Source organism: Cyrtonyx montezumae, unplaced genomic scaffold, assembly GCF_038088225.1.
Source record: "Cyrtonyx montezumae isolate F1298 unplaced genomic scaffold, pur_monq_1.0 scaffold_2, whole genome shotgun sequence".
In the NCBI taxonomy this organism is placed as follows: Eukaryota; Metazoa; Chordata; class Aves; order Galliformes; family Odontophoridae; genus Cyrtonyx; species Cyrtonyx montezumae.
Genome location: NW_027071936.1, coordinates 34,035,397 through 34,179,575, shown reverse-complemented (window position 1 = coordinate 34,179,575; position 144,179 = coordinate 34,035,397).

The following is a 144,179-nucleotide window of genomic DNA, read 5'->3' as shown; positions in this document are numbered from 1 at the left end:
ATATAAATATTTTATATCAACTTTCCACCTATATAAATTCAGTGATGCTATTTCACAACCATTCAACTAGTTTGTTTGGTGTCAATTACAATGACCATAAATGACTATAAAGAAAATAATGAGAATCCATTCTTCTCCCAGAACCACTAGTAATATATAAGAAGAAATAACATCCAAGTAGACAATAGGCTACAAACATTGAAGTGTGAGGGATGAATTGTATTAGTGGTAATAATGTTTGCTCTAAAAAACATTCTTAAGGAAAAAGAAAATTTCATTTAGTTACAAGGTTACAGAGTTTATAAAACCTTAAGCATTTCTAATGAGTTCCTTCCCTTTTCAGTATTGGGATACTATACATGAAAAGTATAACACAGAATAGAAACTGTGAAATGATATCTCATCTTCTTGACACCTCATTTGTCACGGTTAATATTTGCCTCTCATTGTTCATAAATAATATTCTGCTTATTATAAATACAACCTGGCATTTTATAGGAGAGTCAGCATTTGCTGTATTATGAACTTTGCATTGTAGATTTTTTAACCTGTAGCTTTCCTCTTAGTGAATTAACTTCAATAACAGTGACTATTCTAGGTATCTATTTTGGGATGGCCTTATATTAAACTGATTGTGAAAAGCTGTCATTAAAATACAAATGAAAGGAAGTCAGAAGAACTACTTCTTACACCCCTCATATCCCTGAAAGTCTAGCAAGGATCAGGGAAGAAAAATCCCTCCTGCTTTAAAAGCAAAGTAAGCCTGAGATCTTCTCATACAGCTGAATGTGTACAAATCCACAGGGCTGAATGAGATGCATCTAAGGGAAACTTCAGGCCATCTAAGGGAAACTTGAGGCCTCACCTCAGTGCTAGGGAAGATCATGGAGCACGTGGTCATAGATGATGTTAAGGCATGTAAGGTGATCCTTTGATTTGGAGGTGATCCAAAACAGTCAGCATGGCTTCACCAAAGGCAAGTCGTGCCTGACCAATCTGGCATCTTTCTACAAGTGAGTAACAGCATCACTGAAAAAAGGAAGGGCTTGTGCAAGTCTTTGACATGATCACAGCACTGCATCCTTACATCTAAATTTAAGAGATATGGATTTGAAGGCTGGACTGTTCTGTGGATAAGTAATTGATCAGAAGATCACAGCCAGAGTGTTGTTGTCAATGGTTCTATGTTGAGGTCACATATAGTGTCCCCCAGAGGTCCATCAGATCAGTGCTCTTCAACATCTTTATCAACAACATAGACAGTGGGACCAAATGTACCTTCTGCAAGTTCGCTGATGACATCAAACAGAGTGGTACAGCTAACACATTAGAGTGACCTGAACAGGCTTGAAAGTAGGACCACGTGAACACAACATAGATCTTGTATCGAAAGACATAGTTTAGTGAGAACTATTGGTGATAGGTGGATGGCTGGACTGGATTATCTTGTCTTTTCCAACCTTGGTGATTCTGTGAGTCTATGATTCTAATGAGGTTCAACAAGGCCAAGTGCAATGTGTTTCCCTTGTGTTGGGACAAACCCAGACATACGGATAGACTGGGATAACAAGTTGAGAGTCCCAGAGAACAAAATCTGGACATGCCATCAGTGTGCTCTTGCAGCCCAGAAGGCCACCCATATCCTGGGCCTGTAATGAAAGAACTAGCCAACAGGGAGAGGAAGGTGATTGTCTCCCTCCACTCTGCCCTTGTAAGGCCCCCATCAAGAGTACTGCATCCAGGTCTGGTGTCCCCAGTACAAGAAAAATGTGGAACTGTTGGAGCAGGTCCTGAGAAAGGCCGTGAAGAAGATCAGAGGACTAGAGCACCTCTCTTATGAAGAAAGGTTGAGAGAGATAGGCATTAGCTAGAGAAGAGAGATATCATTTTGTTCTTCCAGTACTTGAGGGGATCTTATAAGCTAGAGGAAGTGTGACTTTTTTACATTATTTGATAGCGATGGAAAAATGAGAAATGGCCTCAAATCAAAAAAGGGGAAATTTAGCTTAGATGTTCAGAAGAAACTTTTTTATTCTGAGAGTGGTGAGGCACAGCAACAGTTTGCCCAGAAAAGTTGCGGATACCCTACTCCTACAGAAGTTCAGTGCTAGATTGGATAGGACCCTTGGCAACCTTATCTAATGGCTGGCAAGCATGCCACACCACAAGGATTGGAACTGGATGGTCTTTAAGATCCCTTCCAAACCAAGACATCCTATAATTTTATGATAACTTCAGACTCAGGCTGTAGCCTTTCAAATACCAGCACTTACTCTTATATTTGTACAGAAAATGCTTAGGGGATTAATAAAGTGCTGACTTCATTTTACTCTGCTGTCATTGCTGCTTTTCTTGCCTTCATGAGCTGCAGCACCCCAGTGAGTATACCACAGGAAGAAAGACAAACAGTAGTAGAGTAAGTTTCTTCTTCAGTGTAAGTAACACACGAATCTGTCACTATCTTTTTCACAGCTCACAAGTTCAACTTTTCTAATTGTTCCCTTTGTCCTTGGATTTTCTACAGGCAGGATTGTCCTAGACTCACATAAAATGCAACTGGTTAAGAAAAACCTAAGGGACACATGAATCTTAACACTTTCTTCTGAAACCTACTTTCAGGCAGGCTAGAGAACCCCACATTAAAGAGTATCACAGCTGCAACTGTCATGCATGCACTGAAAAAGAAAGAATAGTGCATCCTTATTCTATTCTACCAGCTCCCTCCACTACCAAGTAGTCTGTTCCTTTTACAGTAGTCTGTCATAAATAGTCTACCTCCCTTAAAAAAAAATGTTTTGAAACAGATGCCTAAAATAAAAACCCTTAATGCTGGAGAACTTGACAAAGGTCTACATTAGAGACTTAAAATCACAGCTACAAATGAAGCTACAGTTTTCCACTGAATGAAAAGAATAGTATGCAAAGGTCATCTATGGACATGCTTAACCTCTCCTTGCATGGATTTCCAGCCTAGTAGGCAGTTGTCTTCGTGGCAAGCTGGATGTGATTTGCAAGGGATGACCCAGCCCCTAAGTACCTTGAAGGTATTAAAACTTTTCTTTCACCATATCTGCATTCCTCTTGCACTACTAGCAGCCCATCCACAGGAGAGAAGAAAACCCTAGCAAAACGTGTTACAGTATGTGTGATGCTTTTACCTCACTCTGGCTTCAGGAACCAGTAGTAAATCACAAGCAATTCATGCTAGAATTCATTACCACTCTATGTTCAGTCTGCGCCCAAAATGAAATCTACAGCAAGAAGAGTAACATGTAAAGCTGGGAAAACTGTAATTTATCTTGATAAAATAAGAATATATATATTAAAAAGAGAAAAGTGTTCTTGAATACAAACAACTCAAAGAATAAACTAGCCAGTTGTAGACAGCACTACAGTTTATAGTATTACAAAGTAGTTCCAAAAACCCGATCTGCATTGTAAAATGAGCATATCCTCTGAAAGACATTTCTTTAACATACTTTTCCTGTTAAGTTTTGTGCTACTAAGAAATTTTACTTTCTCAAAAAACACCAAAAAAGCAAACAAAAAAACCCATATAGATTATAGACATATACGTAATAATTACAAGATTAGCTTTAATACATGTATAATTTTAATACATAGTATTAAAATAACTCAGAAAATCTCAAAACATTGCTATCAGAGTGATTACTACCAGTCCCCCTCAATTCAACCAGATGAGAAAAACTGCCTTAAGTTAGTCAGTGTCAGAATAAATTCTGAATGTTGACATGAAAACCATTCTTTCTTCAAAAATAAAACTTAGGTACTGCAGGCTCCAAAATGTACTAGTTTACTGTGCTCAGAGCAAACAATTGAGAACAGTATATTCCTCAGCTACACCCTGATTTCATTCGAAGTATTTATACTGAATATAATTCTTCAGTCTAATATGCAATGTTTATTCAAGAATTCCAGCTGATGTAAAAAACTACCATTCTATGGAAAAAAAATATTTTAAAATACTACTTTAAATCTTATTTGATGCTGTGAAATGAAGTCAAGTGGTTGTACAAATTTATCATGTTTTCTGAAGCACGGACACATTTAACATTTTTTCATCGCTGCTCCAAAAATGCAAAGCATTACACAAGAAATTAGATAATAAAGAATGAATTCCATTCATCTCCACTTTTAAAATGACAAGCTTCCTCATTGTTGTGCTCTCCCTCACCTCTTGCTCTTCGCTCATGAAAATGAGTAGAGAAAAGTGGTGAAAAATTGCATGTTGTAGCTGAGAATTAGCTCTATTAAATAGTGTTACTGTGTTCTTTAAATTTGTGATATAGTTTCAATGGAAATAAATAGGAATAATTACTTTTTTGTAGCAACCTACATATCAACAGTGATTTAAAATTGTGTTAGGTATCATCTTTCTATTATAAGCAAATACAGCAAGGTTCAATGCATCATAGTTTCAAGCTGAACCAGCGCAGTATTAAGTTTCCATCAAGTAAATCATATAATTTTCTGAATAAATAATCAACTATTCTTTGATAAGAAATACTAGCCCTCTAAAATTTTATTTTCTGTCACTTTCAGTAACTAAATTTTTAGTTGCTTTTTCACAGAGGAAGCAACAAAGAGTGCAGTTACTAACGCGCTCAGATTCCAAACTAAGGAGAATTTACTATAACAGTACTATTAAAGTGAATTATATTCTTCTTTCAAGCTACTTTAAAAGAACCTCCAAGCTAAACTTCTTTCATAGATAAAATTGTTGCAGTAAAACTGATTAAAATGTATTACATTATTTATAGTTCAAAGTTATCTTTGCTTCAGGCAAGGTATTTATACCTTTCATCAGGATTAAGTATTTTTACCAAGTATTAAAAAAAATATATATGCCTCTCTCAATTTTAATTCAGTCCATTACACCTCTAAGTCTGTTTTGGAGAGATTTGTGAGGATTTATTTCACAATGGATGAGCTTAACATATACTTCAATGGGAGACAGGATGGGTGGTTGGAGAGATATGGAGAGATGATCCATGAGCATCAGTCTCTTTACAGAATAATATGATATTAAAAGAGAGAAGAAATGCTCACACAGGCTACAATTTAAGGCTTTTCTCCTATCCATCTCCTCATTCAGTATATCTGAAAAAAAATGCTAAAACATATCACAACATTTTCATTAGAAACATGTTATTATTGGCTATCAGTGCATACAGACTTATTTTGTCAACAATTAAGAGAATTTCACAGTGGTGCAGTTCCTTTTACTTTAAAAGGATGTATCTTATTTTCTTTTCTTTTTTTTTTCTTCACATTGTCAGGGATATTTTTCCCCAAAGGAGAAACGAAGCAAAATGAAGTGATAATAGAAAAGAGCCAGTTTAGTACTTCTCAGAAATCATTCTAAAAATATCATCAGAAGAAACGTTTTTCATTCCTTGCATTCTGAAGTAAACCAACTCAGTTTAATAAGCAGTACCCAACTGCCTTTGTGTCAGAAACACATCCATCCTTTTCTTCATATGATTCATGCTAACAAATTCCAGCACATTATACCTATGTCAATAATTCTCTGAATGGCTAATTAGAGAATTGTTGACTTCAGTCCTATTAGCTGCAAGACAGCAATTGCTGTTGAAAGTTGCTATTGTTCATTGCTTATTTTGCACATCATACACTTACAAGTTTTAGTTCAGAAACAAAAAGCAAGTGTTGCGTTGCATAGCATTCTCAGGTACAGGGCAGAAAAAAAGGTAGGCTTAAAATGGTCTTTTTGCTTGTTTTGTTGTTCTGGGGAAGGCATTTCTACTGTTTTCCCATTTCCTTGTCATATATTTTTGCTTTATACTGCAGCATTTGTTTACACTTGAATGACACATCAAACACGCTAAAAGCTCTTTGTCATGTTTTATCAATGTTTTCCAGCTTGTGTACTGCTTCCATGCTGACAAGCTTGACAAAGGCATTCTTGCAGGATAGGGAATCAATTAGACTCCCAAAATTTCATCAGATTTCTGCAGACATTTTTATTCTGGATTACCCTTGAGGGACATATACTCATAAAGCAACTGGAAGCGTATTTTTCTCTTATAACTCAACTCAAGCTGTATAGCAGGTAATAAGAGTTATTTATTCATTATCATTGAAAGTAATCAAACATTCCCTGCTTCTTTGGCAGTGATTTTAGATTTCAAGTATAATGGTAAGGAAAAAAAGTCATAGGTCTCCTTACTTAGTAAATGACTCTGGCCTGCCAGAGTAAATGATTTAACTCTTAAGTTATAATTAGCATGAAATTCTTATTTTGTTTTACTTTCCTATACTTTGGATATTTAGTTTTGCAGGAATTATTACAAGTGCCTGCAAAAAGAAGCTACTTTCTCCAACATTCTGCTATAAATTAGAAACCAAATTGTTGACTAAAATTTCCTTGATATATCACTGCATTCTTTTCCCTAAAGATTTCTGACCCTTATCTCACTATTATTTTCACACAAAATACACTGGTAGCAGCAGTTTCCTCTAGGTATCTCCATATATTCAATTTGTGGATTTTATCTTAAAAAATGTAGCCTTATTTATGCATTCCAGGATAGAAGAAGGAAATACTGTTTTTATACTGGCCCTAACATAAAAGTGCAGTTTGGCAGTATATCCTACAGTTTAGATTTGTGCACTTTCAAGATCCCATTCTCTAGCTTAAGCATTCTGTAAATAACTTCAAGTAATTCCACAGATTCTTTTTAATCACACTGTCCAAACATGGGAAAAAAAAATGATATATATAAAGTAAAGGTTTAAACTACCAGAAGAATAATTTCAGATTCTCAAATGTGACAACATGATTCTAATACCAATGATTGAACATCCTTTCCTATACCCTTCAAAATGCTGTCTTACTTATTAAGCTCTCAGAAAGAGTTAAGATACTCTAACCAGATTGTTCTTCCAGTTGCGAGATACTGTTTAACTGAGGTTGTAGCAGTCTATCAGTTACTACTGAGAAATGCATCATTTAAGGTAGTTAGGTGGTGCACTCATAAATTCACTGAAGTTTCCACCAGGTAGTTTTGCACAGATAATAGAGCTTGTACCTCTGAGAACCTTAGAAAATTTAGAATACATAGTCTAAAATAAGGATAACAATTCTAGAAGCTCTAAGTTAATTTACTCACACATACACAAAGATTCCTACAACATTTCTAACTATAATGTGTCAAATCTTTGCCTTTTACAGCAGTAGAAGCATCAAGTGTAAAAAATAAAAATAAGTTCAGATGTTCATAAAACTAAAAAGATTTATACCATCATATAATAATATTAATTTCAAATTCTTACTTCTTGAGAATTACATAACTTGGTTATGTAGAAGAGTTTGAAAGGTACTAAAACTATGTAGAGAATATAAAATACGATGAAACAACAGGAACTGTTTTATAAAGAAGCATTATGTTAATCACTCTTTCCATATTGTATCTACTATTTTCCTATTTTTCTATACACCAGTGACATACACTATAACTGCTTTGTTTCAATCAATAACCATGTTACTGAGGAAAAAATGACACTTTCCATGAAATCGATAGATTTTAAAGCCCTTTGACCTGCTGCTCTTACAGACATTCCAGATTAGAGCACCCTTGATTCACCACCACCTGCACAGACACATGCCAGAACATGACAGCAGAACTACTGGTGACTGTGCTGCTGCCAACATAAAGGCTTCTACAGGTGTTGAACATCCACACAGTGAGGTGTCTGATAGTGAGATATGACACTTCACAGTCAGTGCTTGCTACAGCACAGAACTCTGGAGCAGATTCTCCTACACAACACAGTGAGTTTATGGATCAAGCAGGAATTTTGTGAAAACTACTGGAGACTACAGAAATATAGAGACAGCACACTCACAGAATAAAATCCAGTAAGTAGTGCTACCTGGCCTCAAAGGTGCATACACAGCAGCCCTGTGGTTCCTGAAAGGCACAAGCCCTTGTCTACTGGTCATTTAATCTCTTTATTTCTTGCTGTTTCATGGAACACACATTCCCTAGAAAACAGATGTGGAGCAGGATAGATTTTGCATCTGCTTTTAATGGCTTCCTGCAACACATATGCAGACATATTTCACTTCTCTTCAACTCTCACCTATAAAAACAGGCATAATGAAAACTTAAACAGTAGCAGAATGCAAAAGCCTTTACTAATTTTTACATCTTGATACTTTTTACAGTACTCTCCTCTCCAACCAGCCTTGAGCATTGCAGTATGACTGCTTCAAGTTGCCTTCAGGTAGAATTCTTCACAGAGAAGTTGGTCAAGTATTGGTATGGACTACAGCAATAATGGAGTCCCTATCACTGGAGGTATTTAAGAGTTGTGTGGATATGGCTCTAAGGAACATGATCTGAAGATAGGACTTAGTAGGATAGGTTTACATACTAGGATATACATTATCTCACTTTTTTTCCATACAGTTCACAGCAAGATGGATTTAAGAGGAGAGATTTAGATTCAGCAGGTTTTTGTTTAGTGTAGCACAAATAGCCAAACAGTAACAAAGTACAGGGCTTTTATTTGTGGGTTTTTTTTTTTTTGTTTGTTTTGGTTTGTTTGTTTTTTGTGTTTTTTTTGTTGGGTTTTTTTTTTTTTGGTATGTAATTAGACTACAGATACAACAAAATTCAGTTCAGTTAAGGGCTACTATAAACAAATAAAATCTTTAAAACAAAAGTGAGTTTGCTGAATAACCCCATACCAAGGAGAACAACTGTAACATATATCAACATATCAAACTACTCCCCTCTCAAATATGTCTTTGTTAAATCCCAGAGCTCTGTTACATCTAAAAGGCCACCTGCCCTTTGTTTATGACATCACAGTTTATCAAAGTCCTAAAAGATTTAATCAACATAGAATATCCTGCTGTAAATTCCTGTGGCAAATAACAAAGACAGGGAAAATCTTACTTTTATTTAAATGGATGCTAATGAATTTCAAGTAATAACATGAGAAAAAATATAAAACTCAAATTAAAGTAAACAGATTTTAATTGCCTGTATTTGAAAAATTATTCCGATAAGGAAGTCATCCTCTCTAAGCAAAGTTGTGAATGCATCCTGAAAGTTAAACTGCAAACATTCAGAAAATACTGGAATCAAGGGCTATACTTTGAGGTAAAAATAGGAGAAAATTGACGCCATAGTCCTTGATTTAGTAAGAATGATAATAAAATATAACCGAGATTAGATTCTGAGAAGTTAAGGCTAAGGATTAAAAAGGCCTGATAAAAGTAATGCCTGACCAGTTACTTCTTTACTAAAGTTCTCAAAATAATGAGAACTGAACCTGAAATTCAAAGAACAAGAGCACTTGTCTACTTAATTATCCCAAGCCTGAAAGCACTCCAGCCCTATACTTCTTTCACTACGGCATTACATGAACAGAACAGGAGGAATACCAGGTTCATTAACTCTACTTTGTAAAAGAGGTCTTCATACCACCTCAGGAGTGAAATAATACACTAGCACAGTTTTAAGTCCACTGTTTTAACTTACTAACAGACATTTACAGTTCTACTTTTTTTTAAATTTTCCTTGACACCTGTGCCTCAGGATGAAAGTACAAGATATTGACACAGATTTCATAATAACTCACTGAAATAACTTGTTAGGTCTACATCCTTAATTACAATAGCTCTGCAAGAGACAAGAATATCACTAAAAGCCCAAACTTCAATTTCTTGCCTTGGGAGAAAGATAATGGTAAATATCTGCTTCTACAATACAACTTCAATGAGCTGGCTTTTACAAAATTTTACAGAAAATTTTACACACAAAAAATATATATATTTATTGAACAGAAAACAAGGATTTGATATTCATAAATGTTTTCTGAAATTAATTACCAAAAGTTTGATAACATTCATCAAACTTTGGCTAAGGTGTGATAAATCTGTTCCTAGTATTCGCAATGAAGCCAAACTTTATTATTTTTGCTTCTATAGGGTGAAATTCATATTCTGTATTATATATCTTAATACCACTTCTAGTATGTCAGTACAGAGATAGCTGGAATTCTCCTTGTACAAAATGGTGAGTTTATTTCCACCACAGTTGAAGCATCAGTGATAATCAACTCATCTTGTGAAGTTGCCTCTCCTGCAACATTCTGTTGCTGAGATAAAAGGTAAAGCTTCTATGCAATTCTATTCACATTTCATAAAGGACAGTGGAAACCATGACGCAAATGACACTAGTCACCTTCCGGTATCAACCTAAGTTACATAATTTTTTTCATTTTAAGTCTTGTTTTTTGAATGAGTACCATTGCTTTAGTAAGAACAGACTATTTAAGTTCTATAACAAAAGGAACCAACAGCTCAGTTGCACTGTGTATTTGTCCTTGGCAATACTCAAAACAAGCTAATCTTGTTAGAATCACTCAGAGTGGGAGGCTAGTCTAACTGAACTCCTGCTTACCTTCCAGCCTAAATGATTCTATGAGTATAGATGAAATAATACTGTACACAAATCACCCTTAAGTACCACTGTAATACTAAGAGAAATTTCACGACTAATTTGATGAAAAAAATTGATCTATGTATTTACTTAAATTTGAGGCTGTAGGAAAATACGGATTTAGTCAAAATTCAGTATAATTACCATCAGAAAGAGGAGAGACATTAGTATTATTTCTGTTGAATTCAGTAAATGCTACTGGAAATTCACTTAAACTGCAGCTCATAACAATAAGACCAAAATTAATTTTACTTGCTCCACATATGAAGGGCATACCATGCTCAAATTTCCAAGGTATGGTATCGGTAAAAGGGAATTGGGTAGAAAATGTGTTTCCATCCAACACACTGAGCAGCACACTTTTAAAAATTAAATTATGTTCATTTTACCACAACATTCTAAACAAATTTCTTAACTACAATCAAAAGCTGAGTTAGCAAAGTCTCTTGTAGACTGAAATATAGAAATGAAACTTTTGAAAATGGGAAATTTGCATATTAATATGACTGATGTGGAAACTAGCAGCTTTGATTCCAGCATGTGGTTTAACTATGTCCTACTTTGTGAAACTGCTGCACAGCAAATAACAGGCAGCATAAACACTAAACCAATAGTGCTGTTGTCACGAAGAGAGCTTTCTAAATACTCCTTATTATAAGCACTTAGAATAACTCAGATGTTTAAGAGTTCAATGCTAGTGCACTAAGCCATACAATAGAGTAGAATATCCTGCTGACAAAGCTACAAGCATTCACTTATTTCTTATCTGAAAAATACACATCATTTGGCAATAAAAAACCAATACACTCAAATGAATACATCTATTTTTTAAATTTGCTGATGTTGGGACAGAAACATTAGTATAATAAATTAAAAAATAAAATATAGCCAGATACTCTGAATTTATTTGCAATTAACTAAAAAAAACCCTAGGGGGAAAAGAAAGAGAAATACCTTATTTGTAAAAAATAATTATCTTTTCAGTAATCAAACCAAATTGACTAACAGAACTCAGATCTTAATGGAGGAGAAAGCTTTTCTGAAGTAAATAATTTCAAAATATTTAAGGAGCTTGAGCTTATCTGTTAATTATTCATGTTTCTGCTTTCTTTCTCAGCTACTCTGGAGATGCTGATGCCGGCACACACTACTAAGAGTAAGTATCCTTTCAGCTCAACTCTTCCAAATTAAACTGTCACTTCCTATTAAAAAAAATCTATAAGAGGAGGTTTTTAATCTTCTGATTCGTACTTTGTAATAGGAAGTCAAAGTTTAAATTAGGACAGTACGAGCTTATGAAATAAAGCCTAAGCAGTGTACTGACAATCACCACTGAAGAAAAAATTCCTGGTTTGCATAAAGTGCATAGTACAACAGTTTCGTTTTTTATCTACTTAAAAGTTTTATTTTACCAACTATTGGTTCAGTGTCACACCCTTATTTAAAGTAGCCCTGTCCATAAATTCGGACAGAATACAAACTAAGATTTAACTAGAAGAGGGGAGATTAGATTAGACATCAAGAAGAAAGCTCTACTCAGAGAGTGGTGAGGGACTGGAATAGGGTACACAGAGAAGGTATGGATGCCCCATTCCTGGACATGCTCAAGGCAAGGCTGGATGGCGCCCTGGGCAGCCAAATTTGTGATGGGTTGCAACACTGCCACAGCACAGGGGTTGGAATTGTATAGTCTATAAGGTCCCTTCCAACCCTAGACAACCCATGATTCTACAGTCCTACAATGAAGTGTCTGAACTTTGCCTGCTTGTTGATCCACTATGCCTGCAACCTGTCTGCCTTTCAGTGTGTTAATGAAACAATTCCGTTGAGTAAGTATTTTCTTTATATGAGCTGCCCCTCTTCATACTTTTAGGAGCTAAGGAGAAAAATTTCACTATGTGAAAAAGCTGAACTGATGTTACCAGTAAAACAAGTTTATACAATTCTCCTTTTTTTGTTACAGTCTTTGAAGGAAAATAAAATATATTAACAGTCTTATTTGTTCCTCTTTAATGCCATCTTTCCTTGATACTTTTTTCCTGCTACGTTTTTCTGTTTTTTTTCTCCACTGCTAACACTATTTTCCATCACTGTTTTCTAGTCCTTCTTTTCTGCTATTTACATCAGTATTATTTCAGTAGAGATGAAGAAAATTTGGTTGAATAGCATTCTTCAAATAGGGAAATTAATTTCAACATGGGACAGCAAAAGTTTATTTTAGGGTTACCAAAATATGATATCTCAAAATAACTATTTACTACAATCAATTGGACTCTGTTGTCACATCTCAAGAATTTTAAGACCACATTTAAAGTTGAAATTGCTTCTAAAAATGATCTTGTTATGCCATCTTTGTCTCCTCACTTGAAATTTTGCTCCCATGCTTCCTTTACCATAGGGATTGCAGAATCATAGAATCATCGAGGTTGGAAGAAGACCTACAAGATCATCCAGCCCAACCATTCATCTATTATCAACAGCTCTCACTAAACCATTTCCCTCAACACAGTGTCTAAATTGTGATTAATTTAGACCCTAAAGTGACCCTTGAACAACTCCAGGGTCAGCGACTGTACCACCTCCCTGGGCAACCCATTCCAGCACCTAACCACTCTTCTAAAGTAGTATTTCCTAACATCTGACTACTAGTAGATGCTAGACCCTCTTTCTGTCCCTGCATGCAATAATACACCGCGTTTCAGTGCAGATAACAGTTACAGTCAGAATGGTGCATTTCTTCAAGAAGACCAAAGATACAACTGAGGAGAATATACAAGCTGACTACGACAGGCAGTACAGAACACTAGGAGGTTTCAAGAGGATAATTAAACTGATTAAGGAGCCTAATCTACACAGAAATAAGAAAGGGCTACTGAAGCAGTCATTCTGCAGCATAATGTTCAGAATACTGTTAATTATATTTTATCATTGCTTGCAAAGCCAAATCCATAGGCAACTCAAAAGCTTAAACTAATGCTTAAAGTAAAAAGTATCATTTTCATGTACTTCCACAATGTTCAAATTTAATTCAAATTTTATAAAGCTGTAAGGTTGCTAGATATCTATTCAGCCATAAAATAAGCAATTAAAAATATCACAAATGTGTAAACTTGTAAGATAAAAACATTAAGAAACCATCCCTTTTTTCTGCATCAGTAAGATTTTATGCATAAATTGGGGGCTTTCTCTGAGCATACTGAACTTAGATGTGATGCAATGATCCTCATATTCCTATTTTCCCACAGTCTTTAGAGTCAATGACCTCCCACCAAGGGCAGTGCTAAAAACCTCCTTTTATTGAATAGAAAGGAAACTTTGAAAAAATAATTTGTAATTTAGATTTCATGTAGCTTCTGTATTCTATCCAATTACCTTTACTCAATGACTAAAACTCATAATTGAAATTATACTTTTTTGCAAAAAAGAATTGCATTTGGTTGAGCTCATGTCCGTAAGTTACTCACATTCACAATGTAATTAGCACATTAGACATCTAACAAGTAAACTTTTCTCTCTTGGTGAGTTTCACAGAAATATTTCCTGAGAGCATTTTCCCAATCCCTAATTATCCATGATTAATAGATTACCTGAGCCAAACCTTCTATTTAATTTTTAATGGTCCTCCAACTTTTTTTCTTTTTTTAATGTATCTAGGTGCTTTTTGAATCTATACAAATTCAGTCTGCTCAAAGTCCTGTAACAAAACAATTACAGATTAACAATACACTGCGAGGAAGTATGCCTTCTTTTCTTCCTAATCTGAGACTTGCTACATTTGAGACCCTCTATGTACCAATTCATTGTTTTCACAACTTCATAGACTTATTTCTTCACCACCCCAGCCTAGTTCTTGCTTTTCCAAACAGAAGAGATTGTCTAGTGCAGCAGCTCCTCATATGCAACTATTCCATAATTTTGATCTTCATCTAAGAACTTCTACCTGCTTTTTATCAATCTTACTTGAGCATACCCCTTTTCCTCCCATCACATAACTAATAGTCTGCTACTGCTGCTGCCAGTTGATGGGTTTAAAAAGCACAAGGTCTATGTTTGACTGCAAAGAGAGTAAAATGCTCGTTCTCATCACCAGTAAAGCAAATGGTAAATGAAGTCATCGTAACCGTGCACTCCCTCCTCTCTCTTTTAAACCTCATCTACTTCATTCTCTTTGTTCATATGAAAAAGATCACCCAAAATTACACCAATTGTGTAGTAGAAATTAAGAAGACAAAGATCATCAGAAATTAAATACAATAAGTATTACGAGCTATATTTTTTGATATTGAAGCAGCACAAATGGAGCAAAACGCTACCACATGAGTTGCACATTATTAAACTTAATTATTCAACACCAAAAGGAGTGCTTTCATCAGGAGATTTGAAGAATACCATTTTCAAGAAGGGAGCAATTTAAGATGAGGTGTTTTATTCAATATCCCTAATTAGCCAATTTAAAAAATACAAGTGGATAAGACTTAAAATACTTCCCAAGAAGTAATGGGAAAAGGAGGAAGGTAGCTGGCACATGTTCTGTGAGGAACACACCTGTCTAAGTAAATGTAAGAAAAAAAGTGCATTTCATGAGGGCTTGCTTATTTTCTGTGTTGTAGAGGCACATTCAGTAACCAATCCCTCTAAACAACAAGTACTGTGAGCATGCCAAATGCTGCACTGTAGGTTCCTACAAAACCATCAAGACTCTGAGAGGTGACCTGTATACTGATGTTCAGACAGACTGAGTTTGTGACAGACACTGTGGGTTTGGTCACAGATTTTGGATGGGTATTCCAGAATCACCTTAGCTTGACTTCCTATGTGACTGCTTTTTGTGGACATGGTTCAATGCATATAATTTAAAAATTAGAAATATTTCTCCAAATATTTCACTTAATTAAATGGAACAAAACTTCCATAATCTTGGTAGACAGCAACTTCAAAATTAAGCTTACCTATGTTAGTAACCACTAACTAGAAAAGAAACAAAATCAGGATTTAAGAACTACGTGTATTTTAAGGTCCAAAAGTTCTGTGGTGAAAGATGATAAAATGAATATGGAGAAAAAGCAAACATAAAAGCTGTAATAGCGACGGGCGGGAGTCATCAGGAAGCATGTTTCTATGGACATTTTTAAACCACTAGCAAAAGCAGGTGAAAAGCTGTGAAAGCACATGATAGGAGGCATCCAGGAAAGCTTTTAATAGAATTTAAAGTAGGCTGAAAATCCAAACTACTTTTTCTTGCTTCTTATCTGGAGGCCTGGAAACTGCTTTTTGGCTTAGAAATTCCTACTCTGACTCAACTTGTCCTCACATTTCATTAGCAATCACTACAAAAAATAATTTTCTTCATGCACTGCTATCTGTATTTTGATGAGCTTTTCCCTGATGATAGCTTCAAATGCCAATTGTTGTAAGAGATTCTTCTTTTAATTGGTTATGTCTTTGATGAAGACAGATCACTTTTATCTATGCTGAAGAGATTCAGAGATTACCACCTTAGATTTCAGCACATATCTACCCCATAAGGTACATGCAGTATTTCACTTTTACCAGGTAAAAAATAATTAACTTCTTAAAAATTAAACTAAAAGAATACATTAAATTGTATTTTGAAAATACATTAAGAGTAAAATATATAAATATAAGGATATACTTCTGTCGAAAAACTATCAGATATTAATGCTTTGAAGTGGGAATCAACTTACTATTCCCTACAGGTAGCCTGTGCAAAAGGTTTAGTAGCCAAAATTAATTTGAATAAAATAGTTTGCAGATCAGTGAGCTAGGGATTATGAGGCTATACATGAATTCCAGAAAAAGTATTTGTTTCAGCAATCTTGTGGTTCTGTCATATTTATAGCTCATCTTTCTCCTTCCAAATTGAAAAACCGGAGGTAGCAATGCAGAAAAGAGGTACTTCTATGAAAGCACGATTCCAAGGGTGCTGCCTTGTTCTCTCTGCAAGTAGTAGCAATGAGAATAACAACTACATAAACCAGAGAAACAAGAACTTGTATGTTCAGGAACAAATCAATCATAAAATGAAGTAAATGTTACTGGGTAACAAATCTTTTTCTAATTTAATCAGTATCTACCTCAACTAAATTCTCAAATTCAGAGATTTTAACTGTATCCTCAAAACAACACTATAAAGAAAATGTTTTATTGAACCACATTACATAATCCAAAAGGTCCACTTTAAGAGATATTGACTTCTGCTACACCATCTTGGGAAAAACAAACAAACAAACACACAAGCCAGAGTTAATTTGTGATCTAGCAGACAGCACTGAAAAATAAAATCAGTGTTTCATTTATCATACCACGTATCTGGGATTTTGTGAATCCAAATACATATTCATTTGGAATTTAAAGTAATCCAAAATTCATACTCTGTGGAAATTTTTGGAGCTGTACAATTTTATTCTTTTTCAAATAAGCTTTACTGACACACATTTACAGATGACACCAAGTTGTCTGGAAGTGTCAGTCTGAGTGGGGATAGCAAGGCCCTATAGAGGAGCCTGAACAGGATGGATAGCTGGACTGATGCCAATGGGATGAGGTTCAACAGGACCACATGTCAGGTCCTGCACTTTGGCCACAACAACCCCAAGCCTAACTACCGGCTTAGGGCACAGACTTCATGAGAACTATTGGTGATGGCTGGACTGGGTGATCCTGTGGGTATTTTCCAACCTTGGTGATTCTATGATTTCACTTCTACAATGAGACAAATTTTTTAAATGAATTGACTCACTGTTATAAAGTAAAACCATTGTAGTAGACAGAAGGAGGACAGGCCTCTACAGCATATGCATGACAAAGTACAGAGTTCTGTATCTATTTAAATTTGCATCTTTTATACTCCAAACTATATAATGATACATTGCAGACCAGTGTAAATCTGCTGAAAACCTCAATGTTTTTATAGTCACTAACGCTGCAGTCTCATTAAATCTGATCAAATTCATCTGAGTTAACTATGAGCACACCAGATGTTAATGTTCTACCTGTGAAAGACCTAAAGATATTCTACTTTTTAAACACTATACAATATAATGTTAATTCTACCCCAAATAGTAGAACCTAACTAGAAAACCTAATGATTTTTCACGTTTCTCAAAGAAAAAAAGTCAGAAAAAAGTCAGAATTTTCTCTGTAGTATCTCATCTTCACATTGCAATCTCATATATTAAATTTCCAGCTATTATGTCTGGATAGATTTGATAAATAAAATCCATTTTATTGTACCTAAGAGTATCATATCCTGAACTGAATACAGAAGGATTTGTGGAACCCAACCATAAGGAGAAAGGAAAAAAAGACAAGAGGAGAAAGAAACAAAATACTAGGAACAGTAAAATTGTCTGGAGCTTTTTGGTAGCAGAAATTCTACAGATCTGCAATAATAAACTGAGAAAGAACCTACAATAAGCTATCTATAAATCAGTGGTGCACACAGGATAAGTAACATTAATTTCCAGGGTTCGAATGGTCAGATTCTGCTCTTCCATATGTTTCATCAGAAAATCAAAGTCAAAACAAGCATATTAGTGCCACCTTAAGTGTCTTCCTACTTTTTAGGATCACATTAGGGAATAAGTAATCTGTTAGGAGGATTGGTAGCAGAAGAACTCAGATTCATGAAACAAAAAAGTAATCAAATACATAATTTGAAAAAGACAAGAGGAAGAAACACCAGCTGCTGTACTTTAAAAAGCAATATTACTATTAAGATGAATAAAATATCGTGCCAGAAACAGCTCTAATGTTTATCTTGTATGTAATATATTTTACTATTTATCTTAAATAATTCAATTACCCAGACAAGAAATTGGAGAATGTTAATAGAACCATTAATTTTTATTTTATTCTGTATGAAGCAATTGCTTCCAAATTTGTGGCTGCGGCCAAAATCACAACAGAAGTTAAATTTGCACAGGTAGGGAATCACAACAGTCTTTTTAAAAAAGGAGGGTAATACTACTTCTTGAGCAGCAGCAAATTGATTTTTATTAATTAATTGTGTAATTTATTAATTGATCAATTATACATCAACATTTTAATTGAACATGTAACAAGTTTAAGTTGTCAGACAAAAAAATGAGACATTTATTGGGTAATAATAAAGCAGAAAATATTTCTAATTAAATTTTAAGCCTCCAATATCATCACTTCTTACCATCTGGTGACAGTATTATGATACTCTTCCAACTCCTTGATTTATTATGTAGAGAAGCATATGTAAAAGGTGTACCATTCTAGAAGAATAAATAGCATAAACCTACACCATCAGAAAAACACTGGTACTGTTTTAAAGGTAAAGCTGGAGAAGTAATGTAGCCACAAAAAAAAAAACAAAGCAATTATGAATACCAGTTTAAAAACCAATCATCCATCTCTTTCATCATATGAATAGCAGGAGGAATTTGAACTAATGAATGAGCTCAGGTTGCTTAATTATATTTTGTTTGCTTTAAAGGAATCATTTTACTGCAGGTTATTTTCATATGAAACTCACAACCAAATCAATTGTGGCCTTTCAAAATTTTAAGTACTTATCTCTCCATGTATCTGCCACATATGTGCCCTCCAATCAGTAAAAGTTACATCTGAATATAACAGCTATTTTTCTCCCTCAGGACTTAAATGTTAAGACTCTTTGTGCCAAAAAAAACAAAAACTGAGTAAAGAATCAATCCTCGTCCTTTTGAGGAAGGCAAAGAGCCACAGAGAAAAACAGATTCTTTTAGGTATCTCTGACACCTATATTACCCAAAATAGTATCTGGCAAAATAGTGGTGTGCAAGGATACTCAAGCTACATAGTTTGATGGTACAAGCACAACGATTATGTTGGCACAGTATCTGTTAGTATGCCCTGCTTGGAGTAGAAATAGCTCAGTCTCTATGCAGTACTGCTTTATGATGCCATTTTTATTTCTCTTTATCTTCCTTTAAAGGTTTTCATTGAATCAGCTAATTCATTCCCATGATCACAACTATGTTCTTTTCTCTGGCGACTCACAGACATGCAACCAGTTCTGACAGATTTTTATATTCAATTCAGTATATCAACATCTTTTTCTGACATCTCCCCAGGGATGTTTATCATCCAGAATTTGAAAGGGATCTAGACACTCTCTGAATTCTAATGGAAAATTGGTACCTGACTGCACCAACATTAAAGAATCAGAGCTGGTTTGATTTCCGCATCTTCTTTTTGTTGAAAATCATCATCCAGTAATTCTCTATTTGTGAGAGTACAGTGAAAGGTTGTGTTGGACTTCAGAAATAAATCCTTATATAAATACTTGTTAACTACTGAACAGTTGTGGAGCTGACTCTGAAAGAACACTGATTAGACTATGTGACCTGATTTTACCAAATTAGCTACATTTTCCAGCTCATGTCAAAGGCTACATTTCAATTGAAAAGAAACAAATAATGAAGAATATGGGAAAATATGGGAGCATTGATTTCAGTCTATGTTGTCCCTCTTGGGGGAGTATCCACTTAAAAACCTGCAGTATCACATTGAAATGTAGAAACAACCTTCCATTGTTAGTCCACACTTGTGCCTTCAATCCCTATTGAATATTTACCACCGTCAGTTGGTAACAATGTACTACAATGTACAAGATCACTAACCAGCTTACTAATACACACAAGTTCATAGGGCCAAAATCTTAATTTGGAAGAACGCAAGAGGGAAGATTGGGCACGGGGAGTCTATCTGTATTTATATTTCCACAGTTCTTACAATGGATAGGACAAAATTGTTGTAAATTTTTTATCCTATGTAAATGGAATGGTAGAGGCTTCAATTATAAGATTGATAAGAACTGAATAAGATTCAATTTGTGAGCTACTTATTAAAATCTTTCAATGAGAAAACTGTTCAGTGGGACCTATGTCCAACATAGAAATAACAGTACTTTTTAAATAGGAAGTATATTTTATAACATTGATGAAAAATGCATGATTGTGCATTAAGTAATACATATATTTTTCAATTCTATTTCAGATGGTTATATACTGATTATACTGATTGCTATTTTTTTAAGCCAGTATTATTCAGGAAGAAAAAAAAGCTTTCTCAAATTCTTTTAATCATTTAATTGTCCAGGAAACCTCCAAAATGACCCTGAACTACTTAAATATTTGTTGGCAGTCAAGTCAGCAAAACAGCTAATGGCTAACTGCATCATTTCCTTTTTTCAGGACTATAGTAAATCTTCATTAACTGAGGAAAGGCAATCTCACATTACAGGTGCCATTTCTAAGGACTGAGATCTTCTGCTCAGTTTCTTTCATTTCTAAGCTCTTATTACCTATTGAGCCCTCAGAATATACTGTAAGAAGTACACTAGAAAAAAAAAGAACTTTGGAATTTCTGATCACCATTCAGCAAAACAGCTGATAATGAGCCAGCAGCAGAATCCATGAGCCTTAAAAACAACGTTTCTCACTGCAGTAAAATCCTCAGAAACCTACAAATTTCTTTCACACTAACTACATTATCCACAGCTCTTCTGTGTCACATAATAACTAGCTTCTGCTGTGTACTAACTTGAAGGAATGACTATCACGATTTCATATAAATACACTGACTGCTACCGAGGTGTACATCTGTTGAGAGTCAAAAGTTTTCCTGCTGCAGAGAACAGTAAATACCAGCTGTGCTTCAATTAAATGTGCCTGTTAAGGGAAAGTGGGATTTTACTCTTCCTTAAAGACTAATCCTTTAGGAAAAATAGCAAAAAAAAAAAACAAAAAAAAAACCCAGCTATGATTACCAAAATTAAAACTGTGACTACATCTAAGTCTACTAAAGTGGAACACATTCAGTGTAAGGACTAGTACTTAACCAGTAATAATGACACTAATAATTTCTTTGCTTTCTTCCTGCTCATTTTTCTCCAAAAGGGTTTTGGTGGATCAACTTTGTCTAGTTACCAGATGCTCATTCAGCCAATTTCCTGGCCTCCCTCCTCAAAAGGGTAGGGGACGATAATAGAATAAAAAAGCTGATGAGTCAAGATAAAGACAAGGAGGTCAATCATCAATTACTAGCAAAATCAAAACAGAATTGACTTGGGGATTGTGAGAAAAGAAACTGTAGCACCTTTCCCACCTAAACCCATCATGCTAGGCTCAATTTCACTCCATCATCCATAACTCATTTACCTGTTCCCACTATGCAAGTGGATGCAGGAGAGTAGGGGGTGATCACTCCATAAGTGATCCTCTCTTCCACTCCTTCTTTCTATTTTCCTTGCTCCAGCATAAATTCATCCCAGGCTGCTGCTCCTGTTAGTAGAACCTGAACCTCCATAGTCATTTCCATATGTTGCAGTTCCCATAGGTAGTATCTACCTGCTCTGTAATAGGGTTTTCTATGGGCTGCAGTGCAGGTATCTGATCCAGCACAGTCCTCACTACGAAGGCTTTAAAAGCAAACATTTTGTAAAGTGTATCCCCTTGATCTCAAGATTCTAATACAGTGCCCATAGGAATCTCAAGATTCCTATGGTGCATACCTTTTAAACTACCTGAAAGGTAGTTAAAGGTATAAAAGTAGAATTCTCACCTGTCTATTGAGATTTTTATAGAAGGTAAGATTTAGAATGTTTCATAATTTTTATATAACTCTTGCAGAATCTAAAGACATTTGTAGTGAATTTCTGGATGTTATTTCCCCCTACCTGATCCAAAGATCTATAAATCTAGAACTTTGGAAGTAGGAAGAAATGAAAGGATTTTTGTGTCACCTCAAAAACAGCTTCTTGTGGGTGGAGAAGCTAGCCTTATCTCAAGTCACAGTACAGCAGTGATCACATTAGAATGAAGAATTTGGCAGCAGTTCTGGAAGGAAACTGATTTGACAGATGATCAGACAAGGTGAAGGTAAAAATCATAGTATCTATGAGATGGAAGTTATTTACTGTGGATATTGTTTAAATCTTCTTTCAGCTTCTAAAGGAACTATGGAAAGCAGCAAGCAGTACAATTCAGTATACTGTCACAACCCAGTATTATTTCTCACAAACCAAAAGCAATCAGAAATTCAATTACATTTAGACATGGTCAAGAAACAACTCTTCTGAAAAACACAAGCTCAGAGGGCAAAACTTCCAGAGCCAGCATGGCTATCAGATATGGATCAAAGGATTTTGTTGCACCATGATCACCTCCTTGTGCCTATTTGATCATGTCTAATTATGGAGGGAATATATATATAATGTTAAAATGTGTGGCCTATTATTTCAACCTATTTCATTTGCGTATCTCATTCATGAAACTGTATGCAAGCTTAAGCTCAAGTTCAGTTCCTCAAATCTGCAAGATGGAGATAGTGTTTGATTGGCAGAAGAAATAAAATGTAATACTAATTACTTAGGCACATACCTCCCAAAAGACACTTCTGCAAAGTTACTCATCATCTTGAAAACTGTCCAAAAATTCAGCAATCCAGACTATATTAAAATAGAGCTATGAAGCAGCCAATTTCTGTCAATTACTTTAAGTAGCCTACTTCAAAGCAAGATTTCTGATAAAACCTCTAGATAAATTAGAGAGAAAAAATAGTGATGTGACAAGTGTCATTCCTTCATTTCTGTCTATCTCAATATTTTCCCTGCAAGTTCTTACCTGTCTGTGTAATTAAATTAATCCCAATTTTACAGGCTCTGAACCCAACTACTCAGTTGTCAATCACTTTTCAAAGAACTCCATTCACAGCTGAAAAAGCCACAAATTGGATGATGACATACCCTTGAGAGCACTGGCAATGACAGTAGCTCTTTTACAGCCTATTACAGAAAACAACAAAAACATGTTTTCTCCACTTGAAAATAAACAATACATAGAAATCAGAGTCTGGGTTGTGTTTATCTCAATAGGTTTCCTGATACAATTATATGGTCTCCAAGAAAGGTAACTGCAATTTTGTTACCAACACAGTGCACACCACAGTTGCAATATAGGCTTATATAGAAAACTTTTTTTGGTTGAAAATATTAAGCTAATACTTCACTACTACTTCTAGAACCACTTGATATTATTTCAATTCAACTCCAAGACAGCCTCCTTGTCTAGAGGTACTTCTTTCAAACAAGACACATCAGGATAAAATTTTTTGATATACATTTAAAAATACAATAAATATTCTTCAAATGATGAGTTGTACACGAGAAAATTAGATTATCTTCCTTGAGTTTGCAAGATGATACTGAGGTAGAGTTTACTCACTGTGTAGCTGTGAATGCACCAAGATTAATACAAAATACATAAATGAATTCTCTCATGTGTTGACACAACCTTGTCAAAGCTAAACATGGCTTGAAAAAAATCTCTAGCCATCATAGAATTATTTTGGCCAGCTGTCTTCAGTGACACGGGAAATTAAAGAAGTGTGTTAATCTGATGTTCCTTCCAGAATTCTACATTGTAATTACACAAATTTCATCTAAAAAAGCCTATGGCAATAGCATCACTTGAGAGGGGGAAAATATAAGAACTGCATGAAGATGAATAGAGTCAAGAAATTGTGATTCTATACCTTTGTTCTTATGTGTAGGATGCTATTATTTTAGAGACACTCTATGTTAAAAATAAATGAGAAAATATTGCAGGCACTTCTGAAGATTAGTACAACATAACTTCCTTTTGCCTTTAACTGTTACAATGATTCATGCCTCAGATTCAGAAAAGAAATCAGAAGAACAAAAGTTCAAACAAATACAAAAAGACAAATGATGGTAAAGATTGCAGCTGCTGTCACTCTTTTTTCGATCTCTGTATAATTACTCATGCCTACATACAATGTTCCCTGCCCCAACCCAATATTACTATGTTTTTGAAATGTATTATGGTCAAGAAATTTTAGACCATTATTTTTAATAGAAGAGAAGTAGCTTAATATAAACAACACCTCTTATTTCCAGTAACTAAATTCAAAGTCAGCAACAGTAACTTCATATTTCTATATATTGCATAATAATACTAACACAACACATCCAGTTACAGAAATATTAACATATGAAGTTATTTCATTGACTTATCGCCACGGTGCTGCCACTTCTTCACCCTTCCTGATACTACATCCCCATGTAAGAGAAAAGCAACAGATTGCAACAGACCAGCATCTCACATATACCAGAAAAATGGTTTCCCAGGTTACAATATCATTCTGTGAAAGATCTCTCACCTACCACATCAGGAGATTTTTAAAATAGTATTCTATTATATACATTGTCCAAATTTATCAGCAGTGTATACCGGCCATAGAAAAATAGGCATAGCAATTGCAAACAAATTGCTTCACTGCTGAGAGCCTGCTCTGCATGAGAATATGCACCCACATTCATTAGAGATTTTCATTACTCTCTGAATGCTGGTGATATTGTGTTGCCTTCCTAAAACTAAGTAAAGAATGACATATCTGTGTTTCATACAAATAAGCTAATAACTTTAGCAATAGGTTGCCTAGGTTGAATAAAATACATTTATCTTTCAGTTTCATTAAGCTCTCAGCTTCATGCATTTCAGTATTTAACATGCAGTCCTCATATAATATTGCTTTACAGATGTCAGAAAATGTAACTAGAATCTGCTTGAAAAGTCTGATAAGTTTTCTGTTTCTTGTATGAAGTGACACAATCCTACATGGAGATTGCACATTTCAGCACTTCTTAGACTTCAAGTGTAACATTAAAAATCAGTCCTGCTTGAAAATTATATTCCCCCAAAATATAAATTCTGAATATTCAAGGAATACAAGATATAAAATGCATTTTAAATGCAACTTCCTTAATATACATAAGCTTGTCAGCAAGCCGTTATACCATCTAACATTTTCTAGGACGATAAAATGTACAAATATTTAATGTTATTTTCCCACACAATATAATAAAAGCCTACGTTAAAGTTTCAGCAAACGTTTAGAATCAGTATGCATCCATAACATAAATACAGTAGAAGGAAGCCACTGAGAAGACTCAGCTCTCCATTCTGGAGAACTGAGAATTTCACTTATTGTTCTTTGGCTTATTATAGGATGACACAAGCCTTATTACATTGGTAGTCTACGATTCAACAGTTCTCTCTGCCACCTTTTTTACACTTAGAAATCCTTGACAAGGAGCAGAGCATTATAACCTCAGACAGAAAAATATAATTTCTTCTACATCAGTGAAAAGTTACTCAGAACAAGTGGAAATGTTTTAAATGTACATGTTTTAAACTTCAAATAAACTTACATTGAAGGTTCAGTTAAGGCTTCAGAATAACAAGAATTTTCACTATTTTACAGTATAAATATAGCATACTACAGCATCATGCAGAAGTATTTAAAGTAATTCCTAATGAACCAGTAAATTTATATTTATATCAGAGTGAATAAACTCAGAAAGCAACATAACCATTTTAGTCTAATGCAGTAGCTGCATTCCACCTGCCATACACTACTTCTTGTCTATTGATATCACTGCATTTGGGTTTTCGTCACAGATATATCCCAGAATCAGTAATGTACTTCAAGAATTAAAATCTCCAGGGCTTCCTTCTGTTGAACATACCTTAAAACACTGAATTCCAGGCAAAGCAAAGCTCTTGTTATCCACACCCAGAAAAACACATGGAAGTCTTTCTTTACCTCTCAATTGATTGTTGTGTGTGTTAAGAGCTGCACACAGAAGACAGAAGAACGTGCTTTCCTCCTTCCACATCACTGCCTAAAACATCTTCCTGGAATTTCTGTGACTGAAGTACTTTTCTTTCAAACTTTGTAAAAACGATTATCAAAACAGATCAAGTCTCTCCCAGGACAGTTCCTGTGATCCATGCATTGATTTTCTTTTCACTCCAGCTCTTTTTAAGTACAGTTATTCATTGGTACCAAAAGTCTTCCAACTACAGACAAAATACTACAGAACTGCCTCCAGTAACTCACTCAAACTTCAAGCATTTATTACAAACTGAATAGAGATTACTGAATCAGTAGAAGCATTACTAATATGTATGAAAGTCCGCAACTGTTTAAATTGATCTCAAATAATCAGAAGTCTATAACTTAGTATGACAATTGTAAAAGTCATCAGCATTGATATTCAGGTTAAGAGTTTCTTTCCCTATCACAAGTGTCCAAAAGAATTAAAATCAGTTATCAGCATACTATACTGCTCATAAGAGAATCACACCATTTCTAATAATCTAGTACTGAATAGGAAAACTAAATTATTTTGCTCACATCTATAATTATTCAACATTAATCTATATTTTGTCCAGGCTTTTAATTAAAAACAATATATCAGCATACTATAACAGTAAAGGGAAAAAAGACAACAACAAAATGAAGACAGCTGTGACGCAGAAGCTTTAAGTTAATTTGCTTTTAGGTTAGATGTCACATTACATAATCAAAAATGTCAGGAATTAACTTACTCTGCAGTGTATTTCCAAACCTTCGCACTTTCTGACAAATTGAATAGTTATCAAAATGCCCATGAGACTTAACTGCAATTTCCAAACACGTTTCTTTGCCTTTACCTGTGTTTCTCTGCAGACATCACTACACACAATTCTTTCACTATCTGAGAACTCAAATCTACAACTAAAGGTTTTTCAAAGCTTGGAAAGCTCAAAGTGTAAGATAATTTCTCTTGGTGGGGCAGTCTTTCAAGGTAATGTTCTCTAAAACAGACCCTGATGCACCAACTAACTCTGAAGTAAAAAAATCCAGCAAATCAGAGACTTTAACTGGTAGGAGAAAAAAAAGTTTCAGATGACACAAAAAGATTTAAAAAAAAAGGAGGGGGATTTATTTTAATGCATCAAGTCACCATGATTCAAAATTGAATGATGTAAAAAATAAAAGAAAGTTACATTTCACCATGACTTAAAGAAGGGCTACAAAATGTAGACTATGGGGCCTAACTGAGCAACTACAATCTGCAAAAAAAAAAAAAAAAGCTAATCCCTTCTACTACTCTTATCATCAAGATTTATGTTATTGTCTTTTACAATGAATTTACGTCCTAGGAAAATATGGGTTAGATTCCAGTCAGACTCTTAGTAGTCGCTACTGACAGGTGAAGGGGCAAAGCTAAGAAACCTGTAAAATTTGCAAAGAAAAGGAAATAAAATATTTTCCAGATATTTCTACCAGTCTGGAAAACTATATAAATTACACAGCTAAGAAAAGGTAGGATACTCAAATTATTAGATAGCAATTAATTTACATGGAAAAAATACTGATTAATTATGGAGTCTCATAAATATTTAAGTACGAGACATTACGTGTTACTGAATATTTTATCAGTCCTGATACACAATTCTAATTGATAACAGTTAACTACTTCATAAGAAGATAACTACTGGAAAAGATAAAACCACAGAAGCACGTCGTACATGAAAGAGGAGTTTGAAATCTCTAGGGAAATACATACAGTCAGGACTATTTCTGATAAAACTCAGACACCAATGTCGCAAGCACATCTGAAGCTCTGATTTTTAAATTGTAACAGCCATGCAAAGAAAGAAGCACGCTGTGAAGAGTTATATCATACAATTTTTAGGTAATATTTGAAATAAAGAATTAATCTTACACCATGAAAAGCATAAATCAATGCCAGCCCTCAGATTAACTCCAGGCTTTCTCTACACAGGAGCCTTTCAGTACCGTATGCTTCTACTAAACACATTTTATGTCCTCACTGCTGTGACACATAGCAGATGCATTGGCAGGAAAGTTTTAGAATTTCAGCTGAAGATATTCTGTTTATAACCTATATGACCTTATATAAAGCAAACATTTTCCATTCTTCTTTATTTAGCAATACAGAGAAATAAAGGGGAAAAAAAAGGCTAGTTTGACATAGACTGGTTCTAAACAGAAAGATAATCTCTCCCTCAGAGAAAGTCAGTATTTTCTTTTTTATTTCTAGGATACCTTCAATCTCTCATCCTCTATTGAATGCAAAACAAGGAATCACGGCATAGAATAGGAATGGACAACTTCAAAGTTCACAGAAAAGCTGCTAGGGATGATACTCCTTCATTTGATGTGAAACTGATTGCAAGTAAAAATATCATTATTGTACAATTTAATGATATACAGCATACTGAAGAGAATAGCTTAAGAAGAATCCAAAATTTTACCAAGAGCTTTTACAGGCAGTTTCAACTTTGCATCATAAAGGGAACTCAGATCTCTACAGTTCTCAAAATAATTCTGAAAAGAAAATTATTTTAAGCCTTTTATTCATCCATGGCATAAGATGCTTGGCTTATGGTCCACTTCCTCAGATCAATTTGATCCCATTTTCCATTCTTACAACAGATAAACTTCACATTGCAACTTGAAAGTTTGCCATTGGTTCTCTAAGAGCATTTTCCTCAATGTGGTATATTTGATCTGGAAAATGTTTGCAGCATCAAATGAATATATCAAAAATATCACTTCCCCAATACAGGTTCACACTGTATACCTGCATAAACCCAGTATCTTTCACATAGAGTGCCTCTGCCAGCTCCTTTTATTCATTACCCTTCATACTCTTGACATGCGTACAATGAAATAAGTGACAAAGCTTTATTGAAAACATCTTCAAAAACGTCCTGTCTACTTTGTTTTAATTCCAACACTTGATGAAACGGGCTACTCTGGTTTTCTGCTAGCCTTTCTACTGGAGTCTGGCACAATAGCAGAAGAGCCAATGCTTGCCTTCTGGCCTTGTTAACCTTTATCTTCACAATATACTTCCATTATAAAATATAAATCACTGCCACCATCTATAAGCATGCTCTTTAACTGCTTCAAGTGTCTTCATTATCATCACATTTTCCTAAAAGTTATTTTATTACACCATAGCAAGTGATCACCCACTGTATTTCTCACAGCTCCCATTTTCTTTGGTAAAAGCCACAAAAGAATTTATCACATTCTCTAGAGGGTATGTTCTCTCTATTTTAATCTTTAGTGAAGAAGACATCCCTGGGTAGCTGAATGAAACAACTCAGTGAAATATAAAACACTCATAATTTGACCCTAAGAAGTTCCTTTTTAGGATCAAACTCATTCTTGTTGCAGAAAAGTTTTGATAATACATCATAAAGAAAACCAAACTAATACAAGTACACAGATTAAAATACCGTTAACTGTCTTTTTTCCTAAGATAGCCTTACAGATCGATGAATTCTAAGAGAAAGAAATTAAATATAACTAAGCAAAAACTAATGGACAAAATAATCTACATTACTCAGAGTAAAAGGATCTAAGCCACAGAGAACATTGGAAAGTAGATTTTTGTGATTTAAGCGGTATTTTTTCAGATTCCACAGCAAAAAAAATCATTTTAAAATTTAAGCAAAACTAGGGAATAAAACGACTTCCAAATTTTCTTCCATTAAAAAAAAAGATAAAGATACTCCACAGTGCTCCTTAAACATAGCATTCAAACTCCCAAAATCCTTAGAAAATATGGACTCTATCTTCTCTGCCCGCATCACATTCAACATCACAACTTACTTAGAGACTTTTTACTTAGTAAACAGAATAACTTCAGTAATATAAACGAAGCACCAATTCCTTTCTGGGAAATTCCCTTTGCTACGAAACTTCTTTCAGGGGTAAAAAAGGATAAGTACTTTAACATTCTGATAAAAAAATAATCTTCAAAAAGGGTGCTTCCATTCAAGCGTGGTTACCCGTGGTTAGTAATAAAAATATATATATAAATCCCATGTATATATTTTTCAATTATATTTCTAAAGTACTATTTGGATTAATATATTGGATGCCACTGATAAAAGACTCTCTCATAATAAAAATTGAACATCAAGTCATGAAAAGGAAGTGAACGCATGTCTAAAAAGGTAAAAAACAATTTATCACTTAATGCTGCATTTGTGTTGGTTTATTGACTTTACAATTATATCCACAAGGCAATGAGATGATATTTGAAGTCCCTAAAAAGTGAATATGCTTTCAAGAACAGGAAAGAGGAGTCAATTTTGTGAAAAAACTTAAATCTATCAAAATTCCTAAGACTTAAAATGTATTTATCTGTAAGTGCTAACACATAACAGAAGGCTAAAAATTCTGTCTTCTGAATGTAATTGACCATGCAGGAAGATTAAGGGGAGCTGACAGTAAGGAGACTAGAGTAGGTGTGAGGGAAATTAAATATAAGCAATAAAGAGGAAACTATGTTTCCTGCTTCAACTTTTTAACTCATGTACTTTCTACGAATTCATTCTATTTATTTACTGGCACAAAAACAAGAGCCAGAAGCAGAAATCTTGTTGTAAAAGAAGATATTACATTCATTCAAAGCATTAAAATGGGTCTCCCTCCCTAAAATATAAAACTACATCTGGGGCCTATAATTAAATTTGCATAAGTAACCAAAACCACACTAATTTTAGCAGTAACTATCAGAAATCGCAACTATCATTTAAATTAAGATTAGCAAAAGAAAGAATTTCATTCTGAACTGTTCTAAATCTCATAAAATTGTTGACAAAAATCAGCATTGTTTAAAACTACTCGCCTCAGCAAGTCAGTTGGTCATTTCAACAGTTCACAAGAACCACTAGTAGCTAGAATATTTATAAAGTGCAGGTTTCATAATTGTACAATAAGTGATCTGTAAAGTAGCATGTCAAAAACTGATCTGAAGTACCTTGAGAAATTTGCTGCTATGCTTACCAAAGTAGTATCATGTCACAAAGAACATGCATATAAATCAGAACATTACAAAAGATGTACAGTGTAACGTGTTTCTACACATTGCAGGTGAAGAAGAAAACAAAAACAAGTCTCAACAATAATTTCTCAAAGCTAAAGCATGACAATTTAAATTCAATAAATAGAGCTGAGGAAGATACTTTTGATCACAATATTATCACTTCATTAATATTAGGCACCAGCACGAAAACTCATTCTTAAGTTAATTAGCTTCAGAAGAATCAACAGATCACTGGATATTTGTTCAGGAAATGAAAAGCAGAGATGTATACTACTGTAGTAGTGATTTAATGAAAGAACAGACTTAGAATCAAACTAAAAATCACAAATGAATACTTATCCCAGTCTCCTCAAATATTTCAGTAATTCATAGCAAAATTATAGTCTTTTAAATAGTACAAGGAACACATGAATTCACGTATAACCAACACTAGCAAGGACAAATACTTGAATTTATTTTATAGAAACAAATCAATGCAGGAATTAATAAATTTTACTGATAAGTATTTGCTGCTGAAATCAACTATTTTAAATTCATATAGTGGAAAATTCAGCAGCCTACCATTTGATAACATGTGGCAGACTACCTTTTTAAGACGTACATACAACAAACATTTCCATCTATAGGGCTTTTTCACTCAAAACATTTTAGAATCATGTCAAATGAAATCAGTAGTTTAAGCTGAATTACTTCTTCAGCTATGCAATCCTCCAGGATTCAGGGAAACATGAAAAAAAACAAAAGACAGCTCATGATGCAAATGTATGATTCTTAAGAGCTAACAGCTGTTGTTTTAGCATCATGAAAAAAATTCCACATTTTATATGTAATTCTAAGTCATTAATACCACATAAAAGTTTCCAGATGTCTCATTTCCTATTTTTGATATGATAATGAAGCAAAACATGGTACATGGCTTAAAATCAAACAAAACTATACCCAGGCACCCTTATTTCCCATGAATAAGCTGCTGGTATTTAAGGGAAAACCCTTAAATGAGTTCCTTTTCAAATGAACATATTCCTTCTACAGGGCAAAGCGTCTGGTCATGCAGAGCTCACTAGAGCATTATTGGCTAAAATGACACTATTTATTCTTTGTTTGCCAGTTAAATTTTATGAAAGCTCTTAGCAATTTTTGTTTTGGTGAAGAATTCACAGCTGATAGTTTTAAAGATCTGAGGGAGTGCAAACATATGTACATGGTTTTATCACACTGAAGGACATCGCTTAAAGTACTCCTTGGCTTCTTTACAACTCTCTGACAGACGGACAAATTAGTACCAATTAAAACAGCAGTTCTGAAACATAAATCTTTAAAACACAGTGAACATAAATCTTTCCCCTGACCTTGCTGGTATTTCTCAGGCTTATCCCTACAACAGTAACTAAATACTATAGCAAGAGCTCAGCTTTTCTTGATGCTTTATGGGCACACACAAAAAGATCTATTGCACTTAAGTTTTCACGCATGTGAGAAAGGACAAGTGCACAACAGTCATAATTGTAACAAGGAAAAGAAAATATAAAGATGAATATAGTTCTTTAACTGAAATTAATCTTCTATGTTGTATCAAAATCAAATCTTAACCTTGTTTTTCAGTAGTTCTAAATCACTTAGCATTTCAAGACTTGTATTTCTTATACTGCCTATAGGGGACAACCTCTCTATTGCTCTTCACGCCGAGGTACATTTACAGTCTTAACACAGAGCTCTCAGTTTACTCCTGTAACAAAGAAGCAAAGCTTCAAACCATTCTGATACAGTCTCTCCTGATGCAAGACTGTTTAAACTGCAGGAAAGTATTTTTACTACTATGATGGGAACTACACATGACCCTAGAAATACATATAATCACCATAAAGAGTACAGGCTCAGAGTTACTTGATACAGCATCCCAAAGAAACTGAGAAATTGATAATCTGGTGTATCAGAACAGTATGGATGTGGGAGCTGACTGACTCTAAGGAAATACCTCAAAGTTTTGTATCAACCACTGACTTTTTATTGAAAGTCAATACAAGTCACAGCTGAAAAGCACCAGTTTGTAGCTAGAAGCTAATTGTTTGGGGTGCTGCTTTACACACAGCCACCTGTAACTCTACCAGGTTGCACTGCACTGAAATTGGACAGCAAGCATAGCACACTACTTCTTTTTCCTCACTCTGACTTTTGTCAGAATTCCTCTTCTATTCTTGGTCCCATAAACCTGGGAATATATTTTTTGTACTGATAACTGGAAAAAAATTGCAAGACAGACTTATTCTGAACTGTGTATCAAAAATTATCTCCAAGATGCCAATGTTTAGACAGCAACTTCAGGCCAGGTCACCTGAAAAAAATCTTACCCTTGGAAAGGAAGCAGCATTTTTCTCTGCTGTTCTACGGAAGCCATGAAGATGATTCCTAAAATGGGGTTAGAGAATGAATTTGTCATCTGCATAGAGATTTATTGCACACTACTGAGTCTCTCACCCCAAGGCAACTCTTGTCATTTTACTAACATCCACATTTGTTGTCTTGGATTTTGGCACTTTGTAACAGAATTAGAACTTAACACTCAACTGCTGAAGGTTTATTCATAATATTCCTCCCGTCAACTCAGAAGATGGGGTACCAAAGAAGAGGTTTTGTGGCAAACACTACAAAGTGACAAGCCACAGCCAATCAAGAGGAAAAACAGAAAAGTGAGGAACAACTCAGGAACATTAGTTATTCTCATAGATAGGCAAAAGTGATTGTCTTGCTTCCTCTGTTTAACTTGATTATTTACTTTGTATATGGCTGCTTTAGGACTCCACCAGAGAACTCAAACTCAGGCTGATCTCTCTCTCTGCTTTCCCAAAATGAGACCACATCTGCAACTATGCAATCAGCACCTCTTCAGCCCTGCATAAAGAAGGATTTAGGAGCTGTAGATCTGGAAGAATAAAAGAGCAGATGCAAGTTTCTGTTCAGCAAAATGGTGACTCACATGGTCAAAGGGAATTCAGTGTTGTTCTCTATGGCATATCCGTATGTTTTACATCACATTGTCACTAGATAAAATACATTCAGACCATCAGGAGTAGGAACTTGAATTCAGTCTTCAGACTTCCAACACTTTCTTCAAAGCCTTCTACCCCTTTAAGCCCTCAGAACGGTAAGCTACCAAGAAAGAGTAATCTTATCAAGAAGCTTTCAACTTTATATGCATTTACAAGCCACAGGGTTTGTTTCTTCACAAAGTCTTGATCAGGAGCTTTAATGGCCACAGTGTTTCATCTCCTACTTATAAGGAAGTGGCTGCAGATAAAGCAATTAGAAGCAAGTTTGATTTTTTAACCACTTTTTGCTTGGATCAGTTTATTATGTGAAGTTGTGATATCTACCTTCAGTAATGTGATGTGTACCTTCAGTACACACACACTGCAGATAAGAAAAGTCTAAGAGGTAATAAAAGGAGGAAGCAAAGCATTAGGCAACTATGTCTCATACCAGCACACATCAGAAGCACAGAGAAGTGAAACATTCATGGCTACTCACTGCAACAGGTATGTGTTGGCATTAACCTTAGATAGAAGGCTATTGGAATTTCAGGAAAACATGGTTTTCCTGTATAGTACCGAATCTTTAGAACAAAGTAATGTTTTAGTTTGGATTTTGTTACCCAACTAAAACAGTAATTCACACTCAGTAATAAATGGACATGTGAGATCCAAAGGCAGGAGCTGGTTGTTTCTCATATAAGAAATCCTTGTCACTTAAATAGTCTGTCATACTTGCATATTTCTGCCAATTCGAATTCGGAGATTGACTATTTATCTATAACGTAACAGCTACTCATTTGGATACTTTACTCACTTCCACTGAAAAGAGCAAGTGCTTATTTAAAAAACACTGGAAATAGTAATGATGAATAGATGAATAAGTACTGTCAAATTTGTCATACTGTTCTGCTTAATACTATTTCAACTGTTTGACTGTGTTTGAATACTGTGTGGAATTAATAACTGAATATTAATGTTTGTAGCCATACACAGGACATATACTCCTAAGCTTGCTACACAGAGTAAGAAAACAAGTGTTTGAAAATCATATAGATATAAATACATGAAACCAAAAGAAACAACACATTTTACAATAAGGTACAATAAGCACACAGGAGTATTAAAATAAAAAGCTGTGTGTTCTTTAACACTTATATTTTACATTTTCAGTAGCCATCACAGTCTCAACTGTTTCTTTCCAGCATTCTAAATCAGCATCTCTCAAGACACAAAGCATTTTGAATAGCTGCAAATGCTTACCTACGTTCTAGCAAAAAAAAAAGAAAAAGAAAGAAAGAATATTCTCCTTGTACTTATTCTTCACCTCCATTAATATAGTACTCTACCTGCCAAAAAAGTATATCTAACAATAGGATATATGCCAAACTCCATTTCATAGTCACCCCATAAACTCCTGTCCTCACAGATTTTCTTACATTTAAACTGAAAACGGAACAGAGATGTACTTTTCACATATGTTAACATTGAATACATTGTAGTACCCTTATTTCATGCATTCTAGGACTCTACTGCAGTTCGGAAGTAAATTACAAGGGAGCAGAATAGGATAGAGAGGAACAAAAAAATGACTGCATCCTCATACACTATCGCTCAACAGAAAAAAAAAACACTGATAAATCGTCACATGAGTTCAGAGAAAGAAACCTTTCAGTGTCAGTCAGAATAACTACCACTACATTAGAAAGATACTTCATGGATTTTCATACAAAAAAGTAGGTTACAGCTATACACACAGATCATATGTTGTCAGCAAACATTTACACTTCCAGCTACACAGAATGGATTCTGGAGCTTTTACAAAACACATACCTGAAAAATTTATCTTCAGAAAACGAGTTACAATAGACTTTGTGTTCTTTTCAATGATGTAGACTTGCTATTGGAATGAAAAAAGTAATGTTGGTACATTCTAAGACAGGGGAATCCCAAAGCAGTTGATTAATGCAGTAAGTAGTTGGATAAACTACCTGATCCATTTGTTTGGACTAAACAGCCAAGAGAAGGTAATGACAAAAATTCAGAGAAGGAATGTAATTGAAAGATACGGGAGGATGGGGAAAAAAAAGTCCATCAAAGGAAAAGCACTCATCAGTAGGCTGCTGTGACCACAAATAAAGAACTGAGAAACTGGGACTAAAGATTGCAGGCTAGAAGCTGAAACTAGACATTACCAACATAAGCCCAGAAAGTGGAGGGATATGCCACACAGATGGCTTAGCTTCTAGATTTGGGATAAAATGTGATTTTATTCCATAAATGAGGAAATAAAGTAGTGCCCATATGAAGCAAAGATTATATCCATCTGTTTAATTATGCGTGCACTGAACTACACCAACTTCACTGCAAAGCAAAATATCCTCTCTAGGCCCTACCACCACTGCCTGTGGGCTTAATTAGAAATCCCCAAAACAGTACCAAAGCCAGGGAAATATTTTTGTGAAGATATAAGAAATCTAGAGGGGACTTTACAAAGAAGAGAAATCATGCCTTCAATCAGGAAGATCACACATTTGTAGTGTGTCAGTCAATTAAGTTCCTCAATAACAAAAAAAAGGTACTGCAAAAATGTTGTAAATCAAGGACTCTAAGATGGCAAAACATGAAACTATTGGGGGAATAAAAGGCACACAGCAGATGTTGACTGGTAACTTAAGATGTTGAAATCCCTAAAGCAGAATTCAGATGTCCCAAGACATTTTATAAGTGAATAGTTACAGCGTATAGCTTATAAGAAGAAAATTGTCAGTTGCAATGTACAGTTACGAATAAAAGCTTTAGTAGAGACTTCTCAGTTCAGAAAATGATGCTAGAAACAAAGTCTATATTCTCATTGGATGATTCAAATTCCTTGTTTGAAGCATGAACTGTATTTTGATGGGCTTTTAAAGCAGACTTTAATGGCCTGTCCATTAAAATCCCACTGAACCAGTATGATGCCTCCACTTTTTGCACTTTGCATGTCCAACAAAAATAAATAGATGATAGATCTGACAGATGGCTACTAACTCCATCAACTGGCAACAAAACAGGCAGAAACCTTCATCTAACCTTCATTTTACCCTTATAGAAAAGGTAAGGCATTAATATTATTCATATTAAATGTACCAGGAGAATCTAGCGTTTCCTCTGCAAGAGCCACTCTATTATATTAACAGGTATTCACATTTCACAGCAAATAAATTACAAGGAATTAGAAGTCTTATCAATATACATTAATAAGGAATGCAACAGACGCAAATGCAAGAGAGCAATACATGGCAGACTTTTGCACAACTACAGAAAGTATACATTGGTAATGTTGTCTACATGGTGAAAGGAAGAAAAACTCTAGCACCATATTCAAAGTATTAATTTCAGTAGGCCTCATTTTCTCAGACCGTTTTAAAAATTTTGCAAGATCACACTAATTAGAATTTTCTACTTGCTACTAGCAAAATACGTGAAATACCTCTCTCATGAATTTGATTCATTCGTATAGGATCTATTAAACTCAACATACAAAACAAAAATCACTAATATAAAAAAAATATTTCCATGAGTTGCAGCAGTCACTGGTTAGTGACCAGCCTTCATGAAGTGCTAAACAGGAGGTTTAAGTTGTTTCCTTTACATACAAGTAGACACCTGAACTGATTTCCTAATTTCATTCTACTATGCAGGGCCTACCTGTCCTTCTGCCTTTCAATGAATAGTGATATAATGCATGAATAGTAGTCTTAGTGATTTATTATCTACCAGTTACAGGACTTAAAACTGTAATTGAAATCTGCAACAAAACAACATGGAATATCTATTTTTTATTTTATACAAATTCATGTAATAAAATGATTTAATTCAATTCTGGATATAATCTTTTTCAGAAAATTGTTGAGGATTGAATCTGTTCTTCTAAGGACACAGAATGAGACCCAACTGTTTTTGTGTAATTTAATGTGCATTGTCACATACATATAAATAAACATACATATTTATCTTTAAAACCTATAATTGCTTCAGTATTTTATTACATATATTTTTTGTTGTTATAGAAGCTGCAAAACAGTTACAGACCACATTTAATTATGAAATAATGAAAAATAGAAATAAAGAAAAGATTACTACCAATGGAAAAAATCTCATTCTCTCAGTACCAACCAGTTTAAATTTAAAAATTACACAATTATAATTAAGAATAAAGAATGTTGTCAGGTCTCAACTAACAGCAAGCTCCAACTGTAACAATTAGAATGAATGCTACTTATATACTAGAAAGAACAATGCACATACTTCTGAATGCAACTAGTTGGCACTACAAGAATGCAGAAATAACTTTTTTTTCCATTTCAGTTCACAGCTCCTCACAAACCTTTAACAACTTCTGCAATTAACACTAAAGAATGATTTGAATTCTTGAATATAGCAGGTGGTCAGAGAAAACTTTTAGAAAAATATATATAAGCATATCATTCTGCTAACACAGGAGCAAAATTGCTTTTGACAGGTTTTTGGCAATAACAGGTGAAGTATTCACAGGTAAACCAGTAGACACAGAAAGAACAGAACTCACCCATTTGGTGAAGATGTCTGGCTATGCAGCACTCCTTCAAAGGAAGCAGCCTAAGTCCAAGAGATGCCCACCCTTCAGTGGCTGACCCTTATATGAGCCCAGCATGGATCTACCCTAGGTACACCTGTTCTGATCACATGGGGAGCACAGGTGAAGACAATCTGCCTTTGTTCCCTTGGCCAGCCACACCCCTCTACCAGGTGCTCTATCTGTTCAAGCAGTGACAGAACAGTTTCCCTGCATATATCAAGTTTAACAGTCTTCCATCTCTGCCACTGACAGAATACTTTTCAATGGTTGCTTAAATGTAGCTGTCATTGGCAAACATTTCAAGTTTTAAGAGCCCCTACTTCACCACCATGATACTCACCCAGTTCACAAAAGGAAATTATGAATACATGATCATTTGAGTATCAAGAGTTAAACACAAGAGAACAATGAAAATAACTTGCCTTGAAAACAAGTTAGTGTCATTCAAAAATGAAATCTTGATACATCCTACATTGTTTATCAGAATCTTCAACTTTATGCCTTGAAGTCCAGCTGTTACATCTGATTTACACATAAAAACTTATCAGAATACTGATTAAGGATGGTTCTCATGCTACATACTTATCTTCATCTCTGTTAAATTTATCTACTTAGTTACTTATAGAATCAAAGTGTGTAACGTTGGAATGGCCTTCAGAAAATCATGTAGTCCAATCTCTCCCTGCTCAAACAGGGTAACCTACAGCTTGTTGCCCAGGACAGTGTCCAGATACCTTTTTATTCAAATTAACTGCTGAATCACAGTCAATAATCCTAAAAATAAAAATAAATAGCAAATAAGCAACACCACCCTGCATCAAACAACAACAACAAAAAAACAACCTTTTTTCCCCACTATTAACTAAAAATACAAAATGCATCTGTTGCCAATCAGGGCTCAATAACATAGTAATACAATGATGACTATACTGTCATGCAAATTTGAAAACAGTATACAAATGTGTGCATCTATTTCTGGAATAGGCAGCTACAGAATTTAATTCTGAGACATGCAAAAACAGTGAAAAACTCTGTAGTGCTTATTCAACTTGTTACAGCAAGTAGAGATCACAAGTGACAGAGAATGAACAAAAGCAAGGTAAAAATATAGATTTTTTTTTCCCCACTTATAACTTTTTGTTATGACACAAATACCATTTTAATAATGCTGTTTCCCTGAACTCCTCTGGTCCCAGTGACAATCACACAGACAACCTTCTTCCAGCTAAGAAACAACATTGACACTTCTGTGGAGTTTTAGGACACACTTTTTCCAGCTTCCTTTGATACACTAGAGCAAACAAGCAGGTATCAATTGGCACACTGTATCCAGTTGGCTTTCAGACCACCTGCAAGCATTCAGAAACTTCTATAGAATCTGAACACTTTTAAAAATGCTTCTTATTTCCTCTCAGTAAAGAAGGTAATAAAATAGTACTGGTGTTTTGTTGGGAGTAAGAAATATACCACTTACAACATAAGTTTAAGCAGAAGTTGTCCTAGCAGTTTGATAAGTCCAAGAAGAAATGCAGCACAAGGTAAGAATTTCGGTTACAACTAACTGGTTTCTGAAATTTGCTCTAGTGTCTCTGAAGTAATCTTTACTTTCATAACACACTGCACACGATCTGACCTGAATATTTGAGAGCATATGTATATAAACAATATAATATGTTTCAATAGAAATATTTTTTCAAAACAAAATAAGACAAGAATGGATTTTTGGTTATGAAGTAATATTCAATATCCTTGCTTACCCTTACCTGTACTATTTGGCGTTTTTCATGAGACATGTTCTTTGACTGAATTAATTGAATTATCAAAATGAGTCCATCCAAAGTTCTTTCATGAAAGTGCAATAAGTTACCATAACTTTCAAATCAGATACAAGAATACAGACGACAACTACATATGATCTGAGACTTCCAAGAGCTCTCATTCTCACAGAATCTCTGCCTGAGAGTGTGAACTTTGAACAAGTACTGAAGTTGCTCAGAACATTTTTAAGATGACTCATCTATAAACCAAATGACATTAGTATTTTGAAGCACAGCTGAGATTGAGGAAAAAATGTACTTTCATACTGAAGAACCATCTGGTTTCCCAATAGAAAATTCCTTTCTCATAGTTCTACAGTCTTTTGAATTAAAACTTCAAAGAGATTGAAAAACACTAACTTCCTGGTACGTGTCTGCTTGTTAGATAAGAATAAAGTCCCTAAGAATGAGTTAGATAAACTACTTACAAATCAACAATCACGGAATTTTACAGAAAAGGATAAATTAGCCATATTTTCTTTGTTTGGAGTTGAAACTTCATAAATGAAGCATATAGAAAAGTTGACATCCATCAGAACTGCATAGTCCTGGAAGAATTACCTCAATTATGCGAGCAAAGCTTCAAATAATACCCCATTCATAATTCTATAAAAATACCCATTCATAATTCTATAAATCAGCAAGAAGATCTATAACTTACTGTTATATGGGCGTGAATTTTAAACAACTTAAATACATATAAAAAAAGGATGTTTAAGAAATGAAAGCACATCTTATGACTTCAACAAGGACAGTTACAGACTAATTATGCATTTTCTAGCTGTTCGTCACATTTTCAGATTTAACTACTAGCTCACATTTTGTTTAAATTATCCAGTAGGATTAAATCAATTAACTGAACAAACTGTAATGTCAAAATGGTGGGATCTCACAAAGAGAATTTCTGAAGGAAACCAACTTTAAATATACCTGTATATTAATGGAAAACATTAGCCATCCCTGACTTGTTAACTTATCAAAATAAACTACAGAATATATTTCCACAAGGTTACAATTTCCCTCCTCACCCCACTACTGATGCAAGACATACTCCCATCTGGCTCTGAAAAATATTATGCCTCTCTATAGGCTGCTATGAGCAAACTAAGACATTAAGGAGTGAATATTAAAACCTGAAAGGAAAAACTTCAGAAAAAGTAGGCTAGTTCTTCTCTCCCAAACAAGAACTATCATAAAAGCTGTTCAGATTACCTAATAAAATCAGTGATAATTTTAAAATCACGAAAACAACATGTAGAAAATACATGACTCAAAATTAAATAGAAAGGTTTTGATCAAGGATTGTTTATCACTAACTGCAGAGCTAATACTTGACAAAAAAAAAAATAGAGGCAAATTTTCAGCGTATGTACATAGTCCTAGATCTGTAAGAACATGTAAAATTTTTTTGAATCATGCCTTGACAATAACTTCTATCAGTGTGGGTGTGTGTTTGTATATATATATATATATATATATATATATATATATATATATATATATGAATAAAACTTACAAGCTTCATTTGAGTAGCTCAGCAAGACATCTTGAATCTAACGGTCTTGCTTTATTATCTAAATCATGATCAGCTTCTCAACCGTCTGAAAATTATCTCTTTGGAATGAGAACCTAAATGGAAAACTGCTACATTAAAGCTCTCTGTGATACTGACAAGTAACTTTTTTTTTTTTTTTTAAGACAACTAGCTACTCTAGTGTCTTGTTTGAAAAATTGTAGCAATTCTTCCTCCACCTTTTCAACAATCTGCATCTATTCAATATAATCAACCCAATATAGCAATTGTTTAGTACAACACTAGATATGAGATGTGGCAACAAATAAAATCTCTCGAGAGAGAAAGATCTGGTCAGCTTCTACAGCTGGATACCAAGTTCAACATTCTCGAAACTAATTCCAGACATTGTATATTCCTGGTGTTTGAAGTTTTCTTAAATTGTAGAGAACAAAAATAAATAAATACTTTCACAGACTTATGATAGTGTTTTCTTGCCTAAGCTATATTTCATGCCACAATAATTAGAGGATGCCAGGCTACTGTCAAAGTCCAAACTGTCGATTGTTTTTTTTTACTGACTGTATTACAGCTACTTGACCAAGACTCCTCAGAACACTGGGAGGTTCTAGTTTTGCAGACTGTATGGCTCTGGGAATTGAATGCGTATGCACTGTAAATTTTGTTGGGAAATAAATGATACATGATGTGGCCTTACCAAAAGTAGTCATTTTCTTGTAATACTATTAATTTCCTAAAAATGTATTAGAAATCAGTAAACAAATTTTTGTGCAAGCAGCAAAAAGCTAAGGTTAATTTGGTCAGAACATCCAGACAGATAAAAACTGTCAAAGTTAGCTACCAGAAGCCTAATCTGGCAATATAAAACTATGAAAATATATACCTCTGAATTTAATTATATCTGGTCCTTAGGCTGTAGGTGGGGACAGATACACTTTAGCTGTTGTAACTCAGTTTAGATTAAAGAAAAAATCTGAATAAATGCCTTCAGCTCAAACAAAACAAAAAGGTAAAGCAAACCATTTCAAAGATACAACTATTTCAGAACTCAATATCAGTTCTGCTGCAGCAAATACAGACAGGGCAGGATTGAAATAAGAACATTGCCCAAATTCATAATTGCACCGGCACAAACATAGCATTTACACTAATAAACACCCCAATCTGTAAATATTGTATTAATTTTCCTCAAACTAGATTCAACAGTATATATTTGGGAGAGATTAAGAATTATATTCATAATAAGGAAAAGAAAAATCTTGCTATTTTTCGTGAAGAAACAGCAACCTCTGAGCTTCATATAATAAGATACTTAAAGGGTTTACATATCCAAATATCAAAAGAAGCAGGTAACTGTTAATGTGAAAAACAACAAACAAATACTAAATCAAACTAATCTGCCTTATCATGCATCACCAAGAGCTAGACCATTGTGAACTTGCTCTCCGAGACCTGAGTTCACAGCACAAAACAATGAAGAAAACAGTCTAACACAAAATGCTACAAGGCTTGTAAGTTTTTTTTTCCCTATTTCTTTCTGTTTCATTATGGAAGCAGTGAGAGGGTAGGAATATGGTTGGATTTTCTCTTTTGCATGTTTCTTTTTAAACATGGTACTTCACAGAGACTTTATATAATTCCCTTAATTTTTCTGTATTGTACTCAAAAGATAATTAGTACAAGCCACAATATTTCCTTCTCTAGGAAAAGACTTGGAAAAAGGAAAAACTTTGAAAACAAAAAATTATGTTGATCTGAATGTTCCACAAGAGCAACTTTGATCATGTTATAAGTCACAAACTGTACTTAATTATATTTCTTCAGACAATATTTGTATACCTTTGCATAGCTGGGGTGTATGCTTGCTTTTCTCCTAAATCTCCATTGAAACTTAAGCATGGCAGGACATGGTCCTGATTGATCTTGCAATCAGTTGACTGTGGGTGCCTAAGCCAGCTTTAAAATCATCACTGGAACTACCTCAAAAAGCACCAGATGCACCATTTGCGTAAGTAGGGCAATACACGTGAGCTATTTTTCCTGGTTTTTTCCCCCCTCACTTTTTGATAAATAGAGATTGATAATACTATATGATTTTGTTTACAGATTAACAGAAAAAATCCTGAGAATTTTCTAGGTGTCATAAGGAGTTTGCTAAATATCTAACACATTTGTAGAAGCAACATGGTTCATTTAATTGCCTTGGGATGAAACTTACGCAACTTAGCTTACTGTATTTGATCAAAACAATATAATGATGGTTGTCGTAATTCTTTCCAGATAGCCACCTGCATGATACTAACCTCTCATCTCATTCTAGAAGTGATCTTTAGTCAGGCAGAACTGGGGAGGGGTGAGTTCTGCATTGACTTTCTGCTCTAAAACTCTCCTCCTCAGAACATGAGTAGGGCTTTACAACAAAAAAGGAGGAGTTCTGTAGCACAGTTTATGCCCTGTAGATTCAGGGATACAGAAGACATACAATAAGGTATATTTTTATAAGCTCTTATCATAATACCATAAAGAATTGTCGAGTTTTGATTTTAAATTCTCACGTCCAAGAAAAGCTAAAATTTAACGTATCCTACCTGGAAGAGAGCAATAAATATCTTTTGAGGCAGGTTAAATACTCAACACCTAAAAAAAAAAAAGAAAAAATTGCACGGTTTGTGGGATAACATGGGGAAAAAAAAGGTACTAGCATGAAACTATGAAAAATCTTTTAAGTTTACTATGTGCAAGCATTCAAATTACTTAGGCAGAATACCAGATTATGTTCTTTCATTTTAACTAACTGAAATCTGATCTCATTTCCAATTAGCATTGTTTCCTCTAAAAACACTTCACGTTAGCTTTCTTCCAAAGGTGGATTAAGATCTTTTGGAAATTCAAGATAACCCTTTTAGCTGCAAAAGGCAATCAGATCAGCATGCACTGTAAAACAGTACACTTGTGTATTGAATCCATTACATCTTATTCCTAATTATTCACTAAGAACTTCTAACATTTCTTTTGATTGCTGTCAACTACTTTTATAGTAAATTTTACCTTATTCCATTGCAACAAACTAGAAAGTCTCACACTCTACAAGTTTCTACTGACTGTAGTACAAAGTTCCATAGAAAAAGTATTTTAAGAACAAAATCACCTGTTAAGAACAAAATCAAACCCAATTTCTCTTTGCTATTGTGAAAGAACAGTTAAGGTTTTCCAAGCATCTACTTATCTGAATGCCTTTTCAAGACAACCGTTCTCAAAAAATACTTAATTGTGAAAAAACAATCAAAAATATTTTCAGTGCTGACAGCAAATGTGGAATCTGTATAGTGAATAACATTTCTTAACGCATATAGTTTTAAAAAGTTAAAAACAACTGACAAATTCATGATAAACTTCCATTACAGAGTCAAATAATGAGACGTAGAACATAATCAGGATGATCTAACGAACGTATTTAGCATATAGCACAGAAATGAATTAATTTTTCCTCTTATAGTCTTATAACATTTTAAATAAATCAAGGAGATAGCAAACCTCATCATTAACCATGCCTAGTGCATCCTAGAGAAAAAAAAGTATGTTCATAATAAACAAATATTGATATCAAAAAGTGATATCATCAAATATATATATTTTTTAAGTACTCCCTATGGTGACAAAGTAAATCAATGAATTATTTATGTTTCCATGTAATGGAAGAGATGAGGAAAAAGCTAGACAAAAGAAGAGTCAGTAGGAAAAGGCAACCCTTTCAGCAGAAGTCTTACCTGGGAAGAGTTTTAAGGTGATGTTTAATGAGAGGTGAGGAAATAGCAGAAAGCACAGAAGCAGTAGAGAATGAATAAATGAGAAGGAGTAGAGAATGAATAATTCCAGAGGTCTGATGTAATTATTGCAAGCAACCATGATGCTGGAGAAAATAATGCCCAGAAGAGGACTTAGACCACAGATTAGGAAAGCCTAATTGAACAGGGCTCTCCCCCTCCCATTTCTCTAGTGGAGGAAGGCTCAGCTAATCACAACTAAACTCGATAAAAACCTGTAAAAATGCATAGAGGCCATCCAGATCAAGGTTTGACTAATTCCTCCAATCACCAGAATTTCAAAAAGAACTGAAGATAACTTCACAAATATTTTCCTTTTCATTATGAGCTCAAAATTCTCTTTTGAATTCCTGAATAAAATTATATTGGAATAGATTACTAAGGATTGTCAGTAACTATCAGTAAAATAAAAAAAGCATACTTTAATATGTTCTAGCTATAAAACTTGGAAAAAAACATCAAATCCTTTCTGAAATAGTCAACAGTAATAGGAAGCACAAGCTGTAACTATGCTGAGTACTTGAGAAACGCTGTAATTAAAGGAGAATTTGCTTTCTATTGGGCTCATTAAAAACGTAAGTATAAGAACGAAAATTACATTTCAGTTTGTAGTAATTGCATTTTGTTGACATCTGATTAGTCATGCTGGTCTTAAACGCTGACAAGGCCATTAATAAGATGGGAATTAATGAATGAGGTAATATAGAACATTTCTTAATAAGTAAATCTTTAAAGTAATTATCCTCTATAATGTCATTTTAAGACAATGAAGAAGGCATATTTTACCGATAATGCTTTTTTTTTTAGCATAGTAAATAGAAAATTTTCTTTGATACAAAGAAACATACTTAAAAATTACTACAAGGACAGCTATATTACGTTTATGAGTACCTGTCAGTATTTTGCTATAAGTAAGCTAAATCAAATAGCTCTTACATCTTTACACTGTGCCAAAATAATCAGTAACTAAATGTTATATTTTTTCCACAAAATGACAGCTTAAAAAAAAAACTATAGTGGGGGGAGAGGAGGTAAATGGAAAATTCTTTGTAATTAAGTATGTTATGTTTCATTAAGTCGTTTTATTAAGAGTTATAATAAAGCCAATGTTTGCTTATTCATGTCTACAAAAATTCCAATAATATTTTCATAATAGAACCTCAGGCAAAGTACTCTCAGGAGCAGGAAGATGAAGAAATTTCAGACCAGAGTAAACTGTCCTCATAATCTTGCATAACATCAGGACTATGCAAACAGGAAATAAACAAGGGTGGGGTTAATTTGTTTGTTGTTTTATTTTTAAGCCTAATAAAAGCATGTCCCAAAATGGTACATTCATATGATGTCTAAAAGGGGCATATTGACTTAAATGTAATGTTTACTGTATGCTGTAGTCATCTTTACTTTCAACAGATAACGATAGGACTAATAATAATTCAAAGTGATCTAAGCCAATGAAGGACTCACAGCAAGAAAAAGAACACTTTAAATACCTGGAATGACTAACTCTAACAGCAAAAAAAAAAAAACATCAGTCTTCTGCTATTTCTGCCACTAATTCATACCTATGGTTTTCAAACAGATTTACTCTGTTTTTAATGAATATTTTTAGTATTCTGTTTATAGCAACCTCTGCAGTTTCAGAGATTCTGGTTTCTGGTGGTACTCTCCATATAGAGCTGCCTACCAGTAGCAGGCTATGCAGTAATATGTTCTTGTACTACCTCTCCTCTGAAATACAGACAAAATAATACTCCTTTCTCTTTTCATTTCACAATTTTTTTTTTTACTACATTAGATTTTATCAACCATTGTGGGTTATCACCAAAGACAACGAAACTAGTTTTGATAAAGTTGAAACAGATTAACAGATTGTAGGATGTATGGCCTCAGGATTGTGAAAGAAAAAAAATACTTCAACTAACAGTACATTATATGAAAGGTGCTCTATGTTCTGATCTCATTCAAGTCTCTGGCATTTATCAAGCTTTGGTTATTTATAGGGTTGGGATTACATTCAAAATATAACCAGGCAATGTTTGCCTCAGGCTTTGATAGCCTAAGATTTCTCACTTGGACTTAAAAACAAAAGACTCACGTAACATTAATCACAACAACCTGAATGAGAAAGCAGTCTGAAAATAAGCCTTCAAAGATACAGCTTCCCATGAGGTTTCCTGACAAAATAATTAATATTCCTTTACTCATATGAAAAAATAATAATCAAAACCACTTGTTCCTGGCTCAAGTAAGAAAAAAGTTAACTGAAATCAAAGTATATTAGCAACTATAAAATATTAATGATCTGGATTCCTTTAGCAAACTTTCAATTTTGCATTATTAATGACGACTAATTGTAGTTGAGATTGCCACAGGACAAATTACTTTTACTTTTGCTTAATATTTTTTAACTATAAATGTTTTCTTGAAAAAATCCAATGGAGTCCTGGCAAGATTTCATTATGCCTTCTCATGTTCATCAGTCTTGACAGAAATTGGTGCTATGTATCAGTTTCCTTGGGAAAAAGATGATGTCATGCCTTATAATTTGTGTAAAATAACAATTTGTTTTTAAAATATTCTTGCATAGGCCACATTCAAAGAGCATTAAAGCTAGTTTTAGTGTTTTTTGATACCAAGAAATATCTCATGATTATCACTGCCAATATTAAGGTATGCAAGACCAAAAGAGCTCTGCACCAGTTTAAACAAGTTATATTCTTTTTACAGAAGCCCTGCATCAACAGAAAATGCAAGCCCATGTATCTCATCTGAGACACATAGAAGGCAATGAATAATGTGATTTGCTAGCTGCAAGTATGTACGTTCTTAAAAAAAAAAACCTCCCAGATGTGACCCTGCAATGAGTTATTTGTATGGAAGGCTTAGAACATCCTAAAAGTTTAATTCATACACATCACTACAGGAAAAACAGTAGTACATTGCTTATATACGTTAAAGCGTAACACAAATACATTGCTTTATTCTTATTCCATACCACAACATCAAGTTTGTGAGTGACAGAACAAGGGGGAACAGTTAAACTAACGCAGAGGAGATTTACGTTATATGTTAGGAGAAAGTTCTTCACTCAGAGGAAGAGGTTGCCCAAAAAGGTTGTGAATGGACTTCAAATCCCAGAAGAGTTCATTGTTCCATTTCCTTTTTCTGTTTGGAGGGAATGGTAAAACTGACTGGGAGTCACAACACTGCTCTTTGCACTCTGTGCTACCTGGACACGTTGCCAACAGCATTAAAGTAATTACTTAGGTTTCAGGAACTCTCTTTCTCATTTGATTTATCAGCTTCAATTCCAATATTATTGTATTATATTACAATAGCAGTATACAAGATAGTAATTTACTAAATATATATATTTTTTAACCTAGCTCATTAATGCTGTTTCCTTCATCTAGGTCGATCTCCCTACCTTTTCCCTTCACCCCCCCACTCCTTTTCCTGAGGTATGGTTCTGTGGGTCCCTTTGCCACAAAACTAGGCTGAACTAGTCCAAACTGACAATTACATGAACATTTCTCATTTTCTCATACAACCATAAAATGCAGATGACCACCAGAGGAAACATTAACAGTGGGATAGGGAGGTCAGGGTATATTCTGTCATGTTACTATCTTTCCAGACTTCTTAAAAAGTTGCCAAGAGAAATAAAAGATGCCTTATTCTATTATTTTTCCCTCCAAAGGAGGGATTCTGAAAAACTTTCAGAACTAAAAGCATTAGTTCTGAAATAAGAGGAGGTTATTCTTTTTTGTTTGGTATCCACACTACAATTGCATTTCAACTTACATATTTATGGCTAGGAGAATAACTCAAAAATTTTATTCCCACATACAGAAAGAAAAATCCTCACTCCCTTCAAAACTAAGTACTTTATCTCAAGATGCAGCACTGCAATCTTTAAAGCAAGAGAATCAAATGTAGTGTTGCAGGACTATGTGATATCTACCAAATAACTATTTTTTTTTAAGGGGCAAAGAAAATCAAAGTATTTGGAAAAACTGTATGTTTAGCATGGAAAAGCAACTCAAGGTTTCAGACTGCTATTCTATCTGCCCCAATGAGTCCTTTATTTGTCATACTGAATTCTGAAGGACATGTAGATACACACATTCATTTATACAACAATTGAAATGAGGCCTACAGAAATCTAGAATGGAGCAACTCCAAGTTTGTCACACTTGAACTTCATGTCAATTCAGCAAATGGTTGGAACTGTTAATTCAGTATGAATCAACAAAATTATTACAAATAAAAGCCCCAATCAAGTCCTTTAGTTGAGTACATATAAACACTTTTACACATAAGTTCATATTTTGGCTCCTGAGGACGTCATATTCTTTAATATGTCTGTCTGCCCTGTGTAACGTGAAACAAGAAATACACCATATCAGAATAGTACAAATTAAATCACCGAGTAATGAGCTGCCTATTCATGTTGCACAAAATCACCTCCCATCAGCCTTACATCTCATACATAAAATATTAAAATCCTTTTACAATTTCACCTTCACCTATATCACATGCAACTCTCCAAATCAATTTCTACGTTACGCCATTAAAAGACCTAAACATTTTCACATCTCCTAGAGCAAAGACAGCAGCTTATTGTTACTGTAATGGAAGTTAATATCTACCTGTCTCATCAGATCACCTGTCTTTATGACTGTTTCTACAAACGAGTTGAAAGACATGATCCTTGCATTTGAATTTTTTACTTTAAAGCATCCTAATCCTGGACCTCCCAAGAATTTCTCTTTCAATTGCACGGTATGGTATACACTGCTTTTACTGAACACAATTTTTGAATTAGTTTTTTTATCCCCGTGACTTTAATACCTGCTATAATCTTAAATCAACTGAGACTGATCACTGCTGTTCATTTCTGTCCCTTATCATTTTAACTTCAATTACAATTAGCTTGTATTGCTGAATATCCAAAATTACTGCTGCCAGTCTACTCTCTAGTAGTTCACTATACTAGAGTGTCATTTAATTTAATCTGTTTATAACTCAAGATGTAGAATACTTTAATTTTACAGTTTACTTGAACTTCAATTTACTATCAGCAGTTTTGCAGTCCATTTTTATTACAGTTTTGATGGTCTCCCCTGTATGCATTTCGTACACGATCATGCAAATCACAGTACACTCCTCTCATCCAGATTTGATTGCTTTTTACAATCATTATTACAGAAATTTGCTAGAACTATCTTTAAAACAAATCCTTAAGAATGCAATAAAATACTTTCTACTTCAGTTTTTGTAAGCTGTAATACTGTACATCATTGTGTATTCTGTGGGCTGTTACATCAACGTTTAAAAGAAAAATGATCTATAATATGGAAGTACTCTGCTGTAAGTAAGTTGAGATAAAACTATTCCTCTTATGTCTCAGTAAGTATCAAGAGATATGCAGTAAAACATACAAACAATGCAATTGCCACCATGAGCCGACCAACATGTAGCTAACAAAACAACGGCCCCCCACCATAGGTTCATTAGGTTGGAAAGGACCTACAAGATCATCTAGTCCAACCATCCTCCTATCACCATCCCTACCCACTGAACTACTAAATCAAATCCCTTAGCACCTCATCTAAACGCTTCTTGAACAGCGCTAGGGATGGTGCCTCAACCACCTCCCTAGGCAGGCCATTCCAGAGCCTGACCACTCTTTCAGAGAAAAAATGTTTCCTCAAATCTAACCTAAATCCTCCCCGGCGCAACTTGTGGTCATTCCCTCTCGTCCTGTCATTATTTATCAGGGAGAAGAGGCCCACCCCCTCCTCACCACAACCCCCCTTCAGGAAGTGGTAGAGTGCAATAAGGTCTCCTCTGAGCCTCCTCTTCTCCAGACTAAACAATCCCAGCTCCCTCAGCCGCTCCTCATAAGACTTGTGCTCCAGACCCCTCACCAGTTTTGTTGCCCTTCTCTGAACACGCTCCAGGGCCTCAATGTCCTTCTTGTAGTGAGGGGCCCAAAACTGAACACAGTACTCAAGGTGTGGCCGCACCAGAGCTGAGTACAGGGGGATGATCACCTCCCTGCTCCTGCTGGCTATACTATTTCTAATACAGGCCAGGATGCTGTTGGCCTTGGCCACCTGGGCACACTGCCGGCTCATGTTAAGCCGAGCATCAACCAACACCCCCAGGTCCTTTTCCTCTCTACATTCTTCAAGCCATTCTGCCCCAAGCCTACAGCATTGCATGGGGTTATTGTGGCCAAAGTGCAGGACCCAGCACTTGGTCTTATTGAACCTCATCCCATTGAGCTCAGCCCAGCTGTTCAGCCTATCCAAATCCCTCTGAAGGGCCTCCCTACCCTCAGGCAGATTGACACATCCTCACAACTTGGTGTCATCTGCAAACTTACTGAGGGTACACTCAATTCCCTCATCTAGATCATCAATAAAGATATTAAACAAGATGGGCCCCAAAACTGACCCTTGGGGGACACCACTCGTAACAGGACACCAGCTGGACTTAACTCCATTAACCACTACCTGCTGGGCATGGCCCTCCAGCCAGTTCTCCATCCAGAGAAGAGTGAACCTGTCCACACCACAGGCTGCCAGCAAAATGCCACCAAAGCAAGGTAATACCATCAACTGACAACCACTCCACCGCCGTGTCCCCGCAGCTTTGTAGTCTTCCGCATGACACAGCAGCGCTATGGAATAAACCGTTGCCTAAATCAGGCCACCTGTCCTGACTCTGCTGCGCTCCCTGCTGATCCCACAAGGACAGCAGCTCTTCTCTATTGAGCAAGCCATCCGAGCATCATTCAGCAACACCCGAAATGTCAGTTTGCTACTAAAACAGTCACAACTGAGACCAGCACATGAAATAATTAAAACAATATAGAGTAGAGAAAAATTCAGCTGAAACTTTTTAGCTTCTCATTCTGTAAACTTCTACACTACTTGGTGTTTTTGACAAAAATATTTACAACACACATTCTGTCAGCTAGTTGGTTGATATCAAAACATATACAGAAAACTCTATTAAAGTCTTGGAAAGCTTATAACCAGATTAAAATAAGGCACATCCACTGATTTCTGTAATAGATCATCTATCCTCCCTTACAGATTATTACACACAGTTTGCAGTTGCGTTTTGCTGTGTGTTACGTTTTATTGTTCATATACAGCAGCCCACCAAAATAAGTCAAATAAAAACACATGCAAGGCTGACAAATGACAAGGTGCCTATTTCACACCTTCTCATTACATTCAATTTAAGGCACCACCACCTAATGATGTAGCACTAATTACAAAAGTGGTATCTGAAGCCTATTTTATATTTAAATGTAAAATCTGTTTATGCTTCTGTTTTTAAATAAAAGATCACTAAGGCAGTTCTAGGTAAAGTTAAAATAAAACAAAAGTCAGTTCTCTGTAGGGTGAATAACCCAAAAGAATAGTACCCACACAAAATAATGGAGGTGGATGGTACATTTTGTATGGCTTAACAGATGGTATAAAGACAACCATTAAATAAGGATAGGCTCACCTGTCACTAACGGCTGAGGCACACTCAGGACTCCACAGGGGAGGATTTCCAACAAGAGATCCTTCCCCAGTGGTGGTCAGCCCTTAAATGGGGTCTGCGAGAGGTGGAGCCAGAGTCCACCCCTTCCAGTCACACAGATACATTGCCTTCAGCTGTGTTCCTGCAGCTGACTCAGTGCTCACCTCAGGTGATCAATCAGTGGTCCAGGCCATGATTCAACAGTTCCCATACACTCACAAACAACTGGAAGATTCAAGAAACAAGCATGCTGACATACTAATTTCTAGTTTATTTTAGAATGCAGAAGGAAATAACCTGATCCAAAGAACAATAGAGTTGACAGAAAGACTTGCTAATATGATGAAGCTCTATCTTAGACTCCAGATTTTTAACGTTTTTTTCCCCACCAGAAGTGGGACCATACATAGCGTAAGCTTTGAAGGTGAAGCACATTCTAAATAAAGATACAAAAAGGGGTCCCATACATTTTTTTAGTTCACTTAAGTCCTTCGAACAGGGCTTACACTAGATTTAGAGAAAGGAATGGTAGTGTGGCAGAACAGCAGTTCTACATTCAGTAAGATGTATTGATCTTTAATGAGAAATTAAAAATAAACACACAATTCTACTCACAGAAATTAAGTCTTTTGAGACATTTTAACAGAAATTATAGATACCTCAGTAAATGGTTGGGTGCCCTTATTACAGCCCTGGTGCCAGAGGCTTTGTTGATGTGTCAAGAAATAAGCTCAATAATTTTAGCCATTTAACTGAGCTTAAACAGTGCTCAGGGAAAATAACAGAGCAAACACTTGCAAAACCAGGGAAATATTTCACTCAATTTTCATTGCCATGTTAGTATCTAAGATGTGACAAACAACTAGAAACAGCTGTGAAAGAACGTTAAGTTTCAGCAGGAACAAAAACTTGTTCAACATAATCTGACTTGTTTCATTACATAAGTAAATAGATCCTTCGTGCAATATGGCTACACAGGAACTTTAATGAACAATTCTGTTTGTTTCACACAGTTATAAGAAAAAATTACAAATTAATTGAATGTATTTTTAACCTTCTTACTTCACTACGGACAGCTTAGTCTACTGTTAACTGCTTTTCTCCCTCCATAATTTCTCTCTTCTTAACTAAGATGCATTAATTTGCAGGACAGAAGTCTTAATTTCAAATTTGAGAAATTTGAGAATAATTATATTTTCTTTCTCACTGTAAATGGAAAGAACAGATCTAACCTGGTAATGATGTTAGATGGTAAATAAAAAAATAAAATAAAAGGAAATGTAATAAAAGAGAGGCACACAAGGAAACCTAAGGCTAGCTATGAAAAATCCTTTTAGATTCCAAAAGAAAAAAAAATCCAACATAATAGCAAAATGTGTTGTCATCCAAGCAGAAAATATGAACTCAGAATATAAACTTCATATATAAGGAAACAAAGATTTTCCACTTCCATTCTCTGGCTTCTCTTTAACTCATTAGGCCTTTGTCACATTGAATTATACAGGCATTCCATCCTCTGCTGTTATATTTCACATTACAAAATATCATGACTAGTGAATGTTCTTGCCACAACTTTGAAAGTTAGTTTTTAATTCCCTTCCTCTACATCTACATTTCCTACAATATATTCTTCCCCTTACAATATATGTTAATTTCAATACATGAATCTAAGAAAAATGTTAAATTGTATACTAGAGCCCATTATACAGTAAGCAGCCTAGTAAGCAATATGAATAACTACCTCCAAGAATTAACATAGAAGAACAAAGATAAGTGAAGTACAAGTCACCATGACTAAGCCTCAACTGTGTACTTCAAATTTTCAAAGTATTATTCTTTCTTAATAAGAAATTCCAGAAAAAAAAAAGCAACTACATATTACCTTGTAATTGGTCCATAAATATTCCCATAACAACTAACAAGTTGATTAGCAAAGAAATCATATGTTCATCTTATTGCACTCTCTGCCTAACGTAAAGATATATTTCTGGATTAATAAGCAGTAGAAGTAGTAGTAAGAGAGGACAAATTATGAACACAAAATTAAAGAAAAAAGCAAAAAAAAAAAAGCTTCTTTGTGGGAAAAATCAGTGCCAATTGACTCAAGGAAGAATGTGTCCATGAGATATATTTCTAACTTGCCGACTGATCCTAAAAGGAACTGTTTAAACCCTACCTAAGATATAACAAAATCAAAATAGGACTAAGACCATGTAAAATATTCTTCTTTAAGGCTGTGAAAAAACTTTAATGTATGGGGGATTCTAGAATCATCAGCTCTGTAGAAGAAATATATCTAATAGCAGTAAGCAATTATGCAGATGTGTTTGTAATGGAGAAGTTTTATTATGCTTTCAAATGAATAAAATAATGTCCTGTATAGAGCTAGCCAAATCTTTTAGAAGTTTACATTTTGTATTTAATCTATTCCTATAATTTAATCGTGATAGTCTTATGTATTATACAGGGTTGAATAAGTGTGTAATTATGTGAATGCAAGATTTTTATGCATGAGATAATTACAGTGCTACAGGCAATGCTCACAATATAGACAAGGATAGATGAACTGATTAATTTTTTTTATAGCTTTTATTTCATGCAACTCTTCCATATTCTTGGATAAATATAAAAGGTTTATAAGAAAACAGTTATAACAAAAAATATTATATAAATTTAGCCTGTAAATACTTGCTATCTATAAAGGGAGTAATAGATATTTATGTATGCTCAATAATAAATATCAATAAATTATCAAATGAAAAAATCAATCTCAAAAATAAATATCAATAGATATTTATGTATCTTTCTCAACAACAACAACAAAAATGAAAGTCTCTGAAGGAACAAAAGTTCCACTTAAGAAACTGAAACAGAACAATTGAGTTTACTGATCACATGATAATTTGCATAAGTTATCAGTGAGCCATGAATGCACCTTCTCTATGGTTTGACTTTAAACTCCTTTCTCTTAACATTCCTCCATTCTTATGAAACACTCAAACTTAAATGCATACAGAGAGTAAAAAGCAGAACATTTCAGGGACACGCACAACATTCATATAGAGGAGTGCAGACTCGCTTAAGGGAAGGACTTTACCCAAGTATTACTACTGCTCAACCATTTTTAGGCAGGCTTACTGAAGCGCAAAATAAACCACATCTTCTTTCAAACACATCAATTTTAATAGATAATGGAAGCAAAAGAGGTATTGCACTTCAGCATTCTAGTTTATCCCATTTTTAATATTATTAATAATGTCCTGTAGTTGTTAAAAAAGTAGGTTGCAATAGACAAAAAAAAATGATACCGATCAATCACATAAGCTAAAAAGGTAGAAAACATTCATAAATATTTCTGCAAAAATTTGACCTGATCATAACAAAGTATCAGTATAATAAAACATAAGCAAATTTGCCACATCTGAAAGGGAGCGTAATAATATAAAAAACAATTTAATGTGGGTATAAACATTGAGACTTATATAGTTGATGTAACAATTGTTAATTACACAAACATGACCAGCAGCTGAGACTTTTCTTTATGAAGACAGTAACAGTATTTTATGACAGATTACTACTTGTCATGGGCAGGGCAGTTATTTGCCCTGTAAACCACTTGATGCTTGTTTATAGATGTGCTGGTTTCAGCCAGAACAGCGTTAATAGCGAGCCATTATCTTGGTTGTTACAAAACAAAAAAAGAAACCAACGAACCAAAACTATTCCACATGTACTGCAGTCCCAAAGATTTCTATTTCTCAGTCATAATTTTTTAGAACTTATAGTGCTTTCATTTCACAGCACTTCAGGAAGACTATTCTGAAAACCGGTAGGAGAACCTGCAATGATAATTGCCCATCTGTAGTTCAAGATGTATAACGTGAGCATGACTCTTACAAATACACACAGGAAGAAAAAAAAAAGACGGCCACCTTAATCACTTAGGTTTCTTATCTTACATCCTTAGTCATGACAGACTGCCTTCCTGGAGGCTCAGGTGACTCCTGCAGCCATCATGCCAACACAATCAGCATTTCTTTTGTCTCTTTGCAAATTTCTGCTGAAGTAAATCCTAAAAGCAGGCGGGAAGTATCGGAACATTGAATGCTGGCAACCAATGACACTTAACAACACATCACTAAGAGTCTGATTTAGAAGCTTTTGGAACGAAACGGTGAGAAAACAACAAGCATTTCCACAAATTCCTGAGCTGCGTAGTGTGAAACATTTCAAAATACATATATAAAAATATACACTAAAACAATGTAGCACTATTTCGTGACTATAATTTCCTTTCACCGTACAGAAATAACAAGTATTTACCAACTGGGAAGATCTTTTCGTTAAAAAGCTATCAGAAATATTGCAGTATCTTACATAAAGGAGGACGTACAACTCAAGTAGTGACCTGAAACGTAATTATTTCACCGGAATGTTTTTGTTAAGCGACTTCACTGCTGCTTTTTTAATCAAATTTCGTTTCCCAGCAATGATTTTAATAGCTCCTTTAAGCCCACCCCACTCCCTTAAGGGATTTTGGGCTCCAATAAAAAAAAATCATGAATTTGTTTTCTTAGACAACAGAAGCACGCGTTAGTAGTAGCTATTTGTTTCCTTAACATCCTGCTGAGCAATATATTAAATAGAAAGAGACTGAGGAAAGAAGTTATGCCTCCATACATCAGGACGAGCAGCAAAACTAACCCTCCCCTGCCGGCCCAAGGCAGCCCAGTGTGCACAGCCCGGTCAGGGACACACAGAAAGCAAAGCAACCCTAGCTAACAGAGAGAGGTGCTCACAGCACCTTACAACTACAAAAGCAAGGCAAAAACCAACCTAGTTTTGTTCTCTGGGAAAGGTATGCCACTTCTTGAGGGCTGGAGCCCACCGATGCGAGAACAAACTCCGACCCGCGCAGCCGCCAGAACGGGAAGCTCGACAGCATCGCCTCACACTCAGCCCCGCGCGCACCTTTCCGCCCTATGGAAGCGCCGTCACGCAGAGAAACTTCGGGAAAAACAACCCACCCCCAGGCTCGCCTCAGCTGGGCGCTAATTCAGGTGCTACGGCGATAATTGCGCTTAACGCCTGCTGCTGCCTGCCGTCAGCTGTGTTTGGTGAGTTATTCTTGGGTCTCCCTCCTCTTACAAAAGTTTTAATGTTTCGGAGTGGACCTGCTGTCCAACACAATCAGTTCTATGAATTGCGCCGCTAAAGCCCTGTGGGCAGTTTCTCTGACAGGGCTGCTGAGTTGGAGCCGGCCTGGCGGGGGGAGGTGCATTTTTCGATGCTCCTCAACTAATGGTAGAGGGTGAGTCAGTGGGTGGGGGTACAGCCACATTCCTCGCGAAGGACTGCACTTCGGGGGCTGAGCTGTGCCGGGAGCATGCCCCGCTGCCCGTGTCTAAGGGTTTAGCTCAACCACAGCGTGAAATACGGTTCTATGGGCTCAATGGGAGAGCCTGAGCTAAGTCACATTTTGTAACTGCAGCAGGCTAACATTGAGCGAGTGAATAATCGCGATGGTCCAGCTTTCGTGATCACACGTAGTAACAGGCCTGCACGACTACGTGCTCTGTCCAAGTTTGGAGTCTGGGGAAAATATACAAAGACTGAAAGCAGAAACCTACATGTGCGTCACAAGGAGGCCGTCTGATGGAAAAGCACCGTGTGTTTAAGTATGGTGAAATATAAGAGTAGCATTGGTACAAAACTTTGATTAAAGATTGCTTCAGAAAGGAGCAGTTGTGACTTTACTCCTTTACTCTGAGCATTGTGGTTTGTTGGGGTTTTTTGTTTGTTCGTTTTAAAGACAAGTTATGTTTTTAAAGCAACGTGTTGTTATAAAATCTGAAGAAACATCAGAACATGAAAATTCCCTCCAGCTCCAATACAGTGTCTGTAACATGGAATGCCAGGTTATGCAACATTTGCTTTTAGGAGTAACTTCAATAATTATTTTTTCATGTCTCTTAATAATCTACATATCTTAGTACTGTTTTATAGTCAGAATTCTGGATCATTCTATGCAGTTTATGAATCTTTTTACATATAGAAACCATAGTTGGTCCTTAAATAATCTGAACCTGTTACAATTTGTGGAAGCTTGGTAGATACATTGATGCTTTGTTGCAGAATCTCAAGGTATCTCATCCTTAGTAGAAGACAAGCAATTCTTGTGCTTGGCTCCTTCTGTAACAGTTTTGCGTCTTTTGCATTGCAATCTCACTGCATTTCACACACACACACATATATTTCTGTTCTTATGATTGCCTCTTTTTTTTCTCTGTTTCATGTTATGTTCTGCATTTGTGATTTTCTTCAGATTCAGACATAATTTTACTCTTCCAAAATGATTATCTCATTTCATGACTATCGCCAGCCAGATGTCATTTTCTGGCCTATGAAATTTCCCAGATATTAGTAAAAGTAGTAACTTAGTAAAAGTGATTGAGGTTCATTGCCAGTAGTTAAGTTTCCATGTTAGCTAAGGTAGCTATGGTATTGTTGTGTGCATTCTGTTACCCTAGTTAGTGGCTTTATGCTTAAATAAATTTAAGCTGTTCTTAATACTGTCTCTTCATCTTTGTGCTGAGTTCCTGCTCTGGGTTCAAAAGAACAAACTGACAAAACTACAGTTAAGTTAGGGAATCTAAAAACAGTATAAATTGTTCATGAGTTAATACCAAACATAGAACTAAAAACTTGTTGTAAATAGTTTCAGATTGTAGTCAGATTGTTTAGATTTGAACAGTACCCTTCAGAGTCAATAGTGGAGTTACTGCTCAACTGCAGGCAATGATTTAGGTATAATGATCAGGTAATCTCAGGTGTTCCTTTCAGAACATTACCTCAGCATTTACAGTATTTATTATATGGGAAATTACTGAGAATGCATTCACAGAGACCAGGTGTCTAAGCAAATTAATAAGTTTAAAGGCATATTTAACATTTAGATTTGATTTGAAAATGATTGCTCTGGGTATTGCAGCCTTAAACTTATATATCATTGTTTCTAATAGCTGATACAAGTAAGTATTTAGGAATTGTAAAGCTTTCATGATATCTAAGGTATAATTTTTCCTTATTTATGTCATAAACATGGGAAACACTGCTGGAAATATTGTTCTAAAAGCATGGGAAGCTTTTACCTAGTCATTTAAACAGTTTAATCTTACTATGTGCTGATTTAACTGTGAAATGTGTTCATTTTGCATTCTTAATTAGTGTAGAACAGATGGTAAGGTTTCTAGTTTAAAGCCACAAGTCTATTTCAAAAATGTGTGGTGACTCTTCACTGTTAAAGATGTTTAGTGTAATGTGTGGAAGGAAAATGAAGCCTTTTTTCTCAATTTCATGTTGCTAACATGTTACTTTAAATAATTTTGGTATATTTTTGAAGATTCTCACTAGATTTGAACAGTTCCCAGAAAAGCTACCTGGCTAAGAGTATGACTTACATCTAATTATAGGGGAAGGATCTCATGACATTTGTAGTACAGATTACTGTTAAGCATCCTACAGAATATGAGTACAAGATAAACAAATGTGTATTTCTGTATATTACACTGTTGGTTTTGTTGTTGTCATTGTTTGGCTGCTTTTAGATTGCATGTAAAAGGAAGATAATTTATAAAATACATCATCTGAATATTAAGTTTTCAGCTGCTGTTTCTGGATCTCAAACTTGCTTTCAAGATCTGAATAACCTTTAGAACAGCCCTATGTTTACAACTGACTTCAATATGCTCCTTTTCATTCATGAAAACACACACACACAGACACAAAAAAAATACAAAAAAAAAACCAACATAAATGTGAGGGGAAAAAAAACCTCTTAAGTGGTGCAAAATAAATGTATTGCAAAGTAAATCTCTCTCTGCTTATCAGTCATCAAAAGCCTTATCTATTTTTAATATTCTGTCATAATTTTATCCGAGAACTATATGTGAAGAGTTCTACATGGAGCCAGAAGTCTTCTGGGGAAACTGTGTGATACCTACGTATAAAGACTTGTAACAGTTTTATCATTATATTGCTGTCTATGCAGATTTACAGTAGTACTGCATCTGAAGTCTGCAGAATACCTTATCTAACATAACAAGATCAATTCAGAATTCCCACTGATAATTTCTCTTCACTACGTGCTTTGCCTATCTTTTTTTCTCTTGTTTCTTCTCAGTAGCGACCCAATGATTATTTCATTGTCATTCATTTTTTCGTTATAGTGCATATATATTTTTTTTATGTTAGGTCATTTAAACATGAGACCCAGCACAATGTTAATGGCAACGCTGGCAGAACTTACCTATTCTTCGTTTACTCAAGTTTGGCCTATGCACTACAGTTGACCCAAATTGTTTTTGCATCATTGCTTCACAACTGGACCAAGAGTACAGACAATATCTCTCTAGGAATACTATTACAGACTTAATTGGTTTTGATCTCTAGAACTACTTGAGGTATTTGTCTCTGCAAACATGCATTTCTCATATTCTTTGATATATTTACTTTCTTTCCTGCAACTCTATTTATCTCATCGACTTTCAAATGTAAAGAAGTGCTATCAGCATTTTCCATATCTCATGTAAGTCATTCTCATCATGACCCATGTAAAACTATGTATCAGGAATTTATGTTTGCGAGAGAAAACTAGCAGACTTTCCCTTTCGTGTGCAAAGACAAAAGAAGATTCCTCATTATCTAATTTTTAGTCCCACATTATTTCTTAGAGTAGCATCATAGTTAAAATTAGCTCTGAGTTTGCTCTTCAACATACTGTGCAGGGAGAAATCTGTGCTGGAACTTAGCCGGTTCTGTTCACCAGCAGCCAGAGCTGTCTCTTTGCTGTAGCTAAATAAGCTTTGGCTCTAAGTGCAGACTTTGTGCATCCTGGCTTCAATTCCATACTTGAAAGGTTCATAGAGGTTCATCCAGGTGATGATGGATATGACAGTACTTGAAAAAGAGAGGAAGGAGATGATAAAAGACGGAAAAAAAATAAATAGAGACAGCAAGATCAACGTTAAAGCTATATCAAAAGTTTTTAATTCTTAGTTTTATCTTACTGGTCCTCTTCTCTAGATATACAACTGGTTTAAGACAGTTTATAGTAAAATACAATGCGTATAACCTAATTCTGAAGTCAAAGTAAAGGCTAAGTACAGTAGAACTGATGAACTAGGCTGATATTTTGTTTTTTTCCCTTAATTTCAGGAGGTTATATAATTAGCTAGTATTTTCTTTCTTAACATATTTTCATTCTTACAAGATTTTTGGCTGTCAAGATGGCTCCATAAGCCAACTGTTGCTATAATAATTGAGAGCTTGCAGGATGTGAGAATATTCGTAGTATTACTTTCTGGGGACTTAGTAGCTTGTTACACATCGCCTGTTTTATATATATATATATATATATATACATATATATTTACAAATAAATCTTAATTAAGAGTTATCTTTTGTTAACATTAACAAGAATTTTAGTTTTCTACTTTTATGTGCTTTTTGAATACAGATTCTGTTCTGTATGTTTAAAGTCAGGCTGATTCCTTTAACTGACTTACTTGCTAGTATTTGACTTGATATCAAGAGCTATACACTTAGAATGGATATTTAAGAGAAGACTGCTGACTGTTAGCTCATAATCATTTGATTGGACATTACAGTTAAGCTCCTGTGTAATCCTCTGAAAAATAAGCAATTGTCTTTTAGCAGAATGCCTCATTTAAATGAGTGATCTGCTTCTGTAGATTGCACTTGGTCTCTCTGACTCCCTTTATTTTGGATAATCAATAAATATTTAGGAATTATGTTCCTGCTCCTTTATTATTTTTTTATTATTGCATCCAGTGGGAGACTAGGAACTTCTACACAAGACTGCTTTCACTGGAGTTTACAGCCATGGACAGATGGATTTTTCATTACCTGCTATAATAGACTACACATTTACAAGAGCAGCAGTAATACATTCTGTCCGGAAAATTAGGAGCCAATCCACCTGTAAGAAAGTTGTTTTTCATCCATATGTACTCCCAGACTGAGGCTGAAAGAAAGCTCCTTTTAGGTTGGTGATGAATGTATTATGTACAAAATTTAATTACTATTGAGCTATTTGTAATTCACTGATATGAGGTAGTAGCTTCCTTCCCACATAGGATCAAATACTATAGGTGGTATTTTCAGTAGGTACTTCCTTTCCTCAGTCATGAGGGCATGGCAGTTTGGTATGTACACCTTTGCAAACTGTGTATATGCATCAGAAAACTAAGTTTGGACAAGACAGGAGGGGAATCTGTGTTGTAGCTTTCTATCAACACAGTGAAATCAATCAATGGAGGCTGGAATGAACTATCATAGTGTGACTAGCCAAGACAGTTTAATCCAGCAGCAAGTGCTTTGAGAATGTCTGGCATTTTGAGGCTAGAACATATTTCATGAACAAAACCCGAATGTACAATAAAACTTCAGTTTATGCTTTTTACTGGCATTCAGCAGCAGACTTCCTGAAAGTGGAATAGGAAGAAATATAGATTAAACTGGTAGGAAAAATGGACTCATAGTTTCAAAACACACAAGTGGTACCTAATTCACTTTGGTATTTATATGACACCATTTTTCACTCAATACATTTGTGTTCGTTTCTTCAGTGTAAAACATTGCTTTGTGAGAACTTCAGTCTGAGCAAACAAAGAATTGGAGTAGCACTTAGGTTATTTTAATTTTATTCTTGGTTATTTTTACTGTCTACATGGTTCTCCTGGTTATCCCTATAAAAGAAAATTGTTTCAAGGATTGCAAAACCCATTTTATCTTCACTTCTCCAAAATATAATTAAGAGACTAGAGTACAGAAACAGAAAATGTGAGAGGTGGTGTCAAAAGGAGGAAAATAAGTAAAAATAGAAGTTTAAGTAGTACCAGAATGTTTTTTGTAGTGGAAATATAAGGCTGCTAAAGTTCTTCATGATTGAAAATCTTTCATTGCAGCCAAAGCACTGAGGCCATAATTCACATGGAAGGAGATTGAAGTTCTGAGTTTGATTATGCACATGAATAATTGTTTGATTGATCAGCTAGAAAGTGACAGCTCATGGAAAGATTCAGCCACTATCTAGAAAAGAAAACTGGGGACTTAAAACTATCCACACAAATAGAATTCCCCATTCATTATTGATTGTGTGTTATTATAGGATTACAAAATACTGCCGATTGTGATGCTTGTTTGGGCATCGACCTCTTACTCTCTCATTAACACTTTAAAAAGTCACGCCACTGTACTTCTTATACTGACATTCTATTTCAATGCCCATCTTCTTTTTCTGTATTACTGTAGTGGAAGGGATAATTTCTACATATCCTCTTATCATTTAATTGAGAGCCTGAAAACATCAGTTAAAGGCATTTCCTTTTAAAAAAATATAATAATAATAATTTTTTTCTTCTACTTGCTGTCTTTAACCCCTTAACCCTTACTTCAATGCATTTTTAATAAAGCTATAAATGGTAAGTAACTGCAGGGCTTGGGTCTTCTGGCTGTCTCTCAGCAGCTTGCTGGGTTTCATTTCCATTATTTTTATTTCATCAGAATTAAATGAGATCAGTTTTTGCCTGTATATCAGAATGCTTAGGTAAAAATAAAATCTAGACTAGAAGAGGGGTTTTCTGAAGACCTGTTGATCTCTAGGAAATGTTACAAAAAAAAAACACTGTTCTGTTCCTTCCCTTCCTCTCATTTTTAATGTAAGCTCACCTGTTGTAACCATAATCTGCTTAGCTGAATATGAAAAACTAAATATGACTGCCTTAACATTAAATAAAAGACGATTTTTCATATGATAATATGGTCCATACAAGATACACCATTCTAAGCAAAACAATGGTACAGAGAAATCTTCTGTTTCTGACATGATTTATTCTAGTTTTTAGGTGCATTATTCTCTAAGTTGATTTAGACCATCCATTACTACATCCTTGCATGACTTGTGAAGTTTGCTCAGTTTAGGATTAGACAAGGAAGGATTAGTACTAACATAGGAGGTTTCTGTAATTTCAGCTTAAGATGCCTAATAGATCTTCTTGATTCAGACAGAAAACAAAATTGTTACCTTTATGCAACATGATGCTTGGAACAGCTTAACAACCAGTTCCAACTTGCTCATGTCTCATGCCATAAAAAATCATTTTCCTTTCATAGGCGCACACAGTATTAGAGATGTAAAAAAATTTGCATTTGAAAAAGTGTAATGGGGTGGCACTGACCAGAACTGAAGCATCCACACAGCTATTTTTACTTGTTCCTCAGAAGGATGGAGAAAAAAACTAGAAGAGTAAAAGTGAAAAAAAAAAAATCATGGTTCATGTTGAAGACAGTTTAATATATGAAGAAAAGATGCATGTAGACACAGAGTAAGATGAGGAATTTATAGTACCCACAAACAGGCAGATGCTTAGCTACTGTCTGGAAAACCAGGCCTCAGTACTCAGTGGTTACTTGGGAAGGTGAGCACAGTAACAATGAACAGCCTCCACTTCCCCTTTCCCTGATCTTTTTGTGTATGACATCACTCATAGTTCAGGTCAGATTCATCAACTATACTCCCTCCCAGCTCTCTACACTGCCCCAGCCTACTTACAGCTGAGTTAGAGAGTGCGAGAAAGAGAAGATCTTGATGCTGTGTAAGTGCTGCTCAGCACCAGAAAAACACCGGTGTGTTAGCAACACTGTTTTAGATACAAATTCAAAACAATGCCATAGAGACTTATTGTGAAAAAAAAAATAACTTACTCCTAACCACATCTGTACAAATAGCTATAGGAAATAATATAAGCTGAACAACAGCATCCAAGCAATCTCTGAGATTTTTCTATACTGTTATCAATGTATGTCTACCTATGCATGTCTACAGTTCTCCCTTCAGAATGGTGTCACCAACACATTTGGAAATAAGAGTCCTCATTGTGAGTGCTTCACAATTTGCTTGAACTCAGCAGTCATCAATAAGTATTACTAAGAATTTTAAACATTTTTCAGTTTTTCTCACATTTAAAGTGACCTTGTGTCTTCTTTATATTTTTAATCTTTCAGACTGCTGCTCAGGATATTTGTTCATTTATTTTATATGCAGAGTAGTAATGATTAACACTGGTATAAAACTTAAGGGTTAAAAAAGTAAAAGAAAGAAAGAGATTTACAGAATGCTTCAATTCTAGCTGATAAAAATTGTTCATGAATATCTGTGTCACCTGCTATAAGTACCACTTGGCAGAGCTCTTCTGGCCTTTAGTTCAGACAACATTTTTTCCTCTTCTTGCTTCAATATATATCAGCATTTCTCCGAGGTCATCATCTCATACATGTTGTCTGTTATGTTTGTTTAGTTTTTAATAAAAAAGAACATCTCTACCCTGGCATTCTGACAGCCTATGAATGTTAAAAAATATCACTTAGTAAATCTGAGCTTTGAGAATTTCATTGTCTATTATTGTTGAACTAGCCCAGATGAGCCTGGTGTTGTCTTCTTGGAAGAGGCTGACTAATTGACATTCATTTTTACCTGGGCAATCTTGTTGTCTCACGGAGAGAAGGAAAGTGTGACATTAACGAATTTTAACACTTTGTTATAGAGTATTTGTTAGGAAATGACACATGAAGCCTTCTCTGTTTCAGTAAATTATCACTGAAAATGCATTTTGCTTTTGAATTCAGAGGATGATGTTGAATTTAGTATTAGTTCAGAAGCACTCAATGCAATTTATAATGACAATCAAAAATAATGAATAATAATATATCATCCATTAATAACCACCCATCCATTTAAAAGTTTCATCCTAATGCATTCTAGAAATCTGCAAATTAATTATGCAAAACCTATGAATGAATATAAAATTGAAATGCTTAAGAATTTAAACGATGCAATTAAAAGCTATTGCATCTAACTCAGTTATTTTGTTCTAAAGCTATCCATCAATCTTAATTTCAGTGCAAACATTTGGAAACAAAATCAGCTCTTCTATCTTGTCAAAATATTGTGAGTTTGAACAAAAACTATTCTTCTACTTGAATTAAATTATTTTGGTCAGGAATTTTAAGTCTTTATTCAAAAAGAAGTGGCCTTTTAAGGACAGATTACAATGTTAATCAGAATTAGCACAGTGAGATCTGTGATATTTCTTAAAAAAATTAAAATATCCAACAACAAGAACTGGTCTAAAACAGTAGGAGTTATATTCTGAGTACTCAAGTGCTAAATTAAACTGTGCATTACTACAAGGGGTTTTGCTGTGTGTATAATGTATCCACACATTACATTATATTTTTCCTACTGGACAAAATCTAGCATTTAATCAAGATTGTAACCATAATACTGTGGATCGCTGTTACTGAAATTTGTGCTTCATGTTATTTAGCTTGGTGTTTGTATCCACTTAATATTACTTCAGTGAGGGGAGTTTGGTTTTATTCTCCTGTTTCAAAAGTAGAATAGTGAGTTTAGAAGCATATAAAGAGCTATCTGCTTGATGATTTAAAACAGTGTTTTGCTTTCTCTCTTTAGTGATCAACATACCTGAGTGCTGAAACATTAAGGAAAGGGAAGATCCCTTCTAACATATGGATGCAGACTGAACACTGCAAAATGTCATTGGACTCCACTAGAAAGGTAATCAATGTCCTAAATTCAATCAAAATTTCTGCAATCTCATCAGAAATACGGGAATAAATATTTAGCTTTCTTCCCCTTATCCCCTGACACCAAGACTTTTTGAATGCAAAGCATTAGCCTTTGCATTAGTTTATTGATCTTTTAATGTAAGATTTAGCTTGCTTCAGGGGCACTATAAATACAACATTGCAAAAGTCCTACAGTGTCAATATTAATTTATTTTTATTGATTAGTTGTCTGAATTCTGGGCATTAAATTAATGTATGCTGAATAACTACTTCAATTAATGAAGTTAAAATTGGCTCTAACAATTTACAGAAATGTTTTCTACTACAAAAAATGTTTATTTTCTTACAGTCTGCAATTACTTTCTTAATTTGACTTAGCCTTGGAACTTCTCTAGAAGAGGTCCAATAAGAAAAAAAATATACTATTTATTACCTTCCTTTATTTACAAAACATCCTTCTTCTATGTCCCTTAGATAAGCACTGGATACTAAACAGATTTGATTGATTCAGTAGATTTCAGGAAGTTAAATTTTAGAAGATGAGTTTCAGATCTTGCCTTTTTCTGTGATTGCACAAAGTACATTTATTTATTTCTACATGTGCCTGTTATTCATGGTTATGCTGTTGGAATAGTTTTGTATTTATTCAGAAACATGGTAAAGAAGTTACAAGTCTTTTTCAGTCTCTGTTCACAATGTCTTTCTCTTCACAGCCCTTGTTTCTTAGCTAACATTTCATCTCTATGTATTTGACATAGCAGCCAGTGAACCACAATTACTCGAAGCAGTATTTCAGTATTTAAAAAGGGATTATAAAAGGAAGGAGGGAATTAACTTTTTACAAGGGTAGAGAGTTATGGGGAAATGATTTTAAGCTCAAGGAAGAAAGGTTTAGGTTGGATGTCAGGGGAAATTCTTTACAGAGAGTGGTGAGGTGCTGGAGCAGGCTGCCAAGAGAGGCTGTGGATGCCCTGTCCCTCGAGGTGTTCAACACCAGGTTGGATGGGGCCCTGGATAACCTGCTCTAGTACCACATCTGGAGGTTGGTGGCTCTGTGTGTGACAGGGTTTCTTCAAGCCCAAGCCATTCTATTGTTACTCTGTAAAGAAAAGCCCATATATTCAGACTAAATTATCTGTATTCCAGTGAGATTATTTCACTCTTATCCTCTTGTACCTGAATTCTTAGTTTAACAGAGTTCTACACTTGCATCCAGATGTGCACTAAATATAGATAAGTTTTTTGGACATTTTTCCATCAAAAACTTACCATGTAGTAAAAGAATGAAATGGTTCTGGATACAAGTACACCCTCTTTTCCATTCTAGATGAGAAATGTCAATAATCTGTATGTTCTATGAACTAGATCCTTTCCAAAATATCTATTTATTTCCATTTCCCATGGTACCAGCTACACTGACAGTATTTACTCCAATACTGACAACACGTTCAATGTGATCTGAGATAAAATCATAGATGAAACTGAAATTAAATTTCTCTTGAAGTTATGAAAAATAATATTTGGGCACACTCTTTCTGAGAAAGTAAGACCTGAATAGCATTCTTCTCTTGTTTTCAACTTCACTGCAATTCTAAATTCTCAGGATCTTAATTATTTTCCATTTTAGAAATAGCTTTAATACCTTTCTATTACAGTATTTGTAAATTTGCTCATTTGATGAGCAAGAAGCTATTTGAATTTTAAACGTATTACGGAAAACTGAGAGAACGAGAGTCTGAAACATTTGGATGTGTAATAATCTTTCAAATGAGTTGGGCTGAAGTTATGTTTGGTATGTGATAGCATATTGTCATGAGCAATTCTTTTCATGCAAATAAATAAAGGGATCATGCATGATCTTTATAATTTTATATAGATAGGACTTGCATGGGTGACATTTAACAGTATGATGTATTTATAATATTATCATTTCAATCACCACAGGAAAATATCTAATCTTTAGAGAGGAAAAAAAAAAAAAAAAGGAAGATTATGTTGTTCCTTCCTTTGATTCTGTGTGATTTTCATTATTTCATACATATTTCTATATAACACTTAACTGTATTTTCTTAAATTTTGAATTTTCTTATATTCTTAAGTTTTTATATATTCAATTATTTGACAATATCAGCTATATATTTTTTCAACCCCATGAAGGGCTACTTAGTTCATCCGTGTGTATTTTTGTCTCCATTGTAAACGGGAATACTGAATTTGATTTGAAATAAATGCTCCAGTTCCTGTAATCAATATGAAGTGTAAATATAGAGTAGTATACCAAATCAGAACATTTGTCAATCAGATTTATGTGTGCTGGCAAGTATCTGTCATCTATAAGTGGCAGTTTTGACTAGAAACTAAACAATGCATAGTGAATTAAAGATCTCCTTTTTAACCACTCCTCTGTGAAACTCACCTAGTAGATTGGTCTCCCTTAATGGACATAGCTATCTCATCCAGAGAAGTTTTTGATGCAGCCTGCAGGTAACTGACAGTAGAATTTTACTTTCACAGGTCTGTTGCTCACACATCTACCTTGTGCTTGGAAGATAGCTATCATATGAGACTTTTGTTTCCTATTTTCCTAAATCTTGCAATGTTTATAATTGTTGTAATAAGTCATCCAAGTGGGAATCATCAAATAAGTGGAAAGAAGCACCTCAGGTTTTCCATTCTGCATGTGAATCTATCAGATGCTTCTAATGTGAACTCAGACTGCCAGCAGTTTAAAATCAGTGCACAACAGCAGTGTGTACACACATATAAGCTTCTCTGTTTCCTCTGAAAAATTTATTGGTCTTGACAAGGATCACTTAACTTTTTAGAGAAAGTTTGTTAATGTCAATTCTTAGAAATAGTTTAGAAAAGAAAGAAGTAATTTGCAGTTGGCCTTTAGGCTTTGAAATTTTTTTCATTGTCTTGGAAAAACGTGCTTGAAGATACACTTAGATTAAAGAGTGTAGTATTTAACAATAGTGTCATAGATTCATAGAATCATAGAATGGCTTGGCTTGCAAGGGAACTTAAGGATTATCTATTTCCAATGTCCTTGGCATGGAAGAGATGCCCAGGTTGCCAGGATCTTGCCAATATATTCAAATATATTATATTCACTAACAGCTCAGACAAGCTTATGACAGCTGGAACAGCTTTGTTTCCAAATCTGCCATAATAGTCTCCTTGTTGACTACATTGTAGCTACTCCTTGTTAGATACAAATATGCTTCCATTATGTGGCTCTGTGCTTTTTGTATCTTACCTCTATCTTACGCTCTTCTTCAAGTTTCCCCAGAAGCAAGATGGGGAAAAGAAATAATAATACTGTCATGGTTTTATGATTTTCGTTATTGGTATTCCACATCATAACATCATGTAGTGCATTTGGACTTAAAGAGTTAATGCTCCATTTCTGTGGATTGTTGATAGTTCTGGGTATACCTGTCTCAGAAAGAAGGAGAAGTAAATAGTTGAATTTTTTGTTTCCATTTTCTGTTCAGAGGAAAAGATAAAACTGCAGTCACAAGATGGTCCTTTTCCCTTCCTGCTCATCTCTGCAGTGTGAGTGCTTCCTAGCCATCTCACCATCAGTATTAGAGCGAGGCCTTTGGTTTTTGGATGCTCTTTTTTAATTCGATTAGCTTCAATCCAATTGTATTCTATTGTGTTATCTTGCATTCCAATGTCTTATTTATTAAATTAGCTTTCCTCTTCAGATTGTTGCTGCTGTCTTGTTTTCAGGTTCATCCAGGTCCATCTCTCTGCCCTTTCCCCTTTCCCCCCTTTCCCAGGGCATGGGTGTGTGGGTGCCCTTGCTCATAGAACTGAGCTGAACCAGCCTGTAAACCATTAACAAATAAAATGGCTCAAATTCAAGCACATTGCAGTGTTCATGGAAATAGATGACAAGCAACAACAAAATTTAATCAGCTGGTTTCTGTGAGGCATGAGTAAGAGGAAATTTTAAATGGGTAACTAGAGCAAATAGGTTGAATGACTTTTATGTTCATGTAGTTAGTGTTCTTATTTAAATTTATGTTCATAAAATGGTTATTTACAATTTAGTTTTAGATAAACTCTATTAACTGAAAAGAAAGCAAAATATATCCTTTATGAAATAATTGTTCATATCTTAGAACAGAAGAATTATGGTACATTTTGGGCATGTCCCTGATTCACACAACAGAGGAATATCGTAGCAGCTATCTCTCCCTTTGAAAGAAAAGCTTAACTGCCTGAACGTTTTTCAGTTTTGAAGGAACAACTATCTGTTTTCTTCAGATTTTTTGTTTGCTTCTTTGTTTTATTGTCTTTGTGTTAATGATTTATTTCTTAATAAAACTTTCTAAAATGCTTCTAGAAATTAAGGAATTCTGATAAGCCATTTTGAGCCCTCACTGGGAAAAGAATTATTTCAAATGTAGATCAATATAAATTCAATTAAATTTATACTAGGTCATAAATGTGCTCTGAAGATATCATAAACATAATATGAAGTGTATGAATGTATTGTTAAAATAAATATTTCAATTACAAAAGGGCATGTTTAATGAGCAGTTCTTAGAAACAATTTCCACATTATAAGTTTTACAACTATTTGTAGATTTGTGAATAGGAAAAGCATGAAAAACTGCTAGTACTGTTTCATTTTTGTGATCTTGTTTCTTTAATTTTAGTGGTAAATAGAAGATTAATGCTATCTTCTTCTTATATGTAGATTTTCTGTAGTAATAATGGGACAAAATAAGCAAAAATCAATGATTTTTTTACTTAATCTCAAGATAAACTGATCTTTTTATTGACAGAAAAAAAATCAGATGTTTATGGAAAATTGAGTTTTAACATTCAGTTTAGATGAGTTTGAAAAAAACATCTGAGTAGTCTATCTGTTAATGTGAATATTTGGATGGAACAGCAGTGAGCTACTCATTGCATACTGTTGATACCTTTATCATGTTAAATTTCTAATGTTGAATAGCCTCATTTTTATTGTATTAATGAAAAAATCACATCCCCACACTTTTTAAGTTCTTATGGTCCAGAAAACATGTGAATTAGAATGTTACCTTTGCTCAAAAGCTTCTCGTGCTGTATGGAACTTATCAGTGTACATTGCACAGACATATGCCTGCAGTTAGTTGAGTTATGTCATGCCTTCTTGACTGGACAGCTGATGATAAATATGGAGATTTAGAGAAACTTTCATTAGACAAAATTAAATCATTAAAGTCAATGAAATGGTTTGGAGAGTGATAATGTGAGAAGCTCCAGGATTTGGATGGACCCAAACAAGGACCCCAACAATTGCTTGTACTGAAACAACAATTAGGAATTATAAACTTGAGGAAAACTTTAGAAACATTCTCTTCGCCAAACAGTACCACTTCAATTTTACTTAGAATTTTCTACCAGCTGTATTCCAGGAGGTAATTTTCTATGACTAGTCAAATATCTGAAGAGTATGTGTTACATCAGTTTGGTACATGATCAGTGCAACAATACACCTAATGACCTAATCAAACCTAATGGTGTTAGAGTTGGTAGCTTAAGTATTTGTTGTCTTGTTTCTCCCTGAAATAAGCCAATCAAGCAAGGTCACTTTCTACCACATATGAGTGTGGTCTTCCAGCTTCTCACATACCTTAGTAATACAAATAGTTCTGAAAACTAGTATTAGTTTAAGTCAGTCATGTCAGTACACTGTGTGATGCATTGTAGTCCAACATGATTGATAAAGTCTGTTCTGTAGAGCTCTCAGTGAAAAGTTAGCTTGGAAAATGAATCAAAAAAAGGTCACTTCTTTGATATTTCTATTAGACCAGATTAGATAAAGTTTAAGATTTTGTGAGCCTTGAGTACTAAGTATTAACTTTAGGTAAAACTATTTGCTGATATTCTGCCTGTAAGAGTATGTTCTACTTTATAGTGGTTGTGAGTTCAAGTCTGACTTACAAGTTAATGCAAGCGAAGGATGGAGCAAGAATTAGCTCTTCTTGCAGCAGTTTTACAAAGCTCAAATTCTTGACAGTGTCCACTTAAAGTGCAAATATAGTGCTTTCTTGTACTGGTAGTGTGTTTAGATGATCAGTGGAGAACAAGATGCTCCACTTTAGCTGTCTCTTGCTCCTGAATCAAGGCATTCCTCTGGATAATCTTTCAATGAGAAAATTCTTGGGTCCCTTCTAAATATAGTCTAATATATGCTCACAAAAAAAAAAAAAAGTAAATGAATTTAAATTTTATATTACTACTTGAGGCTATCTGGAGAAATCTATTTCTATTTCACCAGAATGAAGAGTTCTTCATTCTAATTTTGAGGAATTAAATACCTGAAAAAAGTACTGTCCAAAATTACTTTTGGATCAAAACTGCTTTCTAAATAATTTTCTCTCTCTCTCTCTCTTTTTTTTTTTTTTCCCCACATAGTGATTAGGAACTCCAGCTATTTTCTACTGATTAAAATATTTCTGTATTTCAAAATTATTTTCATACTGAATTTCCAATATTGAAATACAGTTCTCCAACGTGTCAGCAAGATCTTCCATAAATTGTACCATCATTATGAACTTGCAGCGAGAGTACTTCTCAAAATCAGTTTGGTTGTCATTCTGGTAATGCCTTCTGTGTGTATAGATTTAGCTGAGATCTCATTAATATATTTAAAACATCCACTGGGGCACCCACTATATGTTTTCAAAATCAACAGGACATTAACCTTGTTATTTCAAAAAGTAACAAACAGACACATAAAACCTGATTAGGTTTTTAATATTTTTTCATATGCTGTTCATATATTTCTCATAATAGAATTTAAATCAGATTTCAAAAAACCACAAAGTGAAAGGGAATGACATGGGGTCCAATTACATTGGTTTTGATCTCTTTCTTTATGTGCAATTGTTTGCTTTCAAAAATCAGTATTTCTGATTATTTGGAATTATTTGTTTTGGAAACTGTCCTTTTACATTCTAATTATTATTGTCTGATGACAAAAATAACTTTTTCTTTTATTGAACACAAAACTATGTAGGGTTATAAACTTTTATCAGTTCTGTAATCCTAGTGAAACTTTATCACTGGGTGATCGAGACCTGTGAGTATGCAGCTCATGAGATGAGATCTTTGACAGAAGTAGCATTATCTTTTACATACCTTTTTACATACATGATATAAAATAGTTACATATTTTTCTTAAAGACAAACTCCTTCTCTTTTTCTTTTCTGATGTAGTAATTTCAAAGAATATCATTTTAAAATATAAAAGCATGCCCATTATTTTCCTCAGTACCTACAATTTTCTAACTTTTAGCTAATGCACTGAGTTGCTTTGGTAAATATACTCCTGAAATACTATTTATCAAATACTCTAGTGTTTTAATTTTTGCCTTACTACTCAATGTGATGATTAATAAAACCCTGTTCTTGTATGACTAACCAAAAAAATTGTAATTTTATTGGAAAAAAGAGTAAAGATGGAGAAAAGTCTTGCAGACCTATGTGTTACAATACTCTGACTTTAAATAAATGGTGGCCTTGGGCAGATAACTACCTGTGAATTAATGGGAGTAGACTACTGGAAATACTTATCAAAAATTGATGAGTTGCCAGTGTATACTACAAAACATCAAGTGCAATTAATAGCTTTTGGAATACAGAAATCATTGAAATATTGACAAATATGTTTAGAATGGCTGTAAGGCATCTGAAACAAACAAAAAAAATACATATATATATATAAGGGGAAGAGTGGGGGAAGGAAGAACTTTGAGACTGAAAATACTGTATGAGAGTAAATTAAATTGCTGGTAAAGTTCTTTCAACTGAGCTGGCTCTTATTAGACTGAATTACTGCAAAATATGCTAGTGCAGAAACATAAAGCAAAACCGCAACAGAAACTAGTGTGTGCATAACATTTTAAAATTCAATTTAAATAAAGGGTGGTTTGAACTGCTGCTATTTTTATAAACCAACAACTCACAAGTACTGACTAAAATGGTAGTAATGGAGATTTGAAGCTGTTCTAATGATACTGAAAAATTAAAATAGGATGCAAAGAATATATGAAGAAATGTAGAATAGGAGTTGTTTTTCTTGAATAAGAATTTCAAGATCACAGTGTCAGTGATGTTCTTCCTGGAATTGAAAGAAGGATGGTACTATACTAAATGTGTTTGAAGTCAAACTTTCTGGACAAAGCTGTTAGATTCTCCTACCAGCACTGAACGGGAACAAAAGTCAGAATGTGAACGTATGTGTCACTTCCTTTCTCTCTTTCTTATTCTCCATCTTTCAAGAACACATCTTAATATGATGAATTGTGACCAAAGACTTACGTGTCACAGATTGTTCTCCAAGTACATTGCAAAGAAGTGATGCAAAGAGAGCGATACTGTTGAAAGCACAGAAAAAAGTGCACAATTTTTTTAAAAACCATTCATAAAGCTGTGAGCATGACACAGAGTCACAAAATTGTTTGAGTTGGAAAGGACTCTTATAGGTCATCCAGTCCCTGCAGTGAACAAGGACTCCTACAGCTTGATCAGGTTGCTAAGAACCCTGTCCAGCCTGACAGAGTGTCTCCAAGGATGGGGCACCCACCACCTCTGTGGACAACCTGATTTGGTGCCTCACCATCCTTACTGTAAAGAACTGGCTGAAACCAGTCTTGGACTACAGTGAAGATACTGAGTTGTCCTTCATTTGCTGGTAAATATACATATAGCTCAGTAGGATTTATCTAACATATCCACGTCAGAAAACATTGCTTCAGGGATGTCATTTGGCATGGATTTTATGGGATATTGGGATTTCAGTTTCCAAAATGTGGTGAGAGTCTAATCCTCCTAAGTGCAGAGAATATAATACCTGTTTGTAATAACCCTGTATTTTTCACATTACTCAGAAATCATCTTAATTTCTTGAGAAAGAGGTTATGGTTATGATTTATTGCCATAAAAGTTTAGAAAACAGCCTACTTCCTAGTATTACCTTTCTGTAGGTACCTGACTTCAGGGGAAAAAGAACATATTCTTAAAAGAGTCAAGAATTGTCTTTAAATTCCTGATGATCAATTGTCTCAAAATACCGACAGAACAATGCTAGGAACAACTAGCAAATGCTTCTTTAATTTAAAAAAATATATTAGCAATTCAAAGCCTTTTCAGTATATCTTTCTATTATGAGAATCAATTGTGTAGATGATACTCAGTTATAGCAACATTCTGCTTTCCTCAAAGGAGGCAGTTCTCCAAAAGTAATCCAAAACTGCTCTGTGTTTAGTGCAACACAAATGTAAGGCTTTAAATGAGAAAAATGAGATTTTTCTGTTGTATTGTGGAAACTTCATTAAATTTCTTCTCATTATTCCAGTGTTCAGGCTAGGTTTCTCCTCATATTTACAGATATACCGTCCCCAAACAGTCCACCAGACTGTGCTGTAGGAATTTATAAGTCATACAAGTGTCAGCTGGAAGGCTGTACCACAAGAAACTGGATCTTAGTTATCATTGTACCATCGGTGCTGTCTCAGCTTGACACGGATTCTTGCCTTTTTTCTGACTGTCAAAGCTGCAGAAAGAACATTAGTACTGGGGGGGAATTTATGCCTTCTGGGCACTGAATACCACACAAAGAATTCTAAGTTATTCCTGGAGAGCTTTGACATCAGCACAGCAGAGGTATTAATCTGCTGTGACTGGGTGTCAGCCTGATCCATTGATATCAGCAGAATAAAAATATAACCAGTTTTAAGATCTTGAGGCTGTGAGAATCCAAATAATGACCCTTTGAAATGTGCTTTTCAGAAAAAGGTAGTCTTTCATGAGTGATTCCATGCAGAAGTTTATAAGATGTCATGCTTGGTTTCTACCAAGTTCTTTTTCATCTGCAATTATGTATAGAAATAGAGCAACCTTTCTCATGTTTTCCTTGGAGCAAAAGAAGAAAACATCAAGTAAAGGAGTTGTTGTTGTTGTTGTTTTATATTAAGCAAAGAAAATATTGCATTTATAAATTTAAATAAAAAAGCTATTACTGTAATTTTGGTGGATTTTGTTTAGAAGGACAATGTTATCAGGGCATTTTGTCATTTCATCTTTAGATATTATTAGTATCTGTTCTTGGCAGTTTATCACATTAAACTAAGTATGTACAACATGGCTGTAGTGTTTTATCATAAATGATCTAGCATGGGTAATAAATTCTGTAACTCTGAGGTTGCATAAAATAGAAATCAGAATAATCAGTCACACATATAACCTGATCAAGACTAAATAACAAAAAAAGAATTGTGACAGGCACTAAAGGAAAATATGGTTCATTCAATCTTTTATAAATTGATAAACTCTTCCAGCTTTAAAGGAATAACCCTTGCAAAGCAAAATAACCAAATCCATCTTTTGTCATTTTGGTAAGATTTATATGTGGAAGCTGATGACTTTTTAAAAAATTTTCAGTCTGCTTTTGAGATCAATGGCAATGAAATATTTTGTGTACAATTTATCCTCCGTTTCCCCTAGAATTCGGAAGTTTTTATACTATGAGTACTTACATTTAACTCTACTGATCCAGTAGTAAATGAAATGGCAAAAAACCACAGTTGTATTAATTTGTCAAAATACTGTCAATAGGGAGAAAAAAATCTGTATTGAAACAGAATATGCTGTATTGAAATAAAAAGTAAGTTTCATTTTAAAAATCATCTTTTAAAAAATCAGAGAAAAACCTCCACACAGATAGATTTATTTGATGGAAATAGTAGAAAGGTAATAAAACTGAAACTGTATATTGAATTTATTTTATGTATTATAAAGACAAAAAAACCCTGAGAGTTTATACTATACATAAAACGCGCCTGTGATAATTTTGTTTTTAAAACATCTTTTTCTTTCTGTAAGCAGTTCATTTAAAACTTCTATGTTTTTGAAGAGTATTTTCTGTTTATTTTTGCTTCCTCCCAAATCCTCTGTCAATCTCTGAAATATGACACAGGGACGCAATGAACGCTTGGATAAATAACTTCAGGAAAAAAAAAGAGGGTGACTCAATTCAATAAAGACTACTTAATAAGTAAAAACTTCCAAGGAGGTATTTCCAATGTGGAATAAGCTAATGTTTCAGCTAGATTAACATAATTGGGGAAATTACCGATTTAATGCGTTGATAAAATCCTTGTAGCAATTATTAAGTACATTAATTGCACTTGATATGTTTGCCAAGGGCTCAAGGGGAGTTTTGGAATTGATTTCAATACGACAAAAATACACTTTCAGAAAAGTAAGGGAAGTCGTATAAAAGTTTATTCATGTATTGAGTGATAACTATAAAAGATCAAATTTAATATGAAAAAATAATTGAATAATAATATAATTGAAAAGGATATTCAACACATGATTTTAAATACAAATTGAATGATTTGCATCACTGCCACCCTCTTAACAAATCTCTATATATTCAGGTTCGAACAGCTTAGAAAAATAAATTCTACACCTTCTATTCATCTGTAATAATTTTCTTTAATATGACATTGGCTATTTATGCTGGAGGCCACATGAAAAATCTTTTTTTTAAGACGAATCTTGATCTGCTACAAATAGGACAGCATCATTCCTTTTAAAGAAAATCAGCTGCCTGTAACAAGAAAAATAATTGATGCAACAAATAAGAACTCCACAGAATTCATTACAGATTTTCATATCCTATGTTTTAGATACTCCTTACTTTCAGGAATATTCGAAGTCACTCCTTAAATTCACTGAAGTACTTGGGCTCTGAAGCGCTGAATGGGAAGTAAGGCAGAGCTACATCTCACCACAGAAGGGCTAGGCACGCAGCAACTCAGACTAACTCTGGCCTACTATACTGTTTTTTGTGCAGGTGTTATGTTGACCTCTTGGTAAAGCCTAATATCCAAACTCTAGGAACAGTCAGTGCTTCACGAATCTCCTACCTGGAAACACAAGAGAAAAATACTATGTTCAAGTTATTTAAATTAAAGAATTCATTGAGAATGCATTTCTGAAGTTAGGCATGTAACTGTTGATCTGTTGAAAAGTTGCATAGGTTGGACAAGCTACAAATCCTCTGAAGCAAAATCTATGACTGCATGATAATATCTGGTGATACCAAAATGAGGAATAATTGGTTCCTCCTTATTTAAGTATCAGTGTTCCACTGATACAGAGAAACATGGGATAAAATTTCTCATCTTACAGTGGGAAACATACACACATTGCCAGTGTGTGGGATATATTCTTAAACTAGAGGGACATCAATAAAGGACTGTCTCCTGAAGTATTTCCCTTACAGACACTCAAAGGTAGAACCTAGTTCTAATCAAAGACATGGTTTTGCAGTAGGAATTTACTCAGATACACCTCAATGCTTCTCCACAATTTTGTGGTGATATCAGATGAAATTCCAAGTAAAGAAAAAACAAAAAGGTCTAGATAGACGTCTTAAAAAAAAACCAGCTTTTGAAAGCTGCTTACTGGTCTTATTGTTTTGGGGTTGGACAGTGTTGATTATGAGTATAGTGGCTACCAGTAGTGGAAAAATCATGAGCATGTCTTGGCCATCCTTCCTTCCAGCTCCACTCTGCACATAAGGCTATTTGTACGGTATCTGCAGGAGGCTATAGTTAAGAAGGATATCTGCCAGAGGACTGCTCAAACTAAGGTGTTCAGTTCACCATTTCCTGAGGGACAGGAGTCTGCTGTCTGAACTTACTCTCTTTGCTCTGAGCTTGCCCTCAGTTTCTCTCCTTATGATGTACAGGGATTTTTATCTCACGGAGATACTAAGAAGAACAGAGAAGCTTGTGATACTTCTTAAGTATCTTTATTTAACTTATATTTCTTTGCTCTGGCATTTATTAAGATTTATTTGTTAATTAAGTTTGTACTAATTTTGTTATGACACACTATGGAAGTATTTTATTTAAACAATGAAATTTGCCTTTAAATCCACTTCTGTTACTAAATTAATTATTCTTGTTCAAGAAGAGAAGCTAGAAAAACTGGCCTAAGAAATCTGTTTGATGAGCTGTCAAGACATAAGAATTTTAGATAAAAAGATGTAAGAAATTCTAGTGTAAATGGCAACACGTATCAGCAGTATTGTATACCAGTACTGAACAAATATGTGGCTCAAATTCAGAAAGTTTAAAAGTCTGCTAGATAAGAGTTGGATTTTACAGTTCAAGAAATTAAACTGCCATTAAAGAGCACTTAGCTTATTAAAGAAATACAGATATATACAAAAAAAAAAATAAAAGAAAAAAAAGAAAAAAAAAGAACAAAAACAATGAATTTACTGGTTGATGAAAGTTATTTCTGTGTTTACCACTCTTAATAAAAACAAAAGTCAAGATTACCATAATTCAAAATAGGCAGAAAAAAATGTTTAACCTAAAATTTGAAATTTACAAAGAAGCTTATGAAAGGAGCTCATATTTTGGGAGGAAATACTTATTATCAGTTTATTTTCTTATGCTTCTCAAGATTTCTTGTTGTTACTGATAAACTCTGTTCTGCTTAGCATGCAGACACAAAAATGACATGGAAGCTGCAACTCTGCAACTCTGCCTATGGCCAGTTGAAACAAAAATTTATTCTTGCTGTTTCCATCAATCTTTTCGATGGGGGTACCAAAGCTGTCAGGAAAACAAAACAAAACAAAACAAGCAAACAAACAAACAAAACAAACAAACAAAAAAGAAATAAACAAAAAAACATTATTGATTCACAGAAAATTTGAATTTTTCCTAGTTTTGATTTTGGTCTAGATCTCTCTGAAGTCACAATTTCCAAAGTTCCTATTAACTGAAAGCAGACAAAATCTCGTTTCAAAACACCAAAATGTGAAATGAAGCAGACTTCATTGCAGCATCATTGGTATTCCTACCACTTATACTGCTGTTGTTGACTGGGAGGCTGAGTAGAATACTAATGCCACAGAGCAGTCTGGTGTTCCCAAAATCTATCATTCTAGGTAGTATATCCTGAAGTGACTACATTCTTATCCACACTCTTTATTTTCAAATTGGAATATTGAATCTTTTTTTTTAATTCCAAAATCCCTGAATCTGTAGTAGGTGGCTATTTCCATTATCAGGGAACTACTTTGAGAAACATCAACATCCATTGATATAAATTGTAGCATTGTATAAATACAATGTTGTTGTAGATACATGAAGTTCAAAATTCTAGCATTAACAAGGGTTAATGCCCCTACAAGTTTCAGGAAAATATTTTATTTGCTTATATGTATGTCCCAGATCTGTCTAATTCTACAAAGTCATCCTCAGAAGGCCATATTTTGCTTCTATACAGAGATGGTGTGTGTATCTCTGACCAGTCTATAGAACTCTTCAGCAGTATGCAACAAATATGTAGAACAACTCTCTGAAAGAGCATCGAAAGGTAGCAATCATGACCAATACAGAGCTAGACTAAGACAATGGGAGAACATGCAAAAAATGTTCTGAAAGATATTGTGGTGAGATATTATGGTGACATCTTCTGATGAAATATTTTGTTAATAAGCTTGTATTGCTGATTTGAGGGTTTTATGGGCTTTCTTCCTGGCCTGAAAATACTCATTCATCTTCTACAGTGTTCTCAGGGCACTGATAGTTCTGTGTTCGTTAATAGTTGTTATGGCTTTATGATTTTTATTGTATTATTGATATTCCACATCATAACATCTTGTGGTGTACTGAGAGTCATAGAGTTAATACTATGGTCTAGTGGTTAGGAGCTGGCGCTCTCACCACACCGCTGCAGCCTGGGTTCGATTCCCGGTCAAGGATACCTAGAACACCGCTGAAGCATTAACTCTTCAGCTCCCAATACACCACATGATGTTATGATGTGGAATATCAATAATACAACAAAAATCATAAAACCATACCAATAGTATACATACGTTTGTTGAACCTGTGAATCAGATATGAGAGTTGAACTAAATACACATAACAGAAAACAGCTTTGTCATTTTTGCTTTCAAAATACTTCTACATTTTAAAAGAAACCGTTCTAGTGATGTATCAGTGCAGGTAGAATTTTTAAGAAGGTTCATGATATCAAAAGAAGATTCAAGGTGACATTTTAAATACAGTTGAGTTCCAATTAAATACAGTTTAAATACAGTTGAGTACAGTTCCTTGAGCTGAGAAAGATTATTAAAAATGTTTTTAATTATTAAGAAAATAAAAAATGTTTAGGCATCTTACACTGAGTTACTATTTTGTGGCTGAGTAATGCCTATTCACTAGGAGAGTTCACAAAAATTAATCTGTATGTCAGGATGCCGATGACCCAACTTCCATGTTTTACCAAGGTAAAGTGTTAAACATTGAATTTGACTTCTCTTCAAAGTTTTCTAAGTGGGATTTATTGTTTTACAACAGCTCCACTTGTTTTTCCTTTTTCTTTATTTAATTAAATAAGAGTGTTAGCAAAATTGCATTTTGTATCATTGCTGTGCAGACCAACAGTGAAAGTATAAAGCTGTCATTGATGTGCTATAAGACCATGATTTTAATCTAGCTAGATAAATTAGACAACTATATATTTTATGGCAGTCACAGTAGCTAACCTACAGGAGATGTTTAAGAAGCATAAATTAGCCATATGTCTGAGTGTTTCATTAACAACATCTTGATCTTGCTGAATATGGCATCTCAGCTATAATAACAATGTTTGAATTGTTGTTATGCTTAGATGTGCATTTTCGTTTTCAGAAGATATTAGAAGTTGTTGAGCCTTAACAAATAAACAGTGTAAGAAGGAACCAAGTACATTAAGAGCCAACTATCTTACTGCTTTGAATTAGTATTAACTTTTCTGATTTCAGAGGAAGATTCAGTCTTACATTGCCTTATGGGAATACATGCACAGTGACAAAAAAAATAAATAGCCACATCAATTTAAACAATAGCAATATCATGTCATGAAGTCCTATGTTCTTCTCAGTATAGTGATTGCCAGTTGAGAAAAAAAAATGTACCTGTGTATTTGTGATCATACCTGTAGCACTCAGATAAATTTTTGTGATTAAGGAATAAACACAGGTGATTCAGGAGTTTGTTTGCATGTTTGTATGCTTCAAACTTGACTACAGTGACTTGACTAGAGTAATGACAGGTGAATGCTAACCTGCTGCTCCTATGCCATTGACACTGATACAAATATAGATTTATACATTTCATCCCTTCATATATGACTGAAAGTTTCAAAAGTAAAGCTATAACATTTTAAAATAAACAGAATACTATATAGAAAGAACTCCCATTTTAATCAAAGATGTAGAAGTTCATCATATGAAATATGCAAAATTTTCTGTTATTTTCAATAATTAACAGTTGAAACTATGTAAACTGAAATAAGGAATATACTATAACCTTCAAGAGCAAAATTTAATTGCCTGTTGAAGGTGACGAAAAAGATCAAATTTTTACTACAGGCATTTTGCAGGTTTCTTTACAGCATTCACAGTTCTTTCTTTATACACTATATGAACTTTGATAACATGTTATAGAACTTAGCAGTTGCTTTTATATACATCTTCAAGATAGATAGATAGAAGCAAAACTATTGACTCAGTAGCAGGCAGTGTGGAAAGCACAACAAAAAAATATCACTCAGAAAAAACAGCAGGATAGTGTTACTTTCTGTTCTCTTTAATAAAAAATTGACAGGCAAGAAACTATACTGTGCATTATTTAAACCATAAAATGTTTACTGCAACTATTGGTGGAATAACTGAGCCTTGGTTTGTGCTGTTTCTGCTTATGTCTAATCCTCTGCAAGTTACTGTTCTTCTTGCTTGATACCAGCCAAGAAAAGTCAGTGACAAGATGGACCAGTTATCAAACTCACATTATCAAACTCACCATTTCCTGTATTAGTCAAAAGACATAGGCATATATTTATATCTTAAAAATAACATAGTATGTTAAACTGACAACATTTGGATAGATATCCTTAAACTATCTTTAAAATTATCAGTGAATCAATACTTTAATTGTTGAAATTAAGAATGACTTTAATGAAAACTAAGTTTATTCTGTTTAATTCTTTTTTTAACATGATTTTTGCTAAGTACAGTAACTGGATGGATAAAAGCCTCTCAAGGAGGGCAACTACTTCTTCTTTTAGGAATTACTGATTGTGTTCTGACAGAAAAGCTTCTGGCAATCACAGGCTATAGCAGAGAAGGGAGCCTCAGGTGGTGTCACATAGCTGATACAGGGACAGAAGCTGCTGCTCATAGAATGGTGCTCCCAGGTCCTACTGGTCATGGAAGGTGAATCACAGTGGTGTAGGGGAACTGGGCAGATCTGGTGTTGCTGCAGTTCAGAAAGCCATAATGCTAGCTAAATCCAAACCCGATAGACTGGGTCAAGTTCATGAACTGACCAGTCCAATGGGTAGTTGCTGAGTATTTTTTCATGTCCTTTTTTTCTTTACAGTGTCTTTTTTTCCTGCTGATTAAAAAGTCAGATATCATGAATTGTAGGTTATAAAATTGGGTTTTGACTATTTGTGGTTTCTTTTATTTCACACTCAGTGATCTTTGGGAAATTCACTACTGAAGAAGGCTTAAAATGAAGGCATCTCAAAGGTTTAGCCAGCTCAGGTTCCTTACAAAGGTGGCAGAATGTGATTTTTTCTGTTTCAGAATACCTCCATTTCCATAAATTAAAAACAGAAGGCTTATGTATGTGTTTTATTAGGGAAAAGAAATCTGGATTTACAGTGATTAAAGCTTTTAATGTACTGTTTCTAAGTTTTTTTTTTTTTTTTTTTTTTTGTCAGCTTGATTGTGTAAGTGGTAAGAGTTCTGAACTTTGAGAGTGCTGAGCATGTTATTGTTCAAAAATCTGTTACTGAGATATATGTATATATATTTACTCCTGCAAATAAACAAAAACTCCAGTCTGCCATATAAAAAAGGATAACTATAAATGAACAATATTCATTCATATCCAAATCATAAAGGTTTCTTTTCAAATGCTGTACCTGATATGTATTAGTAACTATTTATATAGGAGATATAGAAATAATTGGTTTTAATTAGCAATTCTAATCACTACACAAATAAAAGGAGTCTATTTATTCAATCCATTATTATCTAGACTGATTATTGAGTTAATTCTATATGTAGTATTAAATGAGTTGAAATTTTTAGTAACTCACCTCCTTTTAAAAATGACAAGGAACTGAAAACTGTTTTCAGGTAATGAAAAGATTTTCTTGAAATTATAAAGTATTTCACCAAAATGAGGCAGTACAAAGACTAAGCCAGGAGATCAGTCAATGAGTTACAGTTAGAGACTAGGTGAGCTGAATGCTTGGGCCTTGAGTATAAACAGCTGCACTCCAAGGTTGCACTGCAAATGCTGACACATTGCACAATACTACTGTGCACAGTGGGCTCTGTAGGATAGCAAGGAGCCTAAGCCTTGAAGACAGACTAATGCAAGCAACAGTTTGTCAACATTAGGCTATTCGTTTTTTAACTTCAGACATATATTGTTAGTGCTGTATTCTTCACTGGAGGAAAAAAACCAACAAAAAACAAAGTAAAACAAAAAAAATGAACAAACCTCACCTTTTTTAAAAAAGTAATTGGTAGTAAAATCTCTCTTACGTATATATACACACATACTTTTATTTATATATGTATACACACAAAAGTATTTGTTATTTAGCCTCAAATCCTGCAATGTTATTTGAAGAAATGGATATTATTCATTCTCGGTACTTCTTGATCTTTTTTGATTTGCCACCTCTTCTTATTTGTACTCATGTTATTGTAAAATTTGTAAAGCACATGATAAAAATACTGAAGTATTAATTGTTATTAAATCTTTATAGATTTCATTTATTTTTGTAATCAATTTGTAGATCCTATGAAATACCTAAAGGCACAATAGAGATTGAGTTGAAAAATAGTAGCACGTAACCCTACCCCATGCTACGTTCTGTAAGCTATAGGCAATATGAAGAGATATGGTACATACTAAGGATCTTGTAACTTTAATACTGTTTGTTTTTTTTGTTTGGTTGGTTGGTTGTTTTTTTCAGATGCCAAAAATATAGTTTTGAAAAGCAAATAGTATGTTTAATTGCCTAACAGGCAGCATTAGGTTATTTTTACAATAACATTGTAAGGGAGCTGCTAGGCCACAGCCTGAACTGCTGACTGAGCACCTGGTAGAGGATGGCTGGCCCATGAAGCACAGGTGCAAGCAATCCAAATGACTAGAAGGGGGTGGACCCTGGATCTGTCCCTCCCTGGGCTCCTTTAAGGGCTAGACTTTTTGATAAGGGTTTATTCCTGAGTAGGAGTGTTCTATAGCCAGAGACATTTTTACCAGTAGGGTTGGTCAACTCTTCCTGTATGTGATTATTGATATTTGTAATAATAGCAAAAAAAAAAAAAAAAAAAAAAGCAGAAAGGGAAAGATTGCATTTCTTTTTCTGAGCAAATCTTCGTATTTCTAAATGAGTTGTATCTGAGGAATGTAAATCAGTTCAGAATGTTGAAACAGCTTGACTTCAAATCCTTTTTACTCCAGCAATTAGAACGTTTTCATGAGTTGATGCTGATAATTGATAATTCATAGTTGATGCTGATAATCTAAACCTGATGAAATGGTAATATACACTAAAGTATTTGTTTGTTTTCTGTTTTGTTCTTTTGTGTTTTATTTGTTTGGTGATTTTTTTCTCAGGTGACTGCAAATGTTCAAAATTTTTTTAGATGTATTCCACATCATATTATTACCTATATAGTTCACCATATGCAGCATATTACCTTGGTATTTAGCTGGAAGTAAATAATCAATTTTGTATTAATTTTTAAACAAGCAATTATCGACTGCAAATGATGCTGATGATATGCAAAAATTGAATATATAAATATGAATGCAAAAAAATTGCTTATTATCAAATTTTAAATTATGATACTATGCCAGTATTGCATTTTGAAATATTTGCAATACAGTTCATTGCTGTCTTAAAAACTATGTAGCAAAGATTATTGCTCATTCAGCTGCAGTATGTTTGGTGTCACTGTGGTGTGAGGAATAGGAAAAAAATACTTCATTTGGTGTATATATATAATTTATTATATTTTATGGAAAACTATATATGCTTTTTAAATAAAACTTGTTTAATTCCATGTCATCTAATTGATAAGTAGCTTTTTTTTTTTTTTTTTTTGTAGATGTTACTGGTTTACTTTTCAAAACTGTATGAGTTTCAGTCATTATAAAAAATATCTTTATGAACTCTGTTCTCTCATGTTACATTAGAATTGGTTCTATGTCTTCTGTTTTTCTCACGTTTTATATCTGATGGTCTGGTATGAGCAGATGAAAAGCTTATTCTGTATAACCTGCAATAAGAATTAGGGTAGTTATTATAACATTATTGACTCTTGAAAGAATGTATGTACACTCATTCCAGAATGTGTAAATTCTCTTTTCTTCAGGAGTTAAATGCTGATTATCACAAGTCTCATTACAATTATCTTAGCCAATTAGAAGCAGTAACTTAGATGTATTTACTTAACTACAAAGAAATATCCTTATCGTTGGCCCTTTCCTATGTAGTACAAAACAAATGGCAGATGCCTTTGTAAATACAACAGATAAAATCCTATCTAGATATGAAATAGTTTGTTATGTAGGATACTTTCTGGCTGGTATGGTCAACAGTTCAGACTTGTTTATTTTTTACTTTTAATGATGGTTGAAGTTGTTTCAGAGAATTTGTGAAGAAATAAGGATCTGTTGGTTGCTATATAAATATTAAGCATTGTTTTAGTGCACTACAAGATGATGTAACCAAAAATTGCTTGTCTTTGGCAAAGATTCAGAGGTCTTGAAGAGACTTGGAAATTAGCATAATGCAGTTGGTTTCAAGTGTTTGTTTTTCTCTGATCAGCTTCTCAGTCTTCAGATTGTTCTTCTTAGAAAAAGTGGCATTCTCCAGTTCTTTTTTGGGGGGAATTCTACATATCCGTTCTCTGAAGTTTTTAATTTTCTTCCTGATTGATTTGAGTTGTTCTGATATTCACTAGTCTTCTCATCAGCTCACAACTGGCACAGGAAAGAGGGGAAGCTGTGTTTGAACAGAATCCATCCCAGGTTACCTAGACTGTACAAAGTTTTCCAAGAACTCTGATGAGGTTTTTCTTTGGATGTTTCCAAGGAAGCATTACTTTCTGAGCAGAAAAAAAACCATTTTCTAATGTATTTAAAGCTTTATCCTTCACAGAACAGTCAATGAGACATCAGAGTTTATTCATATGTAGACACAGCAAACATCTGCAGTTTTTTTAACAACAACAACAAAAAAACAAAACTGTGTAGCAGTTTCCTTCTGTACATGCAGTTTCCTTACTGAATTCACAGGTACAAAAACAGAGGCTGGATTAACACCAGTTTGACAGGTAAAAATTCAGAATGAAAAGAAAGTTTAAATCAACAAAATATTGGTTAACATTGCTTTGAAAAATACCAGTTCATTCTTAGCTTTGTTTACTCAAAAAATGACTGAAATGTATGAGAATTATGTGATAACTGTACTTTATTTCCCTTTTGAATTATCATTTACAAAGAAGTAATGGAGGAATTTGTGGAGAAAGAAAAAAAACAAACAAACCAAACAAACAAAAAAAATCCACCCAAATCTGTGTTCCACTCTTACGGTTTCTGAATACTGAAAAAATAATTCTAAAATCTTCCCCCACCACTTTCTTTTTCTTCCCTTTAGGCTCTGAATGAAATCCCTGCCTTTCCAACCAGCAGATGGGCAACAAATATTTCTTTAAAACTGAGGAGGGAGTGTAATGGGTATCAAATAGCAGTTGACTCTATCTGTTGCAATTTCTTCATTTTTCATTGTAGTTTTCCTTCGGTATGGAGCTGCAGTAGTACTTTCCCTTTCTGGCCAAATAATCATTCTAAGTAGACAGACAAAAATTGTGGTGGAAGAAAATAGTTGTTTATGCTTTCGTTCTGAGTCCTGGTAAGAACTCCTGGAAATTTACTAGATTGTTTTTTAATATTACTTTTTAATAAACTCAACTTGCAAATAGAGAGGGGAAAAAAAGATGTAAAGTAGTAAAATTACATGTTTCTAATAAAAACAAATCAAGAATGTATTGTGAATTGACAAACTAATAAAGTGATTTTTATTGACTTTTGTCCACTTCCTATATATGTAATTATATAATGAGCAGAAATAAGAAATTCCTGTGGCCTATCAGAAACACCCTGATTGGTCTCAATTTTGTTCTGTTAACTGTAGTGAAATATCAGAAATACTGCATCAGGGTACTTCTGATATTTCTCTGTGTATCGCTGAGATGGCTAAACAGCAAACTTTACTTTTTCTCCTGAAGTAGGTAAGGGAGTGCCTATATTCTTTTTTCAAACTACATTATGAGTAATCACTCTCCCCGCAAATCTTTGAAGTATCAGAAGAAATGTGTATACCTTATTCAAATTGTTTTCCCATACCTATTAATTGTATGAGGTGAGTAAGCAGTGCTGATAGACTCGACATATCAAATTTGATTGTTCAATGAGTTACTTACCTAGGAATTTGTAGTATGTGAATGCATAGATTTTTGAGAAGGGAAACTACCCAGTAATGTGATCTTAAATTACTGTCTGTGGAAAGTTACTACTTTTTTGTGCATTATTCACCTTGACATTTTCTCAAATGCATACTTGGTACTAGCAAATGCTGACCAGTGTAAACCCAGGTCCCAGAATTCACAAAATGACAAGCAGATTGTCTTAATAGTTTTGCTGTCGGAAAGATGAATGTAGCTTATTCTTAAAAGAAAACCTGCCTGCATCACAGAGATTAGGGATAGCAGTGCTTAATAACTCCATAGGGCTTCAAGGTTCAACCTTTGTGTTTTGTCTGCAATTAAAATTCATCTTTGCTGGTTTTCTCAGTAAACCTTCCCTAAAATTGTAGCTAAGCAGATATAAATAAATACATCCTTTGGTTTCATCCTCTTTCAGAATGCTCAGCTTTCATAATCTGCAGATGGATAGCTGTGAAAGAAATGCAGATTAATTAGTTATGACTGAAAATTTAAGCTTTGAAATAAGAGATTGTTAGCTGGTGCACTGAGCTTCAAAAGACAAACAGTGTAAGGAAGCTAGCAGTTATGACTTTATGGAAATATGAGCAGAAAATAGCATCAAATTCCAATTAGAAAAAAATACACTTTCTCTGATATCAAAGTGTGAAATAAAAAAAAATACTTTGTATTTATATTTGAATATTATAAAGGAAAGCTGAATACAATATTTTTTTTTGGTGATAGAACTGTCAGTAATTCTGAAGGGGGCAATATTACCTGAAATGAATTGTATCAGAAGGCTAACATTGTGATTCAAACCTATGGAGACAGCAGAGATAAAAGTTCTCAAGATACATTCTCGTTATTTGCAGCATTACCAGAACCAAACCAAGAAAATAGTTACAGCAAGTTACAGCATTATATATATTATGTATTAGTAGTACTTCTGTGCTAATAATTGAGAATAAGAAATTTACTGAAAGAAGTACTCAGGATGCCAAAGACACCTTCAACCGCTAAATCAAGTAATATCCATGCTATCTTAAAATCTGTGGTGAGGGACTGTAAGTTTTACTTTTTATATTGACTGAATCCAGTACAACTAAATCTTCAGAAGACTCAATGAACTATCAATGATTCTTACCAAACAAAATTTTGTGAGAATGATCAGAAAGGAATAATGTGTCAGATTTAACAAATTTCAATATTGGTTTCAATAACTGTCATTTTCTTAGAAAAAACAACAACAACAAAAAACCTGTCATTAGAGTTTTATTGTATGCATAATATGCTTAGTGTTACTTATTAGCCAACAAAGTCAATCTTCATTTCAAAAATTTTGGGGTTTTATTTGAAATCTGTCTTACATTAGGACAATTTTTCATATTTTTGAGCCCTAATTATAGTCAAGATTTTATAACATCATCTTGCCATGAGAGAGAAGCTCTCTTTATCAATATTATTTAATTCTATCCAGTTATTGAAGGGAATGTATAAGGAAGGGGGATATCTGTTTACAAGGGTTGATAGTGATAGGACAAGGGGGAATGCTTTTAAACAAAGACAAGGGAGATTTAGGTTAGATACTAGGAGGAAGTTTTTCAGAGGGTGGTGACACACTGGAACAGGTTGCCCAGAGAGGTTGAGGATGCCCCATCCCTGGAGACATTCAAGGCAAGGCTGAATGTGGCTCTGGGCAGCCTGGGCTAGCGGTTGGTGACCCTGCCCAAGGCAGGGGGGTTGAAACTAGATGATCTTTGAGGTCCTTTTTAATGATTCTATTATTAATGCCATTATTTCAAAAATCACTGTACAAGTTAGCAGGCAAGAAAACTTCATACATTACTACTATATATATCCTATGTAACTCCGTGAGCTAAAGTTTAAATGACACCTAAAAATAAAAAATATATGCAATAAAACAAAGTAATATCACTGAAAAAGAGCACTCAAATTTCTGAAGAGACATCTTTTGCAGTCTGTATCTTGAAATCTAATAAGGCAAAGTCTGAGTTGTTTACATGTTGGTACAGGTTTTGATTTTTATTTCAATCAACAAGTGAAATGAACATTTCTAAGACAAAGTTCCTAGATAGAATCAGCACATTGTTTCCTAGCTAAACTTCTAGTTCAGCACTACTCCTATAGCAAGAAACTTGCATAATAAAAGAGAAGTAGAGGAAGATTTTTTCAAAGTACACTTGCTCATTAGCTCTCACTGACTTTGGATAGACTCTGTCCTTAAGAATTCTTCATGCCTTTGAAAATTTCTCATGTAGTCACCCTCTGTTTTGCTTGTACAGCCCCTAGCACTGAAAGACAGTCTATAGAAGAGAGCACATGATGCCTAGTTTAAATTACCCTTGGTGTCAGAACTACTATTTACAAATGAAAGGTTTCAGAAGGATAATCTATATGCTTTTGAGAGAAACAAACTTTAGGACTGTTCATTATTTTACACATTAACTTCTACAATGCCTGCTCATATATATGGTTTCATTAGATTAATTTCTCCCTGCTTGCCATAGTATAAAAGTTGAATCTGAATATAATTCTTCACCACTGGAAAAGATGTGACTGAGCTCACTTATTTCTTACAGGTGAAGCTCTCCTAAAATAGGAAAATTGAGACTGCACTCCTAGTTAAGATCTAAAAACAAGCAGGAATTCTTATTAATATCTGAATGCCTTGCTGAACAAAATCACACAATATATCAAGTGCAATCAAATTGGAAAGGACCTTTGTTCTTCAGTCTGCACTCCTATCATTGGTGGAATAATTGCTTCTTCAGAAAGAAATGTTAATAATGGCTCTATAGGCTTTGAAAGCAACTCAAATGCTGCATACCAAAATAAAACTATTCAGTTGCAACATCTGGCTGCTTACAGTAACTAAAGAATTGAGGTCCCTTTATGTCACAAGGATGGGGTGATATCATCTCAGAAAATTAGCAGCAGTTTTAGTGTTCCTAATTTTAGTCAGAAGAAAGAAAAATAAACCTAGTAAGGAGAATTGTTTTCTTTTAATCCCTTTCAGTACCTTTAATGTTTTCATTCGTCTAAAAAAATGAAGTAAAACCTCCAAACTAAAAAATCATTTTCAATTTCAAACACAGTAGCTGGAATTTACTTTGCCTAGCCCAGTTGTGATCTAGCTATAAAAAATAAAGTAAACCAATAAAAATTACAAACAGTGAATGCTAATGAAGTAGAAAAAATGAAAGCAACAAACAGAAAAAGCCCAGCAGCTAATGGATAAATCTGCTAAGTTTTTAATGCCCCAGATCAGTAGGGTGCTTACTACCTTCGGTAGTCAGACCTCTTTGGTAGCTTTCCTAAAAATACTATCTGATGATGAATCAGTTGCATATGCTTATCAGTTTTCTTGAACAACTTTTGCTTCTACTGTCCTGCTTGCTTTCCAGAAATTGAATTGGTCACACAGCTCTTCTTATATATCTGTATTTTCACTTCTTGTTATACGTTCACTGGAATACTATCCAAGTATGCTTCTTTGGCAACACAGCCATAAATAATAAAAACTCTAGGCTACCCAGTATGGTAATAAATGTTAGCCAAGGCTTTCATATTTTTTTAAGAGAGTATGTAGGGAGCGTTTTTAGCCAGTGGTGAACTTGCAAAGAAGTGTTACAGTACTGTTTCTATTCATATTCTTGGAAAACATTCTGAGAATGCTAGTTTAACATTAAAAACAAACAAAAACACTACCTGTATTTATACACATTTTGAAAACCTGAACTTCGGATATTTAAAAGGGATTTTCATCTATTTCTGTCTTTAGTGCTGCTGTATTTCATGTAGCCTCCACAAACCACACAGTGTTGTGTAAATAAAATATTTGAAATATGGTTGGTCAGTACTTCAGCAACAGGTCTGACCATCTGTAAATTTCTATTGGCTGAAAATTCTGTCTTAGATTTATCTGGAACTTATGCTCTAAGACTCATATGGTGGTACAGACTGTAATTTTGTATGAGGCTTTCAAAGCTTTAAACAAGTTTATAATATTACATGGAGATAAATGTTTTCGATAAACAAATACGTTTAAGAAAACTGCAGTTTTAGTTAGATATTGAGCTTTTAAACAGAATACATTTAAGGCATTAGTACTGTAACGTTTTATTATAAGTTCATAAGTTCATAAGGTTGGAAAGGACCTATAAGATCATCTAGTCCAACCATCAATTATATTATAATTAATAAGATGTTACTAGGATTCTTAAGTGTAAGCTTTCCTTTTTAATAATTCAGTGATCAGAATGGGTTATCTATTTTAAATTGCTCACCCAATGACTCATTGCCAGTTACAGTGTCTTTTAATTAATATTGGTATAAACAGTTAGGTTTTAAAAAAAATCTGTAAATATACACAAAAGAAAAATTGTGTTTTAAGTGAAAGTAGTTCTTGTAATTTTAACTATAACTCTTTCTTTCCATGGTGTTACCTAAACTGCTGTATTTTTTGAGCTAAGTCAAACTTCTAACATATGCTTTTTTAGATAAATATCTTCAACAGCTTTTTTTATTTTATACGTCATTTAAATTTCATCAAATGAAAGTATACAGAATTTTCTTCTTTATGATTGGGAGGCAATCATTTTCCTGTAATTTTCCAGATGCTGTTGTGTCTGTTCTGAAACATATCATACACAATTGCCTCAGGCCTATTAAAAAACAAACAAACAAACAAACAAATAAAAACTGAATTTTCCTTTTGTCCTAACTTTTTAATAAAATAAATTGAATGGAAGCTCAAGTTCATTGACATTGCAAGCATAAACAATATCTTTCAATACGGCCAAGTGCCAGGTCCTGCACTTTGGCTACAATAACCCCATGCAATGCTATAGGCTTGGGGCAGAATGGCTTGAAGAATGTAGAGAGGAAAAGGACCTGGGGGTGTTGGTTGATGCTCGGCTTAACATGAGTTAAGCAGTGTGCCCAGGTGGCCAAGAAGGCCAACAGCATCCTGGTCTGTATTAGAAATAGTGTAGCCAGCAGGAGCAGGGAGGTGATCATCCCCCTGTACTCAGCTCTGGTACGGCCGGACCTCGAGTACTGTGTTCAGTTTTGGGCCCCTCACTACAAGAAGGACATTGAGGCCCTGGAGCGTGTTCAGAGAAGGGCAACAAAACTGGTGAGGGGTCTGGAGCACAAGTCTTATGAGGAGCGGCTGAGGGAGCTGGGATTGTTTAGTCTGGAGAAGAGGAGGCTCAGAGGAGACCTTATTGCACTCTACCACTTCCTGAAGGGGGGTTGTGGTGAGGAGGGGGTGGGCCTCTTCTCCCTGATAACTAGTGACAGGATGAGAGGGAATGACCACAAGTTGTGCTGAGGAAAATTTAGATTAGATTTGAGGAATTTTTTTTTCTCTGAAAGAGTGGTCAGGCACTGGAATGGCCTGCCTAGGGAGGTGGTTGAGGCACTATCCCTAGCGCTGCTCAAGAAGCGTTTAGATGAGGTGCTAAGGGACTTGATTCAGTAGTTCAGTGGGTAGGGGTGGTGATAGGAGGATGGCTGGACTAGATGATCTTGTAGGTCCTTTCCAACCTAATGTACCTGTGAACCTATGAACCTATAAACAGTACAAAATGTCACAAGAAAAGATTAGAAAAACAAGCACTCCAGAATCATCTAGTCCATCTGTCAACATACCACCAATATTTCCCCACTAAATCATGTCCCTTAGTACAACAACTAAATGATTCCTCAGGGACAGTGACTCCATCACCTCCCCAAGAAGCCCATTCCAGCACCTAACCAGTATTCTGTATAATTTTTTTTTTCCTAAAATCCAACCAGAGCCTCCACTTGAGGTCATCACTGCAGGCCTCCACTGCAACTTCAGGCCATTCCCTCTATTCCTATTGCTAGTTATGCAAGAGGAGATATCAAATCTATATTCAATTTTAGAACATTTTTATAAACATTTACTTGCATCAAAGATTATTTTCAAACTTACAATTAAATTATTTCATTATTTCCCTGTAAAATTTTACGTATTTTAGAAAATGTTGCCTCCATGTTTGACTTAACATTAGGAAAACTTTGATCTCAATTTCTGCTTCTTTGTTATTTCAGCAGCCAAGTAAGGAAACTGAGAGCACCCTTGCAGTCATAGTAGACCTATTACGCAGACTTCTTCCAGGAAAGCAATTGTATTGGAAAGGTTTCTCAGGAAACATGCAAAAACCTCTACGGCAGCATCACTCCTCATCACACTTGCATACTGGAATAGAATCCTTCTTGTCTTGCTAGTTACTTAATTACAGCTGTGTGTTTAACAGTAAGTTAGCATAATCTTGAATCTGTGTGATCAGCTGTAAAGATGGGGTGAAAGAAACATGGAAAATGCAACAAATCAGAATGCACTTAGATTAACTCTCTAGCAAGCATTCTGTCTGGATATACACGATCACTAGTGATGGATATAATTTCCCTGAGCATAACTTTTGCTTCCAGAATCTTGATTAGCAAAATTCCCATGCTGGAAATGTACATCTCCCATAAAAGCAGGGAAATAATATATATTTGTTAACTGTTGGTACTTCTCTCAATTCTGCAATTGTAGGAACGTTAGGAAGGAAAAAAACAAACAACAAAAAGAAAAAAGAAAACCTCCCCCATTCCGTCAGTCACATCCAGGTAAAGATATATGAACCGAGTGGTTTGGATGTGTATTTTGTTAGAAAGCAAAGACGCCAATCGAAGCTAATTTGTTTCACAGTTTTCTGAGTAAGCAATAACCGAGCAAAGCAGCGCTGAGCAGCCGCGAGCAATGGCGCCCGCCCAGGGCCGCCCGTCCCTCCCTTCTTTTGACTCTTCCGCATTCATGGCGTTTCCTCTTTTCTTTTTGCGGCTGCGCCGGTTGTTGCTGGCTTGTCGTTATCTGCCTCCTGGTGGTCGAGGTGATGAAGGCCGTAGTCTTCCTCAGCTCTGATCATGCGCACTCATGAGATTTCTGCGTACTTCTCGTATTTTCTTAGAAGGTCATTGTTATCTGTTGTCCATTGTACAGGATATTAGAACTGAGCGCTGTGGCTCTGACTTGCGCAAACTACATAGTTTCCAGGCAAAACATTGACATATTTATTTCAAGTCGGTTTGATTAACAAGTAGAAAATTAACTTTACCACAAGTGAAGATTATTTTTAAAAGATAATCATTATTGGTAATGAAGTTTTTAAAGTGTATTACCATGCCTAGTTATTAGTACATACAGAAATTTAGCTTGTATAGATTTATAGCAGGTTCAGGATGAATTATTGTTATTTCTTGTTACTTACATAAAATTAAATTTCCCTCAATGTCAAAGAATTCTGTCCCATCTTTTGCAATTAAAATATTTTCTTCTCTACTTTTAAAAATGTTAGAAGCATTAGATGACTCAGGGCTAGTGTACCATGGTTCAATTGGCAAACCAGATTGAGTGAACAATCTTGCAAATCAATTAACAGTCAGTTTTCAGTTTAAATTTGTTTTCAATGCTCTCAGTATATTTTATTAAAATGAATATGTAACATTAACACAGTACTGTTAATTGTATAAGTAAGTAGTAAGTATTAGTATGGTGATACTTCTTATTTAAATCTTTAGCACTCAAATAATAACATTTGGATGTTGCTACTTGTTTAAGTTTAGTCATAACTTACCTAGAAATTTTCTGAAGATAATTATGTATTTTACCAAAAAAAAAAAAATCCATCTTTTATTCTGTACAGAAATTTTCCTTTCTTTAGCAGGACTCCAATAACTAAAGAGATTTTACATTTTTCTCTCTTGAATTTGAAAGACATCATGTAGTCAAATGTATTTATATCAGCATAATAATACATTTATTTTACTGTAAGCAGAATTTCAATGAACTGTAATTATTTTGTATATCATGATACATACGATTTTCAAGATATTCTCCTGACTAGTTTCTTTTCCTCTTGGCAACAAAAGGGACTTCAGAGAACTCTGTCATGTAGAGAAAGGGCATGGTTAATTTGAGTCAAATAGGAAAGTTTGATTTAGAGCAGTGCACTGATTCTAACATGATATTCAGTAGAAGGAGCATTCTGCCCACAGAATACTTAGAATGATAGTGATGACTGTAAGATTTAAAATTAAAATCAGTATTTTAATGCATATTGTTTTTATAGACAAAAAATGAGCATTTTATAATTCACAATTATCCATTCAAATGCAGTTTTATTTTAGACTGTAAAAGGATGTGTTGATCAAGATCATGTGTTCTTAAGTTTTGAAATTTAAACCTACTCATTGAATACAAATGAAAAAGTAATATATGACCTCAGCATTGAAATATTTGCATCCTTCTGTCTCAGAGATTTTAACCTTTCATCAAGTGCTAACCCATATAAGTCCTCCACTGTATGTCATGCTGTACGTAATGAGCAAAGTATACAGGTAGTTCTTTCCCCTATCAGTAACTTGAGATCAAAAATTATAATTCCATAATAAATCTCAAAATAAAAATGAGTTGTTGAAAAAGTAGCTCTAGGCTTGTGGCTGAAATTGTAAGTGGTCTAAATTCAAGTAACCAAAAAATTAGAATCTGAAAGGATTTTTGATGAATTTGATAAGTAGAGCATTCTGTTTTCTGTCTTCACTTCAAGAAAAATAGCCTGTATCTTTTAAACTGACTTAAGAAACTGACACAGAACAGCAAAGATACCACAAGATAATATTTTTAATTAAATAGAGGAAATGTGCTATTATTTAAGGGAATAAAAGTCAAACATGTTTCTCAAACACCGAGAGTTTCTGTTTGTTCAAACTATTGCATTAATAAAAAGCTTAACATAAAAAGAAAAAAAAAACCCTGCAAATAAATTAAATTACTTGATTCTTCTGATGTTTTGGCGACCCTGGCTTTTCATTTATCTGGAACAAGAAGCAGTTTAAAATGTGGTAACTTAGTGTATGTTCTCTTAAAAACTCTTCAGATCTGATGGTGGGGGTTGGGGAGTAGAAAGGTAGGAGGTGAAGATGGCAGGACACTACCACCAATTCAATTTAATCTTAAATTCCAAAAAGCTTTTCAAAATCAAACACAGAAGAGAAAATTAACATAAGAATCACCAGTAATAAAAGTAAAGAGAAAGAATAAAGTAATTGCTTTTCACCAGAGTTTAAAGCAAAGTAATAACAGAGAAAATGCTGCAGCTTAGAAAATGATTTGCCATTGCAATGATTCATTTCTATCCTATAATAGGTTTTATTTTCCTGTCTTGCAGTAATGCATTCATTACATGCCCAATTTAGGGCAATGTTAGCCACAGAATTCTGTATAAATATACTACAGAGTCACTTGTCAGCTCATCTTGAATGCTACATCAGCATGAGAAACCAAATATCAGTGTAGCACAGCGATAAACTTGGACCGTAGTTGACTAACACCATCTTACCAGCTGAAAAAAAATGGGTTAATATAACAAGAGTTCATTGCATAATTGATTAGACCATGTTCTAGTAATTCTAGAACTGGTAGCACGTTGTTCTGATTGAACTTAGCATCAGAAGGACATTTTTTTTCAATTGCTTAACTTGTACAATGATTTTTGAACTATTGGTGTTAATCGTTGAATAATTGAAAAGGACCTCAAAGATCATCTAGTTTCAACCCCCCTGATGTGGGCAGGGTCACCAGCCACTAGACCAGGCTGCCCAGAGCCAGCCTTGCCTTGAATGTCTCTAGGGATGGGGCATCCTCAACCTCTCTGGGCAACCTGTTCTAGTGTGTCACCACACTCTGAGTGAAAAATTTCCTCCTAACATATTACCTAAATCTCCTCTGTCTTAGTTTAAAACCATTCCCCCTTGTTCTATCACTATCAACCCATGTAAACAGTCATTCCCCCTCCTGTTGATATGCTCCCTTCAAGAACTGGAAGGCTACAATGAGATCTCCCCAGAGCCTCCTCCTCTTCAAGCCAAACAAGCCCATTTCCCTCAACCATTCCTCATAGGAGTGATGTTCCAGCCGTCTGATCATCTTTGTGTCCCTCCCCTGGACCCATCTGGTCTTTCTCCCTTTCTTAAAAATGGGAATAATGTTTCCCTTTTTCCAGTCACTGGGGATTTCACCCAACAGCAGTGATATTTCAAATATTATGAAGTGCAGCTCAGCAACAACATCAACCATCTCTCTCAGAACCCTGGGATGCATAACATCTGGCCCCATGGACTTATATACATTCCGTTTCATGAGGAGGTCTCAGACTTGTTTCCCTGTTACAGTGGGACAAAATCTGCTCCTCCCACACCCACCTAGAGGTTCAGGGTCCTGGCAGACATGGGGAGCCTGAACACGAGGGAAGACCAAGGCAAAGCAGTTACTGAGGACAGAAATAATCTATAACTGCATTTACAAAGTTCTATAAAGCTAAGCAGTGTAGACAGAAATGCTCACATCAGTTCAAATATACTTGTCTAATGAATCAGGACTTTCCATACGTTTCCTGGAAATAAATGAGTATAGCAACTCATTTGTATAACAACTGAAGTATATTTATTAACTGCAGTTTCGAGAACAAGGTAAGCTTTGTATTTACCTTCTCCAGAAGTTTTGATTATATCAAATCTTATTCATTGCAATATATTATAATGTATATTGCAAAATAAATGTATTTATAATACAAAGTTAGATTTGTTAAATCAATGCAGATAACACAGTAAAACTTCAAATTAGATTAGTTTTCAGATGAGTACGTAATTAACATGCAAGTGATAGTTATTGTCTGTTAATTAAATGTCAAATGTTCATCCAAAGTGCACTTTTTGATACTTAGCAACATGTCAGTTAGCGACATGGTCATGAAAGAATTATTTGAGACCCATCTGTTTAAACTTGCTAAAACTAGAATATTCCTTAAAACGCATTTTGCTACCTAAAAATTGGACATATGTGACTCTTTTTTTCCTTGAGTACAATCCTAGCATAATAGCAGGGCTGTCATCTGTATGCATAAGAGAATTCTCAGTAAGTGTTCCGAGTTTTCTAACTTAGGGTCTGGAACTATAACAAAGTACAAATGATTTCTTTATTTTAGCAAAACAAAACCAACTAATATTGACAGAAGATGCTACTGTGTATGCTGTCAATTGTACAGTTGACTATTTCCCCTCAGGCTGTTTATGGATAGAAAGTTTTACATTTACAGCTGGATATTTTATTTTGTTTTCTGATGTTGAACTTTACCAATTCTTCCAACAGTATGTCTCTGAATCAATGAATAAATAGTTTGTGCTGAAGTAAGTAGAGGAATGTTTTCTGTACACAATATTAATAATTAAAAAATACCTTCAGGGTGTAGCAGACAACAGAAGAAACTCAAAATTACCTCTTTTATTAAAAGGACTTATTTATAATAATGTAAACTAGACATTTTAGCAAAATTCAGTATTCTTACTCACAGAGCTGAAACACACTAATGGAACAAATACTGTGGAACTTAGCTGGAAATCCTTCTTCTTATACTCTGTCATGGATTAGGAAGTTATGGTTCACCTTATAAAAAGAACTTTCTTTTTCTTTTTAAAAGGTGTGGATTTTCCAGACCCATTGAAATCCTTGTTCATCTGGTAGAGAGAAGTGATATAAATGGTTTCTGTTATAGAATGTACATACATGTGGTTTTTTTTCTATTTTGTATCTTGATTAGCACTCTCCAGTTATCAAACTGAGTTTGGATGCAAGTACTAGAGTGATAGAAGTTAAGTAGTGTCAAATGGAAAGCATAAATAAAACTTAAGTATTCTTCATACTCATCAGTCTTTTATAAAGAATACCAAGAGAAGCAATAGCAAATATTTTGATATAGCAGCCAGAGAATATGTGAGAGCTAAAGCAGGAAGTGTCTGTCAGCAAACTATTTATAGCTCAGGAGCCAAAAAGTAGTATAAGCTGCGTAATTCTTCGGCGACATATGTGTTCTTTAACTTCCTCATTTTTATCAACCTAAGCATGGATTCTTTGTAGATACAACACACTTCCTTTTCATTCATGATCTGTGATGAAAGATTAGTTATTGTCAAATGAATAAAATCAAATACAGCACCTGTGATGGTACATACTGCTTATAATTTTTCAAAACCAATTCAAGAGATGACGTGACAACAACACAAAGTTTTAGCTATTGCATTACATAGGAGTAGGATTCAGCAGTAACAAAGAACTCTGAGATAGTAATGGTTAGTTACTATTGGATAGTGTACAGCTGAAGGGAAAAGTAGGCCTTCCAGAACTGTCATAAAAGAGCCATCATGCTTAGCCAGGGCATGCTTGTCCATGTCCTGAGCTAACCAGTTAGCAGATTCTGATGACAAGAATGACCTTAAATTCTGGGTTACTATAACTTCAGCAATTTCAGATGATGAGTATGCAAATGATGGCATAATAAATGGAGTCTTTAACAGTGAAGGGTTTTTCATCCAGTCTCATTAAACATGGAAGATAATTTCATTGATTCCATATTGGGAAGATAATACATTCAGGAATTAGACTGTATAACCCATTTACAGGATAGATCTTCAATAGCAGTGGATTTTTGGAGGACTTATGAGCCAGGGTAGATTCACTTTCCCAGCAGTAGTTAAGTTAACCAAAATCATTCTAAGCTAGCGTAGGGAGAAGTATAAACTCCTTAGCACAACTAGAAAATCAGGTGTAGACTGAGAAAAGGTAGAGATCTCTGCTTAGGAAGGATGAGAAATAGAACTAATCAATAAGTTGTGATACACAAAATATACCTCATTGCAAAGGAAGGTCACTCAGAAGTTCAGTCAGCTTTTTGAAACTTTGAGTTGATCAAGGGGTTGATCACAGTACCTACACTGGGAGCAGTTCAATTGTTCATTCTGGTAGTAGATAAACTCAGTGGCTGAAAACTGAATTTCAGTGTATTTGGAGTAAAAGTAGGATACAGTATTGAACCCTAGAGTAATGAGTCATTAGGAAAAATTTTACCAATATGAGGCAAAGAATTTCTTAACAAATAAAAATATTTTATGAGATTGATGCAGCAATTCTGATGCATTACATGAGTCAGACCATGACAATGATGGTTTCTTTGATCATAGAAACCTGTAATAACATTGTATAATACTATGATAAAAGATAAAGAATTTCAGGGAATTTTGTTATCGGATATTATATCATACTGTTAAAACCATCATTCTAACATAAAATATTAATCAAATATTGTAAATTGTGAATCTTCCAAAGAGTGGACACTTCTCTCTTTCTCAGAAGAGAAAAGCATATAGGTCAGTGTATTTCAGCCAAAAATAATTCCTGGTAATTGTATGGGAACTGTTGAATCACGGCCTGAACCACTGATTGATCACCTGAGGTGAGCACTGAGTCAGCCACGGGAGCACAGGTGAAGACTATTCAACTGTGTGTCTTGAAGGGGTGGAGTCTGACACCACCTCTCCTAGAATCCATTTAAGGACTGACCACCAGTGGAGAAGGTTCTCTTGTTGGTGATCACTCTTTTGTGGAGCTTCCCCCTCTGAGTCTCAGTCCTTGGAGATGGGTGAGCATTTCCCTGTGTATTGATTGTCTCTTTCCTTTCTTGATGATCTTTCTTAATTGCACCATCTGTAAAATATTTTGGTTAACAATGCCATTTGATATTATTCATTTTGTTGCCTTCACCTCTTACAGTAATATGTGTGTAGGGCACACTTGCTTCTAGAATGTCTAGAATGTCAGATGCTCAATTGAAAGCAACAAATACTGTAGAAAGAAGCTGAACTTTGGATTCAAACAGCCACTGCAATGAAAACTCAAGAAAATGAAATTACTTAAAAATGCATGTAGTTGGACAGAGAAAGTGTTAGAACAAAAAATGCACGTATGTTTTGACAAAACCAAAAGCCTTGTTTCCTAAAGTGAAAATGGAACTTTAGTTTGTTCCGGTCCTTCTAGGAAAACAAGTAATTGAACTGAAGTTGGATTGCTTAAAGCATTCCACTGAATGTTTGACAATAATGGCCAAAATCTGTCCTTTTGCCTTACCTACAGTAAAATAGATGAAGATATAAGACAAACGAATTGATTTTTTTTTTTTGCTATTATTATTTGATGCCAACAATGAGTTATTATTGTAGTCTGTAATCATAGAATCACAAGGTTGGAAAGGACCTCCTAGATCATCTTGTCCTCCTGTCAACCTGTTACCATTATTACCACAAGCTACTAAACCATTTCTTGTCGCTGTCCTAATTAAAACTGGGTGGGGCTGAGTGTTTCATGATTATGGTTCAAGAACTATAGATATATGAATATTTGTGTCAACAGAAGTTCGAAATGGTAAGAGTAAAATCTATATCACAGGGTTTTAAAAGGTAAAAGAGAGAATATGCTACTTCTTCCAGTATGGATACAAATTTAAATGTAAATTATGAACTTTATTCTTCCCCCAGCTAAATGAGATGAAACTGCCAAAATCTGTAAGTTTCAGATGTAAGACACCTGTACAAGAATCTGAGTCTTCTATTTTTCCAAGGTAATGGAAGAAAAAAAGGTTATTACAGAGAGCTGAGTATATTTAGAGCTCTAAACACTTTTTCTTATTTATAGATAATTGTTTCTAATGTTCAGCTGTACTTGCTCAAAAGCATGTGTTGTCATACCTGTGAAGTAGGTCTAAACTGTACAGTGTCTTAAAATCATAGCCATATCATGTTTAATTGTCCTGATATTGTAGTAATATTGATAATTATGAATTCAGTTACTACTAATGTGTTTGGCATAAAATGCTTATGTAGTTGTTCCTAATTGGTTTGCTTGACCTTAATTTTGAAGGGCAATTCAGAAGCTCCTAGTGTGAGAAGTTGACTTAGAATAGATGGCAGGCTGGGAGAGTGATGCCTGAGCATGAAGCTTAGTTTTCCAGAATTTCCTTCTCACTACTGGGCAATATCTGTTGGATAAATGCAACGTTGTCCAGGTGTAGTGGTTATATCTATGTAGTAGAGGCTGATTATGTTAAAAGGAAAAACACCTTTTGTGGGTCCTCTTTTTGTTAAACATTGAATTTATTTGCACAGACAACCTTGTTGTTTTTGGCCTTTCGGTTTATATGTAGTTTACAGAGGCAGAGAGTGAATTAATTTCTGAAGTGTCTTATGTTGTTGAAAGATTTCTGCTTCACTCAGTCATAGAGCTGGTTCATCAGCATAGAAATGCTTAGGAACTTCTGATATACATACGTGATCACTAAAAACAACTTGAAACCTTGAAAAACCTATTTGCTATGGACCTCCATGCCTCTAGTCTATGTTTTGATGTCACTGCAGACCATTTATTTAAAATCTTAAGTATTTTTATTTTACAGTGAAAGACTTAACATTTCTGCTCTTATTAGAAAGTCTATTTTTTCTGTTTGGAAAAGACAAAACCAAAAATCTCACAATACACAACAGTCAGTTTTTGATATTCACATAGATGTCAGGTCAGTTTCAACAATTCTGTGTGGCAGTTCTATGTACCAAAAGCTTTACAGAAACACTGGTAGATTTTTAATCTACAGTTTTTCAAGACAAGCCATGTGATAACCAGAAAATGATCACTTTCTGAAAAGAAAAAAAAAATTGGTTTCATTTGTCCTGTATCCAGGACCTGATACCTTTAAAGGGTCCTAAAAATGGCTATCTAAATTCTATAGTAGGTGAGAAGAGGAGGATAGCATGTCCTATCATTCTAGTATACCTGTCTCTCACTATGAGTGAGAATATAAAATATAATTATTAAATTCTTAAAATTACGTGGGAAGTTGAAATATGAATTTATTATTAGAGGAACCACGTGACATTGCTGTACTGTGTATACAAGCCACCTTAAAATAGGCCTAGTGTTTCTTAGCAAAGACTTAACTCAATTGTTGCTTTCAGTGGTTTTGCTATATGTTCATGTTTTGAGAACAGAATTTGACATGCTACTATTCTAAAGTCAGTTACAAAGTCTCCTCACATCCTCACTTACAATAAAATTTTCTGGAAGGATGGCTACTTGTGTTTTTACAATTTGTACCCTTAACACAGTTTTAAAAACTGTTTTTTTAATTTGTGGATTCTTTTACAAAAGTGGATAAAAAGCACTGGTAAATTTTTGTAATTACAGGATTGAACAAGCCATTTGTTTTCTTCATTCCATTGGAAACATACCTACACATCAGTTGTGTAGTACTATGATGGATCTTGTCCAGTTAATAAACTCTCTTATCAGGGTTGTCCTTGATAGAGAAATGAGAAATATGTGCTTACATTCAAACTTCTATTTACTTGAAGAATCCAAATATTTGTTGAAGAGTTTTCTCATAGTTTAAAATTCAGAGCCAGCTATGTATTGTCAACTTTATATTTTAAATATATGAATGGCTGTCCCTGCTTTTTATTTAATCTCAATTACTTCTGTATTCATAGCCAGAGTTATAGTGAAAGATCTCAGCCGTAGGCAATGTGCCCAGAAGTTTCTCACAGTGTACTATCATCTCTGTACTCTTGAGAACAGAGGTTCTGATCATTTTAGCTCAGCCAGGGAATGTAATTCTCAAAGCTGTCTCAACTCCAATAATCTTAATGTTTCAGCTATGGTGCAGAAATATATTACAGTTATGGGCCTTCATAGCAAATATTTTGAAGTATTTTTGCCCACCTCCTAAAATACCCATCAACAACTGAATAGAATCTGTAAAACTTTTTCAGTCATCAGTATCCCAGCAGGAGTTAGGTTTACTATTTTATTTATTTTATTCTGTATTCTTGAAAATTGAACTTTTCAAGAAATCCTGATAGTTTTATTAAATGATGCTTTTAGTGTAGTGCTCAGTGATTGCTTCTAAACAGATGTGTACAAACAGCAGATACTTTAAAGACAATGATTTAATTACCAAAATACAGTTTGAAAATGCAAAGTCCAAAACTAACTTGTGAGTTGCATTTACTAAGAAGAGTTAATATTATAGCTCCAGTTATGCTCAGTAAACAAGCTGCTAAACTGTGCAATCAGAATCCTTAACAAATGATAAGGAGGCAATTGTATAAATGATTGAATTCTATGGGAAATCTGATCACTGTTATTGTGATCCCTATTCTGTAGAAACCAACAAAATCACAGAATCATAGGGGTTGGAAGGGACCTCAAGAGATCGAGTCCAACCCCCCTGCCAAAGCAGTTCCCTACACCAGGTCGCACAGGTAGGCGTCCAGGCGGGTCTTGAATATCTCCAGAGAAGGAGACTCCACCACCTCCCTGTGCAGCTGTGCCACTGCTCCGTCACCCTCACCGTAAAGAAGTTCTTGTGCACACTCGTGCGGAACCTCCTGTGCTGCAGTTTCTGTCCATTCCCCCTTGTCCTGTCTCCATTCACTGCTGAAAAGAGTCTGGCCTCACCACTTTGTCCCCCATAGCTCAGATATTTATAAACCCGGATCAGGTCCCCTCTCAGTCTTTTCTCAAGGCTAAAGAGACCCAGTTCACTTAGCCTTTCTTCATAGGGGAGATCCTCCAGGCCCTTCACCATCTTTGTGTCCCTCTGCTGGACTCTGAAACATTGATAGCCAAGGCTCTCAATGTTTCTCATACTCAATTTCAGATATATTTAATTTCATGTCTTCTGAGTAAGTATTTCAACAAAATGTCTTACATATTTGCAGATGAGGAGCTACCTTATGCTTCTGTGGTATATCATAGATAACTTATATGGTTTTCATGAATTGGAATTTATGTTCACCTTATGGGGCATTTCTCTCATATTTTATGAGAATTAGTTTCTGCTTTATGTAAAAATTTCTCTGGATGATTTCTCACATAGGGCCAGGAGAAAGAAAATTGAAAACCTACTATTAGGACAAAAATATGTTTTTTCACACAAAAATATCAATAAGTACATGCCCAGGCAAAATGTCTGTTTTGTCCAAAGATAGGACTCACACTTCATAAAAATAGAAGTAGAAGAGAATACAAGTAGCTCAGAATAGGAGGGATCAATGGATCATTAATGTTCTTAAGTAAAGGAATCTCAGACAGATAAATACACTTAAAAATTAAGAAGCAGCAGAAGAGGGGGCAGAAAACCACCTTGCTAAACAGTCTTAATCCTCTGTGGAGAACATTTGGTAACAAACAGACGTACCTCAAAGGCATTTGAAAGCAAAACTCTCAACTTCTGCTAAGAGACAGAAAAGAATGTTGTACACAGCTGAATCCTTTGGAGCACAATAATAATTATGAAGTTATGGTTAATAATACAAGTTGTGCTGGAACTAATGGCTGCATGAGATTCATTGTTTTCTCAGTGCTCACTATTACTGTTTTGTTGTTTCCTTTTCTTCTGCAGAAGGTACAATTAGATTTTTATCTAGCCTTCTAGCTAATTATCTGGTAGATCTTGTACAAATTCACACCAGAGGTTCACATTGCATACCATTATTTTGCAGTCTCAAATTACACTATCATAGCAATTAAATTTACTTACAATACTCCAGCATATAAGAGTTTATTGAAGGTTCATAGAAGAAGGTTCCTTTTCCTACATGAGACTTAAATAAATGCAACAAAAAGATCAAATCTGTTTGATATTTTAGAAATTTCATCCTTATACTACAGCACTCATCATATTTTTTCAAAATCTCAGTATTATTGATATCTCATTAGACTTCATTATCAGTACAGAAGTTCTTCTTCAGTTGTCTTCGCTACAATCCAGATTTTTTCCATTGCTACATGCTATTGCATTCTTGCTCTAGACCTTCCCTTCTGTGTTAACTCTTCTTGTTTCTGTTTTCCTGAAGCAAAGCTGAGAAGGGATAACTTTCGTCTTTCGTTTAACTAATGCACTTCTTTCATTTAACTGATTTATGGGATTAAGACCAGTCTATTAAGGCTAAAATCTGTAGACTTAGGTGGAAATGAAACTAGCTTCTGTAAGATTTGGCTTCAGTCTTGGTACTATGCTTGATATTTTTAAATAGTGCTATCGGATTCTGTCAGCGTTTCCCTGGGCTTACGTGCTTTGAGTATTTTGTCTTTCAGTGCTTATTGGTTTTTATTTTGAATCAATTTGTTCTCCTGGCCACAAATGATCTGAGATTCTTTTTATTCTCATTTAGTCTTCCCTGTATATATTGTTTATAATTTTTTTCAAAAAAGGGAGGAAAGCATTATGTATAATTATTTCAAGAAATATTTACAATAATGTGCAAGAAAGATATTTTAGAATTGTTTCTTCTCTTCATATGACTATGTTTTAAGAGCATTATGTTTCTCTCTTCTATCTACTCCCCTCCCAAAATACAATTTCTGAGTTGTAGTTATTGTATAAAGATATAGTAATAGTTTAGTTTACTCTTCTAAATGAAATGTTCCAAACAATTTTTCCTGGTGTTCTTTTCCCCTTTTTTGTATCACTTTTGTTTTCTGTTATTACAGATTGTTTACTTCTCACTTCTATAAATAGTACGTGCCTGTAGGAAAAACTATGAAGTCTGTTAGAAGAATAAATGCTGTACTGATGTTTTCAAAAGGAAACATATGGTTTTAATATTTTGAAGGTGTGTACAAGTAATGCATTTTAGAGACAAATCTTTCAATTTCTTTGAAAGTTGCTTCCTTGTAAAATACATCAGATTATGACTATTAATTTATGGTCCATAAGCATTTCATGTTGTGAGACAAAACCATCAAGTAACATTTTTGTCTTAGATGTGTTTTAAGAATTTAGGTAATCAGATAATTCCTTTCAGATAAATTTCCCATTATCTGTAGCTCTTATTAATAAATCTGATAATTTTCTTTCAAAAAAAAACAACTTAGCAGCTGAAATAGTCAATTCATTTGTGGTTTCTCGTTAAAATATTAATACTTAAATGTTCTAGTAAAGAAAAAATAACAAAACATTTTGTTTGGCTCAGTGCACCAGCATTACTTTGGTTATCCACTATTGTAATATTCATCCCTGTGCATATTCATCGTTGTGCTTCAATTACTTGTTCTCCTGTCGTACATTTCCAGAAGTCTTCCAAATCTTCTAAGACACTTCTTTCATGAATCTCTGTGGTAAGGTACATAATAATATTGTCAGAAGATATTCAAATTTATTTACTACTTCAAATGTCAAAGAATAATTTGAGTAAATTTTTCAAATTTTTGAAGTATTAAAATTAGGAATTAACTCTGAAGTCAGTAACATGTGTCTTAATCTTAATTTTTAGAAAGGAACATGCAATAAATCAAAATTCAGATAAGTCTGTCGGTAATTTTCACATTTTCCACCGTGCTCTGGCATTTGGAGCAGTTTCATTCCTTTTCTTCATTCATATTATTCTAATTTAAAGACTGTTTTATTAGGGATATTCATTGGAAGAAATATTGAATATTCCACATGTCAAGGTTTCAGTGACACTAACTAATAATGCAAGTTCTTCAGGTAAAGAATGAAATTATTTTTTGCCATGGCATTGATACAAAGTTTGTTTTAAAATGTGATAGATCCTCTTAGACTTCTGAAAAATGTTATTCAAATTTATTGTTAGATATTGCTGATTATGATTGAAAGTCACTTCATTAAATTACAGTACAGAGAGATGAAAGACATCTTGCAGGAATGAAAATGGTTGCAAATTTAATTAAAACACTAAATTATTGTTGGAATAAAGGTCATAATCGTAAAATGTAATTGAAGAGAGTACATTAGCATGTACCCTAAGGTATTCTTTCTATTTCAAAATATATTATGTATTTGACATTTAAAGAGGAAATGGGTACGTTTTATCTGGATGGTTGAACTATGATGGTTAAGAGTTGTCATACATAGTACAGTTTAAGAACCCAATATTTCAAAATTTGCTTCTTTCTTATGCGCAACATACTATTTTTGTTTATACTTGGGAAATTTTGCCCTATTTATTGAACATGTGGGCCTGCATGAAAAGGCATTGTTTACTTAGACATTATCTCTGTGGCAAAAGTCCAACAGGCAGGGAGGAACCTGATGAGGCTTAATGAGAACAAGTGTGGAGTCTAGCACCTGGGGAAGAATAATCACATGCATCAGTATAGGTTAGAGAATGACATTGTAAATGAGCTCTGAAGAGAGGGTCCTGATGTACAGCAGTTTGTCCATGAGCCAGCAGTGCTCCATGTGGCCAAGAAGTCCAGTGGTATCCTGGGGTGTATTAAACCTAACCCAGTGGAGGTTATCCTCCACTTCTACTCTGCCCTAGTAAGGCCACATTTAGACTACTGTGTCCTGTTCTGGGCTCTCCAGTTCAAAGAAAGACAGGGATCTCCTTTGTGGCTCTCTATTGGATTCCTTCTAGGTGGTTAAGAGCCTGGAGCATCTCTTCCATGAGTAAAGACTAAGTAACCTGGGTATGATCAGTCTGGAGAAAAGGAGACAGAGAAGGGATCTCATAAATGTTTGTAAATATCTAAAGGGAAGTGGGAGGCAAATGGGTAAGGCTAGGTTCTTCTTGGTGGTATATAGTTTTAGGTCATTACCCCTTGTCCTATCACTTGAATATGGGAAGTTCCATCCTAACATATGGAAGAACTTTATGGCAAGGATGATGGAGCACTGGAACAGGTTGCTGAGAAAGACTGAGTCTCCTTCCATGGAGGTAGTCAAGATATAAGTGGAGGCCTACCTGTGTGATCTGTTGTAAGGTATCTGCTTTAGCACAGGGATTGGACATGATCATCTCTTGAGGTCCCTTGCAACCCCTGTAATTCTGTGACAACTTATACCACTTACTTCAAAGAGTACTCTTGTCAGCTTCCGCTTAAATTTATGAGGGTATGTTGCATTTAGCACTGAATTTTCTCTCCTTTACAGCAGACTAGGAAAGCAAAGAATGTGCAGTAATAATAGAACCAGCATGAATAACATAGATTCATGAAACTACTGAAGCATACAGATAATGCTGCTGCAGGACCTCTGTCAACTCATGCCCTCAGGATTTCTTTTTCTAAACAGAAATTACTTCAGAATTGAGGAATCCTTCATTTTGACTATTCCTCCCAAATATTCAACGATTTCAGTGGATTTCATCAGTGTCTTAAAAAATAGTCTGTACCATTTTCACTTCCTCAATTTACTAAGATTTTTTTTTTTGAAAAAGGAATGTGCATTGTCTGAAATGTCTCAGAGGGGAAATCAGGGAATCATATTTGGAAAATGTGAAGAAAGTCAGGATAGCCAAAGTGGATTTCAGCAGAAGTTATGCTGATATATTAATGCTGCAGGTTGAAATGCTTAATTTTATGGCTGTTGAACCAGTTTAACTGTCTCCAGATATAAAAAGAGAAATTAGAAGCAGATGCATTGAATTAATTTTTTTCAAGTAGAAAATATCCATAGGTTTCCTGAGGAAATTACTAATGATTTATTTCTTACATTCAACAGAGTAAGTATAATATTCAGGAAAATGTTTATCTGTGTGTAGAAATGCATATATAAAGAATGAAAATTTTACTGAGTAGATGTCCTGTACTAAAAATAATGTATTACAAATATTTGTGCATACCTATTGGCTTATTCTGTACAGTAGGTGATTTTTCTTTCACAAAAGCAAGTATCAGTTCATCAAAATGTCTCATGCGTGTCATATACGCAAAGTATCTATGAGAGCATCAATATATGTATGCAGATATTGGAAGTAATTGTGGGAATACAAAAAGCATATTTAGAGCTGCAGCTGTGGAACAGGATAAACAGCATGAGAAAGGAAGGCTGAGAACCAAGGACACTTCCAGAATAAGAGGAAAACAAGTTCAAGTAAGCTGCATGATGGCAGATTCTAATTGGAGGAAGAGTGCATGGTTTGGGAAGATTCACAGCCCTGACTGGATAATCACTGTTTTGGGAAGTTATATTGTTGATATGTAAAGGCGGGTGGGAAAGTTACAAGAGAGAACTTGTGAAAGTATAAAAGGGATGTTAAAACCTGTAATAAATGATTTGGATCGTTCATATGAGTCTGTACCCGAGACACTGCAAGTAATATGTGCTGCCTACTAAGGGAGACAAGAATCAGAACAGCAGAAGGAAGGAGAATTTTTCTGAAAGTGTGTACTTTCTTAGCTCAGTATGTCTTTTCATAACAAGCACTAGGACAGTAAGGTTTACTGGTATGCTGCTTGAGTCTTCAAGGCACATTAAATCAAATTTATTTTATAGTTGAGAAAAGGCATGTCTTCTGTTGTACAACTTTTTCCTACATAATCTTAAAGCTGAAAAATTGGCTCTTTCTGGGCTGGTGTTGAGGACAAATTTACATAATTTAACCAGCTCAGAGCACATGGCTATTCAGGAATTTCTTGTTAGTTTCTGGTCCATTATTTATATGGCATCTTTAGGGTTTCTGTAATATTTACATTAAATGTCCCTTGGACTTGAAACTTCGCTCTTATGAGTGATTTTGTATGAATACCATACTGAATAAGAAATACTTGAGAAAGTATGTTTTTTCTTAGTGTGTAGAAAAAAAATAATGCTTTTTCTAATTTTATAGATTTCTTGGCAGTGATTTAAAGAGCAGTTTCAGAAATACGTGCTGTATGTAAGGGACATAAATTTCATCAGTTCAGAATGTATCCTTGCAGTAGAGAGAAATTCCAGTTGAGATGAAACTCACATGGATTGCAGGAATATCTAGACTGTGGAAATTCTTTGCAGCTGATGAAATGTGATGCATTCCAACAACTTATTCCTAAGAACTGTATTTCTAACTTGAAGTGAGAAAATATTACTACTAAATCAGATGACAGTTATGTTGTCATGTCTGTGACAGAATTTTTTCTCTTATTTCACTCTTCGATTTTGTTAGTTTTTAGTATCTGAAGTTTGTAGATGGACTGCTTATTTATTTGAAGAGAATTGGTGAAATTTTATTTGTGTTGGGAGTATCTGAGAAAGAGGGATGTATTCTGTGGCTTTTCTACTCATATAAACTGGATAAAGATGTAATATTTATGAACTCAAATACCAGTATTTTTGTGTCCACAGCTGAGAATAAGAAATTGAATTTTTAGAAGAGCCAAGATAATTATTTAAAGTAATTTCACCAAATTCATCAAAATTCCTTTGAATATTTTAACTAGAAATGTGTGCTACTGAGTAGAATTAACGCTACTGTAATTTTTATGGCACTAATCAAAATTTAATAGGAAAGGCCAGTGGCATAACAGAAATTAGGTAAAGGTGGAATTTGGTATAAATTTATTCAGATGTATTAGCATGGCCAGCAATATGTGTATCTTAAACACAGAAGTCAAGGAAGCACAACTCAGATTTTTTTTTTTAAATTGCTAGAAGAGCAAGATTTAGTTAATACAATATGAATGTGATAATTTTGATTGAGAGTCATATAAGAAGAATTCAGTTGCAGTTATGACCAATTTATGATGAAAGCTTAAATGCATTTCTCTAAATATCACAGTGGCTCTTATGTTTATCTCTAGATCTGTGTCTGTGACAGAGGGACAACAGGCCCATAACTGAGGCATCCTCCACAAAAAAAAAGACAAAACAAAAACAATTGAATATCCCTAAAAGCAGTTCACATTAATTACACAGAAAGATATTAGATTTGTCATATACAGCTCCTGGGACTAAATCTTGCTACCTGGTCATTTGAATTTACTATTCATCCACAATTGTTGGATAATTATATTCAGATACTTCCAGTTTGACACAGCGCACTCTCATCTTCATGGAATACAACTGTTACCTGGAATACAGTGTTGATCAATGCATGCATTATACTGCAATTTTTAGCAATACACAACTGTTCTACTTGCAGGCAAGGAGTCTATTCTGCATTTGCAACATCAACTTTTTTCCTCATGTAAACATGCACTACATAAGCAAAGAGAAGATATATTGAACCCATTGTTTTTTGATGACTCTGGCAGGCCTCAGCTTAATATCATCTTAACTAACCTTAGCCACAAAATTGTTTTTCAACCTTTTAATTATTTACACTGGACTGAGATCTCTGTAGAAAGTCATACTGCTGAAACAAAACAAGGAACCCACATCAGTTATTAATATGATTATTAATTTCAGAAACTCTTATGGGTAAAAATCTCTTAAGCCTTCCTAAACAAACCTCAGCTTTTATTACTAGTACGGTCTTCAGATATTATTTCCAATTGCCATTTTCTTTTTCAGGCAGGTCTGTTTCCTTAAAACTACCGGAGGATCAGTAATGGAATTCTCACACTGCTTATTCTCATCTCAGTTTATGTCAACAGTACTTCCTGAAAAAATATTGCCAGGAGAATTAGTTGGCAAAGCTCTTCACTTAAAAAAAAAATTTAAAAAAAAGTTTAAGGCTGCTTCACTTTTAGGAGAACTTGGATGTTTTATTTTTATTGTTTTTTTCTTCTTTTAGTGAGTATCAAGAACTTTTTTTTTTTACATTCTCCTGCTCTACCTTTTTCTTCCATCTGTTGTCATGTATTCAGTTGCATGTCAGCATTAGCAAAAAAAATTTAATAAAAAAAATTAAAGAAGTCAGAATTTCATCATAATAGACAGCAGATAATACTGGTTAGAATATCCCTGGGGACATCTTCCACATCAGGATGTCCAGAAGCCTTGGTTTACAAGTGAAATCCAGAATCTGTCAGCAGTGACACTATGAAAGAAAAATAAAATACCTGCCCATATATCCTCCATCCATCTGTTTCTTTGTTCCTTTTTGTCAGCTCTCCTATTTCTAAAGTTAAGAGAGAGTTTTCTTCTGCGGTTTTATTTCGTTTTACTAGCTCAGTTCCTTAAGACACTTGGAGTGTCCTTCTATTTTTTTTCTTTTTGTCTCTTTTAGATATTAACTATCTGACATTGTGTAGCTGAAACAGAAAATAATTACACCTGACTAGTAGAATGCATGAACCATAGGCTTGCATTGTACATTGTATCTTGAGGCTCTGATGACAACTCAAATCTGTCTGCTTTAGTCCTAAACTTTTAGGGGACTAAAGTGTCTATCTTGCTCTTAGCTTTCCCATGTGTAGAGAGGACAATAAGAATATTTAATGAATTTAAAAAGATAAAATCTTCCTTTTTTATTATCTAAAACTAACTTATCTTATTTATCTTATACTTCATAGTTGTATTCAATGTTGTACGTATATACATATATGAAATGTATACTATATGTATATTTTTATTTTATATGCTGTATATATCCTAAGTAATTTGTGTATACAAAATGCACACAATATATTATATATACACTATGTAATCTATGCTACATATTCTATATATAATGAATTGTAAGGATTTAGTAAATCTAAGTAAAATCAACCATATAAAGAGGGAGTGTTTGCTACCATTCTATTTGCAACTAAAAATTGTTAGTCTTGTCACTGCTTCATTTACAATAATGAATTATCTGTCCCCTCCAGCCTCCCTTGGACTGTCATAGACATGATTTGAATTCTGATCTGTTGTCTAAATTCATCTATGCATTCTGAAATGCAATATGAAGCAATTAAAATGGCAGCTGTTGTATTATACTTGTGCAGTTGCATCCTTAGTTGCTCTGTTTTCTCTAAGTAGCAGATGCTATCTTCTAAATTAACCATTCAAAGAAAAAAGTTACATAAAAAATAAAGCACCTTCTTAGATGTGCTTCTTGTTTTCTATGGTTTTGAAGGTAATCATCATGAACCATTTAATATCTTTTTCTCCTTTAACAGCATAAATTACAAGATAACTTAGATAACATTTTTTGTATCTGAAACATGCAAAAAATTATGTAGTAAGAAAATGAATGTTTGAAACTTCTGTCAATTAATGAAATTGTGAATTATATATGGTTTGCTGGTAAGTCATTTCTGATGAACTCATAGAAATTTTAGCCTCAGCCATGATCTTGTGGTGAAGATAGAGGTGAAGAAAAAGCTATATGTAGATGAAATTAAAGAAGAGTACAAAGGAGATGGCAAAAGACTGAAATTGCATTAGGTAATCCACAATAATTTCAGATAATAGGAGAACAGTTTGAAGTACATCAGAGAGTTATATGTATTTGAAAGGAACTAAGCTAAACTTGAATCTGAGACCGAAGATTTGTCTATACATTTTAGTCTTTTGACCAAACAAAGATGAATTTTTATTTGATAAAAGTATTTTTTCTTCTCACCTACCTGGAAAGTTAAATCCATTCATTATTCTCATTTCAGATAAGATAGAGGTATTCCAGAACAGACAGAACTCCAGAGAAGATAGAAAGTTCAATAAATAAAGCATAGTTGTTTTTTGCTCATTTGTTTGCAAGTTACTCACAAAGTTTAACTGTAATATAATACTTAATGAAAAACATTTCCCATAGTTAAAAAAGTGAAAGTCACTTTTCTCTTATGTGCTGTTTGTTTTTCTGCCTTTGCTGTCTGTTATCTTAATCAGTCTGTATGTGAGCATGCTCATACACATCACAATGGTCTCTTGGAAACTGCTGATAGAAATTAACAAACTTGAAGGAGATTTATCTATTAGAGATTAGCAAGAAGAGAACCCAAAGTTCCTATGACTTTAGTGGGGGGGGGGGGAAGGTTCAGAAAAGAAAGTTCATTTAGAATATGTGAAGCATGAGATATCTCCGAATCTGTTTAATTTTGATTCTTATGATAGTTTTTCTTCTCCAAAAATATGCAATATCAGAGTTTCCTATCTTGTATTAGTGGCATCATTCTGTTCTATTTTATGTTAGGTCAAAGGATAAGAGGGCGGCATAATCGGTTGCCAAATCTCTATGTTTATTACATCATTAGGCTAATTTCTTGAATTTGAAATATGCATTGTACTTAATCATGAAAAACAAAACTTGACAATCTTTAGCCTTATGAGTCTGAGGCATAGAAATAGTGCCAGGTCTTTTGCTTAATTATGAAGGCTGAAAAGCAGTAAAAACAAAATTATAAAGAGAGCTAAGAGATACCAAGTCTGTCAAAGCAGAAAGACAGTTGAATTTTTATGTTGTCCTTAAGTATTATATAAATCTGCTGTGAACTGAAATAAAAGCTAAAATTTCAAACAAGTGAATGGAAAGAGATTAAAAAAAAAAAAAAAGAGTAAGTTGATAGCCCATGGGGAAAAATGGACAGCATTGTTGTTTTGGTGTAGATTCCATTTTGCCAGGAAAAATTGTAGGAAAATCTTTCAAGATTGTAGTGAAACATTTAATATGAGAAAGAGTTCGGAAAGCTATCGAAGTAGAAGTCAGAATACCTTGAAGTGCAATGTCATTATCTATAATTTAGTGATTTATTTTTTTCCAAGCTTTATATTTTTGCTTTTCTTCACTGTTTTTTTCCTGCTAACTTATCATTCATTTTCAGTCTGACATTAAAACTTTATTAAATAAAGGCTATGTGGCTATGCAACAAGAATGTGTCTAATAAAAATGCTTTCAATTACCTTTTTAAACTGCAAAATATCAAATTACTCCTGTGTGAAGATACTCTACTGAGAGCTCTAAGATTAGGAGAGAGGTCATTATGTTTCCCTACTACATGACTTTGTAATATAATAGCATAGTGTCACTTCACACAGGATTCATTGGTAGTATTATAGTGAACCAAACTAAATTTTGATTTCTAGTGCAGTTGATGAAATTGTTTGTACAAAGCAAGGCATACTGTAAACAGTTATTTCAATTGCTACAATAACTTCTTGACAATAAAATAAATATAATTTAAAGTATTTGATCAACTGAAATGTGTTTGATAGTAATCAAAATAGAAATGCTGCAATAACCCATTAGAAGGAGATTTTAAATCAAAAACAGCTTATTAGCTGGAAATTTTGTTTGCTAGTATGCCAGAGCAGTAAGGAAATCACGTTTGCAAGGATACTTACAATTATGTGCGCAAACCAAGTAAAAATGTGCATGATTGCTCTGATCTTCAATTAATTACTTTAGTAATTGCCTTCATATTTGTCAATGCAAAATAACCATGTTATAATTATACTTATGTAAAACTGCACCCAAAGTTTGGGTAAACACTCTTGAATAAGTTAGAAATCAAATGAAAACCAGATTTCTTATGAGAAACACTGACAAAATATGTATTTTTCAGAGTTATTCTGATGTGAAACCATGCCACCTAACCTAAGTTTGAAATTATACTTGGTTACCCATTTTATATAGAACAATATTTTGTCTGATCATTACGTGAAGGACAGAATAGGAACCTTTTAACATGCCATTTCCCTTGCAAAAAAATATTTGTCTATTTTGTAGCCTGGCATTTGTTATTTGACAGGAGATGTTCAATTCAGTTAAAGAAACAATTATGTCAGTGATCAAGAGGAGTGTGTGCGTATTTATGTTTGTGTAGGCATCTCGTGGACCACAACCAGAATTTCTGAAAGATTGTATGTGGGTTTTGTGATGCCTTTTTTTAAACTACCCTGAGTTTGAAATCTCAACTCTGTTCCGTCCTGTTACAATGTATGTTGCATACTGAAGAAATTCTAGCAAGTAAGCATGTACACAGCAGCATTAGGACAGAACATCACTGTAATCTCACTGTTTATCACCAGAGAACTTGACAGCATTTGAGAGGATGGATCTATGATAAAAAATTTCAGACATATTTCATTTTATGATAGGATCTCAATATAGCTTTCATCTCAGCTCGTCTCTAGAATTCCAGAGGTAAGCAGTACTCCTGCTGCTTCTAAACCAAAAATATAAGTACTACTATAATTGAAACAAAAGCAGTATTTCCTACTAATAGTACTGCTAGTACAAGGTAACTGTTTGTATAGCTTACTAGGTAAGCTGTAAGTTACTAGGTAACTTATTTCATAATTTATTTGTAGAATTTCTGTTCTCTATTTATAATAGTGTTGAGACTTTTAAATACAAAGGTAACACGTGGCTTCCAGTTGTTTTACTTTTTAAAGCTTTATACAGATGAATAGTACAATGCAGGCATTTGGGACAATTGTGCAACTAAACCCAAGTGCACCTGTTTTTTCCTGACAGGTCCTGTTCAACATTTTAACACAAAAATGTAAAAATAGCCTATTGATGATCAACTACTGAAAATCCCAGTTTTACCATTCTTCTGCTGTGATCTGAGTAGTGGTAGAATATAAATTAAACCTTTTTATTTTATTTTAAAATCCGGTCATTTTTTTGATGAGGCACAGTGAGATTTGCAGGCCCAGGTAGTAAATGAAGACAGAGCTGCATTTTCTCAGCTGCATACCACTGAGTGTCCTCTGACTGTCTGGAAATAGCCTTTCCTTATTTCAGTGAGATTTTGGCATAGACCAGAATGACTATGTGAGTGTCACACAAATGCCAAGGGCTGCTGCAAATCCCCCACGTGTGCTGATGCTTTGTGGGGTGGTGCACATTGCCCAGTTTGGAAAGCCTGGTGAGGAGACACTAGCCATCAGTTTTGGGTCCTGGCTCCTTGGCTTGAAGCTATTCAGCTGGTTCTTCAGGGGCCTTGAATGAAGTATGCCCAAAATCACAGAAAGGTTCTGTTTCCGAGGAAACTGAGTCACTACAGAGGTCATTTGACAGCCAAGACTTATTCTGAGGCAAAATGCTTGCAACTTACTTCATCTTACATCATCTGTGTACCAACTGCCTTTCTGTTACCAATTGAAAGTCACTTTTCTTAGTAAATCTCAAACACATATTACACTGAATATTAAATGCTTATAGGTATTTTAATAATTAAAAAGCTGTACAGTGTGAAATAAATATTTATGGTGATTTGCATTGTTTTTTGGACTTAATAGTTTCCTTTCTGATAGTAGTGTTCACTTTCAGTAGTCATTGTCTTTGCCTTTCAGTGTGGAGTCTCTGTTTTCTTCAGTAAATGTCCATTTGAGCTGACAGCCTCAGGAACCTGAAGCAAAGGCCTTTTGAGACAAAACTACAGTCACACGTTCTCAACATAGATGTGCCTAGTGTCATTCTGTAGTAGAGCTGGCATCTTTTAGAACACTACGTAGTATTTTTCTTCAGCCTTATCCAAGTCTCTATTTCTGCAAATTCTCCTTGACACTAACATCCATTTCTACTTAGTGCAAGTAATCTTGTTTTCAGTTTCCAGTTAAATAGAATGTCAGTAGCTGGCAACCCATGCTTCACCAGTGCCATCTCATAATTTTCAGAGCTAACACAGATTGGTGATTCATTCCACTGCTGTCTCTGTAGGCACTTTATTATTTTGACGCCATATTCTTCCAGCCTGTAGGGGAAAAGAAACAACGAGTCCCATGTCTATATTCATATTTCACAGCACACTGCTCCTTAAACAGTGGCCAACAGGTTGGCATTACTAATGTCTGTTATTTCTAGTGAGAACAGATGTAATGCACATGATCATCTATTTCACCGTATTTTCTTTTTCTAAGGCAAATGAATTGGAGTAAGTGTTTAAAGCGCTTATGTGTACCTTCCTCTTAACTGTAAACAAATACCTGTGTAAGGCATTCAACCTTGCTATGTTAGCAGTCAGGCTAGTCTTTATGAATTTGGCCTTCATTTTTGCCAAGTGCAGCAAGACTTGACAGCTTCCTCTATATTCTTTGCCACCTGACCTCTCAGTACAAATTATCTCCAGCTCTCCTCTTCAATTTTTTCAAATTTCAGATACCTTTTTCTTCCTAATATAATGTTTTCAAGCCATCTAGGAATCACTGTCCTTTAAGAAGAATCCCTACTTCCCTCTAGGGGATGTTGCTGCTTCATATTGATTGATTGCACAGCCTGGAAAATTGCTCTTCTGGTCTCACTGTGCTAATAATCCAAACTACTTTCCTCGGGATACCATCCTGGAAGTACAGCTTCAGCAGCCATTTGTCCATCTTTTGGATAAGACCAAAAAAGAATTTTAAAATAGACTGATTTTTCTTACTCTGAACTTGCCATCATATAGCACTGCTAAGTGCCTGTGAGAAGTCTGTGTGAAATCCTTAAATCTCTTCCAGGTTTCTATTCATTTTCCAAACCACGATTGCACTTGGAAAACAAAAACAAGATGAAAACTACAAAAGCCACTCTCCCTTTTGAGGTGGTGTTGCCAGAGACCATCTGGCAATGGCAACAGGTGGAACTTTCAGAAGGAAAGATGTTAGACTTTCTACATTGAGCCAAGTCATGATCCTTAGTTTAGGAATTAAAATTCATTTGTTATAATACTCATGATATTACTCTACTTTTGATTGTACTGTTGTGACAGAAGTGTGCTGATTTTTTCCTGGAAGGCAACTAACAGTATTTTAAATGTGACCAATTAGGATTCCAGTTTTTCAGCTTTTTGAAATTAGTATCACATCTTCAAAGGATATATTTTTCTACAGCTTTGGCAAAAAAAAAAAAAAAGAGAGAAAAAGAAAAAAGGCAAAAATGCTCTACAGATTTGTCCTTCATAAAGTCTTTACACCCCTTATCCAGAGAACCAGGCATTCTAGTAGTGTTCTTAAACATCAGTAAAATATTCTTATAATCTTATCATCTTTAAAATTATATGTATAGCTATTGTTAAGCTGCTGAAAGATTTTATGTTATTTTATTTTTCTCAGTCCAAAATATGACTAATATAGACAATAAAATTCTTTGTGGCAGTATTCCAAGGCAGACAGGGTTCTGAATTAATCCAAACACATAGAAAGGAGACATTGAGTGTAGCTTGAAGTTTGAATAAAACATAACTTTTAACAGCAAACTCATTTAAAGTAGGAAATATTCATAGTAAGAAGGTGATACATGCAACATTTCCACTTAGAAAAGGAACATGAATTTACAAACAAGTCTCCAGCCTTCTAAACTTGCTGAGATAACGTGCATAAATATTGTTCTGCTAATTGTCAGAATTCTTTTAATGATGGAAAAGTATTTATTTTGTCTTATTTCTCTTTTGATCATATTTGTAAATACATTGCACCTGTGTTTGTATGCACAGCTTTGCATTTACTTATGTAATTCTGTACCAATTCTCCTGTTACAGGACAATGCAAAAGTTTTCTTTTACATTTGTGGCTTTGTGGCATTTGTATATAAGAAGCAATTGACAGGTGAACTCAGTGGACGTGTTTTTAACTGACATAAGGAAAAGGAGAATGGCTTAAAGTTCCTGCTGCAAGGCAGTTAAATGGTTTTACTGAATCTTTTTGAACAGTCACAGTTTCATCATAGAATTTTGCCTAGAAGTCAGTGTGACTGTACTGGAAGTGCACATTGCTCTTTTCTTCCAAGGGATACTAAAGGAAATGTATAATGGAAAGTGCAGCTTATCTAGTTTCACAATCCCCTGGGTGCTGTGATGCTCTCTATTGTTTGCAAATGTTTGATTTCACTGCTGAAAATCAGCGATGCCTCCTTTGCAACCTGAGCCACTGTATATAGCGAAGCTATAACAGATGGTGTTATTACAGAAAAGAATCAGAAACTGTGTAACTTGGGAATCTCTGTGTTTTTATATATTACATACTTCCCTGAAGAGTGCTGTAGTTAAAATTTTTAAAATAATACTGAATAATGAGCTAACTATTAAGAGACCTATTCTCTTTGATCATCATGTAAATCACCAATATCTCAGCATCTTTTTCCTTTCATACTTTCTTTGGTGTACATCATGGAAAAAATGGATAAGACAGCTTGCTTCAGCTCTGTTGGGAAGTTAAAAGCTTTCTTGTCAAAGGTGGGCAGAATGATAGATAAACAACTAAACTTTGGCAGTTAAGCTCTGGACTTACATTTAGTTCTGAATTCTGCTCTTTTTATTTCAGACTTGAAGAAAAACTTGACAAATTACTTTAACTGTATTTTCTGGCCTAGTAGAAGTTCCCTGCGTCTACATGCTTTGTCTTTCTTTCATCCTATAGGCCAGAATATCTGCAGGGAAGAAGCTTTGTAGTAACAACTAAATGTACAATTTTAACAGTTTATCATATGATATCTATTTTTTGTTCTGTTCCCATGATAATAACAGCCTCAATAATTTTACTTGTGAGATTCTGAAATGAATTAAATGACTGTCTGATTCTTCAGATGCAAATTCTGGCTTTCTCAACAGTGCCTGATATAAGTAAATCTAACACAGAAATATTTTATAGCCTGATTTTAAGATGTACATATGTATTTATTTATATGAGTATTTAAAAGTAAAGTCAGGGTTTCAGAATGAGAGTTCTAGCATTCTGTGTTTTTATTCAATTGTGAATTCAGTGGCAGTATTTATATGAATAGGAATTCATCCTTGATTAACAATTGTAAAATATAAGCTTAACTGTTCTCTTTTTTGTATCTTCTGATAACTGGCAATGTGTCTCTAACAGTATTCCCTTTCAAACAAAGTACTACAAAGAGCAAGCTGCTTGTTCCTTCTTTTAAAGCTCATCTTCTGTATTAATCCAGATACAATTGGTCCTAGTTGCTACTCAGGACAAATTAAGGCATTGAAGATTGGAGCAGGTTTGTTTAAGAAAATGGAATAAAAGTAACTACTATCAGAGGAGTATCAACAAAATCAAGAACAGTTTCTTCTAATAATCAAATTAGAAAAGTGCTATTTTGCACTACACAGATGAATTTCTCACTAGGATGGGCAAAACAATCAGCTGCCTTAGGATAAATTATCTACAATATGTTTCCACTAGGACTGTCCATTCCAGCTTTTTTGTATCTCAAGACAGCAAACAGAATCCATGGCAATTGAATCAAAATACGATCACTTGTCTGCAGCAAAAAGAATAACCACAGCTCTTAAATCAGTGGATTATTTTATTTGATGTATTCATGAAATTCTTTTTTGTATAATTTGGTGCAATTTAAGTGCCTGCATCCTTTTTGTCTGCATATATCTGCTGCTCACATATTCTGAGGATTGCTGGAAGAGCTCAGGATACAAAGCCTTGAGCTGATCCCTGTTTGTTCTACGTGCAACTCCTCAGCAACACTGGTTCAGGATGTACTTTTTCTCACTTGGTGAGGCAATATTGATGTCATTGCCAAAGGTTATGAGTACCTGAATCAATAATAAAGTTGTGGTTTCACTGTCACAGTACCATGATCATTACAAGCCCCCAAATTCTTTTTCTTTCCATGTATAAGTTATCCCAAGATTAACATTAAACTGTATGATCATTTTTACTGACTGCTCACCACATGCTGAGTTTAAAAGCAGTGAGGCCTTTTAAGAGATTAAATAAGTGTAATGTGTTTGGAGGATGGAAGTTTAAACTAGCCTAAAGACTGAGCTCTCTGATTTAAAATCAGACTGAGATAGCCTCTAAAGCTATTTCTTCCTGTCGAGATAAGTCATTTCAAATATGAATGCAACTTAAATGCACAAAGGCTTCCTGACAAACAAACAAAAGCTAAACTTAAATTTTAGGTCCTCATGCAGTTTGAGAAATGAAATATTCAGTGATGCATATGTACCTGCAGATAAAAATATATCCGATTTGTCATAAAATCATTAATGAATTCCAAACACCATGTGCTCTGAATGGATAAAGCTGATCTGTCATCTGGGTCCACAAGATGAATTTTCACTGGCTTTTAGAAACTAGTGGCTTCTAAAATATTGGGGTATGCTTTTTCCTTTTCTCCATTCTGGCTCTGTTTTGTTTAATAGCTTTATGTTAGTTAATACAGAGCAGCAAAGACCCAAAACTGATTCAACTCTGAGCATCAGGGTTTTCTTTTCAGGATTTCTTAGCCAAGTATCAGCTATGGAGAAAATCATTTGTATTGATGTGTTAGTTTATGAAACATCAGTTTATCCCTTTGAATTTTGAAACACAAATGTAAGATATTAATTCACCTGCTTTGTCCTTTCCTTTGAGCTTGTTCAGGTAAATTGGCTTTGCATAATGAAATTTTCATTCTTTCTGGATATAAGAAGAATAATACATTTCAAAAAGCATTTACTACATGAGAATTTTTCTATTTTTAGGTACAGATTTTATCTATGAAATAGTATTACGGACTCAGTAGACATCAGATGAGCAGCTATAACCTTTTAAGGGAGTACAGCGTAACATCATAAATAATGAAGAAATAATTCAAAAATTTTTACATTTTTGAGATATCATTGCATCGCAGATCACTAATTACTAAGGAGAAAAATAGTAAAGGAAGGTGATTTGTCTTTTTTTGTTTCACTTCAAAATTCTTATTTTTATACTGTGAATTTAATAATAACATATTAATATATACAGAAAATATAAATAGAGTTAACATTTCCAAGTAATTGTGTCAAGCCAGTGCTAGCTTTAACATACTTATTCATATAGAAAAAATGTTTGATGCAATATAGCATAGGAAGAAATAGGAAGACATAAGTGTCTTCATAGAATATACCTGCCCCAAATAACCTTACTCACCATCTTCCACTCCATGAAATCTGATCACTCAAAACAAGTGACTAGATGATAAGATTAGTCATTGCTATATTAGGTAGGAGAAATGATTTTTCTTCCCTCCAAATATCAGATTTTTTCTTAATGATTTATGTAATTGTTAGTCCTATTCTTAATAAAAGAAACATGCAGTAGGAAGAGTCACTACCTAAGCAGAAATCACACATTAATGCGGTATAAGCTAAGATGCAAAGCTGCCTGTACCTCTGGGCTTCTCCTCTCCAGGGTTGCTGCCCAGTAGGGGAAGCTACGTCCCATGACCAGCAAACCACTCTGACCATTATTGTAAATCTGCTAGAGAAGACAGTGGCAGATAGAACTCCCTGAAACAATGGAAATGTAAAATGGCATGGCATCTCTTGTAGAAGCAGATTAAGGGACACATTGAGAGGACCTGGTATTTTTGTGTGTGTGACTAGTTTCCTAGTTAATAAATGCTGCAGATCTAAGCACTTCAAAATTGAAAAGCACTATCATTAATGAAATTCAGTTCTGAACAATGTTCTGTCTTCTATTACACTTCTACATAATAAAAAAAAAGAAAAGTACCCCTACAAATACAAGCCTTCAGTGCGAAGTCTGAATCGTTAAAGAGAAGAAAGAGATTCAGTTTCTCTTTAAGTGCAAAATTTAATGAGAATTTAACTGTTGTACATCGGGCTAATGCATGCACACAATCCTGTTTATTAGTATTTAGGTCACAGAACTGGTTTTCCCAAGAAAATTGAATTACATTGGATAAGTGAATTTGTTATGCAAAATAATGATCCTGGATATAATCTTGGCTACAGAAGTAGAGCACAGTTGGTATTATTTCTCTTTTTTGGACTTGTTTACAACACAATAGTTTAATATTTGATAAATTTCAAATGAGAAACTAAACATCAAACTTATAGTAAACAGTCAAATTAAGCACTCAAAACCAGATGCCTACTGCAATCCTTATACTGAAATGTCTAAGAGTTGCTCAAATAATTCATTTGGATTGTTCTATCACAGAATCACAGAATGACCCAGGTTGCAAGGGATCTCAAGGATCATGAATCTCCAACCCTCCTGCCAAAGGCAGGGCCACCAACCTCCCTATTTAATACTAGGCCAGGTTGCCCAGGGCCCCATCCAATCTGGCCTTGAACACCTCCAGGGACAGGGCATCCACAGCCTGTCCTGGCAGCCTGTTCCAGCACCTCACTACTCTCATAGTAAGAACTTCCCCCTGACATCCAAGCTAAATCTTGCCTCTCTCAATCTAAAACCATTTCCCCTTGTCCTGTTGTTATCTACCCTTTCAAAGAATTTACTCCCCTTGTGTTTATAGGCTCCCTATAGATTCTTAAAGACTGCAATTAGGTCACCATGCAGCCTTCTTTTCTCCAGGCTGGAAAAGCCCAGCTCCCTCAACTTGTCTTCGTAGGAGAGGTGCTCCTCTCTCACAGGAGATCATCTCTGTGGCCCTCCTCTGGACCCTCTCCAACAGCTCCCTGTTTTTCTTGTACTGGGGGCTCCAGATCTGGACACAGTACTCTAGATGGGACCCCACAAGAGCAGAGCAGAGAGGGACAATCAGCTCCCTGTCTCTGCTGGCCACCCCTCTTCTGATGGAGCTCAGGATAACATCGGCCTTCTGAGCTACAAGATCACACTGCTGGCTCACATTAAGTTTTTCATCCATCAGAACACCCAAGTCCTTCTCTGCAGGGCTGCTCTCAAGGACTGCTCCTTCCAGTCTGTATAAATGTCTGGGATTCCTCTGGCCCAAGTGCTAAACCTTGCATTTTGCTGTGTTGAACCTCATTATGTTCACCCGGGCCCACCTTTCAAGTCTTCTGAGGTCCTTTCATACAATCAGGTTGATCAAAAGTTTATGACAGAGTACAATTCTCAATTTAAAGGAAGTAAATGTTACTCAATTCTTTCTACACCTAGAATTGATCGTGGGTTTTTTTTGTTTGTTTGTTTGGTTGTTATTTTTTTTTTTTTTAATAATAAAACAAGTTTTCATACTAAAAAGGGAAATTTTATTCTCAGATAACCATGACTGCTTGGAAGTCCTGATTTGATGTATTATGGAGACTTAAAAATTCTGCCACTACAGCAAAAAGAACTTAACAGCTGTGTAGGCTGTTCCAGAAAGATAGCACTGGTGTCTTACAAAAAGGTAACCATTTAGGGGGGAAAGTTTGTTCAGTGGGATGACATTATGTAGCTGAAATATTCATTGATGAGGTAAACATTAACAGACAAAAGATTAACCACGTATTTATGAATGTAGAAAAATAAACCACTTTCAATGACAAAATTTCCTTATCAGTCAAAAATTAATTGTGCCTGTATGCAAAGAAAAATATTATAAGAGAAAAATCATAAAAAATTGTTGTAATTTAATGTTTAAATTCATTACAGTGATGGCTTTAATAAAATTTGTACTGACTTATTTAGTCATACAAAACTGTTATCCTTACAAAAAAGATTAGGCCTAGGTAATATGTTGAAATGAGGTACTGCAGCAAAATCCAACCGTAAATCAAAAATATGAGATTAAATGAAATAATAGAATCAAAATTTTAAAACTGACAACACAGGAGATCAGAGGAGTGCATTTATCATTAAAGTGTTACTATGAACATGAATTTGAGCAAGGGTCCTTTTGAAATAGACTGAATAGCTCTATGGCTTTATCTGTGTTACCTATCTGCAGTAGCAACCTGAAGCAAAACATTGTCAAAAAGCCCTTGCTTATAAAAAATGATGACTGTTTCTTAAGACCAAAAAAAGAAAATTGTTGTCCGTATGCTGCTTAGACATGTTAAGTGAGCATGCTTTTATCTCTCTTGGAAGTTAATATTAAGATAGATACTGTGTCTAACTAGGAATGATCAGCTGAAGTTTAACTGACAAAAAAAAGATAGAAGCATCCCCATTAAGGTTTGAGATGAAACATTAATTTCCATCATGTAGTAATTGTCCAATGTGTTTCTGTTCCCTTGAGAAATAATCTTTTTTAAAATATCAAGAGAGAGGATAGAGAGAGGATTGCCCCCATTATTTTAATCCAGACATTCTCCTTTTGGAAAATGATATCTTCTTATGTGTAGTACAAACAGAAAACAGAGAAATCCTTTTTTTTGTTCAAGAAAAGGTTAAAAAAGACTCCCTAGGTTCTGTCGTATCATAAACTGTTCTCCCTGTAATAAACTTACCCAGCTATTACTGCCTGCCTATTGTATGTTAGTTCAGTTGATTTCTGATAGACTTTAACTCTTTTAAGTTGATTTTTCTGACCATTGAAGACTAGTAATGACATAACTGAAACAGCCATTTCTGTATGGGAGAATCCTAGATTAGCCTCACATATTACACATTAACATGAAATTTTATTTATACTTTTAAAACATTTTTTTTTTCCATGAGTTAGTAGATTGTCTTTTGGTGCTTAATCTCTGGACAACTTCTCTTTGTGCTCGGTGAGCTCTTCTGTCAGCTCACTGCCTGACTGATGCAGCATCTCTGAAAATATCCCTTTAGAACTGAGAGAGCTAAGAGCCTCTTTGTTGTGGGCTCAAGGAAGCACAACCAGGGTAGTACTGCATCCAGTTAACAACTGTTGCAAGAGATATGTATATATGCAGCAGCTTTGGAGAACTCTTTCTTTTGCATGTGTGTTTACACATTAGTGGATATGGATATGCATAGATATATACACAAAACCACATTCACAACACCTACTTTTCTACTATCATAGGTGATTCCTTGTCAAGTTCTGGAAGAAACTTATCTGTATTTGAGAAAGTAAGGGAATTTAGGCTGCAGACTTCTGTTTTACTTGTGGAAGGAAGGAAAGGACTGATGCTACCTGAACCCCCTGAGGCCAAACTTAATTTATCCCTTAAAACTTTCCCACAAGACATGGATTCTGTTCTATATAAATTGTGATTAAGTAACAATGTGATCTGTGCATAGCTCAGACTCAAGTGCTAATCTGTACTCATTACTTATATTTAATCACACTGTGACTGCTTCAGATATTAAGAACTAGCAATCATAAATAGAAATAATGAAAAGCAATGCCATAGTTAAAATGAGTTTATAGTTTTGCTGTAGCTTGAAAATGAAACATAAAAAAGGGTGGATAGTAGTACTCTTTCAGTGAGTAGGCAATTTTATTTGTTTTTCATTGAGCCTTTGAAACAATTATATGATCAAGAACCCAAAGCAAACAAAAGAAAACTCTAAATACTTGGTTATACACATTCAAAAGCAGTCGCATAATAACATTGTTAAATAGATGATACTGTTTAAACAAAGCGGAGCTTGTGGAATTGTTAGACGAAGATATGAGTTAAATAAGAAATTGAGTAATACCCTCTAAAGAGGATTCTTCATTGTCATGAATCAAGAGTGGGACAGGATTTCCTAGTAGTATTTGATGATGCAAAATGAATTTTTATGTCACACTGTTAAATTTTGCCTCTTGATGTCAATAGGATTAAATGAATGTTAAAACCCTGATGTTCTTACGTCTGGATTATAAGGTTTTTGTTATTTTTTAAGTAATCCCCACTATATAAAACACAAAGGTTCAGAAGGGAATCAGTGCAGTTCACTATTTTAAACCTGTGAAATAGCATACACTGGACAATGACATGGAGCAGAATCATCTGCTTTGCTGAGAAAGGAACAGATAAATTTTTTACTACCTAGATAAAACATTTCTTATGTTCAAAAAGTGACAGCATACCAGAAGCCAATACCATTATTTCTTCTTTAGACCAAGACTGAGAGACCCGAGTCTGCTGTTGAAGTACCACAGTTTCTCCTGTTTCTGTTATAATAACATCCTGATTAGCAGTATGGAACCCCAACTTCGATAGACAAGAGTGTAAGTTGAAAATAAGTTCCATCAGTAAATAGGGAAATATTTTTAATGATGTCACAGCAGATATGGTTTCAAAAATTAAGATGCCTAAACACATCAGAAGATGAGGCACTATGAAACTGTAACCTACATTGCCGAGATACAGTATGTTTGATTGTTTTACACTCAAGTGGGTGAATTTTTAAAGGTAGAAGAATTCATGAATTGAGATAGTAAGAAGGCTTCCCTATATGTTACAGTTTTTGTTAGAAGGTTAATTCTATTCATGCTTCGAAAATGTTAGACAAATCTAACAGCAATTGTAGAAATTAGAAGAAGCAGGTAGTTCTGCAAAGTTTAGCATTTTACTAAAACCAATGGGAAACCAAACTAGCAACAGATAAACATGCTTTACTATCTTCAGCTAGTAGAAACCCGGGAATTGAAGGGAAAATGTGCAGAAGAGATTTGACACTAAAATCAGAGTCTCGTGTTTCATTTTATTTGTGATTACAGATTAGCAGTGCTATATAAAACTAGGTGATGATTATTTTGTAGCTCAGAAGTAAAGACAACATACAGGAAAACAGTTTGTACAAAACTGATTATAGCACACAAGAATAGAGCAACCAAGTGCAACAATCCTTAATCCTGTGTATTAGCAAGCATTCCTCAGGGTGAATTCACATGATGTGGATTTTAAATGCAATTGTCCTGAATTTACTTAGTTCCTTCTACAATCTCTTGTCTTCTCATAAACTGAATGATTGCCTGGATTTCATCATATTCTTTAAACCCACTGCTACCTCATCTGAGTTTCTTTTCTAATATGATATGTGTGGTTTATACCAGCAAAGCATGCACGATAGCTGTTACAATGCGCCTCGCAGAATGAATAGTTGACTAGGATCTCCTTTACTGGGTTTTTATTTTTCCCTTTGTTGATACATCTTTTTTATCCCCTTTTCCTCTTCTACTAAGAGATAATCTTCTCCCCTTTTCCTCTTCTACTGAGATAATCTTCCTTTTTCATAACTCAGAGAATGGAACTGAAATAAAAAATTATCCTTCTGATTTTTAGAAAATTAAATAGCATGTTTCATCTCAGTTCTGCTGAACCAATGCTTTCAATTTTGTTGCCGTTTTTTTATTTTTCAGTTGTTTTCACATTAGGAAGCAAAGGTAAATGTTTTCAAAAAAGAAGCAGCAGATGTAATTGCTGCATCACAAATTTCTTTCCATTTTTTCCTCCTTAACTCACATAATTGGAAAGTCGTGAGATGTTTAAATCAGGATTCTATTATGCCTACATTCTCTCTGCAGCCAGAAGTGAGAAAAAAAAATGTCTCTGGAGAGCACTGCAATACAAATTTTGAAGCAGTTTCCCTATCTTTCTCCCTTCTTGTTCACTTTTGTTGAGTCTTTGAAAATATTATGTGCCATTCCTGAAAAGAAACTAAAATTTAATACCAAATGTCCACTACAGTTAAATACTCCAATCAAATCATGTGCATGTGAAGGGTCCATAATAGCATCAGAGCCTACTGAAGTAGTTAACTAACTACTCACCTAATTTGTAGTGCAAATGAATGACATTAGAATCACAGAATCGTCAAGGTTGGAAAAGGCCTCTAAGATCCTCCAGTCCGACTGTCCACCTATTACCAATATTTTCCACTAAACCATATCCCTCAGTACAACTTCTAGATGTTTATTGAACACTTCCAAGGATAATGACTCCACCACCTCCTTGGGCAGCATGTTTCAACACCTTTCACTCTATTGGAGAAGTATTTCCTAACATCCAATCTTAATCTCCCTGGCACAACTTGAAGCCATTTCCTCTAGTCCTGTTGATCATCACATGGTATCAGTCTGACCCTCACTACAGCCTCCCTTCAGGTAACTGTAAGGAACAGTGAGGTCTCCGTTGAGCCTCCCCTTCTCCAGACTAAAAATCCCCAGTCCCTATTTCTATATTTCTACATGGAAATATATAGTTTCTATATTGTAAAATGATTACAGTAGCACAAATCAGTATTTTTCCTTGCTTATTCATGCATATTAACTTCTCAAAAAATTAATTTTCTATCATTTTGAATCTACTTAAGTTTTTTTTCTCCAGAAATCTGATTTCTTTCACTTTCAGTGTAAAAGCATAGAATCTAATACCTTCTTACTTCTTACTGAAATTTATCCTTGTCATATTCAAAATGTTTAATCAAAGTTGTCCATATATGCTACTTCTATTTCATTTTGAAAAGAAACATCCAGCTTATAAATACAACACCTTTTACTTTGTTACAACATTCAGTAGCAAGGAAAACAAGACATGACACAAGCAAAGTAACTATTAAATGACAAAATATTTTCCATGTTCTTTTACTATGAAATTGTTTTCAAAGACAGAATTGTTTTTGGATTTTGTCTCTGTAATACAGGTCTTTATATTGCAGCTGTCTAGATAACAAACATACATTCTGTAAAAGAGAAAAATAATTCTGTACATGTTAGCTTTTTCTGAAGAACCAGGAGTCAGATGTTATGGTAGGAATCATTTATAAAACCAGTAGAATAGTAAAAATTGCATTTCCTAGAGCAGTGGGGTAGTTAAAACAAAATCTTTATTATTTTTATTATCGATTAACAGAACTCCAACAGTATCCAAACATAGTCATGTTAAGTTTGCCATTTCATTCAACTTGTAACAGCTTGTACTTTAGGACTTATGGTTTATTTTGATAGCCACTTTAAGAAGAAACTGTAATGGGTAGTTAACTGATAAGTTTAAATTACATTTTACTAATTTAATAAAAGTTTCTTCAAAATAGGAGAGTTCAAAATACATAATTCAAATCAAGTCAAACAAAAAATCTTTTTTTTCCAGTGACAATTTAAGTTAAAAATTCTTTTGATCTGTTCAAAATAAGATTTTTTTTACTTGCTGAATTGTTTGTAAATTGGTGAAATACACCCAATATATGGATGTTTGAAACTGTCTCCCTTTGTCCTATCACAACTCTGCTGAAGAGTCTGTCCCTTCTGTCTTATAGCACCCCTTTAGATACTGAAATGTTACTCTCAGATATCCCTGGAGACTTCTCTTTCACAGGCTAAAAAGCCCCAGCTCCCTCAGTCTGTCTTCATAGGGAAGGTTTTCCACCCATTAGGGAGTTTTCGTGGCCCTCCTCTGGATGCTTTCTAACAGGTCACATCTATCCCACAGTTAAATCTCCACATCTGGACACAGTTCTCCAGGTAAGATCTCACCAACACAACAGAGGGGCAGACTGTATGCATCTATCATAATTCTACCTTCTGTGCATCTTACCTATTTACATTATAAGGATAACAATTTACATTCTTTGTAATACAAAACTTGAAAGAATACTGTAGAAGATCAACTGAAAATAACCACTCAAATTCATTCCTGACAAAAAGTAATATTTCTCCCTGTGAAGCTACTTAGTCACACAAGGAAGTACAAGTGACATTTCTTCAGAGGAAGAAATATGTATTTTTTTGAAAGAATTTGCAAGGTGTTTACATTTTTAATACTCTTTCCTTAAATTCCACTCATCACCAACATCTCAGCCAAAATAACATTCATCAGGGGTGTTATTATGGAGACATCTGCATCAACTCTGAAATATTCATTTATTAGTTATATATAAACTTTTTCTGACTGAAATAACCTAGGGGGTTGTTAAATGAAGATTAGAAAAAAATAATCCTGTCCTTTAGAATTTAGCCTTTCTTCTACAGTCTCAGTGTTCTTTTTCTGGAACTGCAGGTTTCACTGTGTTCCTGGAAGAGTCAGTCTTACTTTAAACTTGGAGAAGAGTAGACTGTCAATCTTTAAACATCACTTGGAAGCACAGGAATTTCATTTTACTTGGTATGGTTAGTTGCTATCATAGAGCAAATAATAATCACCATAAAAGTAGTGGACAAAGAAATACATTAGATTGGTCCAACTTTGAAAGCCAGTGAGGTATGCAGTGAGCTTCATTTGACTGTCAGGTACCTGCAGTGATAGCAGTTTTAGGATTGACAGAGAAGAGGATTTCTCATTCTTGTCATCTGATGACTTTCGAATTACATTTTCTTATATGTGCTTTTTCTGTTTGTTTTACAATTATACCTATTTTAAAGTGTTAAAAGAAGGTAAATGACATAAATATATAGTATTTAGTTAGAAAATGAGTGAAATTTCATCATATTTCTTTAAAAACCAAGCCAGCTACTCGACTGATAGTAACTGTGGAGTTATAATGATTTGTACAGTTGTATAATGCTACATATGCATATGATATGAACTTGCCTCAGTTTCTGCTAACAAAACCAAGTTAATCTTAAGAATAATTTTTTTTCTTTAAAATCGTTTTGGTATTTACTGACAACCCTTGTTATGAGTTGCTAAGTTGTTGAAAGTCTGTTGATCTGAATCTTATTTAAATAAGTTCGTTACTATACTGCCAGGAGAAACAAAATTAAGCTTAATTAGAGGTCACATCACCTCCAGCTCAAGTTAATTAAAAGCCTATTCAAACCTTGTGGGAAATAGTAACCCATCAGTTAAAAAATTAAGGGGAATAGAGCTCATTGTACCTCACTAAGGGCAGTAATTTGTCTGGTTGCCTTTTGCTACCCTTTATTTTACACAAAAAGAAATATATAAAACAACATATATACTATTATATAATGCTCATACTAAATAGAACATTTTGTCAGCTTTCTTTCAGTCTAGTAAACAATAAATATTGCAGAGAGGTGCAGATCACAATATACATCTTTATGCTTCTCACCACGTAGGTGCAAACTGAAAATAATTAGCTCTTACAAGGTCAAACTTCCAAACTGACTGCAGCTTGGACAAGTATGAAAAACAGCTGGAGGACTACCATAGCTAAATCCCAGTTTAGTAAGAATGAGCTGGGTAAAGCTGGTGGCAGAGCATATAACATGACTAAGTGAGTCTGAAGATTCATGTTCTCACATTGCTCTGACCTGCTGCATGACCCAGGAAAACCTCTGCCTCACCTGGGTGTTAGTCTTGTCTATTTAAATTGTAGTTCTTTCACCCATGGCATATCTTCCCTATCATTCATAGATATTAGAAATACTTGTGGAACTGAATATCCATTCATGTAATAAAATGTTCGTATTCAATGATACTTACATTGTAGACAGTACTATTATCCTCTAGTTGCAAAACATGTTATTAGAGACAATATTTAGTTCTTAGTAAGATATTCTCTTTGATTAATGATATTTCATTAATTAACAGACTGCTACTCAGGTTGCTTCTGAACAAGTTTTGCAACTTTATTCACAGTAAGCAAAACTTCTTTATTGTCTCTGTTATACTGTCTCTTTTGAAAGGGTGGGAACCCATGCTAATTTAGAGCAGGTTGTTTTCATTTTTATTGCTAAGAATGTTATGAAACAAAGGGATTGCTTTTGTTTTCTTATAGCCATCATCTCAGTAATGCCCTAGTCTTAAAAGGTGACCACTTTGTGGTCACTGGGAAGCCCCACTGATTTAATGTACTTAGACCTTCTAGTGTGAGTCAGATCACCTTCCCAGTCATATTTAAGAGGAATGCTCATGTTTGCTTGTGTCTCTAAAGGGATATACTATCCATTTTAAGTTAGCCTAATATGATTTTTCCAAAAACAATATTTAGAAATAGTTACTGTAAATATATAGAACAAATATCATGCTGGGCCCATGTCAGGTCTGCTTCGTACAAGTAGCCAAATACACCTTTTTGTGATGCTAGAGTCTCCATCTTGTTTTGGCCTTAGTGGGATTACTTATTTCATATTTTAGGCACATGATTATTTAATCAACATTTAAATGAAAATATTTCAAGTTCTATGAATACTTCAAAATAAAGGCAATTATTCTTTTCTAGATGTAATAACATCTACAGTCCTTACAGAATTCTTGTTAAAGAATTAGATGAAGCACATGTAAAGTGCCCTCGAACACCAACACAGAGAAGAGAGTGCAAACTCATAGTTACTTAGTAGAGATTCTTTCTCCAGGTGGGAGATTTCTAGTTACAACCCAGGAGAATACAGAATCAGATGATTCAAGTAAGAACTTTAATTTAAGTCAGAGTTTTGGCTAATATTTTGTCTGTTATCATTCTTTACTTATGTGTTTATTAGTAGCTGTATCATCAATGTTTTCATTCCACCTTATGATTAATAACTGGAATAACAAAGCAGAATACATAGACTTATGCATATCAGAAAAACCATCGGATAGCAGTGCCATGGATTTGTATTTATCACGACCCTGAACCTATATCATAGCTCTTACCCTGTATGTAAATAAAAGAGTACTTTAGTGAACGTATCTTACAGAATTGAATATACTTCCATTCAGTTTCAGATTTCCCTAAGTTCTTGAGCTCAGGATGCTTCATTTCTCTTTCTCCATCAGCAACTGAGAGAACAAAAAGCATGTTTGTCTTAGCTCAAACTGTCTTCCAGAGGTTTGACAGTGTGGGAAAAGTTAAGGAACAGGAAAGAACATTTTGACATTGAATAATAATAGTTAGGCTCTACTATGAAGTAAACCAAATGACAGAAGAAGTTAATACCAACCATCACTGCAAGTTTTCTGTTGCAACATTTAGAGACTTCATTCTAAGGCTAAAAGATTCTTCAGACACTGTAAGATGCAGTGTTAAAGACTAAAAACATAAGTTGTATTAAACAGTTTAGCATCATCTTTATAACGTACTGGATGAGTTATAACTCATGAAATAAGACCCAAACCACTTCTTGATATTTTAGGTGCTTGCCCTTACCTATAATTCTTCCTCCTAGAGGAAGGAAATCCATTTATGTTGTTACTCTCCTGGTTTGAGCTGGAACAGTTCTTATTTCATTCACATAATCTACTATGATATTATGTTTTGGAGGAAAAACATTGGTAAAAAAATGATATTTTAGTTACTAAAAAGCTATGTCTGCACAAACCCAATGTACACACTGGCAACTACCTTAGCTTTTACCTGCCTTTTTATACTGCCTCCAATCACATCTTGCCCAATGAGACAATCAGCCATGTCTAGTAAGAAGTGGGAGAGACTCACTAACTCCCCTTCGCCTTGAAAGTTGATAATGATTGCCTTGAAGCTGTTTGTATAGCAAGTTGTCTCTGTGCGAAGTACAACTAGGTGAGTAAAAAGCACTGTATCTTTTTCTATTTGAATGCCACCATAGCTCATGTTGAAGCAAAGCTAGGCATCTTCTTGACACCCTGTACTTTCAGATCAGATAGCACTTTTTTGTTTGTTTTGTTTTTTTTTAATACAAGCTGTTATCAACTTGAAAAAAGGATACAGATAGTAGATGTACTGAATTTTGTCTTAGATTTCTTACTGCAGCTACTTGAATAAATCTACTTAATACCTGTGAGAATCCTTACCTTAGTTTGCATGGATCACAAGAAACTGGGAGGTCAAAATATTGCTTTAATTATGATCTTTTTTTAATGTCAGTAAAGCAAATATATATAATAATATTTTACTTAATGGCATATAGGAAGGCCTGTTTCAATGACAGCTATTGATAAATGCCATCATATTTTCATAGTAACTATGGGATTTTATTCTCTCTCCCACATCTGTATATACTCATTCTCCATGGTTATATATTATATACTATGTGTACTTTATATACTATAAAGCATTAGTGATACCTTTTTAAGAACATTAATAGCGAATTAAGATAAAAAAGGATATTAATGAAATGCAATTTAATTTTGCATTGCATCAATACCTTCTCTATACAACCTACTAAGGCTTGCATCTTTTCTACTGATCTACTAAAAAAAAATCAGAAGCGGATTACGGTCTTATGTCCCCTGGTTGTGTGCAGTGGTGAGCATGTGCTGCTGAAGGAGTTTGAACTCCTCCTGCTCTTCAAAAATTTTCTGAGTTGGGAATAAGTTCATTTTGCACAGTGAATTATGCTACATCTATACCAAAAACTAGGAGAGAAAAAAAGTCAATATTGAAAGAGTGTTGTAGTTTCTGTCAAGTCAAGGTTCAGAGAGTTGTTATCAGGTGATACGCTTGAGAAAAGTGTGATTTTTGTCCTCTATTATAAGGGCAATGGAAGTTTGGCAAACCCCAGCATCTGTGAACCCCCAGAAGATGAATAAAATGAAACGAAACAATTGAGAAACAAGGGATTTTTACAAGGATTTTTTATTTTTTTATTTATTTTTGCTGGCATTGATGTACAGATTTTAATGTTTTAACTACCTGTCCGATCATTGTTTATATTGTATTTCTGGAATTTTTTCTGAATAGTAGTTTTCTTTTCACATATGTATTTTGGTTAAACTAATCATTTAAATGTGTACATTTCATTCTAAATAGTAGACAATTGTTTCAGTTTCACAGTTTGCATTAAATTACTATGTATTTTTGCAAAGTCTTGCCTTGTAAATTTTACGTTGATGTACAATTTCCTTGACATAAGAATTTGTAACAGTAATTTTCCATAAAAGATGATTTTTTTCTTAGCATGATAACCTCTTCTAACTGTTATGATTTTTGTCATAATTTTACTGCTGCATGAGACAATTAGAAATAGTGCAGCAACAGTTTTGGAATTAGTTTTCAATTATGTGTCTAGTTTGTAATGACAGTTTCTGTCTTCTTCTGTTTTTCACTGTCTTGACAAACAAGTGAAGGTTATTTTCCTTGTGAAATGTTGAAACTTGAGCAAGAAGCTCATATATTTTCTTATGACTGCCCATAGGTTGTTCCAAAAGTAATGCCTCATATTTATTTCCATGGAAACTGGAACAGAGGGTATGATAACACTATTTGATAGAACAAATTCTCAGGTACAAAACACTGTTTTTCCAGCATACCAACATAAGCCAGATCACACAGATGAGCTTATAGATAGCTTTTCATTTTGCAGTGTGACAGCTGCACATGGCCACCAAGAACATGGTCTGTGTTTCACATCATTGTCACCAGTGCAGAAACACACCACTACCACCTCATTTTGTTTACATCCACTATCTGATATGCATAAACGTTCAGCAAGTATTGATGAATGTCAACGGGTGCCATTTTATTCTGCATGGAAGAACTCAATCACATACTTTTACTTCATGTGCTCTTCCACATCATATACCATTGTCAGACTGCTCCTCTGGCACCATCTGTCACACAGCAACAAAATATAAGGGAATATTTGTGGCTTATACTATCTTACCATGAACGTCCATCTCTGATATCTTGGGTCAGTATCATAAAATAGGAGGCATTACATTCAGGGCATCCCTCATAAACTGACAAAGGGGTAGGAGGCTAAGAGCTAATTAAGGTAAATAATGAAGGCAGCAAATCTCCAGATAAGCGTGACAAGTTTTTTATATATCATGCAATACTTACACGCGTGGAAGTCAGTAATTTGTGAAATTTTTATGTTTGATGTTTTTAAATATCATCACTACACTGCCAGTAATTTGTTTCCATCAATAGGTATAAAGTCCGTTGTAGTACTGAAGTACTGTCTGGTGTTTTGAGTACTATTGCATATAAACTTCAGCTTGTAAATGGAATTTTGTTCATGCTCTTCACATGAAGGTCATGTGAAAGTCATGTGAAAATTTAAGTTAAATATTTCAAACACAGATAACAGCAGGTGTCAGATTATCACAAATACAAATGAAGCTTAATCTACAGGAATACAGTAGGCATACAAAGAAAAAGAAAATTCAAGGCACCTGACAGTATCATTATCATACTAGTAGCATCAGCACAGAGTGCTTCAGCCTAAGCACAAAATTCTGTGCTTTATAAATATCAAATATCTAGAAATATCACTAGTAGTATTGAAATATTATTAGTAATAATAGATTAGAAGTAATAAAAACATTGTAAACTGTGACATAGGCACAAATCGGTCCCATGCACTGTTTGTGTAACAAGGCTGACAGAGAAGCTTGCTGGAATGGAGGAAGATCTAGACAACTTTTTGCAATCTCAGTTCCTTTGAAAAAAAAAGCCAAAAAACTAAAAAGACTAAAAAAACAGCAACAAAAAGCCAGAAGGTGAATGCATTGCAGGTTGCATTATGTATCTATCTGAAATTCTAATAAATTAAAAAAGACCACCTTCCAGTAATCCCAACAATTTCACGTTAAAAACTGCTTTTGTAGATTATCACAAGACATTGCCATGTAGAGGTCAGATTTGGATTTTCAAAGCCATTGCATTAGCATGTGCTGGCTCTCAGCAGAATGCAGTACTTCGGATGAAATTCCATTGGGAATTCTGAAGATAAAAACAAGTCATGTTGTGATCTAGTGAATGAAGTAGAGTTATGATCAACTACTTCAAGACACAATAAATCTTCTATTTTGATTTTGACATGGAACATAATAAAGCCTACACTCATCCGTGCAGGAAAAAAAATTAATATAGTTGCATATCATACAGACCAAGCATGGTCTAATGCTGAGGGTTAGTCATTGTTCAATACATTTTCCCAAGTATTTCCTGTTTTTTTTTTTTAACATTACAATTTGACATAAAGATAATATAAATATGTTCGTTCAAATGCTATTGAGAAAAATCAGTTGTCAATTATGATATATTTTACTAAGATTTTGTGACTTATATTTTAAAACATTTATAGGTATGCATGTTGTACGAATGCAAATGTACGCACACCAGATGGCAATTTGAAAATATATGCATGAGTTGAAGATATGTAACATTTTGCTCGCAGCACACCTTGAATAGAAATAACATAGCTTTCTTTTTTTATTTCTGTTATAATGAAACATATTTTTTTTTCTTTAAAGGCATTTTCAGTAAAGATTTTTAAAGTGGACTGCAATAACACGTATCTTGAACAATACCATCATCTGATCAGTTCACTTTCTATTACTCTATTACATTAATATTGAAAGCTAAATGGCTTGTGGACAGTGGAAAAAAAAAGTGTGAGTGAGTGTGAGTAGAGTGACAGTGGGAAAAAAAAAGATAAAATGTTTAAAATAACTGTAAGAACATAAATATTTTATATTTTTAATCATTTATAATATCCTTCCATTATAAGATGAACTAAAGATCCTTCCCTTGTATTTTAATTTTGAATTACTCTCTGAAAAAAAAATCTAAAAAGTAACGTTTATAAGATGAGGGATGACGTAATTATAAAGCAACACTTGTCTTCTTAGGTCATTTATTTTGGTCATTTGCTTGGAAATATCTTTGTGCACACCTTGCCAAGTAGCTCATGAGAGTAAGAGTCACATACCATCTCATTAAAGAACTACTCATCTCAGTCCTGAATAGCTAATAGTAAAAGTCTTGTTCTGTAACTAAATCATTTATGCACTTAAGTTGTCAAAAGTAGCTGTTATCCTAACTAAAAGTAGTCATTAAGGTTTATTGTTGTTTATGGATGTGAAAATTCTCTGGAGAATAATTAAGACCTAAATCACCGGATTGACTTGGAGTCTATCTGCGAAAGTTACTACTGAAATAACAGTAACCTCTGTAGTATGTAACGCAATTAAATCCAAGCTGTATCAGTCAAAAAAGCCTTTCCCAAACCTTTTTTTTTTTTTACTGCATATATTACAGTAAGATTTTTTGCAACTGTCTGTATCAGTTGGATTACCACATGCGTATGACTTGCTTGAAATATATTTGTAGTTAACTGAAACCACCATTGATGTAAATAGCAAAACCATCTACTATCAGACTTTTTCCACTGGTGGAATTCTTTAATTGCATTTCAGCCCCTACTTTTGAGCCCTACCTCAGTAAAGGGCGAGACAATTATGCAAAAGGAATTAAATTACTGCAAATTACTGATTTATTTTCTTTTCTCTAAAGTATATTTGTTGCTTTCTGTTGACTTCTAAAGCACTTTCTATTCTTAAATAAAATATAGTTAGATTATCATATATTATACATACA